At 35.3% G+C, this 122,954-nt stretch overlaps 2 long non-coding RNA genes across 2 annotated transcripts; one reads left to right on the top strand and one right to left on the bottom strand.

Moving 5' to 3' along the window:
• Positions 1-6,484: 6,484 nt before the first annotated feature.
• LOC145239985 (uncharacterized) lies at positions 6,485-29,144 on the bottom strand. Its single transcript, XR_013862455.1, has 3 exons — positions 28,510-29,144; positions 17,359-17,442; positions 6,485-10,310 (listed from the first exon to the last, which is right to left on the bottom strand). It is a non-coding gene; the product is annotated as an uncharacterized LOC145239985 (long non-coding RNA).
• Positions 29,145-46,509: 17,365 nt separating this feature from the next.
• Positions 46,510-64,900, top strand: LOC145239983 (uncharacterized). The gene is made up of 2 exons (XR_013862454.1): positions 46,510-46,743; positions 63,101-64,900. It is a non-coding gene; the product is annotated as an uncharacterized LOC145239983 (long non-coding RNA).
• The last annotated feature ends 58,054 nt before the right edge of the window (positions 64,901-122,954 follow it).

Here is a 122,954-nt window from a genome sequence, read left to right as displayed (position 1 = left end):
TTTTTATTTTTGGTATTCATAAACAAGATTTCCGTGACTCGTTGGCTCGGAACAAGCCGAAGAAGAGCGCTGATCGAATTTAAAACAATAGGAATGATAATTAAAAAAAAAAAAGTAAAATAAAATAAAATAAATAAATAAATAAAAAGTCGATTTTTGTTGTTGATGTTTTTTGCCCCCCCAAAATAAAATTTTAAAAAAAATGGTACTCATGCAGTGCACTTATTGATCCGTGCTGAAATATTAACGTTATTATTTAAAAAGACATTCTTAACATGGGAGGGGGAGGGTTGGTACCTATTCTGTACTTTAACCTTACAATTTAATAAAAAAAAATATGATAAAACTTTAATTAAACTTGGAAATACGATTTATTTAAGTATTTTGAGGGGTAACAACGGGCGACGATACTTTTACTTTTCATTTTAAAAATCATGCCTTTGTCTTGCAAAAGTCGGCATTCCTATAGAGTGATCCACGATCCAAACTTAACTCAGCAATCAGCATCGCCCGCCCGATTTGCCCGGAACATGACGTAAACAGCCGAAGTAAGCCGAGCATCGCCGAGGAAATTAAACCGAGCGTCGCATAACAAGAAAAGGAAAACTTACCTTAAATTTTAAGTTTTATTAACTGTAAAGAAAAATGTTTATAACAAAGAAATAGTATTTATTTCACTGACTTTTTTTTTTGTTATATATATATTTTTATTTAATAATGGGGTTTGTATTGTACACATAGATTCGAAAAAGTTGTCAAAAAAAAACAAAAAACAAATATATAACAAATAAATGTTATCAAAAGCAAGATAAGTTATTTTTCTACCTAACTGGATAATTTTTTAGTGTTTTTATTTACTGTAACACGTTTATTCAGCTCGAAAAACATACAATGTTTACCGATGTATTGGAAAATTCAAAATGGCGCCCGACCCTCTCTTTAACGCGGTAAGTTTGGGAAAAGGAGTTATAAATAAAAAACTAGACAAAATACTGTTAGAAACTCGCTCACTATATGTTACCATGACATAGGCTGACATATATTCGGAGGCTTTTTAACAGTATTTTGTATATTTTTTTTATTTTTAACTCCTTTCCCCAAACTTACTGAATACTTGGATGCGAGCTAAACAAAAACTTTGCCGTCAATACAGCACATCTAGGGCTCTCTCCATTTCATATTTATTTGAATTTATGTGACGTGAAAGAGTCGGCCCAAATAAATTTAACGAGATACTTTGTTGTATCGAAAAGAAAAACTGGGGTTTTTTTTTTTGTACATTTTTTGGTAGTACTGCAGTACCTTCAAAAAGTTTTTGTTCAGCTAAAAATAGCATCTTCTTCCGGCATTTATTGGCAATTCGTTGCTAACAAACAAACGAAAGCCTGGACCAGTATTGATAGTCCTTGAAAGAACTCGTTAGGGACTGTGATTTCCTGATCGTGATGAAGATAAAAGTAAGGGAGGAGTACACACGGGATGTATTTATAAACAGAATTTCATCTTCCCACATCAGACAACAAAAAATTTGACTTACATTTACAACCAAGCTCTCACGCTAGAGACCATGTGCTCAATCGGACTCCTTGTCTGCATCTATATTCAAGGCTAAACCCAAGATATTACCGGGCCAGGTCCTCTGCCAGAAATTTAGTATAGAAAAACTGTAAATAAAAGAGGCATTTTGCACGTGTCTGCAGATTCTGACAGTAGTTGCTAAAAACCATGATGCGTCTATTCTGGCTTCGTCAGTTCCTTTTTTATTAATTTCTCGGAGAGTTTATCTTCTCCCCTCTTATGGAGAAAAATCAAAGGTGAACGTATGAGTGATCTGTAAATTTCATAAACCCTGACAAAGGTAAAATACTCTAGTTAGCAGTCTGGCCAAGTTCTCAGAAAATTTTGAAAGCCAGCAGTTCCTATTTGTCCTCTACTCTTGGACATTATCTTGTATCTCTGAATCTGAATAACTGTAGCACAATAATATCAAGCTATCGATTATGGCCAACCAATGCAGTGATATTATTCTCTGGCATAAATTTCTAAACCAACTTCCTTCAGTAGAAATACCTCTCGGAGGACCTCTTCCTCCTCTCACTGTTTATGGAGTAAAATATCCATCACTCCTCAATCTTTACAAACCTAACATCAGTCACCCAATAGCAGTTAAATCAAGGAGGCATACAGTACCTGATGCCTAATTTATTAATCAGAAATAACCCGTATGCTAAAGGAAGGTATTATAGGGCCCGCTGAGTGTCTATAGCGAACCCAAGCACTTGTAATGTCTTCTGAAAATTACAAGAAACTTGTGGATTACTCTCAAACAGTAAACCGGTTCACTCTCCTAAATGCTTATCCTCTTCCTCGAATGGAGAACATATTAAATAAGATTGCCACTTACCAAGTGTTTAGCACTATTGATCTAACCAGCGCTTATCATCAAGTTGCCATTGAAGCGTAAGAACGAAAATAGACATCCTTCAAAGCTTCTGGATCCCTCTACCAGTTTTGTTGAATTCCATTTGGAGTAAATAATGGAGTAGCAAGCTTCCAATGAGTAATCAATGATGTACTCAACAAGAAGACCTCTGAGGAACCTTCACCTACATCGGCAATGTTACAGTTTGCAGAGAAAATCAGGCTAAGCATGATACTAATTTAAAAAGTTTTATGAAGGCTATGGCAAAGTATGGACTAGAACTGAATGAAAGCAAGTGTCACTACTCTCTTGCTTCTGCAGACTTGCTTGGGTATGCTATAAGCAAAGCTTCACTAAACCCAGGCTCTGATAGGTTAAAAAAATCTGATGGACTTACCTGTCTCTCAAGACCTTCCTTCTCTTCAACGAGCCTATGATAATGTTTTTGCATTCAACGAGCCTATGATAACGCTTTAGATGCAATATCTAAGTTATCTGAGAAATTGCATCCCCTAAACAAAATTACCAACTTTCCCTCACTAAGGAACAAACCGACGCCTTTAGAGGCCTGAAGAAAAGATATTGCTAAAGCGTCTCTAGTAGCCATAGACTCTACCCTTGAAGCTGAAACTGATGCTTCAGAGCACTCCATCCTTGCCTTTCTAGCCCCGAACTCTCAGCCAGTGGCGTCCCTTTCAAAAACCTCCACTGAGCAAAAGCACTGTGGTTGAAAAAGGAGTGTAAGTAATCATAGAGGTGATCCGAAAACAGCAGCATTTATTGTGCAGGAAGCATTATAAGTTGATCACTGACCTAACATCTGTCTTTTTTATGTTCGACCCCGAAAGGAATGAGCAAAATGAAAATGAGATTATAAGATGGAAGTTGGAACTTGCATGTTTTAGCTCTGATATTGCCATCGCTCAGGGAAACAAAATGTTGCTGCAGACGCCTTGTTTCGAATTTGTTCTTACACTCCTTACATAGACTTATGCCATCTTGGGGAACCAAATATCTGCCATACTCTGTGGAAGATATGAGAACAGTTACAAAGGCCTGTTGGGTCTGTTCTGAAGTAAAAGCGAGGTTCCTTAAGGTGGCACCTCAGATTCTTGTAAAAACAAGTTAGCCATCTAAAAGAATAAGTGTATGCTTCAAATAACCATTACCTTCAAATTCTTGCAACCGATACTTACTGACAGGTGTTGACAAATACTCTCACTTTGTTTTCACTTTTCTCTATACCAATGTTTAAACTGCAGCTGTCCAGAAACACCTAATTAGCTTATTCTCCATATTTTAAAATCCTTCTTTTGTACATTCTGATTGTGAAATTGTTTTCATGTCGGACGAACTAAAGAAATTCTTGCTTTCTTGAGTAATTGCTACTAGTTGAACGATTGCCTTCAATCTTCAAGGTAACGGACAAGTGGAAAGATATAATTGAATCATCTGGCAAATGACGGGCAAGTGGCTCTATGGGTGAGAAAGCTTCATATTACAAATTAAGTAAGAGTATCATTGCTTTCCACTTCCACTAATTTTACTCCCCATGAACATCTCTTCAATTTGCAAAGGAAATCTGCCACTGAAGATTCCATGTTGATGGGCTAACAAAAGCTTCTGTCTTTTTAAAGCGACCTCTACATGGAAACAAACATATGCACCTAGTCGAAACTGTAGACTTACTTGAAGTCAATCCGAACTTCTAATAATGGGTGAGAGACGACAGTATCTCTAAGCTACTTATCTACATTGGGTGAAAGGCGAGCAGTTTGAAGGCAGACTGGTCTTGTTTTGGAGAACTAACAACTACAGAATGCACGTTTGCAGTCCTACAAGATTCTCTGCCAAGCGTGCTAAAAAACTCCATCCTCAAGAATTCGACTTCTACTCCTTTCCACTCAGATAGTCAACAGATCATCAGAGGAGGATGGGGTGCTGAATCTTCGAAGCTCTCCTAGTTAGTCAAAGCCCTCCATATTTAGCTTAAAACTATCAGCTTTGAACTTTTGTTTCTTTTCTATTTTTTCCGCTCCTGAGATTCCATGTAGTCTTATGTCCCAAGACAGTCATACGCCCTCAAACTTCACTGAGTGCTGGAAAATCTGCTAATAAAAGAAATCTTTAACTTTCACTTATGCTCTCCTTGAGCTTTCTTTCTTTGTGTTTTGTTAAATCAACTTATATTGCAAATACAATTTTTATCATTACCTTGCGTCGTATTTATAAAACTAATAAATAATCATATTTTGTAAAAGAATTTGTGACCAGGCCCAGATATTGTATTTCAATTGTACTAGGAGAAACGGGCTTAATATAAATCAATCTTTTCAAATCAATTTCGTTTCAGAATAACAGCTTTCATCAATTCAAGATGATTAAACAAGTATTTATTCCTCATACCAATGAAATAATACCATAAAATTTCCACCCAATATCAATAATATACAACTTGGTTTACAACTAATAAATCACTTTTCAAAGTATAATGTACAAATGGTAATTATTACGATAAATATAGCGCTACATTTGATAACAGTAAAAATGTCTGAAATTTTGATAACATTAAAAGTCCCCCCTTGACAAACATTCACGAGAAACACTCGTTTGGCTGTAAACACTATCGATAATTTCCCCCCACTCTTTATATGTGCTTAAAACTAAATGCAGATTCCATGAACAAAGCTTCTTTCTTAGAACTGCACGTCTATGGAATTGTCTTCTGTTTTCCAGCTGACTACAATATGGCCGTCTTCAAGTCCAACGTAAACAAGTTAAGTAAGAGTATCATTGCTTTTAAGTAATCCAATTTACCAAATTTACACTTCTAACGATTACTACGATATTGTCCTTTTGACTGCTGTACATGCTTTAACCCATATCCTTGAGTGGCCTCTAGGCCTTGATAATGGTGATTCTTTTGTAAAAACAAGTGCATGAATTTAATAAATAGAACAGTGTATTTAGAAATATGCTAGAAAGGACTTATCCTGCCTTGATAGACTTTGTAGCCTCGTAGGGTATTCCTTTTCTCTTCCCTGCAACTTCTTTCTCACAGAAGAAATGTTACGAGTTTGTCTCTGCTTTATCGTTATTTTCATGACAAGTGCTCGGCTGAGCTTCAATCTATGGTCCCTCCCTCGCCAAACTTTCACAAAAAACACCCATGTAGGAGAAAACACCATCACTAATTTTCCCCCACTCTTTATATGTGCCTAAACCTAAATGTAGATTCCATGAGCAAAGCTTCTTTCTTAGAACTGCACGTCTATGGAATTGTCTTCTGTTTTCCTGCTTTCCAGCTGAATACAATATGGTTGTCTTCAAGTCTAACGTAAACAAGTTCTTGATGAGCTGTTCCATATAACTTAACAAATTTATCGAATTTCCATTACTAACGATTACTATATTGTCCAATTTCTACTGTACACTCTTTAACCCTTATCCTCGAGTGACCTCTTGGCCTTGATAAGTGGTGATTCCTATGTAAAAAAAATACACATTTTGGAAATTATTTCGTCAAAAAGTAAAAGTAAAAATGATTTTAGAAGTCATCTTTTCCTATCATTAATTTGTGGTGATATGTGGGAAAAGTTTAGTTATACCATTTACTTACTATAAAAGGAAAAGTTTTCTAAAATATGTCTCGAGATTTTTTTGTTTTTAAATTTAAAAATAGTTTTTTTTCAAGTTTGCATTTATTTAACATTGTCAAATCAACGATTGTGCTTTGTACGTTATATTATATGTTTTCATTATATATATGTACATATTTCTATGAATCATATTCAAATATTAAAACATGAAAGATCAATTTAGGATTCAAAACGTTCCTTTGAGTACAGTTTACACCTACTTTGAATTAATTCACTAGATATATTTATCATTTTTTTTATAGTTCTTTCTATTGGTCCAATTGGCACATATGGTTAGTGGAATTTGTCTCAAGCATGTGGCCCCCTATGTTGCGTTCAAGTTGTGTTTTATTTCTGTTAACATAATCCAAATATTTAACTTTTAAAATTCATTTTATGATTCAAAAGTTATTTAAGTGCAAATGGCATGCATGATTACTGAATTTTATCACGTCATTTTGTTGTAATGAATTAGCTATATACATGACATTATAGCGTTTGGCAAATCTCAGAATTTTTGTTGCAATAGAGAAACGTCAATCATTAGTCTTTTATCAAGCATGCTTTCGTATAATATTAAACGTCCATATAAATAATCATATAATTTAACAGAATCATTGTTATACAACATATTGAGCTGCTTTAAAAAAAACGTCCAATATTTTACAAGAACATAATTATAGTTTCAATTCAATACGTGTACACATGTGGCTCGTCTATCATGCATTTTTCGCCTGTGTTGAGCAGATGATATTACAGTGTAAATTATGCAAATACTTTCTAAGAATATTGGTTCTTTAAACATCAGCATATCAAATTTGTTTGGAGAGGAAGAGACACATAGTTTAAAGGAATCTAGTTTTTAGCCAGGCTATAGAGCTTTCTTTATCAATATAGTCCTGAGTGAATTCCTCCAGCAAATACTTGGCACGTTCTTGGTTGGCCCATTCCCCAATTTATTTCCAATGAAAATTCTTGGTGTATTTTTGGATAGACTTTTGGGCTATTCCTGTTTTTTGATTCTGACTTTGCAAGACCGTCCTGTCTCAATATGGCACTACCAATATCAGTGCCATGAGTTAACTGGTGAAATTAATCAGATTTTTAATTAATTATGCAAATTAACACATAAGTTAATTATGAAAACAATTAATTTTCAAATTACTGTATCAACTGAATTTGAGTAACAAATTTGTTAAAATCAGTAAAAAAATGAAAAAATGATAAAAGATATAAACTGCAGATACTTTGACCTGCCAATCTTTTGCCAAAACCAAAACAATTTTAAGTGTGCAGAGTTGGCAGAAAGAAAACAAAATGACTTTAGATTTTAATAAAATAATTAACGAGAAAGTGCATTTGCCAAAATACTGGGCCCATAAGACGCTAACGATATTCAACTTTATTTTAACCAAGTTCTTTTCACATACTATTCTAAGAAAAACGTGTTTTAATAAATCTTGATTTTTTTGGTGAGTGGATGTTTTTCAGGTTTGTAGCTACATCCATCTGGTAACCTTAACTACAGACTGTAAATACTCGTATGATCAAATCACCTCAGGCCTTTTTTGTGAGACTTTTCTGACACAACGTGGGGGGCAAAAGAAGGTTTAAATGGCTGGAACCCTATACAGGACTCACAAAATCCTGACCACTCCAGTATCATGGCTAAACTAGGGCCACACATGTTTGGCCAGTTTTATGGTGGAGCTTGTTTTGCTGATTCTTGTTTCATGATGCCTGTGCAGTATTTCGAGGTTTGGATTTTAGAGGTACATGAGATATTGTCTGGTGATGGTCGCAATGCTAATGATCAATCACCTAGGCAGATACAAACTAAGCAGACGTTGGTTTCTGTATGTTATTCTCTCCAGTGTCACCATTTCGGTGTTTTATTGTCCAGTCTGTTGATGTCCTTTTGTGGTCAGTCGACGATGCCAAAGTTGTATGCAATCATAGGCATGGTTAGGTGATAATGGTAGAGTCTTCTTTTTGTTTGTAAGTTCTATATTACAGATTTTCATTATACAGCATATATATTGCCTGTCAAATTTTTCTCTCATTTTGGCATGCTGGATTGAATCATTCTCTTCTTTGCCAATATTTATATTTTTCTGCTCTTTTATGCCCTTGATGTTAGTATCTTGATCAAGCTATTTTCCATGTTTTTGCATATGCTACACTATATCTTGTTTCTCTGTAAAAGAAGGGTTAGATTTGACAAGAATATGGTTTCACTCTTTGGTTCATTTTTTTTGTCGAAATTCTAAAAAAATCTAGTGGTCGTCTGCTTGGGTTAAACACTTGAACTTAGATATTTGAATGTTCCATATACATTCATTATCTCTCAAACACTGAATAAAGAAGTTCTTAACATTTATCTCTCTTAATTGACCATTTTTATATGTTTTAGTACATCTTTCGGTTTGATCCTTGGTTTTCCTGAATTCCCAGACAGAAATTAATCTAATCTAGTGAAGTTTCTACTTCACATAACATAACTTTAAGAAGACACACAATTCCTAGTGTGGGTTAGCCATACTAAGATCTTATTTTTTCTTCAAATACTATGTGATTTAAATATTTTGTTAGTGTTTACTTTTAGTAAAAATACTCTCATCCCATGTTGTACTGTACAGAGAGCTCTTAGACAGACGAGGATAGTGCCTAGTAGGTATTCACGTTCTCTCCAGAATGTTTGCCTATGGTTCAGCATAGCTTGTTTCATTGTAGAATAAGAACAACATATTTAACAATAAGATTTCTCTTCAGTATGCTTTTGCAGATGTAGGAACATACTATGTTTCGTTGTAAAAGAAGAATCACACACTTTACAAGAATATGCTTTCTCTCCAGTATGTGTTCGCATGTGTCTCAGCATCTGTTGTTTCTGTGTAAAAGATGAGCCACATACTTCACAAGAATATGGTTTCTCTCCAGTATGTGTTCGCATATGCAATACCCTACTTTGTTTTGTTGTAAAAGAAGAACCACATACTTCACAAGGATATGGTTTCTCTCCAGTGTGTGTTCGCATATGTTGCAACATATTTTGTTTCTGTGAAAAAGACGAACCACATACTTCGCAAGAATGTGGTTTCTCTCTTGTATGTTTTTTCATATGTCCCAACATACTTTGTTTTCGTGTAAAAGAAGAGCCACACATTTCACAAGAATATGGTTTCTCTCCAGTATGAGTTCGCATATGTAGCAACATGTTTTGTTTACGTGTAAAGGTAGAGCTACAAATTTCACAAGAATATGGTTTCTCTCCAGTATGTGTTCGCATATGTCCCAACATACTTTGTTTTGTTGTAAAAGAAGAACCACATACTTCACAAGGATATGGTTTCTCTCCAGTATGTGTTCGCATATGTTGCAACATATTTTGTTTCTGTGAAAATGAGGAGCCACATACTTCACAAGAATGTGGTTTCTCTCTTGTATGTTTTTGCATATGTTCCAACATACTTTGTTTCCGCGTAAATGCAGAGCCACAAATTTCACAAGAATATGGTTTCTCTCCAGTATGAGTTCGCATATGTAGCAACATGTTTTGTTTACGTGTAAAGGTAGAGCTACAAATTTCACAAGAATATGGTTTCTCTCCAGTATGCGTTCGCATATGTTCCAGCATACTTTGTTTTGTTGTAAAAGAAGAACCACATACTTCACAAGGATATGGTTTCTCTCCAGTATGTTTTCGGATATGTAGCAACATATTTTGTTTCTGTGTAAAAGAATAGCCACATAATTTACAAGAATATTGTTTCTCTCGGGTATGTTTTTTCATATGGATAGTCACATGGTGTTTTTGTCTAAAACTAGAACCACACACTTCACAAGAACAGGAGACATTTTTGGTATCAGATTTACAGTTCATTGTTGATATCGAAATATCTTAGATATTTTATTAAAATTAGATGTCTTTTATACTATAGTTTTATGCGAGAAACAAAATAGCTTATAAATAAATTACATGTTTTTATTTTTATGGATAAAAAATTTAGTGATTGGAATGAATTTCTGAATGAAAAAAGCATGTTTGCACATTTGAGAAGAAAATGTTTTGTCCAATATATTATAACATTTGATTTTACGAAAAAAAAATATATCCACTATGTCTCTTGTTTTCTTAAAACTAATCATTAAAAATTAAAAAAAAAAATTGTAAAATATTTCCATATTTCAAATCAGCAAAGGAGTGTATATCCAATTCCAATGATACTTGTTTTCTCATGAATAATATTCTGCAAAATCAAAAGAATTCAAAGATAATAAATTTGAAATATATTTTGCAATATAATAACAATTAAAATATATCCTAAATGCATATATGACAAATAAATGCATAGTGGTTTAAAAACATAACGTTGCAACATTCTACTTATAGACACTTGCAGTAGGAACTGATTAATTAAATTCAACCATGTTCTGCTTGCAGCAAATCAGAAACCAGAATTGCGCCATGAAAATATTGAATCTGTTAGCATTAAAGCACTTAATTTTTTCATGTCAACAGGTAAAGGATCTTTAGCTCTTTGCCTGCAAAATTATAAAATCTAGGATCTCTACAGAAGAGCTACCAACTGAAAATTCATCATCTCCAGGACTTGTTGACCCATTGGAAACTCTTGTGAAATTAAACATGGCTTTCAATTCAATGGGTTATAGGCCCGGCGGAGACTTTATTTTGATTGGTCAGAAACAAAATTAGAATGGTAGCATGTGAAAAGTTTAAGATAAACCCAAAAGTCATACATGGTAATTCAGGCTCAACCTAAAAATAAGAACGAGCCTAAATTTATTGAAAAAAAGTCAGCTATCTTTGTAGAATGAATACAGTGCTTAGATGACAGAAGTCTATCTCTGGAAATGTGGGAAGCCTTGGACAATGGCTGCAAAGCATTGAACATATTAAAAGAGCATTATTCATCGAAAGGAAAACCTAGAATTATTACTTTATATACTGAACTGAAATTTCTAAGATGTACAGAAGCCAAGACGATTACAGATTATAGAGGCCAAAGGAGAAAATTCATTAAGAATGTCTGTCAAAGTTATTAGTCACAGTCTTTAAATCTCCGTGGTACTAAAATGGTTGCCATTTGATTTTAAGCTGATAACTACCATAATAACTGAAAGGAAAATCCAGTCAATTCGAGGAAAGAAATAATGAGGAAACTAAGAAAATAAGAAAAAAAACGAATCTAGAATCATCATAAAATTTAAAAATGCCCATTTAAAAACACCAAAATTAAATTATACCTTTACTTCGAATAAAAATCACAACTTTTCAAAAAACAATTTTTCTCTAAAGAAAAGGATGAACATTATTTGCTGTCACTGTGGGTGACCTAATCACAAGAGTTTCCGATGTAGATAGAAAAATTTAAAAGGGGACCCCATTAAAAATGTGGAGAGCTCCAGTAGTGAACAGGCATTTTTATTTTCATGTATGGTTGACACTTAAACAAACAGTAACAACTTTCTTGTCGATTATGGTGCAACAGCACATGCATCTAAGCTTCAGCCTCTGTCCCATCAACAAAACGTTGCATCCCTCTGCTTGTTCTACAAGTATTTTAATGGTGAATGCTCTGACGAACTGCAGACACTCGTGCCCCCACGATGCAGACACCCTCGACAAACCCGACAGGCAGCTAAATCCCACCCCCACACTGTAGAGATCCCTAGATGTAAAAGATCTTTCTATCCAGTAGTTTCTTCCCCAGAACCGCTAGACTCTGGAATTCCATTCCAGGATCCTGCTTCCATAACTGTACTGACATGCAGAAGTTCAAGTGCAACGTGAACCAACATTTTGCTGCCCAAATCGATACATAGCACCCCAGTAGTTGCTGACCCTGATAGTAGCCCCCTACACCAAAGTGGCAATGTGCCTTGTTTGGTGTGAAAATGTAATAAAAAAAAAATTTTTTTTAAATTATGAAGGAATCGGATTTTATTTATTTTGATCCCAATTTTAACTCTCAGCAGTCACTTTGTAGAGCTAGCCGACAGCAGTCAATTAAATGATATTATTTTGAAGAGAGGCGATGCTAAAATCTCACTTAGGAACAGTAAAGGCAAGCTTTGTTTCTGTATTCTGGAAAACGTTCTTCTAATCCCGATATTTAAAAATATTTTTTCAGTACAAACCGCCTCTAAACAAGGTGCATCTATAAATTTTAGCACCAATAAATCAAAACTGGTGTACCGGAATTGAACTGTATTTGATATTAACAAAAACGGAAGACTATATTATTTAAACAGTGTAGTCCCATCAGAAACGGTATTCCATGATTTACAAACATGACAAAATTCTTGGGTACTGATATCAAAAAGCTGCTAAATGTGGTTGACGGAATGAAAATAAAAGCTTATAAAAACTTAACAAACTGCAACATTTGTACATAAAGTAAAATGGCAAAGTACCAAAACAAGGTATTAGATAAGAAGGCCACGAAAATCCTATCGCTGGTACATTGTGACTTGAACAATCCCATGGAACAGATGGGCAAAGAAAACTTTAGGTATGCATTAAATTTTGTAGAATATTATTCCGGTTTAATAATGGTTTATTTCTTAAAGAACAATTCTGATACTTTATTTGCAACGAAAAAATATTTAGTAGACATGGCCCCTTACAGTGCAGTAAAATTTATCTGCTCCCACAACGGTATAGAATTCACTAATAAAGACTGAACTTTTATTAATGATCGTATCAAACAAGAAAAATCTGCCCCTAATTCACCTCACCAAAACAAAACTGCTGAAAGATCATGTAGAACACTTTCTGAAATGGTGAAATGTCTACTCATTGAAGCAACCCCCCCCCAAAAAAAAAACTCTGGACGTATGCACTAATGATTGTTGCATAGATACACAACTGGTCCTTTAACAAAAGGCTATCCAGAACCCAATATGAAGCTTTCTGCTGTAGAAAGGCAAATTTAGTTTTAAATGCATGCATTCTGTTCAACTTCAAAAGCAAATTAAATACCAAAACTGGTCGAGGTTTATTTGTTGGTTAAGACAAAGATAGCCTAACTTACTTAATATTTTTTTCCAGAGAAAAATAAAATAAAAAGACTCCAGTGTGTTCAACTTTTTTTGCATTAATAGATATGAAAAGAAAATTAAATACCAAAAACGGTCTAGGTATAATCCATGGTTATGACAGACAGCCTGGCCTACTTCATATTTTTTTCTAGAGAAAAATAAAATAAAAAGAATCTGATGCGTAGAATTTACAGACATGTTTAATTTCAAAGACGAAAATCCATCGTATGAAGAGGATGAATAAATATCTCCCATCTTCATAAAACAAGTGACGACAATGAAATTGAAAACACAAGTGTATTTATAATGATGATGGTGATGATGCTGGTGTTAAAGTCGAATGTTACTCCAAAAGAAGTAGAAGGCGACCTGATATTTTATGGTCAACAATTTGAAAGATTATCAAATCGACTATTCCTATTCCATGGATAATATGCCAAAAAGCTTTAACGAAACAATTACTTCAGAACACTGTGATCAAGGGAAAATAGCAATGAAAAACGAAATAGATGCATCAACAGAAAATAATCTCTATTCGGTAGTACCTGTCCCAAAGGATAAAAATATCATTTCTACAAGATGAGTCTTTACAAAAAATTTAGCAGAACACTACCCAAACAAAAGTAGTAGACGGCCTGATTTTTTTGTGACTGACAATTTGGAAGCTTTAACAGAAAATAATACCTATTCGGCAGTGCCTCTCCCTTAGATAAACATGTCATTGCTTCTTGATGCATCTTAATAAAAAAGACTACAGCATCTGGCGTTGAACAGCACTAAGCAAGATTTGTTATTAAGTGATACTCTCAGATTTATGGCATAGAATATTTTTCTGTTTACCCCAACTACAAACCTAACAACAATCAGAATTTTATTGTAAATCGCATCGCAATATAAATTTAACATCCATCGAATGAACGTAAAAATACTTTTTTAAATGCCCCAATAGACTGAAATTTATATTACTCCTTCAGAGGGATACATAATGAAAAATAAAAACTGCATGTACAGGCTTAACAAATCCTTGTACGCTCTGCAACAAAACAGAATTTGTAAAACACTATTGCATGATTATATGATTAAACAATTAAAAATATGCTCAGTGAATCCCGGTTTGTATACCCAAAATGAACTCAGTAAATTACTGATTTTATGCGCTGATGACATTTTAATTGCATCAAATCTATATATATAAAAGGCAAAATGTGTGTGACCATTTCGTATATGTCTCGGAAAGGCTTCTTTTGCACACGCTCCCGGGGTCGTTACTATCGCTTAGAACTGCTTATATACCTCCTATATAATAATATCTAGGATTTGGCAATGCGTGTAGCATCTAGATTTATTTACAGCGACTTTTACAAAATTATTGCTATTTTAGCTTCTCACATGTTGTATAAAAAGCGAAACTAATTCAAAGCTGACACGGTGTTCTCGGCATCGTGCCGGGAACATCCACAAGCAATCAGCTTTGATCAATTTGGGGCTAAACTCCATATATCAAACAATTGCTAATCCCCTTTCATTTGGGGAGCCGGTTTGCCCCCACCATCATCTTGGGGAAGCGAAAACTCTCCCGCATTGAAACAAAGTAAACAAACCCCAAAAAGCTGTCCCGCATTAAATAAAATACTGCTACGTCATCTCATAACGCTCCCACGATGACTTCATTTAGCGGCTATTTGTCAATCAAACCTCTTTCACTCACTTTGTAAGCCTTATTTTGACACTCTAATAAATTCTTCTTACTCCTGGCCTAGACGGTTAAATGGTTGGCATTTGTTTCACCTTCGCGTCAAGGCTTCCGGGTTCAATCCCGCCTCCCGACCAAAACTATTTTTTTTTGTTCTTTACATCTTTAAACACTCGGACAACGTTTTTTTTTTTTTTTACTTCGCTTATTCTTTAGATTATCCCCCCCCCTCCTATACACACAGCGTTTTTTTTTTTTTGCTGTTTTTTTGTTTGGGTTTTGGTTTTTCCGATTTTTTTAACATCGTTTCAGGGTTATTATTTACCCCCCCCTACACATACCTACAAACACCCAGGCAACGCCGGGTACCCCCCGCTAGTAACATAAAGTAAACCGATTTTAAGAACAGATTAAATAAAAAACATTCAAAATGACCAATCTCGGCCACATATCATAGTTTCTGGGCAAACAATAAACATGAAAATGGAATTATTAAAATGAAATGAACAAGGTGCATTGATAACATTCTATTAAAATATGCAAGAAACGCATTACACCGATCAAGAATGCTATCAATAAAAATATAAACATAGAATCTGAAATAATTGATGATAAACAATATTGTGAGATAATAGAAAGCCTTATATACGCAAAGACTGCTACAAGACCCAGCATATATTACAACCGTAACAAAGCTATCAACTATTAGGATTTAAACAGAACTAAACAAGTCCTTCATTATTTCAAAGGAACTAAGGAACAGCATTTAGCATTCAGAACATCAACAAGTCCCCTAAAATTAGAAGGGTTTTCAGATTTAGATGTGGGAAATGATAAAGCACGAAAAAGTATAACTGGATATTGTCTTCAACTATGCAGAAATTGCCCTATTATTTCATGGAAATCTAAAAAGCAACAGATTATATGTCTTTATTTGTGAGGTAGAATATATAGTGCTTTCATATTCTGCACAGGGAGTGCTATACCTAAAAGCTATTCTTAAGACTGTTTTAAAACCAGAATTGATTGAACTTCCTGTAATAATTGTGATAATCAAGCCAAATAATCTTAGCATATAGCACAGTAATTCACCAAAGACCTAAGCATATAGATATTAAATACCACTTCATAAGAAATGAAGTCAAAAAAGGAATCCATTATTGTAAATTACATAGCATCAGAACAAAATATCGGCGATATATTTACAAAACTGGCGACAAAAATAAAACTGAAACGTTTTGCCTCTAAACTTGTCGAAATTTGACTTTAACTTTTCATAAGCCCAAATATATATTAAGAAAAAAATTTTAAAGAAAGAAAATTTGTATTGAGCAAAACGTGAAACTTCATCCACACATTTTAACATGTAACAAATGTTTAAACTTTTACTAAAATAAAAATAAAATAAATAAAAAATGAAAGTCACTTTTTACAAACATTTTCTTTGTTTCATTTTACATGCTTATTATAAGGTGTGCATAAATTCAAATTTTACTATAATTTGTGCAGGAAAATAAGACAAGTTTTTTCTATTCTATCCTTTTTGCTTTGTTTTAATTTTACTTAACAAAAAATAAATACTTTTGTACAGATACATATGGCATGTATATATATAATATATATATATATATATATACATTTTAGAACAAAATTGCATAATTAAAATTAAAAATGGTAAAAAAAAACTTCAATTTCTTTATATTTTATGCACATATTTTTCTTTGACATTTGGACAAATAAAAAATGGCTTTCTTTCTACATATTAAAATTTTAACTAAACTAATTTTCTATAAAATAAATACATATTATATATGCTTGAAGCAAAAACAACGCATTATTACAAAATAAACCGATATTTATTGTTTGAAATTTATATTGAAATATATATTATATATTAAATTTCAATATAAATTTCAAACAAAACAAATCTAATACATATTTATTTTATTCAAACTCAATAAGGAACACAAATTCTAATGTAAATAACTTTCTGTTTTTATTTAGTACTCTTGCATAATTTGACCCAAATTCTTGTGAATTCCCGTCAAGCATGGATCAGGTGAGACCAGCAAGCATCAGTTTCAGCCTAGCATTGTTCAAATGTTGAAACGCTAACTCGACTTTTTATTTTATTTATTTAATTTTTTTTTCTTTTATGTTTTTAGTAATTTTTAAGATAACATTAAGGGGGGACTTTTTATTTTCTGATTAGTTACTTATTATCTATTTATTCTTTTGTTTTTAATTGAATTTTTGGGAGTTTGATTAGCCAAAGAAAAAGCGCTATCTAAATGGAAGCAGATGGCATTCGAATTGGAAGAAATCGACAAAAAAAAAAAAAAAAAAAAAAACAAGAAAAAAAAAAGCTGACAAACAAATATATTTTCAAACTCGACAAACAGAAAAGTGACAGGCAAGAAAATAAATCTATATATGTTAGAAAAAGAAATGAAAACATCGATACAGACAATCTCATATTGTCAAGAGAAGAAATTGCTGTCCCCAAAAAATGAAGTGCAAAAACACAAATGTTTACTTACAAAAAGATCGAATGTAAAGGATGGTTTCTCCTGGAGATGTACAAGTGGACAGTGCCACCAAAAGAACTTGACTCAACAATAAGTCTTTAAAATAAAAAAGACAAGAAAAAAATACGGTTACAAAAAAGAAAACAAAACAAAGAAAAACTTGTACTTATACGGTTAAAAAATCTTTTCTTAGAGAAAAAAAACTTTCTGTTGATAAATATTTTGCAAAAAAAATAACAAAAAATTAAATACTAAAATGAAATAAACATATTTTATTTTTCAAGGTATGTTTTTTTTGTTATTTTTGCATTTGTATTTTTTCCGTTTTTTTTTTACATTAGTCTGCGTCTGTTACGACACTCGGCTGACACTGATAATTGCCAGCCTCGCCAGATCCAAGCTTGACGGGGGTTCACGAGAATTTGGGTCAAATTATGCAAGAGTGCCTTTTATTTTATATGCTGTAACTTATTTTATTTTACACATTTGAATATAATAAATTATTTGCTTTTGAACAGAATTACACATGAGCTAAAAGGACTTTACATTATATATTAAAATAGGAGGTGTTGCAGTATTTTGTAAAATAAATCCTTAAGCACAGTGGTTTAAACATATTTTATTTTCATTTTTTTCAACATTGTATCCATAGCAACTCAGTTCTTTTTTTATTTCTACAAGTATAAAATTGTTCACGGCTACCAAAAAAACAGTATATGTTATGTATGTATTTGTAAGGACCCAAATCTGTTGTAGGTGTGTGAGTAAATATTTCATGTTTTTCTACTGAATGCATATATTAAGTGTATATGAAGCCTAACTGAATGTCTGTTGGTTCTACACTATCTGAACCATGTGTTTTCTTATCTACATATATCCATAACAGTCTATTTCATGGCCCGATTAATCTTATCTAGGTGTTGATGCCTGCATGTGTGTCAGACATGTATTTCAACATACCTTTTAACTGCATTGTTGACTCTGTCATTTGGCTTTACCTGGGAATTTCATGCGTACTTGAAAGGAGCTGGAGTCAAAAACGTTTCAAACAATCCAAGATGATGATTGATTTTTTATAAAAAAATTTTTTCACCAGGATTTATTACGCAGTAGAATGTAAAGTGAATCACTGGCCTCTGGGTTTCTCCTAGTCTCCATTTTGAAACATGTCACCTCCCTCTCAGGGAAGGAAGACCCTTCTAATCCATCTGCTCTGTTTGATGTCTGAATTCAAACTCAACACTTTGCTCCAGCAAACCAGAACACGAGAGAGACGAAACGCCCTACCAGTCAGCTGTTCAGACCTTCAAATCTCTACTTACGTACTGAGCAGTGTTCAGGTGAATTCTTATATATATATATATATATATATATATATATATATATATATATATATATTACATTAATTACGGAGTGTTAGATTCTAATTGTGAGAGCTTTGTTTAAGACTGTACAATGACTTATTCAGTTTCCATACAATTCCATACATTTTTTTCATTTTAAATCCGTAGGGGGAAAGGGTACATATAAATCTCACAGTCAATCAAAGCATTTAAATAAGAATTATTCACATTCATTTGATGTATTTTGAAATTGTATTGTGTGAAAAGTTGCAATAAAAGTCTAATTGTCGTTAAATTTGTCGTTAGTGAGAATGTGGCAAAATAGTCGACCCCAGAAATTTGTGAAAAACCTTTGCTTTAAAACTTTCACTGGCCATGATTTTTTTTTTTTTTGCAAAAACCCAGCGAGAAGAAATTATATTCTTTACCATCTGGTTCGGTACCATTATATATGTATTATTTTAATATAAAGTTTCCAATTTGAATTGCATAACTTTTTTCCATTCTTGCTGATTGTCTGAATTAAGTGCCTCACTATTACTTTCTGTTGCACTTTTCAATGAGTAACAATAACCTATTGTGCAGGTTTGTAACTTTTCAAAGTTTTAGAAGTCTGACCTTTTTCAAGCACTTTTTGTCAGGATTAATATTTTCTTTGTGATCGACAAAAACTCTAGCTGATATTTCCTCATGTTTTTCATCCACTGGTTCGCCATTTTTTAAAATAAATGTGTCATTGAATTTTACACATCTAATTTATGGCATTTTGGTCTGGAAAACAGATTAAGTAAGCCAGGCTGCTTTTATTGTAACCCATGTACATAGCTTTTTCTCTTTTAATATTTAGTTTACGGGTATTTTCTATGAATGAAAATTCGACTGAGTTTGAGATGTTTTGATAAAGTTATTAAAAAATGGCTTAAACTCTCTTGTTTACTGCATCAGATAGATCGATCGATTGATAGATAGCTAGTTAATGAGACACTTAGATAGCTACACCGATAATTTTGTATACAAAATGGGAACTGAAGACGAGACTAGAAGGATGGCAACACACTGGACAACACAATAGAAGAATATGACAACCCTTCAACCCTAATCGCCCAAAAGAAGAGAAAGGAGTATACAAAAAGGGAACTGAAGACAAGACTAGAAGGATGGCCACAACATAAGAGAGTAGGCAGGTTCATTGAAGACCTGAACCAGAGCTACATTGACAAGGAGGCTTCACTGCAATGGCTTAAAAGTGACAAATCTCCATTTGATGAAAAACGATTAATTATAGCTGCACAAGACCAAGGCTTACTCACAAATGGATTTAAGAAAATGGCTGGTCTACAAAAAACCGACCAATCCAGATTCTGTCATTCAGCTGTTGAAAGCCCAAGCCACCTAATGACTGGATGCAAGATCCTTCTAGCCGATGGTCATTACACTGCTCGCCACAACAAAGTATGTAGATACTTACATTGGAAGATCTGTGGAGAGATACAACTAGATAGGTTGTCGAACATCTGGGAACATGATCCACCACCGATAACATCAAATGGAAAAGTGACAGTGTTCTACGACAAAGACATACAGACAGTCAGATACACAAAAGACAAGACCATCAAGCCAGATATAGTAATATGGAACAACCCCGAAAGGACTGCACTCATTATCGATGTCACAGTTCCAAACTATTTTGGTCTTAATAGAGCAGAACGGGAAAAGATAAAAAACGACATGGTCTCTGAAAGAAATAAACATTATACCAGTTGTGACAGGAGCAACTGGCCTAATAAAAAAGAACCTTCAAAAATACTTAGAAGCAATCCCTGGAAAAACAAGCTGTAAGGAAATGCAGATAGCAGCCATAAAGGGAACAGTGTCTATTCTTAAAAGAGCCCTCGGATATAAATTTAAACTATAATAGAATCAAGTGTTAGCTCCAGGAAGGAGCCCCTTGATCTCTTCTAACTAACAAAAGTAAAATAAAAAAAATAATTAGATAAACAAATAACTTACTGCCATATTTTTTATGTATGTTAGAATAATTTACATGCTCGTCTTTTCATATTTCATGCACATATTTTTCTTTGATATTTGGACATTGAACTACATGACTATCTGTTTTTATTTTACATGTTGTAACTAGTTTTATTTTATATTTATATTTTGAATTTATATAATTACTAGCGGGGAGTACCCAGCGTTGCCCGGGTGTTTAGAGGTGTTTGTGGTTTTGGGTAATTCAAAACACCCGGGTGTTTGTGTCGAGGGGGGGGGGGGGTAAAATTAAAAAAATTTGGTAGGTAAGTATGAAGGATTGAGTCGAAGTTGGAAATTAAAGTGTGAAAAAAATACATGCGCCGTTAACCACTGGGCCACCTCGAAATAGTAACGGAAACATGTTTGAATTTATTTAAGTATTAAGAATTGGCAAGTGGCCATACTTAATGACTAAATGAAGTCAAATTTGACTACGGGGCAGTATTTTATTTACTGTCGGGCAGCATTTTTTATTTATTTTGAGGTTTCCCCAAGATGTTGTGGGCGAAACCAGCTCCCCATAACAAGGGGATTGTCCAAATTGAATAGCAATTGTCTGATATAAGGAGAAACTCCACATTGATCAAAACTGATTGCTTTTGGATGTTTCTGACGATCGCGTACCACCAGAATTAGTTTCACTTTTATGATACGAAAAAGCCTAATCTGCATGCGACAATCAAAAAATGTTGAATATTTATCTTTTCAAAGTCGAGCAAATTAAATAGACAGGCGACCCCCATTGTTAACTAGTAGATATTATGATTTAGACGTGATATAAAAAGTTTTAAGAAGTTGTGAGCCGACCGATCACTTCTCGGAAAAAAGTACAGAAAAGCTACCCATCAGAAACTCAGTGCTAATGCACTTACTGATCCACGCTATTTTTTAAATCGTATTTCCAAGTTTAATTAAAGTTTTATGATATGTTTTTTTTTATTCAATTGTAAGGTTAAAGTACAGAATGGGTAAAAAAAAAACCCTCTCCTCATGTTAAGAATAGCTTTTTAAATAATAATGTTATTATTTCAGCATGGATCAATAAGTGCATGAGTACCATAAACTCTTCTGAAATTAAACATGGCTTTCAATTCAAGACAATATTTTTAATTTAATTCATTAATTTCTTTCTGGATATGAGTGTTCATATGCAAAATATGAAGTTACTTAATGAGGCTTTTTTCTTATTTACATTTATATTTATTATATTATATTTATATGGTTTAAGGAAGAATATAGTTGAAGAAAGATGCCAAGTAACGAAAGTCGAAAGAATTTTCCTTATGAATATTGCAATCTCAGTGGCATGGTGACAAATTTTACTTAAAACTAATACCAGATATAAATAGTGTAGCAGACCACAGTCAATCTAATATTGGATGAATTCAAAAAGTTCATTTCGTTATGTCACCAATGCATATAACAAGTTGTGTGTCTATGATCTGCCAGCAGTTAATAAAGGAAAAAAAGGTTATTTAGCCTGTATGAAAGAAGCTTCCTTCTAAACATATATGCACTATTTGCTGGAATGACAAAGATGTGTTTCTCTGGTTGGTAAATGTGTCGAGGGAGAGTAGAAACACATTGATTCATTCTGAGTGCTTTTGCACTAGACTGAGTAAGAACTTAGCAAAAGCAAGCCCTTTACATCATTACTCTGGTTAGTGAAATGCAGACCTGTTTAAGTGAAGAGTGAAAGGGTTGAGATCCCTATTTACAAAAGATGGAAGGAAAGATCCTGAGAGAATATTTAGTCATAAGGGTCCAATTACCTGATGAGCAAGTTTCTGTATGTGTGGCTGTATGGCCACTTGTTGTCCAATTGTCTGATGGTCATTCAAAATTAATCTAGCTACAAAATTATGGAAGTAACCAAAATTCAAAGCACCGAGCAAGTTGAAAAACTATGATAGTTAAACAAAGATTTATGACAAACGAAATAGCTAGTCTTCTGATAGCAGTCGTCAAGTAAAACAAATCAAATGTCTTGTGTACAACTGGAATATCGACATTCATGTTGATGCATATAACCAATAAATACAATCTTTGCACTTACAGACGTCTGTAATGTTGTTATTCTGTCTAATGGAGCCAAACATAAAAACAAGGGAAATGAAAACTTTCACATAACCTTTCCAGGCGAAAGAAAAAAATATTATTTTCTTTGTTTACTATGCTAAAATAAAAATTATTTAAATTATTTGTAATTCTAAATTATATATATAAAAAATTAAATAAAAATTGTTTAAATTATTTGTCATTCTAAATTATATATATATATATATATATATATATATATATATAAAAAATTAAATAAAAATTGTTTAAATTATTTGTCATACTAAATTAGGGAGAAACATAATATTGTAAAAATAAAATAAAAGTTGTTAAAATTATTTGTCATGATTTTTCTTGCACTTCGTTCCGTTACACTCGATCTTTGTTTTTGATCGCAAGGTCAAGGTTGTGTTATGCTTATGAAATGATAATTATCAGCCATGTTTTATGAAATAGTAACTGTCAGCCATGTTTTATGAAATGGTAATTGTCAGCCATGTTGTTTTATGAAATGGTAATTGTCAGCCATGTTGTTTTATGAAATGGTAATTGCCAGCCATGTTGTTTTATAAAATGGTAATTGTCAGCAATGTTTTATGAAATGGTAATTGTCAGCCATGTTGTTTTATGAAATGGTAATTGTCAGCCATGTTGTTTTATGAAATGGTAATTGTCAGCCATGTTGGTTTATGAAATGGTAATTGTCAGCCATGTTGGTTTATGAAATGGTAATTGTCAGCCATGTTGCTTTATCAAATGGTAATTGTCAGCCATGTTGCTTTATGAAATGGTAATTGTCAGCCATGTTGTTTTATGAAATGGTAATTGTCAGCCATGTTGCTTTATGAAATGGTAATTGTCAGCCATTTTGTTTTATGAAATGGTAATTGTCAGCCATGTTGGTTTATGAAATGGTAATTGTCAGCCATGTTGGTTTATGAAATGGTAATTGTCAGCAATGTCTTATGAAATGGTAATTGTCAGCCATGTTGCTTTATGAAATGGTAACTGTCAGTGATGTTTTATGAAATGGTAATTGTCAGCCATGTTGTTTTATGAAATGGTAATTGTCAGCCATGTTGCTTTATGTAATGCTAATTGTCAGCCATGTTGCTTTATGAAATGGTAATTGTCAGCCATGTTGCTTTATGAAATGCTAATTGTCAGCCATTTTGCTTTATGAAATGCTAATTGTCAGCCATGTTGTTTTATGAAATGGTAATTGTAAGCCATGTTGTTTTATGAAATGCTAATTGTCAGCCATGTTGCTTTATGAAATGGTAATTGTCAGTCATGTTGCTTTATCAAATGGTAATTGTCAGCCATGTTGTTTTATGAAATGGTAATTGTCAGCCATGTTGTTTTATCAAATGGTAATTGTCAGCCATGTTGTTTTATGAAATGGTAATTGTCAGCCATGTTGCTTTATCAAATGGTAATTGTCAGCCATGTTGCTTTATTAAATGGTAATTGTCAGCCATGTTGCTTTATTAAATGGTAATTGTCAGCCATGTTTTATGAAATGGTAATTGTCAGCCATGTTGTTTTATGAAATGGTAATTGTCAGCCATGTTTCATGAAATGGTAATTGTCAGCCATGTTGTTTTATGAAATGGTAATTGTTATCCATGTTGTTTTATGAAATGGTAATTGTCAGCCATGTTGTTTTATGAAATGGTAATTGTCAGCCATGTTGTTTTATGAAATGGTAATTGTCAGCCATGTTGCTTTATGAAATGGTAATTGTCAGCCATGTTTTATGAAATGGTAATTGTCAGCCATGTTTTATTAAATGGTAATTGTCAGCCATGTTGTTTTATGAACCCCCTACCTCAATTGTCAGCCATGTTGTTTTATGAACCCCCTACCTCAATTTCCTATGCAGACAGACGCCACGCTAGACGATCTAATAATCACCCCTGCTCAGGTGCATGCTATCATAAAAAACCTTGACTCATCAAAAGCATGTGGACCCGACCTCATCCCAGCTGTGCTATTAAAAAAGTGCTCAGCCGAAGTAGCTCCAGTTCTCTCCAAACTCTACAACAAATGCCTTAATGAATCTTGCTTTCCGGGCTGTTGGAAAACTGCTTCTGTGGTACCAGTATTCAAGAATTCTGGCGAAATAACTGACCCATTAAATTATCGCCCTATTAGCCTCCTCCCACTTTTTGCCAAAATATTTGAGACCTTAATTAATCATGCTCTAGTCTAGCACCTTACAGATGCTAAACTTCTGACCGACCAACAATATGGATTTAGACAAGCCCGTTCCACGGCAGACATCCTCACTGTAATCTCTGAACGCATATACCATTCACTGGACAAAGCGGGAGAGGGCAGAGCGGTAGCTCTAGATATATCTAAGGCTTTTGACAGGGTATGGCATGAGGGTCTCCTCAGGAAGATTAGATCATACGGTATCACTGGTAGAATACTTAACATAATTAAATCCTTCTTAGATAAAAGAAAAATCCAGGTTGTCCTCGACGGTCGTACATCTAAACAATATGATATAAATGCGGGAGTGCCCCAGGGATCTATCCTTGGACCTCTGCTGTTCCTGATATTCATAAATGACCTCCCCAACAAAATTGCCTCTGAGATGGGTATATATGATGATGACACCACACTCTATAGCAGGCACGACAGGAAAACAAATGAACATATATCTAAAGTAATGGCAGAAGCACTAGAGGATGACCTCCAATCAGTAGTGGAATGGGGACAAAAATGGATGGTCACGTTCAATGCCGCCAAGACAAAACTGGTTTCATTCAATAATTACAAGAAACCTTCTCTACCACCTATAGCAATGGCCAACGACTCTTTATCTGAGAGTACGTCTCTCAAGCTCCTTGGCCTAACGTTCACAGGAAACATGAGTTGGAACAATTACATCGAGAGCATTGCCAGGGCCGCTGTGAGGAAGGTGGGCTCTCTCTACCGTGCTAGAAAACTTCTAACACCCGAAAGTATCCTGTACCTCTATAAGGCCACTATTCGCCCATATATGGAGTATTGCTGTCATATTTGGGATGGTGCATCAGCTACTAGTCTCTTGCTCCTTGACAGGGTTCAAAAGAGAGTCGCAAATCTGATAGGCCCTAAACTGGCATCTAAGCTTCAGCCTCTGTCCTATCGTCGAGAGATTGCATCCCTCTGCCTGTTTTACAAGTATTATAATGGTGAATGCTCTGATGAACTGCAAGCACTTGTGCCCCCACGACGTGAAAACCCTCGACAGACCCGACAAGCTGCAAAATCCCACTCCACACTGTAGAGATCCCTAGATGTAAAAGATCTTTCTACTCCAGTAGTTTCTTCTCCAGAACTGCTAGACTTTGGAATTCCATTCCAGGTCACTGCTTCCCCAACTGTACTGACATGCATAAGTTAAAGTGCAACGTGAACCAACATCTCGCTGCCCTAATCCCTACATAGTACCCCAGTAGATGTTTCCCCTGATAGTAGCCCCCTACACCAAAGTGGCAATGTGCCTTGTTTGGGGTGAAAATGTAATTAAAAAAAAATTTAAAAAATAAAAAATGGTAATTGTCAGCCATGTTATTTTATGAAATGGTAATTGTCAGCCATGTTGTTTTATGAAATGGTAATTGTCAGCCATGTTGTTTTATGAAATGGTAATTGTCAGCCATGTTGTTTTATGAAATGGTAATTGTCAGCCATGTTGTTTTATAAAACGGTAATTGTCAGCCATGTTGTTTTATGAAACGGTTATTGTCAGCCATGTTGTTTTATGAAATGGTTATTGTCAGCCATGTTGTTTTATGAAATGGTTATTGTCAGCCATGTTTTATGATATAGTAATTGTCAGCCACGTTGGTTTATGAAATGGTAATTGTCAGCCATGTTTTATGAAATGGTAATTGTCAGCCATGTTGTTTTATGAAATGGTAATTGTCAGCCATGTTGTGTAATGAAATGCTAATTGTCAGCCATGTTTATTCTTACACGATTACATTGCAACACATCTTAATCATGCGTTTCTCTAGTTTATATACTTAAAATAAATTAACCTTTTACTCGAAATGAATCCTTATGTAATATTGTTTAAGATCAGATTTGAATGCCTTATTTTTCTCATATAACCTACTGACCATATTTAGCGACATTACCTATATTTCTAGATTATTTGGGTAAAATAAATTTTTCTCAAAATGATTCCTCATGTAATAATCGGTAAAAAATTTCCGACACCACAGTTGGAAGGTAGATCAGAGTTAGGTAAGGTGTAAAGCTTGCGAAATATTGCTAAGTCGTAGGTACAGGCAAAAATGGTCAGACAAAAAATAGGGGGACCTAGTTTTGATAGCCGATTAATCATAATTTTCTGTAGGTTTTCGACTACTTTTTTATTGTATTTGAAAAATTAAAGACTAAAGTTAATTTCCTAAAGGGAAAAAATATTTGTACACGTGAAAAAAAGTTATGAAAAATATTTTCACGGCAAGCTACCCAATTCAGCTAAATTTTTAAATTAAATAAATTCATTGTCAGAATCTTTTAAAAGATAAATATTAATTTTCTGGATCTATTTCAAAGATAATTAGTAAAGTAAAGTTCTTAGATATTGAATTAAATAAATAAAAAAAACACCTTGCTTGTGCAAAAAAGACTTAATTGGCCCTCAAAAAGCAAGTAATTTACCGTTTGCCAAAAACGCAACAAACTAAAAAAATGTAAACACGATTATAAGGAGACCCAAAATTTCAGCCAATTGAAATGCTGTTTCAAAATAAAGTCATGATGGTAGAAGGAGGTAGGAGTGTCAGATTTCTTTTTTTTTTTTTTTCACCAGACGTGCAGCCATACATTCCTATTCTGAACGTTTGTATCAATTTTTATCATTTTTTAATTGAATTATTTTGTATGTTCTTGTTTTTAAATTATTTTTTTTTAATTATTGTTGAGATTATATAAAAATTATGTTACGCCGAAAGTTTCACATTCTTGCAAGAAAGGAAATTATTAAAATCGTGCATATAAAAATTATGTGAAATCTGTAATTAAAAAAAAAAGTAGAAATATTTTTGCTATTATAATTTTTTGTGTGAAAATATTAAATAAACAATGCTTAATTCAATTGTAATATGGGTAGTTTGAGAAATTCATTTTTCTTCAAGTTATATCGAATTCATTAATACGGACTTTAGGGGCTTTTTCCGTAGTGTTCCTGTAAAAATTATAATTTTTTTATTGTTGCAAATTACGATGCTTTATTTATATAAAAAAATATCAAAAAATAAATTCTTGCATTTTTTATTTCCTACTGAAAAGGTATTTTTTGTTTAAACAAAATAATACATTTTCACTCAGATTTAAATAAAAAACAATTCAGGGGGAGGGGGGAGGGGAGAGAGGGACGATTGTATAAAATAAATTTTTCGTTCTTGGTTTATTGGCCTTCGGGACAAGATCAAAGTGTAGTATCTGTTCTTCATTGTGCTGCAGTGCACTTCCATTTCTTGTTCTCTTTCGGTGGAGGAGAAATCCTTCACGACTGAGACAATTTTTATTTTTGTACCTTTTCTCCACGTTAAAAAACGACCCTGGTGTCTAACTCTGTCCCGTAGGGAAGCATAGTAAATAGGTACATGTAAACGGGAGACGTTTACTATATAAACAAAAAGAATTCATAATTGTTTGGAGTTGTGCTTACATTAAAACAAAAATTAAAAAACAATTGAATTTTATTAATACTTACGTTTTCAACAAAGAAACGATTAAAAGATGTGTTTTTTGATGAGTGGAAATCTAAATTCAAGATTGCGACCGGAAAAGCAAGTTCGCAGAAAATTAAAGTACGTCTAATTTAAATGCACCATTGCGAAACTTTTCAGTTAATATTACGAAATAAATTATTTAATTTCTAGCAATATTTTTATAGTTTAGTGGGGACAAAACAAAACAACATAGTGGTAATAAAAGTTCATTTTGTCCAGTTGACTAAGACAACAAACCACTTTCTCGTAGGAGGGAGTCTCACTCTAGTTATTTATTTTTTTTAAATATGCGAAAATGTCAGTCAACGCATAAGAAAGTGACATTTTTTTTTTTTTTTAGAATTTATAGAAATAGATTAACAGAGAAAATTGTTTTATATAAAAATATAAAATAAATTCGTTCTTATTTAGCATTCAACCTCAGATACATACAGAAAAAATATAGAAAAATATGACACATCCGTCATGGAACGAAGATTTCATATTCCAAAAATCAAGTCAATTGATCAAGTGATTTTATTTTAAAGTAAATAAATTTCGTGTCGCTAACACACACACACACACACACACACACACACATAAAACAACAACATTTTTTTTTATTGTTTTGAATTACGGGTGGACAGAAGGCAGTAAAAACCACACGTTCGCGTTAGCCGTCTTTGCGCGTAAAGAAATTTGTGCCTGCATACCTGAAAACTAGTCACATTTTATTTATAAATTTTTGTCTTTAAAAAAAAAAAAAACATTCAAGAATGTTTTTTTTCTTTTCTCAAAAAATACACGAGGTTTTGATTTAATATATTTAATTCCACTTTATGGAGTGAATTTTTTTTTTAATATCTAAAAAAATAAAAAATAAAAAAAGGACTTGAATGAAATAGAAATAATTTTCGTAAAAAAACGAAACTTTCTCTACAATATAAGAAGATCATAAGGTTTCATTTAAAAAACAAAAACAAAAAAAAACAACGTGGATTTAAAAAAGGTTTTAAACTTCGGACTTTATAGGTAAATTTCTAAAAAAAACACCTTTTTTTGTTTTAAATTTGAATGTATTTATTGATTTTTATCTTCAATTGGTAATCTCCAAAAATACCGTTAGGGCTTACAACATGGCCGCCAGAAGAGTCAACAAAAAACTGCGAATAAAATATATAAAACTCGTAATTTCTGTTTTTAAAGTGGGTTGTCAATTTTCTTTATGAAATATACTTCCAAAATAAATTATTACAGTCGTTTAAAACATAATAGAAGTATTATTTTTTATTTTTTAAAAACAATGTTTACAAAATGTCTACGCACGTTCGTTTGTTTAAGTATATTTCATAAAGAAAATTGACAACCCACTTTAAAAACAGAAATTACGAGTTTTATATATTTTATTCGCAGTTTTTTGTTGACTCTTCTGGCGGCCATGTTGTAAGCCCTAATTGTATTTTTGGAGATTACCCTTCAATTGTGATATATAAAAACTTTGGTACATAAATTAATTATTAAAATTTTAATAGACATTTCCAAATGGGGGGGGGGCTGAATTAAAAAAAAAAAACGTTTGTCTAAAATAGTATATTCGGTTTATTGGAAAGAGTATAAAATTTCACATTGACCCTGAAAATATCGTAAAAATTTAACCAATCGAAAAATTTTGGTAGATTTTTTAAGTTCAAAAATTGAAAAAAATTCACTCGTAAAATTCAATTGATTTCATTACGTAAAAAAAAATGGCTGCATGAAAGCGCGCGGGCACTTTGTAAACACTGTTTTTTTTTAATAAAAAATAATATTTCTATTATTTTTTAAACGACTTTAATAGTTTATTTTGGAAGTATATTCCATAAAGAAAATAAGCAACCCACTTTTAAAAGAGAAATTACAAGTTTTATATATTTTATTCGCAGTTTCGTGTTAGGGGTGTCAAAAATTTCCCCCAAATTCTGATAAACCTAGTGGACCTAATCTAAAAAAATACCGAAAATTATAACCTTTATAATAAATATTTAAATAATATGTTAATGAGTTTGTTTGTTTTTTTTTTATTCTTTTTTTTTCAATTCATGTACTGTTTGTTTGTTTGTTTTTTTTTGTGTGTTTTTTTTTTTTTTTTTTGTTACTTTTATAATAAAATATATTATGGACTGTTTTTTTTTAATGAACTGTTTTTCCCCCAATATCATGTTTATTTTTTTTTTTTTTCAATTCATGTACTGTTTTGTTTTTAACTTTTATAATAAAAATATATTATTGACTGTTTTTTTTTTTTGGTTGTTGTTTTTTTTTTTTTTCCCCCAATACTACGTTTATGAACTGTTGTTTTTTTGTTTTTTTTTATCAAACAAAAATAGAATTTTTATAATGAAATATATATTATGAACTGTTTTCCAAACATCAGATGCCGGTAATTTTTATAAATAATAAAGTATAAAAATACAACTTTTATAATAAAAGTTAGGTAACCGTCGATATTGAAATACCCTGGCCAAAAATCACAGCTAAAGAAATCGTCCGCGTCCATCAAAATTAAAAATCGAATTGAAAGTCGAAAACAAAACGAACCAAACTTTATTTTTATTATTACTAGAAAAGATGCCTTTAGTAAGAACGAATTACTATTTTATCTTTTTTACTAAAATATTTTGTTATTTTTCTTACGGCAATAAAATTGTTAATTCTTCTATTTGAATAAAATTCCCTAAAATGAAATAAATAACGTCGGTACGGGCAAAATGAACGCCGATGGATGCTCAAAATTAATAAACGTTTTGGTCTCTCCCTTTACTTAAAAAAATCACCAAAAATCAGGAAATTAACCAATTTTAATGGAATTTTCAGTATTTATCAAATAATGATCACGGAATATATTGAACTAATTATTTTTTTTTTTTATCTCAGGGGAAATGTATTTTTTGTTGAAACAAAAAATACATTTACTAAATTTATAGTTTTCAGTAGTAAAAAAAAAAATGAATGAATTTATTTTTGCTTTTTTTTTTGAAAATAAAACATCGTAAATTATAACAATTAAAAAAAAAAAATTTACAGGAACATTACGAAAAAAGCCCCTTTGAATGAGCATCCACTACTATCACAAACATGTGCCCCAAAAATGGACCCGCATAATCTAAGGGGCCTCTCTCTCCCATGGTGAACTTGGATATTCCCAGCAATGAATGGGAGCCTTACCGGGGTTGCTTTGATTAAGCATGCAGGTTCCACAAGCTTTACTGGCTCTCTCAATATCTGCATCCAGATTTGGCCAACACACATAGCTGCGAGCAAGGGTCTTCATCCGCACGATCCCTATGTGTGTCTGATGAAATTGCTGTAATAATTTCGTTCTAAGTCTAGCTCGAATTACAACTCTATTTCCCCATAATACTGCACCATCTTTACATATCAACTCTGTCTGCTTGTTGAAATAGGGCTTCATTGCTATGTTTGGAATACACCTGCTCTAGCCACTCAGGATGTATTCGTACACCCGACTTACAGTAGGGTCTCTTCTTGTCTCCATTCTCATTACCACCACAGTCACTGGAGCATCAATAAAGTTCATCATGTGTATCCTGTTAGTATTTGGTGTGGTATCTTGTTCCTGCAAACTGATTGGAAGATGACTCAGGCAATCTGCATTTCCATTAAGGGACCCGGCACGATACTCCAACCTATTATTGTAGGCAGCCAGAAATATGGCCTAGTGTTGAACTCTGTCAGCAGCAAGAGAAGGGATCGGCTTGTGTTCGGCAAATAACTCCAATAACAGTTTCTGGTCGGTGGACAACATAAAATTATTCCCATACAGATATTGGTGTAACTTTTTCACTGCAAAGACTAGGGCCAGCCCCTCCTTCTCAATGTGCGCATAATTCCGTTCTGCCTCAGATAGCATTCGCGATATGTAGCATACTGGTTTCTCCCTTCAATCTTCCATTTTGTGAGCCATTACATCTCCCAGTCCATAGGAAGAAGCATCTACTTGCACTAGAATAGGTCTAGATGGGTCAAAATGAGTTAAAAGAGGTGCAAGATAGCATCTTCATTGTTTCTTCAAAAGCCCTTGTTTGTCCAGCACCCCATACTCAGAGATCAGAGAGTACCCTTCCTCATTAAGCTATTAAGCGGTTCCAGTATTGTTGATAAATTCGGCAAATGACTATGATAATAGTTAAGTACCCTGAGGTAGGCTCTTAATTCCGTGATGTTTTGTGGCAGAGGTGCCTCTGTCATGGCGGCTACTTTGTCGGGAAGAGGCACTGTGCCTTCCTTATTAATTCTGAAACCCAAATATGTTACTTCAGGAAGGAGAAACTTGCACTTACTTTTCTTTAATTTTAATCCGGCCTTATCTAGGGCAGCAAATACACTCTGTGATTACTGCCATCACTACCTGAAACCAAGATGTCATCCACATGCACCTTGCAAAAGGGATGTTCTTCAACCTTTTGTCCATCTCCCTTTGAAAAATCCCTGTAGCACTGTGTACCCCAAATTGTAGTCTGGTGGGCTGGTATAATCCTTGGTGGGTGTTTACTGTTAGCAGTTCCTGGGTTTCTTCATCCAATTCCAGTTGCTGATAGGCATGGCTCAAGTCGAGCTTGGTAAATTTCTGACCCGCTTTCAAAGTAGCAAATATATCTTCTGTCTGAGGAATGGGGTAGTTGTCACATGGTGATGCCCGGTTTACTGTCTGCTTGTAATCTCCGTAGATCCGGATGCCCCCATTATCATTTTTGGCAATTGGTACAATGGGAGCAGCCCACCTAGAGAACTCCACTCTTTTGTAAATTCCCTGGGTTTCCAGGCAATCTAGCTCTTTCTCCACATCCGCTTTTATGGCATAAGGCACTGGTCTTGCCAGACAAAATTTGGGACGCACCATCTTATCAATGGGTATTTTCACCTTCAAATCTTTTAAACACCCAATTTCTTCACTGAACAGCGACTCAAATTTTTTAAGAAGCTTTTCCGACCTCGAAGGGGAATCTTCCTGGTATAAAGGAAACATGCCCTCCAATCTAGCTTTACGTTATTTAACAAGTTGCGGCCAAGAAGTGTCGGTACATTTTCTTTCACCACCAGCAAAGGTAGTCGATGCTTTAACCCTTCCTGGATTACTTCCACATCTGTGGTCCCATGTGGTTTAACTAACTCGCCAGTGTATGTTCTTAACTTGACATGACTCGCTTTTAGATCATGAATTTGGCCAATTTTCTTGAACTTTTCTAGGCTCATTATTGTGCATGAAGCTCCTGTGTCTATTTCCATGGCCACTTTCTCTTGATTAATTAGTAGTTCCACTAATACTGATGGTGTCCAAATATTTCATTTACAAAATATATGTGGAATATATATTTAACATTATCAAATAGTGATAAAATATTTCATTTACAAAATGTATGTTGAATATATATTAAACACTATCAAATAGTGATACAATATTTCATTTACAAAATATATGTGGAATATATATTTAACACCATCAAATAGTGATAAAATATTTCATTTACAAAATATATGCGGAATATATATTTAACACTATCAAATAGTGATTAAATATTTCATGCATGTTGAATATATATTTAAAACTATCAAATGGTGATAAAATATTTCATTTACAAAATATATGTGAAATATATATTTAACACCATCAAATAGTGATAAAATATTTCATTTACAAAATATATGTGGAATATATATTTGACACCATCAAATAGTGATAAAATATTTCATTTACAAAATATATGCGGAATATCTGTTTATGCTTTAATTACATCATCAACGTTCTGATCCCCATCTGGCATCAGCTGAATGGTTCTCATCTGTAGGAGGCCTCATGTTTTGACAAGCTTCTGGGCTTGACCATTACTCCTGATCTTAATTGGAACAGATACATCAAATCTGTTGCCAAGGCCGTTGGAAAAATGGTGGGATCCTTCTGTCGATCCAGTAGATATCTCACTGCTGATGCAATTCTCTATCTATATTAGAGCCAGGTACGTCGAAAGATGGAATACACATCTGGCAGGAGCTGCTAGAAATGACTTGGCCTGCCTTGATAGAGTTCAAAATAGTCTTTGTAGCCTTGTAGGAGATGTCCTTTTCTCTTCCCTGCAACCTCTATTTCACAGAAGGTATTGCGAGTTTGTATCTGCTTTATCGTTATTTTCATGGAAAGTGTTCAACTGAGCTTCAGTCTATTGGCCCCCTCGCCAAACTTTCACAAGAAACACTCGTCTAGCTGAAAACACTATCAATAATTCTTCCCACTCGTTATCTGTGCCTCAACCTAAACGTAGAATCCATGAACAAAGCTTCTTTCTTAGAACTCCGCGCCTGTGGAATTGTCTTCCATTTTCTTGCTTTCCAGCTGACTACAATATGGTTGTCTTCAAGTCTAATGTAAACAAGTTCCTGATGAGCCGTTCCACTTGTTAACAAATTTATCGAATTTCCATTTACCGGATCTCACTCTGCTGCCAACCCAAACGTGCGCATAGTGGGTTGGCAGCGGCCCCCTTCACTAGATCCCTGTGGAGTTCGCTACGGGTAGCAGTTACAAGGTCGCTGGACCTTGGTAGTCGTTTTAGCGCGGCTCGGCACTCTTTCATGTAGGCAGATTTTCCCGGTGGCCTGCGATGGCTCTCGATAGAAGGGTCGAGAACAACATCGCGGAAGGTGGCAGTAACCACGGGGTGCCACAGTTGGTCGTCTTACATATAGTGGCTCATGAAGGCCAGCCTCTCAGCGTCTCGATGACACTTCAAGTCCGACATTCCCAAGCCTCCCTCACACGGACGTTGAATACAGACCTGTCTGCTCACCCAGTGTCTTCCTCTGTCTCAAAGAAGCGAGGACAAGAGTTTGACAAGAGCTGTTAGGTGTTGTGCAGGCAGGGGAAGTACGGCCAGTCAGTAAAGGATGAGAGGAAAGACGTAAGTGGTGCACACCTCAGCTCTACCCTTTAAGGAAAGTTTCCTAGGAAGCCACGAATTGACTGCAGCCTCCACCTTTGACCGTACCTCCAACCAATTTTTGTCAAGCTGAAAACCTGGTCCGAACCACATGCCATGTCGACGATCTGAACCGGGCCATCCGTCCTGCTGAAGGGTGCCGGGAAGTTTGCGTTGCCACTCCAGGCGCCCAACCGCAGTTCTACCGACTTGCTGCGGTTTATCTTGGTCCCTGTATTTCTTTCGTACTGAGTGAGCGCCTCCAACACGATTTCGATGTCTCTGAAGCTCGACACAAAGACTGTGACATCATCGGCGAATGCAGATACCTTGGCGGCTGAGCCACCGGGTATTGTAATTCCGTGCAGGGCCAAATTTGCCTCCTCACATCTCAGCTTGTGGAGCAGGGGCTCCAAAGCCAGGACATAAAGAAGAGGTGACAGGGACAACCCTGACAAACCGACTGAGAGATAACAAAGGGTTCCGAGCGCTTTCCGTTGACTTGCACAACGGCTGTGGGCTGTCAATACATCATGGAAATCCACTTGCAGAAGATCGGTTTAAAACCGGCGGCCTCTAAGACAGATGCCAAGAAACGATGGTCGACCCTATCGAAAGCTTTGGACTGATCTAATTTGATCCGCACGGCTTCCTTGTCATCATCTATTCCTCCCTCTGGGATCGTGCGGATCAGGTGCAAGTTGTTCTGAATCGATCTCCCCTTTACAGCATAGTTCTGTTTCGGTTCAACCAACTAGCCAATAACAACCTGCAGCTGATTCGACAGGACCTTGGCCAAAATCTTCAACTCTGTGTTTAGCAGAGTTATGGGCCTGTAATCGTCTAACTCTTCCCCCCATGCCTGTCACCTTTCCTCAGCAATGTGATCACTCCCTCGGTAACTTGCCCCGGGATGGATCCCAGAGCAAACCAATGGTTGAACACATCCGTCAGAAGAGGCAGAAACATGGTCGACAGCCTCAAATAGAGTTCGTATGACAGATCATCGAGCCCTGGCAATCTGTCACAGCTGACCTGCTTCAGCGCAGTAAAACCTCCCAATTTTTAAAACATTTTTTATTGACGTTGTGGGGGTCGCCTGGCCTTTTTTTGGGAACTGACTTCCTCCACAAATAATAAAAATAAAAATAAGAAATCTTATATGCAACACAAATGGAGGTTTATTTCTGGAATAGAAATAACAAACAATAACAAGTTAAAACATAGTTCTCAATATTTCAGAGTTCCTTTTTTTGAGTTCATATGAAAGATGGAGAGTCTCTTTTTTGTGTTCTTTGAATGTTCAAATTTGTAACATTGACAATATTAATGTTCGTCTGTTAAAAGAGAGTATTAATGCGCGGAGCAGTGGAAATGAAATAATTGATGTTTGCACGCGTGGTAAGTCCATATGAGAAAGTGTTGAATGAGTCGGAAGAGTTTAAAGAGACGAAAGAATGCTCGAAAGGCTAAGAGACTAAAGAGATAGATTTTGTGTTTGTGCATGTTTATATTCGATTTGATCGGCTCCAAACGAGCTCTAGAAAATTAGTTTTAAAATGTGTCCTAGGAGGAATTCCATTGGATGGAAGACATCACATGGGGTGCTTTCAACTACGTACACACCTTTGGTATATAAAGGTCACGCCGGAATTTGCGTGGGTGTCATTTTTCATTTTTTTAACGCGCCGAAACAATCAATTGCACTGCGCGCCTAAATTGTATTTAACGATTTTAAATTTGAATATTAAACTGTGCCAACTGGCACAAATACTCCCCCCCCAGATTGGAAAAAAAAAATTTTTTTTAAATATGTAATGTATTCCTTGAAATGTTTCGGCCAGTGGACTTTCCTACCCGTTTTTGTCGTGGGTTTGGTGTCCTCGTCATTTTCTGCTGGTCTCCCATGTTCTAAGGGAATTTGTTCTGGTGGGGAAATTGTCTGAGAGTATTCCTCAATGTATGCTGGTTTAATTCGGTCGATCGCGATGTTGTCTTTCCTGTCTTTCCGTTGGACAGTAAAATATTTTTCACTTCTGTCCAAAACTTGGTATGGTCCAGTGTAATTTGGACAAAATGGCTTTTTGACCGTATCATTCCTGATAAACACAAATTTGCATGTGTGAAGGTCGTTCGGTATATAGGTTTGTTTGTCAGCCCTCCTGGTGGGGGTAAATTTGAGAGAAGACATTTTGTTCTTTAATTCCGTCACAAATGTAGCCGTGGGTGAAATATCTGTGTATGCATTAAAATACTGTCCAGGTAGTGTGACTACGGATCCAAAAACTAGCTCTGCTGGTGTGCTTTGTAAGTCTTCTTTTATTGTGTTTCGGATCATTAATAGGATTAATGGTAAATTATCTGACCAGTCCGCGTTGTTAAGACTCGTGGCCAAAGAAGTTTTTAGCTATCTGTGAAAGCGTTCGACGAGGCCGTTTGAGCAAGGGTGATAAGCAGTAGTCTTTATGTGGGTTGTTCCCAACAATTGGTTGAACTCTGCGAAAAGTTTCGATTGAAATTGCGAACCTCTGTCCGTTGTGAGTATTGACGGTACTCCAAAAATTGCTATCCAGTCTTTTAGTATTGTTCCAGCTACTGTCGCTGCCGATGTGTCTTTCACGGGTATGGCTGTTGGCCATCTGCTGAACCTGTCGACTATGGTGAGAATGTGGGTGTGTCCTTTTGAGGGCGGTAATGGCCCCACCAAGTCAACATGGATATTGGTGAACCTGGCATCAGGCGCACTGAAAGTGCCCAGCGGTGACTTCGTGTGCCTGTGTATTTTATTTTTCTGACAGGATACACACGTCTTGGTCCAATTTCGAATATCTGCATTCATATTCGGCCAAACAAAGCGGTCTGTTATTATTTTTACGGTGGCTCGTTTGCCTGGATGCGACATATTGTGAAAATGTAGAAAAACATGTCGTCTGATGCTTGGCGGTATGTATGGACGCGGTTGTTCTTTTGCTGTATCACAATAAAGTGTTGTTACACTAAAAGGTACGGGCATTTCCTTCAGTTGCAAAGACGTTTTCTGTTGTACGTCAGTGAGTGTCTTGTCCGTCTTCTGTTCTTGTGCAATTAATTCTATAGTTAACGAACTGGAATTTAGTGAAGTTATTGCAGCTCGTGATAATGCGTCCGCCACGATGTTTTCTTGCCCCTTGATGTATCTGATGTCTGTGGAATATTGGGCAATATAATCAAGGTGTCTGATTTCTCTTGGACCATATTTATCTACATGCGTATGCAGTGCATATGTTAACGGTTTATGGTCAGTGTAAATACAGAAGTTTCTTCCTTCTAACAGATGTCTAAAATGTTTAATTGACAAATAAATTGCTAATAGTTCCCTTGAAAAGGTACTGTACTTTGTCTGTGTCTTGCTCAGTTTGGCTGAGAAAAACGATATAGGGGTCATTGTATCCCCTGTCAGTTGATGTATAACTGCTCCTACAGCTATGTCTGACGCGTCTGTTGTAAGTGTAAGCTTCGATTCTTCGCTGTCCATAATATAATTCAATTTTGTGAAATTGACTAAGGCAGTTTTAGCTTGATGGAAAGCTTTTAAAGCTGATCCGTCCAGTTTTAATTGTTGGTTTTTCGTTTTGTTCTTCAATAATGACGTTAACGGTGCAAGGATTGTGGAACAGTTGGGTAAAAATCGTCTGTAGTAATTAATTATACCTATGAAGCGATGAACTTGTCTAACAGACGTAGGTTGTGGAAAATCCGTAATGGCACTTACTTTTTCGGGTAATGGTGATATACCATCCTTATCAATTGAATGTCCAAGGAAGTTTACTTCTTGCTGACTGAAAATACATTTGTCCAAATTTATTTTTAAACCGTAATGGGACAGTTTTTGAAAAACTTGTTCCAAGTGTTGTTTATGTTCGTCGAGGTTTCTACTAGCAATTAGGACATCGTCCACGTAAGCGAATACGAATGGAAGGTCCCTAAAAACCTCGTCTATTAACCTTTGAAAGGTTTGACAGGCGTTCCTAAGTCCGAATGGCATTCTGACGAATTCGTAAAGTCCAAATGGTGTGGTCAGTGCTGTTTTGTGGATATCTTAATCCGCCACCGGTATTTGGTAATACGCTTTTACTAAATCCAGTTTGGAAAATACCGTGGCATTTTGCAGTCTGATTGCAAAATCGTGAATGTGTGGGATAGGGTATCTATCCAGTACAGTTTGTGCATTTAATCTCCTGAAATCGCCGCATGGACGCCATGTTGTCGCGTCTGCTTTCTGTACCATGTGTAGAGGAGATGACCACGCACGTTTGGAAGGTCGGATAATTCCTTGTTGCAACATGCGTTGAAATTCGTCTTTTGCGATCTTGTACTTATCCGGCTTCAGACGTCTGGGGGTGGCGTAGACTGGTTGTCTATTCGTTTTAATATAATGCTTTGCATTATGTTTAATATTATCCGTGACTTTGAAAGGCTGAGTAAGTTGTGGGTATTTTTGAAACAGCCGACGAATGTACGTCTCTTCAGGTAAGGCAGAACTAATCCCAGTAGACTGGTATCTTGTGGTGATACCTTTAATTACGATTTTTGTTTGGTTATCAGTCAGTGTGCGACTAGTCATGTCTACTGATAGATTAAACTGTGCTAGGAAATCTGCTCCTAATATTGGTGTCATCACGTTGGCTATGGTAAAAATCCACGGAAATGTGCGGCGCAGGCCGAGATTGACGTCTAAATATTTTTCACCGTATGTCGGTATTTGTGTGCCATTAGCTGCTTGGAGGTGGTAAGGCTGTGGAATAGCTTTTTGTTTACGTAGAGGTGGTATCACGCTGATTTCAGCTCCAGTGTCTATTAAGAAATTATATCCATGATTATTATCACGAATAAAAAATAAACGACCTTTAGTGGAAAATCCAGCGACAGTCGTCGTCTCTACTGGCCGAAATATTCGTTTCCCTGATTCTTGTTTTTAAAAGAACAAGGATAAGTGCAACGCCGAGCTTGTGTGCCGAATTTTTTGTGGTAAAAACAGATTTCGTTTGCTCGTTCCCGTGTGTTGCTTCGACCTCTACTAAGACTTCGTTTTCGATAGTCCGATCGTTTATTAAATGAGTAACGATGGTTTATTTGTATTAATTCCTGCACTTGTCGAGTGAGATTTTCGACCGTCATTTTTAGTCTCGATATATCGTCATTGCACGTCTGTTTCTGCTGTGCTTGTGCTGAGTTTACTTTGCGGTGCCTCAAATTTTCATGGATTCGATCTACCATATCGGCGAGTTTTTCAATATTTGTCTCTTCCGTTGTGGGTGCTAGGATTTGTACTGTTGTGTCTGGAAGTTTATCCAGCCACAGACTTCTCATTATATTTTCGGACATTTTGTTGTCCCCTAGCAATGTACGGATGTATCGCAAAAGTTGTGACGGGGTGCGATCTCCCAATTCTACTTGGGTGAAAAGATTGCGTAACCTTGTTTCATTTGAAAAGCCTGTCCGTCGTAAGATGGCCTTCTTAAGTTCGTCATATGGGTTGTCTTCAGGCACATTCTCCAATAAATCCGCCACCTCTTCAACGACGTCTGCCGGGAGTTTTTCCACCAAGTAACAGTATTTGGTTCGTTGAGACGTTATCCGCTTTGCGTCGAAAAGGGCCTGGATTTGGATAAACCAGGTCTTTATGTTGGTAGGATTAAATGCTGGTATATTTACCGTTAACGTTGCCAGAGGTTTTTCAACACAGGAAGGTTCCATGTTTGTTTTCTTCGCTCGAAAGTGATTTCAAAGCCTTTAAACTGTCAACTGACTTTTTCCGATGACGCAGAGCTTGAAATTGTGGTCGAAAAAAAATTGTTGCTTTTTCCGCTGAGTCATGGTTGTTTAATAGTTTATAAGATTCCATTGTGCATATGATTTCTGCGTCGGGTCACCAACTTGTGGGGGTCGCCTGGCCTTTTTTTGGGAACTGACTTCCTCCACAAATAATAAAAATAAAAATAAGAAATCTTATATGCAACACAAACGGAGGTTTATTTCTGGAATAGAAATAACAAACAATAACAAGTTAAAACATAGTTCTCAATATTTCAGAGTTCCTTTTTTTGAGTTCATATGAAAGATGGAGAGTCTCTTTTTTGTGTTCTTTGAATGTTCAAATTTGTAACATTGACAATATTAATGTTCGTCTGTTAAAAGAGAGTATTAATGCGCGGAGCAGTGGAAATGAAATAATTGATGTTTGCACGCGTGGTAAGTCCATATGAGAAAGTGTTGAATGAGTCGGAAGAGTTTAAAGAGACGAAAGAATGCTCGAAAGGCTAAGAGACTAAAGAGATAGATTTTGTGTTTGTGCATGTTTATATTCGATTTGATCGGCTCCAAACGAGCTCTAGAAAATTAGTTTTAAAATGTGTCCTAGGAGGAATTCCATTGGATGGAAGACATCACATGGGGTGCTTTCAACTACGTACGCACCTTTGGTATATAAAGGTCACGCCGGAATTTGCGTGGGTGTCATTTTTCATTTTTTTAACGCGCTGAAACAATCAATTGCACTGCGCGCCTAAATTGTATTTAACGATTTTAAATTTGAATATTAAACTGTGCCAACTGGCACAACGTGTAAAAACAAAAAAAGATAACAATAAAAATGGTACTTTGATCTTGGCGAAAACGCCAAGAAAACCTTCTTTGATCCCAGCCCGAAGGCCAAGAACAACAGAAAAAAGGCAAGCCTCTTTGTTTATATCCATCTTCACCCAAAAGGGTTATTTTTCTGTAGCTTCACCGGTTGTTAACCTAAATTTTCCGAATCTCAGCTCGTCTGCAGGACCTACTTATACTTATCACAGCTTCACCAATTTCTGTTACAATAATTATTTTTATTTTTATTATTTTTCTACAATAATATTTTAATCATTAAATAATTAGTAATTAATTTATGTTACAATAATTATTTTTATTTTTATTATTTTTCCACAATAATATTTTAATCATTAAATAATTAGTAATTAATTTCTTTTACAATAATTATTTTTATTTTTATTATTTTTCTACAATGATATTTTAATCATTAAATAATTAGTAATTAATTTCTGTTACAATAATTATTTTTATTTTTATTATTTTTCTACAATAATATTTTAATCATCAAATAATTAGTAATTAAATTCTTTTACAATAATTATTTTTATTTTTATTATTTTTTTACAATAATAATTTAATCATTAAATAATTAGTAATTAAATTCTTTTACAATAATTTCAATTTTTAAATTCCGTCATTATTTTATCGTAATAACTGACGATCTAATTAAAATTTTTTAAATATAAAGTAAAATAGTTCACTATAAATAGGCAATCGAATTGTGTTACTTCAGGTACATCCACGGCGTTGTGTAAAACGTCAATAGTACACATTTTAATAGTGACGTCATCATTTCGTGTGTTTGTGTTCATTTCTATGGATAAGCGTTCGCGTTATAGTTATTAATGGAGTTACGTTTTTTTTTTTTGTTTTTTTTTTTGCTATGGATAAAAAATAATATAAAACTTACCTTTTGTAAAACAAATACATTTTTATTAACGAACGACACAGACTAGAGTTAATAAAATAAAATAAATTTTAACGTCTTCTGTTGACACATGTATTTAAAAATAATGTTCTTTACAAGCAAGCCTCCGTACATTTTTGAAAAAAAACGCGCCAAACATAAAAACCATCCTCTATCAATATAAATAATAAAATCAAAACGAATTTTTTTAAGGTTGATTTTGTATTTACAATTTTTATTATCTCAGTAGCCTTATATTCTTTTATGTGAATATTTTTTTTATTATTGGAAACCTGTTATTAAAAAATCCATTTAAACTTCATATCGCATAATATTTGAATTTAATATCATTTAAAACTTTTTAAATATAATTATTTTTTAGAATTGTTTTTTTTTTTGTGTGTCTTGTAATTCGAATCGAATAATTATATTACCGAAAAAAATTATTCAGAAAATGTTTTTTTAACATAATATTGAATTTATGTCCAATTTTATTTACAACTTTGAGGTAAATGAAATAAATAACAGGTTTATATATATATTTTAATTATTTGATCTTTTCAGCTTTAAAACATGTTGAAACTTTTATTAATCCACATTTATTTTGCTTAGTTTTCGGACCATAAAATATGGGGGGGGGGGGTAGAATACCTAAAAAATATATTTCCGCTAATATATTTAACGAAACCTACTTTTAATATGTAAGTTTATTTAATAATGATTGAATATCGAAAATTTCAGGAAAATATTATTATTTGATTTTTACCAGATTTTTTAAACATGGGTGTGTAACGACTTAAAGAACGTCACTACATAGGAACATTGTTTTAAAGCGTCGATAATGTACACACGATTTTTGTCTCGCATTTTCATTATGTTTGTATGCTGTAAAAATTAACAAAAAAAATATTAGCAGTTTATTTGAAGCTTTTTTTTATTAAATGGTAAAAAAAGTTAGGATGATAATATGAAATTAAATTACAATTACATTGTGTTACATATAGGGGTGGGTAAAACTGTGGCGCGCATTGGAGGTGTAGAGGACTAGGATATATAAATCCTAATCCCGTTACAAAAGAAAAATAATGAAACGAATGGAATGAAGGAAACAAAGACTCACTTGCTGGAATAGATAAACTTGTTGTTTATTTACTGTTGAAAGAATAAATGTTTTAGATATAACATGTGTTCATGTCCGCGCGGGTGTAACCATCGTTTGTTGCGGGATTGGTATTATAGAAGGAAAAAGAAAATGTGTTTTCATCTCACGTTCGGGTCACTATCGTTTGTTCGCGTGTGGGAAAAGAAGTGAATAATGTAATGGAACGAGAAATGGCAGTCCATCGTGTAGACAAAGAAAAGGATGGAGGGTTGAAATCAGTTACCTGTGCACCATGTTAGCCGTCAGCTACGCGGTGGTGTTCTCTGGCACAAGTAGTAGATAGAGAGAGAAAGAGTAAGAATGAGAAAAAGTCAATCCAGGCCATGGAGAGAGAAAGCGTATAAAGTGTACGTACGGTCTGATAGCTTTTTGTCCCACATAGTAGCAAGTGGTGTGAGGTATGCACGTGTGTGCGCATGCCGAAAAGGCATGCTGTCGGTCTGTAGACCGCCCAGCTAGGAAGCTGGTCTGAAAAGAAAAGGGTTGGAAACAGCTTGTCTCTTCCTTTTATAGGTGTTTCCGGTGTGTCTTTTGCACATGTGTGGATGTCCTTTGAAAGGGGAAGTGACGTTGTCCATGCGTGCTTACGAGAGTACATGTGTGTACGTTAGCGTTTGTGTATATGTGAGTGTATGTACGCGAACGTGAATATATGTACATATGTGGACGTGGGCGCGTATGTTTGTGTGCGTGTATGTATATGACAAGTAATATAGCTTGAAATGTGAACGTGTGTTTTTGTGTAAGACTAGAAAAGGCTCGCACAGAGGTACCTATGTTACTTAAATATGATTTTAACTTTTTAAAAATTCTTTTACAATAATTATTTTTATACTATTATTAAGTACTTACTAATTCTTTTGCAATAATTGCAATTTTTACGTCAATTTCTCTATCGAATCAAATATCATTCTTACTACAGGTGTAACACGACTTATGCCCATTTTCTTCCTCATATTTCTGTTTCCGTAAACTGCAAGAGGGCCATGAATTGTATGTACTGTCGGAATTTCATCTTGCTTCCAGATAAATCTGACGCTAAAGTAACTAACCTGAAAAAAAAATGACAGCATGAAACAAAAGAAGGGGGGGTAAAGAATAAAATATAAAGGTCTTGCTTTGAAACGGAGAAGAGACTTTATTCGCAATAAAATTAGTTGCAAATTTTTCCATTTGCGGGCATTAAATTTAAAAAACGCCAAGGTAACATATAATGAAAAAAATAACATTGGTTCTCATAATGAAGATGTTGTATCCAAGAACGAATACAATAATAAGATTCAAAATAGTAGTGTCTAATCACACTCTCTTATGTAGTAAATTTTAGGAGCATACTCACAAATTGAAAGCCAGTCAGGCACATGCGTTTTTCTTTTTCTTTTTTTTTTCTCGTTTAAAGTCCTTTTAGAATCTTCTCTCCTTCATTTGTGTGCAAACTGTAGACACACAGATGGATTTCAAAAGTATGGCCGCGTTGCATATCCGGGTATTCTTGCCGGGTTTGCTTCTTTGTAGGAGGTTCCAAAATTCCTTGTCATGTAAAATAAGGTATTTTCTTTTTAAATAATTACACTCCTTCAAAAATATGTGCAAAACCGTAGTCACGTAGATAGTTTCCAGAAGTATGCCTCGTCGCATACCCGGATTTTCTTCTTTGAAGGAGGCTCATCAAAATTCCATTTTCAGCGCCGGGCAATGAAACGAATGTCCAATCTCCACGTCGGCGGAATTTCAAAAGAGGGCGAATCTCGCGCTGGGCTCGTGACGTCATTACGGAGTTAGCATTTTCCTTTTCTCAATATTAAAGGGAGTTTCGTACAAACCCAAAATGTACGAAACTAAGAATCAAAAAAGATACGAAATACAAAAAAATCGAATACAAGAACCAGATAAAAAATAATAAATGTAAACGGGGGGGGGCACCATTATTGGTACAAAAAAAATCCCAACAATACAAAATTGAGGCGCTAATGCAGAGAGTGATCCCGCTATTTTTTAAATCGTATTTCCACGTTTAATTAAAGTTTTATGATATGTTTTTTTTTATTCAATTGTAAGGTTGAAGTACAGAATAGGTACAAACTACAAAACACCCTCCCCTCCCCGTGTTAAGAATGGCTTTTTAAATAATAACGTTATTATTGCAGCACGGATCACTCTCTACATAAGAATCAAAATTGAATTTTACAAAATAAATCCCAATAAACTTTAAACATTGGCAAATATAATCCAAACTTGATAGGAAAACAATTCGGCACATTTAACTAGTAAGCGGACATTTTTACACGAGGAATGAAATAATTATTACACCGTTTTACGATGACCTAAATCCATTGTTCTTTAGCAGTTAATTTTCTCATTAAATAATTTTACGTTTGATTCGCGTTTTTAATCTTTTAATTTTGATTCTTTTATATTTTTATATATTTTATTTCTTAATGAATTGAACACACAAAACAAAAGTTGTATCAATTTACTAAAGAAATCCTAACAAACAAAACAAATTTGCTGTTTTGAACACAAAAGAAACAACGAATTCATCCCGATTTTTTTCGTCCTGAAATGAAAGGTAAGTTTTTTCTTTTCTTTTTTTTTTAATTTAAAAAAAAAGACAAAACAAAAAAAACCCTATACAATAACTTCAATAAATTTGATGAAGAATCTTTCCACCCTTGAAAAATCCTTTAAAATTACCACTTTTATTGGTTTTCAGAAGCGCTGACATAGGTGTGTATCAGATTTTTTGATACCCCTAACACGAAACTGCGAATAAAATATAAAAAAAAACTCGTAATTTCTCTTTTAAACGTGGGCTATTTATTTTCTTTATGGATTATACTTCCGAAATAAACTATTAAAGTTGTATAAAAAGTAATAGAATTTTTTTTTTTAAACAGTAATGAAATTAATTGAATGTTACGAGTTCAGTATTTTTCAATTTTTGAACTTTAAAAATCTATCAAAATTATTCTATTGATTCTATTTTTAGGATACTTTCAGGGTCAATGTTAAATTTTATGCTCTTTCCAATAAACCGAATATAATATTTTAGACAAACGTTTTTTTTTAATTCACCCCCCACCATTTTGAAATGTCTATTAAAAAGTAAATAATTAATTTACTTATCAAAGTTTTATATATCACAAATTGGAGATAAAAGATTAATAAATAATATATTCAAATTTAAAACAAAAAAAGTAGTGTTTTTTAGAAATTTACCTGTAAAGTCCGAAGTTTAAAACTTTTTTTTTTTTAATCACGTTGTTTTTTTTTTTGTTTTTTTTTGTCTTTTTTTGTTTAATGAAACCTTGGTCCTTGCTCCTTTAATTGAAAAAAAGTCAGGGTTTGAATTACATTTTTCGAGTAGTTATAAGCTTGGAAAGACAGGGGGTGGAATTATTCAATATTTTTCACAAAGTTTCTGACACACCTTGTGTGGTAATTATTACTGACCGGAACTCGATGTGGAGGGGGGAGGCAGTGGAATTCTGGGAGGCAGTCGTTCAAGCAAAAGGTATAAAAAGGTGCTTGGTCGACTGATTATATAGTAGTAGTAGTTTGTTGTCCACCACGTGCGTCGGACTGAACTTTGCATAGCATCAACTTGTGGGTTATAAAAACACCCCTATCGTTGATGTGTTAGTTGGACTTTTTTGTTTAGTCAAGTTACACGTTTCACAGTTACTATTACAAAGACAATTTGTCGTTGTAAGCAACGAGGCAATACGTTGCAACTCCAGTTAGCCGAGAAAAGCCGAGAAGGATTCTCCACACAAGTTAAGAGTTTCATTGTTTTTTCCTTCTACGTCGAGTTCAGGTATAGCCGTTGAGTTGCAGAAACGCCTCCCCCCCCTTCAGTCGGTTAAAATCTGACACTAGCGCTGACATAGCACACATGAACAGAATTTGGGGGGATTTTTTTGACACCCTTAACACAAAACTGCAAATAAAATATACAAAACTCGTAATTTCTCTTTTCAAAGTGGTTTGTTTACTTTCATTGTGGAATATACTTCCAAAATCAACTATTAAAGTTTTTGGAAACATAATAGAAATATTATTTTTTATTTAAAAAAAAAAGTGTATACAAAGTCCCTGTGCGTGCTCATGCAGCCATTATCACTTTGATTTTTGAATTATATTTATTAGATATATATTTGTAACGTTCTCATATTTATTTTTGAATTATTTTTATTTGGCATATTTTTTAAAATTATCAATTTTTCTTTGGATTTTTCATTGTGTATATTTGGGTTTGTATTACTGTACACATAGATTCGAAAAGTTGTCAAAAAAACAAATATATAACAAATAGATGTTATCAAAGGCAAGATAAGTTACTTTTCTACCAAACTGGATATAGTTTTGTGTTTTTATTCAATGTAACATGTTTATTCAGCTCGAAAAAACATACAGTGTTTACCGATGTATTGGAAAATTCAAAATGGTGCCCGACTCTCTCTTTAACACGGGAAGTTTGGGAAAATGTATTATACATAATAAACTAGACAAAATACTATTAAAACCTCACCGAATATATGTCAACCTATGTCATGGTAACATATATTGAGCGAGTTTCTAACAGTATTTTGTCTAGTTTTTTATTTATAACACCTTTTCCCAAACTTTCCATATTAAAGAAAGAGTTAGGCGCCATCTTGAATTTTCCAATACATCGGTAAACACTATGAATTTTTGATTGGTATATTTCATAGCATTATTTCTTTAATTCTTGAATTATGTTTATTTGGTATTTATGAGGTTATCTATTTTTATTTTATAATATTTTGATGATGTTGTGTAGCAAAATGTAGTAGGCAAAAACCAGGAACAAGGATAGGAAATAGTCAGTTTCGCCCTGCACCGCCCACCTCTAGAAGAGAGGGATTTTTTGGCTGTTATGACCATAGAGAAAGAAGAAGGAGACAGAAAAGAAAAAAGGAAAAAAAGCAAAGAAATCTTGCTTCTCACAGATTTGTGGTTCATCACAAAGAACAATCTAACCGCCAGAACCACCTATGCAAAACACTCACTGACTGCTTCCCAGCGTTCTGCTTTTATAGCGGCCGGGAATTATATATTTGCATAATTGCGCGAGCGCACACTCGATTCTGCAAGAATTGCATGGGGTCCACGCCAATAAAAACCCATGGACGCTATCTTGGAACTCTCTTCCGCTCGGCTGGTAACACAACTGACATATCCAAGGTAAGCTCTTTATTTTCCCCCATTTCGGTTATTGCCAATTCTGCTTTAATCCTCCCTGATCTCATGATCACAAACAGGGAAGGGGAAGGCAGTCATCTTTGTCGGGTACTTCTTCGAAGAATCGAGGCAGCACTTCCTCATTGCTATTTTCTCATTACCACGGTTAATTCCACCAGTCTGTTCCATTATCCACTCTCGTGGTTCCATAGGCAGTATTTCACAATCAGGGCTGGTGGGCAGTATCCGTCTTTGTCGGGTACTCCTTTGTAAAGGTAAGAGGGGTGGTCCTTCTTCCGCTTGTTCAGTATGTGCATTATATGGCTCAAAATCCTCTCCATTGTCCTGCATCATACTCCCGGTCCTTTCAGAAGACATCGTACTGTCTGAGTCTTCCTCTTCCTCCGATGTAACATAATGGCAAGGGTGTAAATCCTTCACGTGGCGAGGCACACTGTTCACCAAAATCAATTGAGGGCTGATTACCTTGGTCACCACACCCTTGCCAAACCTTGTGGTACATCGATTTTGCGGTCTTTTGACCCACACGCAATCTCCAACCTGGTAAGATCTGTTCTTGGGACCTGGCGATGCAGTTGCAAGATTGGTCTCCTTTACTTGAACTTTGTATCGATAAATTCTGTTGGCAGGCACAGTAAAGGGAGATATGCTGTCTCTGGGTGTGATGTTATACTAGTAGACAGCCTCCTGTATGGGACACTGCATTCTAGCCGCTATTCATTTCAGTGTATGGTGACATTGCTCCGCTATGCCATTCCCGACTGGAGTATATGCACAACAGAATCGCAAGTGAATTCCCCATGTATGTGCAAATGCTTGAAACATGTTGGTGCAGAAAGCCATGTCATTGTCTAAAAGGATTTAATGTGGCGAGCCACATTCGAGGAACACTGTCTCCAACTGATGAGTCACGCTTGCTGAGTTCTGCTTCGTCAATTTCCTCCAAACGGAGAAATGCGATGGACCACACTCTGTTAAAGTTAAAAAATGGAAGGTGTCATAATGCGTGATATCCATTCCAATTTTCTGCCAATTCTCGTTCAATTCCAGCTTTGTCTTTTCCCACTTGACCGGCGCTGGATCAATGGACTGACATACCTCACATTTCTGTATGACCGTTTTAATGGTTGCTTTTCTCATGGTTAGGCAACTTTCACTGACAAAGTAGGAAGTGCGTCGCACCTCCCAGATGTCTACTACCTTTGTGAAAAGCCATGATTTTACTTTCATCCAGCTCGTCTGTGTGAACTGTGCCAATCACCGGGTGAAGCCCATTTTTCTTTTTTATCGCCTCAGACCACCGCTGTGGTACTCATGTCGATCGGTCTGTGATGTTTTGTGCTGATGGAACCAGCGTCACGTCCACTGTCAGCCCGTACTTTTTCCCGAGCTCCTTGAGAGTGCTTAGTCACCTCTTAGTAAGTATTTTGCTTGCTGCTTTTGTGCGTACTTCCACCTTTCCAGTTAGCATATCAGAGACCCAATGGTATAAGCATACAGAATCTGTCTTTATGTGTAGTATCCTGCCCAGCCGTTGAAGAGCTAAATTGATGCCTTTCAATATGGCGTCCAGTTCAGCTAAGTTCATGTGTTCAGTCATCTTCAGGTCACAGCCAACATGCGTCTTCCAACACAGTTTCACGCGTCTCCAAAGCTACACCAATTGCTAGGGAGCTAGCATCGACCCATACATTCAGCTCTTTGCTGTCCACACACCAATTTCACTGGGACAGATCGTCCTGCTGCACAGATTCTAAGATCTCAAACATCATACAATGCAGTACGGCATCCCTCGCTTCATCATCCCAGCCCTTTGTTACCGAACTTACTCTCCTTCTGAGTATTCCACAAGCCACACAAAACCAACCGCACACCAGAAAGTGCCCGACAAGTCGGCCACACAGGGAGAACATTGTTTATCGCGTAACAATACTGGGAGCCTGTGGAATTGCATTTTCTCATTTCCACCACAGTTCACTGCATTCGATCCTGACTGCCAATCCCAGCAACCGTGCACAGTCTTTCAACCTCTTCGGGTTCTTGCACTCCAACCCAAACTGCGTTAAGCGTTCTCTTACAGCGTCGCAGGCACCACGTCTTCATTGATAAAAATATCAATATAAGCAGATGCTGTGCGGCCTACAACTTCTTCCTGGCATAATATTTCGCTGACAATTGCTCTCATTATCAGGGGAGTCACATTCAAGCCGAATCTCAAACGGGTCAGACAGTATTTTTTCCTGTCGATTTCCACAGTCCGGTATGGCCACAGTGTCTCATGGACCTGTACTTGTAGGTATGCTCTCCTGAGGTCCAGTAGAGACATGTTACGTAGGTATGCTCTCCTGAGGTCCAGTAGAGACATGTTAGCACCTTTTTGTCTCCATTCGCACAGCTTAGCTGCACAAGTGTCTGCGTTGGCCATAAACACGTCTACGTAATGGTTTAGCTCCCGGTTGTCCATCACCGGGCGCACTTTAGCTTTGTTCTGCTGTATCACAGCCATCAGGGGAATTAAGCCTTTAAGGAGTCCCAATTTATTCTCTGGGTACGGCATGATCCCACCATTATCTATCCAGGTGCGGAGCTCCTGCATGTATTCTTCACGGATTTCTGACACTCGATCATGTAGTCTTTCAGGGGGGTGGTCCTCAGACAACTTCTACGATGCGGTCCACGTTTGGCTTTGATGGTCAAAGTTGGTGGTGAAATCCGGTTCATTAATACAAATGGTTGCGCATTTAATATTTTTCCATCCGCACTGGTCCTGTAGGTTCGACAATGACACCTCCCAGAGTTTTTATGGCATCGATCCCTAGAAGTAAGTCAAACCCCAGCAGTTTGCTACGCACCACCAACACATTGATCCTAGCAAACACACCTTCATCAGTGGATACAGAGAACGCTCCAACATCACAGCACGCATGGGATATTCCACCAATTCTTTCAACATTCACGTTTGTTTTTCTCCAAGACTGGCACTGGTCGGCATGTAAAATCGCCCTAGAGCATCCTGTATCAATAAGTGCCAAACATCGCGTCCTGTCAGCATGAGCGTCGTGTTCGCAATTTAGTGGAGAAGGAGACTGGCGCTTATGTGTCCTCTTGCTCATTTCCCAAGCAGTTCTGAGCCCAGTGTCCACTCTCACCGTACTGGTAAGACTGTGTTCTGCGTTTTCGACAGTCCTTCGCAAGGTGGCCTTTAACATAGCATTTAAAACAGGTCACATTAATAGGAATATTCTTGGCCCTGTTGTTCTTGGGTGAGCGTGTGGCCACAAACACATCCTGAATTTGTTCTCCAGTCGTCATCAAAATTCCCGCTCTCGACATTAAGCTCCTGCGTGGTCAGGGCTTCGATGTTCGGCGCCTGTTGAAGAGCAATTGAGATGACGTCAGGAAACTCAGTTACAAAAGTCAATTTCGTGAGTCTCTCTAGGCCATTTCCTGTGAACCCAGTCAATCCAACCAACTGCCTTATTTTGTTGACGTAAACATCCACACGTTCGCCAACCCATCTGACCATAGTTTTTTTTTCTGTATCCTGCAAACGCGTCATCGGTAAATGCCTCTTTTAATTGGGCCTCAATCTGGTCTATCTTCTTTTGATTGTCCTCCTTCATTTCCATGTAGAGGGCCAGTGCATCACCTATCAGATATTAAGGTATGAGACTTGCTATATCATACCTGCTGAAGGTGTACGAAAAGTCTCACTTTTTTCAGCCACGCTACAACATCTTGCCAGAGCATGGCTTGATGATATCACTGCTTATCCGCACCTTTGCCATAGTCGAGCCGAAATAGCTTGTAGCAAAATGTAGTCGGTAAAAATTAGGAACAAAGATAGGAATTAGTCAGTTTTGCCCTGCACCGCCCACCTCTAAAAGAGAGGAATTTCTTGGCTGTAATGACCGTCGTAAAAGAAGAAGACAGGAAAGAAAAAAAAGAAAGAGGCAGAAGAAAACTCGCTTCTCGCAGATTCATGGTTCGTCACAAAGGACAATCCAACCGCCAGAATCACCTACGCACAATCTGCAAAACACTCCTTGACTGCTTCCCAGCGTCCTGTCTTTATAGCGACCGGGAATTATATATTTGCATAATCGTGTGAGAGCGCACATGATTCTGCAAGAATTGCATGGGTTCAACGCCAATAAGAAACCATGGACGTCATCTTGGAACTCTCTTCCGATCGGCCCGCAACACAATAACAGATGTATCCAAGGTAAGCTCTTTATTTCCCCTCATTTTGGTTATTGCCAATTCTGCTACACGTGTCAATTTTATTTTCATTTGAAATATTTTATAGCATTATCAAATTTTATTTAGTATATTTTTATTACATTATAAATTTTTATTTGGTATACTTTATCACGTTATCAATCTTACTTTGGAACAATTTTTATCGAGTGTATCTTTAAAAGGTTATAAATTTTTTAATATTTTAATTTGGTACAATTTTTTAACGTTATCAATTTGATATTTTATTTGGTACATTTTTATTAGGATATCAATTTTTATTTGAAGTATTTTTCTAATCTTAGCCATTTTATTTGGCATATTTTTATTTGATATATATTTAAAATGTATTCAATCTTTCTTTTAAATGGTGTACCGACTACATTTTTATTCAATTAGCTAATATCTAAAAGTCTAAATATATGTATAAACTTCTTGTCAATATATATATAATTAGTTTTGTGTTACATACTGCAGACTATATATATGTATATATACATATATGTGTGTGAGTGTGTGTGTCTATATATATATATATGTGTGTGTCTATATATATATGTGTGTGTGTCTATATATATATATATGTGTGTGTCTATATATATATATGTGTGTGTCTATATATATATATGTGTGTGTGTCTATATATATATATATATATATATATATGTGTGTGTCTATATATATATATATATGTGTGTGTGTGTCTATATATATATGTGTGTGTGTCTATATATAGATATGTGTGTGTGTGTCTATATATATATATGTGTGTGTGTGTCTATATATATGTGTGTGTGTGTCTATATATATATATATGTGTGTGTGTGTGTGTGCCTATATATATATATATATGTGTAATCATCCACATACAGTACTTTTTCATTGTATCACAACTCATCTGCGGCTAGCCTAGCACTTTTCCCTAGCCAAGATTGAACTTACAACCATTGCGTTGATAGTCAGCAGTTCTATCCATCAGCCCATGGAAGTACCACTTGCAGGTTACCTCAACAAATGCCTATTTTGAATAAACATTTACTCATCGCTTTTATAGTGCTTGAGCTGTTTATTTTATTTCGAAACAAACAGCAAGCCTTGCTTCATAGCCATTTAAGTAGTGGGTGAGATACATTTACGACAGTGCTCTACCCAAAGAGGGATGGCTTAAATATATAATTTTGTTTTGTTGTATCACAACTTATCAGTGTAGCAAGACTAGCACCTTTTCTTAGCCGAGGATTGATTGCATTGATAGTCAGCTGTTCTACTCATTTGCCCATGGAATCTGCACGTGCAAATGATCTCAACAAATGTCCATTATAAATAAACATTCGCCCATTGCTTTTATAGTGCTCGAGCTGCATGTTCATTTACAAACCAACAGGGAGCATCACTTTGTGTGTGTGTGTGTAAATGCATCTGTCTCTAAATGTGTGTTTAATCTGTACATTACAATACATATTATCTGGGATTTCTTTTTTAAATTCTAAACTACTTAAAGAACAGCATGCGTTTTGGTAAATTACATCACAACCAAAAATTTCAACTTCTGGCTAAGAATGTGTTCAGTAGTTGAAAGTAAATTGCGAAAATAAGTTCTCTGTGTATTTAACACATACCAAAGTCTAGTTCAACACATTTTTTGTAGAATTGCACTACATTTTCATTACAAATACATTTAATGTAATTGTAACATTTTTTTTCCAAATCCTCAAAGAAATTCTTTTAACAAAGCCTCCACCCTATTCTACATATTTATAATGATTTACAAAATAATAACATTAATCTTTAGAAATCTATTTTATTTATGAGAAAGGACTTTTTAACTAATTTTTAATTTCACTGAACAATTTAATAAACCACAGAATTTTTTGTCCCGAAATAAGAATACTGAACACAACATATGACTTGAACGTAATATAATAGCCACACAGTGGGCCCAGAGGTGGAAATAGGCCAAAAAAATATTCTCTCATTTTTGTTCACAATTAGCATATTCCAAATCTGCATTAAATTTCATAAAAAACAAAAAAAAAATTAAGTCCAGAGCTCAACTAGAAGTTGTTTTATGATATTTTGAAGTTGCCCAGATCGCGAAAACTTTCACGCGCGCACTGTAACCAAGAGATTGCTGCTCTAAATCCAAGCGTTTGCAAAAAAATACCCTAAAATGGCCAAAAATTGCTATAAAAGACAGTTTATTCTTTTCTATGGGTTTGTGGTTGTGAAGGGATCATACCAGAAGAATAATTGCTTTCAAAAGATTAGAGTATATGAAAAATTCAGCATTTCATGGAGAAATTTGAGAAAAATTCGCATATAAATTGCTGTTTTTCGGGGGGTGAAATTGACTAAACTGGGACCTTCAATCCAAAATAAATCAAAAACGGCTATTCCTCACATATCAAAGTATAGTATTTTCTGAAAGTACAATCTTTACACTTTCAGAATCTGGCAGTTTTATGATGTGACTCTTAGCCGTTTTTTAGTTTATTGCTGATCAATTTCAGAGCCAATGTGACAGGTTTCGGATGTGACAGGTTTCGGATGAAAAAATCAGAGCTCCAATAACTCAATGCAGCAAAAATCCCCAAAAATTAAACTAAGGGACAGAAAAAAGATTTAACATGTTCCTGATTGTTTTAGGAGAGTGGAAGGAGCATATAAAGAGGATAATTGGTTTTAAGGCAATGTAAAAAAGGAGAAATTGGGGAATTTTTCTCTAAAATCTGACAAAAATAGCATTATTTCCTCCCTATTGTCCCCTAAAAGACAAACATTTTCCACACAAAAAAAGGAAAACTCAAAGAATAATCAATATAACCTCTAAACAATATTGTTAGTTACATCCTAGCCAATTTCTACCATTAAAACATGCTTTTAAGTTGATTTATTTCCATTTGTAGCCATTTTCAGGAAATCATATTTGAAAATTCGAAGGTGTAGAATAAAGGGCATTATTGCAAACTTTTAATTCACATATTTCGACATCCGTACAATCTTTTTCAATTCTGTAAAAAGCAGTATATTTGTGGATTGAAACTCTTAATGCAATGAATAATTGAGCCAAGACCCTCCAGCTCTTGACTTGAAATTGATGGATCAACCATACACCAAATTCATGCCGCACACTTTGACCATTGTTTCTAATCAGGGAGTCTGAAACTGATGAGGATCTCCTGAATCTCGTAATACCCACAACAGACAAGGCACGCTCTGAGCTGAAAGAAGAAGGTGTGTGTGTGAAATATCAGGAGGACAATGCTGTTAATGTGAAGGTAACCATTCATGACTCAATGAAAGATCTCAAATTCAAGAGACATATATCTGGTTTAGGTGGAGCTGATTGCATCCTTTGTATCAGTCAAACGAAAGATTGGACAGATCACGAAAAAGTTTCTGCAAGATTTCCAATTGAAAGGTCTGAAGAGGAAACGTTGAAGCTTTATGAACAGTTGGTTAATGAAGAGGGTGATGTGCCTACTGAAGCAGGAGACTTTGAAGTTCGTCAAGGGCTTACTAAAAAACCACTTACCACATCGGACCAAACAAACATCTGCGTCACCCATTCATACATTAATGTCACCACATGGTTTTTGAAAGTTCTGTATCGATGTCATATAGATTACAAGAATTGGGTCCAGAAATCTGGACAACTTGGTGAACCAATTCGGCAATCCAGAGAAAGAGTACTTGATGTGATTCTTCATGCCACAGGACTTTACCTCAATCGATGCAACAAAGCAAATGGAAAAGGTGGGACATCAACAGATGGTAACCAGGGGAGACGATTTTTCTCTGAGGAGGTACTCTGTGCCATCACAGAGTTGCTCTCAGGTCGTTCCTCCATTAAACATCAAGAAAACATTCTCCTTCTGCATCGCCAACTTTCCACCATTCTGTCCGTTGTGTCGTCTACACAGAAAGTTGACTTGACCAAGCTCAAGGACTTATGTGACACAGCTACATACAACATAATCGACAATTTTCCTTGGATCAGGATCAACCAAACTTTGCATGGAACACTTCATCACTCAGTCGAGTTGATTGGTTTGAATGATGGTCACGGTCTTGGAGGTATGTCTGAGGAATGCTTAGAAGCCAACAACAAAGATATTCGGAACTATCTCCAGTTTTTGTCTCGGAAAATCTCACCTATTGCACAGCTGACAGATGTGATGAGCAGGTTATTAGAACGATCTGATCCTGTCATATGTCAGTTGAGTGCACGGATCCAGCATCCGAAATATTGCACAGAATGTGGTGCCACTGATCACACTATTCGTTCACATGCTAGACTGTTTAACCTCCCAAAAAGATGGTATTATTCTCTTGTAGAGAATATTCTTTTGAATTAATGCAATGCTATTGTCTACCATGAAATGGGTATTGTTCTGCATAGATTTCACTGACCCATGTATTGGTAAGAGTCGTTTTATTCATTGTTTCCCTAGTATATTGTAAATCATATTTGCAATGCCTTGTTCAGCTTGTTGAAATGCTTTGTCTCTTTTCTTGATCTTTTTTCTCTTTGATCTTAGCCATTAGTTTCAGAAAAATAAAATGAATGGATCGAAAGTTACAGGCCCAAATGTGTCATGTTCAACCAATTTAGGGCATTTTGACCTATTGTGGCCCTCTCAAGGACCCCGGAACTTACTGAAAATGGGCAAACAGTGCAGTTTCGGGTGTAAAACATCCATTTTTGAGTTCAGCACCATGGAAAACTACTAAATAGACATACATATCAATAATTTTCAAAAATCTGAGAATGTTACATTTCCCCTTATAAAAGTGTACCTCCATGCAAAATTTCAGAAAAATACAATGGATAGTCATTGAGAATTTTGGAATGCACGCACGAGGGTGAATTATAAGGTCCAAATCCGACTAAAGTCAGGGATATTCTTGGACCCCAAAATGGGAAAAATAGCCTGGAAACCATTTTATTTATGCTCCGATAGTACTCACAGTGTTGTAAATGATTATTCTGACGTAATAAGCTTTTTTTTAGGTCGCATAAGTCAGTAAAATCTGTGTCACAATCCTATTTCCAAAGTTTCGCGATCTGGGTGCACTGTGAGCCACTGAGTTTCAATATTCATTATTAATATTGAACACATTCGTTATACAATTTTAGCTTAGTTTTAATCATAGCCAGATAATTTATGCAGTGAATTTACTACGAAATATATATGCACTGCATGTGTTATATTTCTGTTAGGAAACACCTCTCCTCTAAATTACTGCTCTCTAATTAAATGTTTGACTTGCCCGAGATTTGAGTACTGCCAGGAATGATGACTTAATGATCCCTTTACCAGCTTGTATACTTTTGCGACAAAAACGAATGTCACTTGTTAATCCCCTTGTATACCATTTATGAGCAATGCCTAAACATATGGACCATGGCTGATGCACATTAGTCAACGTCATAAAAGACAAACAATGACAGAAAGAGCATCCATTACTATCATGATATGTATTTTACTTGTTTGATTTATTCCCGTTTTTAGTATTTAAGTACAAACCTAAACACATAAAGAAATAAAAGAATTAATGCAAATTTTTACAGCTTTATTACTTTATATGCTTTTCTTACATGTGAATAATTTTAAAATCATATAAAATTATATGAATGTGTTAATCCTATCCTTATAAAATGCTTGGTTACATTTTTGCACAAAGTTTAGGGAGGTAAGGTCAAGTAAGATATTGATGACAGGTTTATAGTAATAAAAAATTGCCTTACTAATATTTAAAGATCAAACATTAAACATCCTGTGGTTACAAATAATTTTACGTTCAGATGAATTAAAGGTGAACTGGTATTTATAGATAAAACATTCAAGATGTTTCTTATATTGTTTTTCATCTAAAACAAGGCGCATTACCACATGGACCTAATAGACTGCTATAGAAAACTACTAACAGTGGATTGTAGGTAGTTGAGTAGGGAGATGTTTGCTCAAATGTATTTAAACTTCTGCATTTCATTACAGTCATGAAAACAGGACACTGGAGAAATTCCAAAGGAGTGGTCCATATGAGGTAGCTATTTGTGTTGAAGGCTTTTTGGCATCTAGATACACAACAGTAAAAGGGTAGGAATTTGCTGCGTATTGGATTGATCAAAGTATATACGTCAAGGGGGTATAATTGCTATAAATTAATCAGAGCGCTTGTAAAACTGTCATAGATATACAATATTTCTCTGGTGGAAAAGATGATGAAGCTTGGGCATAGGTGCAGGACTTATTAGGTTTGAGATTCTTTTTGAACCCCCTCTAAGATGAAGATGCACCAAATTCAGAGCCCAGATGTGGCAACAATGCTCCATGCATGTGCGAATGTTGGCATTGTAGATGCATAGGATTTTTAACAGGGTTGAGAAAACTCTCCTTTGAAGCAGCCTTGGCTGTATCCTCAAAGTATTTGTTGATGTATATGATAATTATTAATTTAAAAATTTGCTTGTGCTAATTTTTGATATAAAAACATAGGACACATCGAGAAGTTAAACGCATGTAGTTACAAATAATAGTAATATTCAGATAAATTAGAAATGAATGGATAGTTCTCGTCAAGTTTAGATTGGCATTATAGGATTAACACACTGAGAAATATATAAGATAGAAACAAAAACTAAAAACCATAGATTAAAAAAATATGTCGAGAACATTACTGTAGCTTTTCCAACCAAATTAGTAATTTTTGGGCACGAAAAAGCTTGCAAGAAAATGTAAACATTTTTATGAAAAATCATAAAAATGTTTACATTTTCTTGAAAAATCATAAAAATGTTTACATTTTCTTGCAAGCTTTTTCGTGCCCAAAAATTACTAATTTGGTTGGAAAAGCTACAGTAATGTTCTCGACATATCAAATATATGCATGTGATTTAGGAAGGCAGAAACAAAGGTAATAAGAACCTTTTCTTTGAACCTATAGAAATTTATGTATGGCACAAGCACGTTGACACACCGGTTCTTGCCAGATCACTGAAGTTAAGCAACGTTGAGCCTGGCCAGTACCAGATGGGTGACCATTTGGGAATGCTAGGCGCTGTATGTACTTTCTGGGAAGCGTGAGGCCAGCACCTTCACTCTGTAAAAATTGTATAAAAGAGTACCAAGACTGAAAATAGTCCATTCTATATATATAGAATCAGTGATTTTGGACAATATATATATAAGATAGAAACAAAAACTAAACACCATAAATTCAAAAAATATATCGAGAACATTACTGTAGCTCTTCCAACCAAATTAGTAACTTTTGGGCATGAAAAAAAGCTTCTTGCAAGAAAATGTAAACATTTTTATGATTTTGCAATAAGAACCTTTTCTTTAAACCTATAGAAATTTGTGTACGGCACAATCACATTGACACATTGGTTCTCGCTAGTTAAGCAATGTTGAGCGTGGCAAGTACCAGATGAGTGACCAGATGGGTGCTGTATGTACCTTCTGGGAAGGTTGGGCGTGAGGCCAGCGCCCTCACCCTGTAAAAAGAACTCCTCGCTATAAAAGCATCTACAAAGTTGTAGATTGCTTATGCCCTTCAGGGGCTCAAGGCTATGGGATGAATAGAAATTTATGACAATAGTTAAGATGAAGATTTATGTATGTATATAGGTTAATTTATTATATATATAATTAACTAAATATATATATTCTCTTTAAAATACAAATCTATTAAGATAATAAAAGCTCTACCCGATTAAAAGGAGCAATTTATAAATTGAATTAAAAAGATGAAAAACAAAAGTTACATAAAACTTTAGCAAAGCATCAGATCAATAAGGACAACAACGGAAAAGAACCACTTTTGGTCATGCTATTTCGAAGCTAAATGCTTCCCATCATAAGAGGAAAAAGATTGGCATAATACTTGTATAAGTGTATGCAAAAAACAACTTTAAAACATTTAGATTAGAGATGAACAAAAAGAAAAGGATGAATAATAATGGTGATGAAAAAGAACTGTAGAGGTAGGGAAGTAGTAGAAAGAGAAGAACAGGAATTATAATAAACAATAGATGCAATGTGGAAAGAATCTAAAAGCCAAAGATGAATTATAATTTAATTTTCCCTGGGAGAAAGACCCCCCAAAAAAGTTCATATGAAAGTAAATGATTTGAAAGTACTCATCAAAATATTTCTCTACCTATACTTCATATACTTGCAGTTGTTTTGCTTTACAATGTAAATCACTGGTGAAGTTGAAATGTAACCAACAATATTAATTACACTAAAAGTTGGAAAATTTTATTGTCAGAGCGGATTACAACAAACAGGACGGGAGTCTCAATATATATATATATATATATATATATATATATATATATATATATATAATGATGGGACGATTCCAATATTTTTCCTGATTCTTATGCGATTACCGATTCCAATTCTTTATAAATCCCTACATATTTAATTATAAAATCGTTATTTTGTATCTTTTACTGTAAAAATATGTCTTGCCTATATATTCTCAAATATAAGAACACACTTGTGAAGAGGTGAAATGTAAAAACAAACTTGTGATGGGGTGAAATGTAAGAACACTTGTGATGGGGTGAAATGTAAGAACACTTGTGATGGGGTGAAATGTAAGAACACTTGTGATGGGGTGAAATGTAAGAACACTTGTGATGGGGTGAAATGTAAGAACACTTGTGATGGGGTGAAATGTAAGAACACTTGTGAAGGGGTGAAATGTAAAAACACACTTGTGATGGGGTGAAATGTAAGAACACTTGTGATGGGGTGAAATGTAAGAACACTTGTGATGGGGTGAAATGTAAGAACACTTGTGAAGGGGTGAAATGTAAAAACACACTTGTGATGGGGTGAAATGTAAGAACACTTGTGATGGGGTGAAATGTAAGAACACTTGTGATGGGATGAAATGTAAGAACACTTGTGAAGGGGTGAAATGTAAAAACACACTTGTGAAGCGGTGAAATGTAAGAACACACTTGTGAGGGGGTGACCTTGAGATTTGTCTTTCTGCAAATTTAAATCAATAAATATTTATTATTTTATTATATCTACCAGCAGTGGAAGATGTCTCTTAAACCAAAATTAAATAAAAAAGATAATTTAAGGAATCAGTTTTGGCATTAGAAAATAGGCTCAAATTTTTCCAATTCTCATACTCCAAAAAGATACGATATCTCCGATTCCAATATATATATTTCTTCTTTTCTCACCACAATGATAATCATAAAACAACTCACTGTGTAAGTGTTTAAAGAATATATATCGCAAGCAACAATTGTATTGAGTAATTCTTTGTCAAGTTAGAAAACATCTAGTTATTTTTCACTATAATATTTAAGATGAAAGTAATTGATGTGTTATGCGTTCAATCCAATAATATTAACAACAGTAAACAATTCTAGTGTTTGAACAACATTGTTGCAAATATTGACATTCATTTCTTTTTATTTGCAGATGTTCCTGTTTTAACAACTTTATTGAATTTTAATCGATCGTCACTTTCTTTCAAATTATTCCATAGACATTTATTGCTTCACGTGAAAGATTTTTCAGAACATCGAATTGTCTTCAACAATGGAAAAATAACTCATATCAAAGATATTTGTTTGTGAAGCGTATTTTATGTTAAAATAAATTAACAGTTATGAAGGGATAGAATCTAAAACAAATATACTCTTCCGAAAAAAATATTCAGTATAAAAATCACAGGACAAAACATTTTTTACATGAAGTAAAAGCTATATTTTTGAGAAGTATGTGCTCTTTCTTTAATTAGCTTAAACATCAATGAACTTAAACTAGAATACGAAAATAAAATGCCAAGTTATTTTTACTGCATTGATAATTTTGTTCCAACATTAATTTTATCAAACATGCAAGTAAACACCGTGGAAAAGCCACATTCTTGTCAAGTATGTGGATATTCTTGTTCTCAAAAAGCACAATTGGCAACACATGTAAGAACTCACACTGGGGAAAAGCCATATTCCTGTGATTTGTGTGGATATTCTTCTTCTAAAAAATCAAATTTAGTGACACATACAAGAACGCACACTGGGGAAAAACCATATTCCTGCAAAGTGTGTGGATGGTCTTGTTCTGTAAAATCAAGTTTAGTGAGACATATGGGATCTCACACTGATGAAAAGCCACATTCTTGTGAGGTATGTGGCTATTCTTGTTCAGTTAAAGCACGTTTAGAGAAACATATAAGAACTCACACTGGGGAAAAGCCTTATTCTTGTCAAGTGTGTGGATATTCTTGTTCCGACAAATCTAATTTAGTGAGGCATATGAAAACTCACACTGGACATTTTTAAAATAGGGGTAAATGTCAGACATCTGGTGGGATGTCCCACCCCTAGAAGAAAAAGATGAAGAAAAATGAAAAAAGAGAGAGAAAAGCCACATTCTTGTTAAGTGTGCGGATATTCTTGTTCTGAAAAATAAAGTGTAGTGAAAATGAAGAATACATACTGGAGAAAAGCATCATTGAGTTGTCGTGATAGTCGTGTTCAGTTAAGTCACATTTAGTTACATAGAGAAGAAAAAAGTCACACTTATGTGAATTGTGTGGATATGCTTGTTCTAAACAATCAAATTAATGTAACATATGAGCTCACACTGGATAAAACCACATTTTTGTGAATTATGTGGATATTCGTTTCCTCAAAATCATATTTACTAAGACATATGAGAACGCACACCTGCTGTGTAACCTGACATAGTTACATGGAATAAGTTAGAGAGTTGCAATCTTGATTGAAGTGAGTGTTCCTAATGATGGAGGGCTGAACAGAGCTGAAAGGGAGAAACAGACCAAATATCAAGGTCTCATGTATGATATGAAAAGAAACTGGAATTTTAGAGAGATATCAATCATACCAATCATTATAGGTGCAACAGGGCTTATGAAGAAGAACCTGAAGTTCTATCTAACTAATATTCCTGGTGAACCAAGTACAAAAGAGATCCAGACAATTGCACTTAAGGGAACAATGAGGATACTAAAAAGAGCTCTCGGTTGGGTTCAATAAAAAGCAGGGCAATGTTGGCAGCTGGTCTGGCTGTCCCATACCCAGCGTTACAATCTTCAAAGGAAGAAAATTAAAAGAAAATGTTAGAAAGACATGAGAACACACACTTTGTTAAAGAATACAAAGTATGACTTAAAAAGGTACGCAACAAGAATACATAGTACACCTTAAAAACTGTCAACAAAAATATATTGTATGCCATAAAAACACAATAAAAGAGAATATGTAGTGTGCATTAAAAAGATGCTCAAATCTTAATTAAACCCCAAAAATAAAATTTATGCAATAAACCAGCTAGCAATCCCTCTTTAATGGTTTCACTATTATTGACTGGCTTTAATATAATATCAATAGCCTAGATACAAAGATAAGGAAATTGCTATCGTTACATAAAATAATATACTGAACGTAATGCATGAAGAGGATATACCTACAACGAAAAGAAAGCCTTACAAAAATAAACCATACATAATGAGACTCAATAGTAAGCATGGGGTAGTACATTCAAACTCAACAGGTGGAGATACTAGAGGATACAGTCGAGGTATATGATGAACCAGCAACACAGATGGTAATAAAGAAAAGAAGGAAATACACAGACATCGAGTTAGAAACCAAAAACACAAGGATGGAAAATCACAAGAGCTGGAAAGTTCCTGGAAGAAACTTAAGCAGAAATATATAGACATTGATGCTTAACACCAATGGTTCAATTTTTCTCTGATGAGGAAAGGCTCATTGTAGTTTGACAAGATCACATATTATTCACAAATTGCTTCAAATCATTGGCCTTAGAGCAATTGGCCAGTGCAGGTTTTGCCACTCAGAAATTAAGAGCTCAATCAGCTAATGCATGGATGCCTAATCCTCTTGGCAGATTGTCTTTATACTGCCCGTCACAATAAAGTATGTAAATTCTTACATTGGAAAATCTGTGGAGCAATGCGGCTTATAATAAAGTCAGACCTAGAAGCTTGTAAATGCATGGAGCCTCCCCAAGATGAGTGCTATTCATTTCAATTGATGCCAGACTGGGATCAGAACATTGATGATGTAAAAATAGAAGTTTGGTTTTAGATGGATTAAAATAAACTAGCCACCTCTTTCCCCATTGCACCACGTGTTCAAGGTCAGAAAAAAAGTGTTGAAACATAAACCATCATTGATAACATCAAAAAGAAACGTGACAGTGTTCTCTGGCAAAGAATACAGGCGTGCAGATACATAAATTCAAAGCCTCCAAGCCAGACATTGTAATAAGAACAAGCATGAGAGAACAATGCTCATTGTCCATGTCACAGTCCCAACTGACGGGGAAAAGATAACAGAATATCAGGACCTAAAGAATGATCTACAAACGTCATTGTCTATGAAAGAAATAGTATTATACTGGTTGTGATAATAGTAATTGGCCTTATAAAAGAAAATCTGCAGAAATACTTAGAAGCAATCCTTCGTAGACCGAGCTGTTATGTTATAGCAGCTATAAAGGAAACAACATCTATTCTTAAAAGACCCTCAGATATAAATCCAAATCATAATGTAAGCAGATACAGGAAGTAGTCCCTTAGTCTCTTAAAACTAACTGCAGTAAAATAAAAAAGGAATGCTGCTGGCAAACCTTATAGACATTCACATCATTGATTAACAAAAGCACAGAAGGATGCACACCATTCACCTGTTGATATAGCAGGACCGTTTCCATGGCATTTCAACATGGATCTAATTTAACACCATGATTTACTGATTAATTACTTACCTACTTATCTATCACAAAAAGCAGGTAACAAAAGAAAAAGCCATAACAATTCTTCTTTTGACCTTGGTTCTTCCTCATCATTATATACTCCCATATACACGCCACTATATTAGGAATTGCTGGAACAAAATGACGATCGAATAGCATTTGAAGAAGAGTTAATGAAGGACTATTGAGAAGGTCCACAGTGGGCGGATGTAAGAAATAACCAAAGCCGCCAACAGTACAATCTATGAAAGCTACCACGGCAGCAATACAAAGGGTAAACGTTGCTCTTCAGATAATTGCACCATACTTACATCCATCACAGAGATAAACCGGATATCACTACATTGTTAAAAACGGTTTCTACTTTCTAACAGTAAAAGCAACAGATGTCCTAGACAAAATACCAAACACTATGCTGGAAATAGAAGCACCAAAATCAGCCGAACCTATGCAGAAAGGAATTGTTGCTAATAAAAAAATTTCCTTATCGCTCTCTAATGCAGGAACGGATGAAAAACACTATCTGTAGGCTTAGTAAAAAATGTAACAAATAGCGAGCAGAAGAACGTCGCCAGGGATATCTAGGGCAAGAGTCCAGCATTTGCAAAAATAAAAAAGAAAGCAAGAATAAGGCAAATACCGAAAATAAAACATTTAAGCAAAATGCTCGACTATTCTCTTGTAGATTAATAAGGGACGCAATAAGAATAGATAAGGCGACCAAATTAAGGCCACCATCCGCCCATGTATGGAGTATTGTTGTCACATTTGGGCTGGTGCATCTGCTACTCGTCTCTCGCTCCTGGACAAGGTTAAAAAAAGAGTCGCCAATCTGACAGGCCCTGAACTGGCATCTATGCTTCAGCCTCTGTCCCATCGACGAAACGTTGCATCCCTCTGCCTGTTCTACAAGTATTTTAATCGTGAATGCTCTGACGAACTGCAGACACTTGTGCCCCCCACGATGTAGACACCTTCGACAAACCCGACAGGCAGCTAAATCCCACCCCCACACAGTAGAGATCCCTAGATGTAAAAGATCTTTCTACTCCAGTAGTTTCTTCCCCAGAACCGCTAGACTCTGGAATTCCATTCCCAGTTCCTGCTTCCCTAACTGTACTGACATGCAGAAGTTCAAATGCAACATGAACTGACATCTTGCTGCCCAAATCCCAACATAGTGCCCCAGTAGTTGCTGCTCCTGATAATACCTATTTACTATGCCTCCCCACGGGGCAGAGTTAGACACCAGGGTCGTTTTTTAACGTGGAGAAAAGGTACAAAAATAAAAATTGTCTCAGTCGTGAAGGATTTCTCCTCCACCGAAAGAGAACAAGAAATAGAAGTGCAGCATCTGAAGAACAGATACTACACTTTGATCTTGTCCCGACAGTAGCCCCCTACACCAAAGTGGCAATGCGCCTTGTTTGGGGTGAAAATGTAATAAAAAAATTTAAAAAAATTTTAATTCAAGAACTGGAGTATTATTGGAGGTGTGGAAATCTATTGAACACAAGGAGAGAAAGGAAGTATCAAGGGTTGCAGAAGAGAATCATTAAAAAATGCTTCAGAAGAAAAAAACTAAAAAAAAACGAATTTTGGACTAATCTAATATCATATATATTCTTATGAAAACTTGTGTAATAAATTGACTTGACTACAAGAATAAACATATCAAATTTCTAACCTATTCGATACTGATTCAGGACTAAAATACATCAATGACCATTCAACTTTTCGACTCTGATTTTGTCTTGCCTTGATTTTTTTTTTTTTAAACAGTTAAAACTTTAATCCTGGTCAACAAAGCTGAAAGATTTTAGCACTGATTCAGGGAAATGAATGAAAATCAAAGAAAAAAAAACTTGCTGTTTAAACAGTTTACTGAGTTTTCTCCTTTCAAAGTATTAAAATGTTGCTTTTAAATATTTAGAAAAATATGCTGGAATTTCTATTTTTACATATGGAAAAGATAATATTAGGATATAATTTCTGTTGGAAAAATGAAAACAGGTAAAATAAAAAGGTCGAACAAGACATTTTATTTGGATTTATCCATTCACGTTTTTTTTTTTGTGTAAATTTTTGAGTTTTCTATTTTTGTTTCTATTTATTACCTCAGCACAAGTTTTACTATATTTTTGCAAAGATTTTTTCATGTGAATGTATGTAATCGATCTGCTAGCTCTTGTAGCAGCAGCCGCATGACACATGCAAATGACCAAGCCAATGTGCAAAATGTCGTCACACCGAAGGAAGAAAAGGAAAAGAAAGAAAAATAGATACATGTGGGTTATTCTTGAATTGTGTATTCATGATATTTGGTTATAATCGTCTATAGAAATTGAAACGAACTTCTAGAAGTGTGCTTTCACGATATTCAGTAATAATCGACTATAGAAAAAACCGCTTCTCCTTGAAGGATGTGTTCATGATATTCAGTTATAATCGACTATAGAAAATAAAAACGCTTTTTGAAGTGTTCATGATTCTCAGATATAATTGCTTATAGAAATTAAAAAGCTTTTTTGAAGTGTTCATGATAATCAGTTATAATTGTTATACAAATCAAAATGCACTTCTTTTTTAAGTGTTTATGCATATTCAGTTATAATCGCCTATAGAAATAAAAACGTGCTTCTTTTTTAAGTGTTCATGATATTTAGTTATAATGGCTTATAGAAATTAACAAATAGTTTCTTTTTAAAAAGGTGTTCATGATACTCAGTTATAATCGATAGAAATTAAAAAGAGCTTCTTTTTACAAAAAATTCGACACTTATCAAGGCCCAGTAGCTAGTCGAGGATAAAAGTTAATGTGTGTAAAAATAGTCAATAGGACAATAACTTAGTAATCGTTAGTGGAAATTTGGTAAATTGGATTACTTAAGAGGAGAGCACATCAAGAACTTGTTCACATTCGACTTAAAGACAACCATTTTTTTGTCAGCTGGAAAGCAGGCAAACAGAACAGAGTTCCACAGGTGTGCGGTTCTAAGAAAGAAACTTTTTTCATGCAACCTACGTTTAGGTTTAGGCACAGATAAAGAGTGGGTGAAATTATTGATAGTGGGTTCAGTGAGACGAGTATTTTTTTTTAAAGTAAGGCAAGGGGGATCATAGATTTAAGCTCAGATGAGCACTTGCCATGAAAATAACTATAAAGCAGAGACAGGCTCGCAACATCTCTTCTGTGGGAAAGAGGTTGTAGGGGAGAGAACAGAGCATCCTTTACTAGGCTATGAAATTTATTTGGAATCGTCAAGAAAGGATAAGGCGCCTCGAAGAGTGCCTGCCCAGATGTGGCAACAGTACTCTATACTTGGGAATACTTGGCTTCTATACAGGTAGAGAATTTCATCAGCAGGGAAATATCTACTGGAATGGTAGAATGATCCAACCATATTTCCAGCAGCCTTGGCAATGGATTTGATGTACATATTCTATTTCAGATCAGGAGTAAAGATCAGACCTAGAAGCTTGTTAATGCATTGAGTCCCCCCAAGATGAGAGCTATTAATTTCAATTGATGCCAGACTGGGATCAGAACATTGATGATGTAAAGATAGAAGTTTGGTTTTAGATGGATTAAAATAAAATAGCCACCTCTTTCCCCATTGCACCATGTGTTCAAGGTCAGAGGAGAGAGAACCAGAAATAACTTTGTGATTTACAGCCTTTAAAGTGCTGAAATAGATGGTAGTGTCGTCAGCATAAATGTCTCTGAATGATCTTTGGATGTGATTTGAGAGATCATTAGTGTAGATCAATAAGTGAGTTGGGCCCAGGATGGATATCTGAGGAACTCCAGCATTAATACTGTGAGCTTTTGATTTTTGTACATAAGTTCATGATATTCATTTTTAATCGCTTATCTATTATATATATATATTTTTTTTTACATAGGCGTCACCACTTATCAAGACCAAGAGGCCACTCGAGGATAAGGGTTAAAGAGTGTACAGTAGAAATTGGACAATATAGTAATCGTTAGTAATGGAAGTTCGGTAAATTTGTTAACTTATATGGAATGGCTCATCAAAAACTTGTTTACGTTAGACTTGAAGGCAACCACATTGTATATATTTTATATTGTATATATGTTTTTTTCAGTTAAGGGGGGGCTCAGAGGGTTACTATTTCTTAGAATTTTTTATATACTCCCTAGATTATAACATCTACGATTTACAAAAGGAGGTCCTCTTCATCTTTTAGTTGAGCAACTTTTATTTTATAAAATTCATGCTATCCTGTGGTCCCAACTGTTTGTTCATGTTTTTCATATAAAAAAGCAAAACGAAGTAATTATCATTGCGTGGAAAATCATATCAGACAATTGCTTTTCATTTGGACACTTAACAACCTCGTGGTAAAGAAAATAAATAGCACAAGAGATTTCATTTCTACGCCAACTCCTGACTTAATTATTTGTGAGTCAACAGCATTTGATTGATGTTGCTAAATTTAAACACTTTTCACTTCCTTTGTCGTTGTAGCGCAACAGTAAGATCTCAGGTGTTCCATCTTTGCGTCACGGGTTCGAACCTGCATGCTGACAAACACTTTGTTTTTCATTCTTTTACACCTCCAAACACCCCGAGCAATGCCGGGCATCACTGCTAGTGAAGGTTAAAAATGTTTCTTGAAGGATGTGTTCATGATATTCAGTTGTAATCGCTTATAGAAATTTTTTAAAAAAACTTTTATTGAAGGATTATTTTCATTATATTTAGTTATAATCAATTATGGACATTAAATACACTCTATTCTTAAATGGTGTATTCAAAATATTTAGTTATAATCGCTTACAAAAATGAAAAAGCTTCTACTTGAAAGATATGCTAACAATATTCAGTTAATCGACTATAAAAAAATTTAAAAGCGTTTCTTGAAAAATGTGTATGGCATTCAGTTATAATTATTTATAGAAATTAAAATGGTCTTAAAGGATGTGTTCACTTAATTTAGTTATAATCACTTATGGAAATTAAAAATACCTTTTTGAAAGATGTGTTCATGATATCCAGTTATAATCGCTCTTAGAAATTAAAATGGTCTTCTTAAAGGATGTGTTCATTTAATTCCGTTGTAATCACTTATGGAAATTAAAAATTACTTTTTGAAGGATATGTTCATGATATCCAGTTATAATCGCTTTTAGAAATTAAAATGGTCTTTGTGAGGTTACGATCAGGATTCAGTTGTGGGGATCAGGAAGGAGTGAGTCACTCGCTCGAGAACAACACGTTTCTGCCCTCTTCTTTTCCAATCGACCACACCTGGCCTCTCACCACCAATGTCACACCGCACAATCTGAACGTCAGCAACATGAAATACTTTTCAAGAGAAGAGGTTCATGACTCTTTTCTTTCTGTCTGCCTTGCAGGGAATTTTTCCAGGCTTTTTTATCCTCCTATCAGAAAAAAAAGGAAAAGACAAGAAAAAAAATAGCTTCTCCCATCATGCCCTGCCTTCCCAAGATGCCCTTCGGGTATATAAATGAGCTAGTCATCCTTTCCTTCTTTCCCAAAGAGTGATGCAGATATGCCCAGTACATCGTAGATTACTTACTTTTTTTTTGTTTTTGTTTCTAACCATAACCTAGCCTTAAACGATACCATTTTTCCCCCTTTTGCATATACCCAACATGCCCCCTGATCCTTGAGATCAATAAGACACTTCATAATCCTTCATCCAAGCAGGCCTCCTCCTCTCACGTTGAGACCTCTGGGGGATAGCTTCTTGGGGGTTGACGTTTTTAGGTTCACTAAAGACATTCTCGTCCAGTTGTAACAAACCGCAATGTGAGGCTAAGTCAAATTGGGGTGCATCGTTAGCTGGTGGATCTTGACTTCCTCCTCTTCACTGCTATCACTGCACACTGGCAGGGTCACACGACACAGGTCTAGGATATGCCGGGGAACGCCATTCACCATCACGTTCTTCGACTACCTTTCGGTTACGACTGCCCTCCCCCAGCAAGCTTCACCCACACCTCCTCACCTACTTTAATGGCAGCTTCTTCACCCTCAATTCCTACCGTTTTGTTGCACGGATGGCGCCACTTATATGCGAAGATGGCTCTATGAGCCACAGTTGTCTCATCTTGTCTGGTTTTTGATGAGATGTTGTACCAAAACACCGCCTCCATGGGTGAAATGTTGCTTTTTTCCGCAGCAGCCTTGATGGTAGATTCCTCTCCACTATCCCATTGCCACTCAGCCGATATGCTGCCCTAAAATATTGCCTTACTCTCCACTTATCACACACCTCTTTAAAGGGTTCTGATGGGAAAGCAGGGTCATTGTCCATTAACAGTTTCTCAACCGGCCCTCTCTCCAAAAGCATTTCATTGATGACCCCGCTGATCGCCCATGCAGCTTCTGCCCTGATCTCTCTCCAGATGGCAAACTTCCCCGGTCCACAGTCGACATCAACTGATACAGCTTATGGCAATAATGAGTCACATCAATGGCCAATCGCTTCCAGTTCTCCGCAATGTGTAACTCTCCTGCTTCGTGTCTCAACGGTCCGAGGTCTATCGATTGGCACTCATGATAGTGCTCCACTACCTCCCTGACCGCCTCCTCGGTGGTTTCTGGGTAAACCTCTCTTGCCAGGAATAACGTCCGTTCTTGACCAAAGTGGTGCATTTTATGTAACTTTTTAACTTCCTCGCCTGCACAGCATACTGAGGAAACCTTCTTTCCTTCTTGCAGCCAGGCCTTCTTTACTCGTGTCATCGAATCCGCCTAGTTCTTTTCTGATGGGACCAGCACTACAGATACCTTCAACTGGAATTTTGCTATCAAATCTGCGAGTGCTCCGAGCCTACACGATCAGCATTTCTGTAGCACCTCTGGTCCTAACTCTCTTATCACCAGTCACTGCCGACCTGATCCATGAAACTACCATTGCCGAATCAGATTTGATTTCAATTATTTTTAATCCCCACTTCAGGGCCAGATTGATTCCTTTCATAGCGGCCTCCAGTTTGGCTACGTTGATATGAGAATAGTCGTTTTTCTTTCTTAGCCATGCCACATCTTCCACAGTTACACCTCCCACCTCTAATACGACGCCCAATGCCAGACTGCTGGCATTGCACCAAATCAATCCCGCGTCTCCACCGCTGACGTACCATTCCTCCTTCACTAGGTCTTCTTTCATCACTCTCGCGATGATTTCTTGTAGCATGTTCGTAACCTCCTTTGTCACACGGCCCTCCCAGGCATCAGTGCCCGTTTGTTGTTTAATAAAGCTGCACGCTATCCTGAGCCAGCTGGCGATTGGATAGTGTCCCACCAGTCTCCCGCAGACCGAGAAGAGTTCTCATTTTATCAGGTCAGTTCTGACTTCGGGTATCGCATTCCCTCGTCTAAAGACAAGGCTTCCTTTTCCATCTCGGCATAGTTTCAACCCCAACACCGCTCCTCCATCCAGGGACTCTGCCGGTTTTGCAGTCAACCCATAGCTCTCAACTGGCACCACTGCTACGAACTAGTGGCCTTGTCCACTGTACAGTCTTTACTCAACACCGTCTTCAGCACAGCAGTCATAATTTGGGGGGCTGAGCTCAGCCCAACGTCTAACCTCATCAGGCAATACATTTTCCCCTTGTACCGGACAAATGGATGTTGCCAGAGTTTTTCATCTATATGGATCTGGAGATAAGCCGACTTCAGGTCGACAATCTTAGTGGCCTGCTCCATCCTCCTCCATTTCCTCATAACCTCTTCGCATACGTCAATCCCCTTTCCAGTGTGGCAGGCTACGTATCTGTTTAATTCTTTGAAATCCAGTACCGGTCTAACTTTGTTCTTTGTGGGTTGAACAACCGCCAGTAATGGTAGAACTCCTTTTTCTTCCTCTGTCCACAGTTTCAGAATTCCCTCCTCTATCCACCTCTCCACTTCTTCCTTGAATCCTTTTCTTATTTTTCCTTGCAGTGTTTTCTCGTAGCAGCTTACTTTGTTTCATAGTTCCACAGGCCTGGAGATTCATTTCCATTCCACCGTTCACCTCTTGCCATCAAACCTCACCAGGAAATCCTCGTCCTCGATGCAGCAAGCCTCCGGTTTTTGCATTCTGATGTTTCTATCACCTTCCACTCCTGCTATCCCTACTGGACCGAGGCGTCCGAAAGTTACTTGGCCCCCTCTCAACATAGCGCCCCCCCCCGTTGGTTGATCGCACTTACACCTAAAACTACATCAACATCACCAACCAGACGATCCAACACCAGGGCTCGCAGTCCAATGGAAACACCCTGCACCAGTACTTCTGCTGTCGTCTCTCCTAGGCATTTCACCTCCCTGCCATCCATGGTCTTAATACTCCCGGCTCCGCTCCATGACCTAGCGAAATTCTTCGCTACCAATGTCATGGTGCAGCCTGTGTCAACAAGGGCCATGGCTCTTTTCCCATTGACTACTACCGGTAACTGAGGCAACGTTTTGTGTTGCGCCATTTCCACATAGAAGGGGGAACCACTGGTGCAATGGCTCCCCTTCAGTCGTTTCCCTGGTCCCGTGAAGCGATGAAATAGCGGCTAATTTGCCCCACTCGTCCACATCGGTAGCAGGTGACCCCCCGGTCTCGGCTCTTTGCAGTCCTTGAGCAGGTGAGGACCCTGGCACCGGAAGCACTTGATGGCAGGTTTCCCCTCCTGTTGCCTCGCCTCCTCTCTCATCATTCAAGTGGGGCCTTGAGCACGTATTTTCACTCACAGCTGCAGCCACGATTGGGCCCTTGACATTCTTGACTAGGACTCGTGTGTGGACCAAGAAATCATCCACTTCCATCATATTGATCTCAGTGATTCTCTGCATGTTCGCATAGATTTCTTTTGGGAAGCTGTGCACTAGGTATAGCTTTACCATCATCTCCAGGCTCCTCCTCACATAACCAGCCAATCCTGCCAGTCTCCTGATCTCAGCAGAAAAGACGTCAACAGACTCGTTAGTCCACCAGTGGCAGCAGGGTGACCACATATTCGATTTTTTGCAACCTTCATACCATCTTTAATTTTTCCAGCCATTTAATTAGGTCACCCTCCCCAGTGAAGGGTCTCAACATCTAAGTGTTCAGTCTCCAGTCAGCCATGTTAATCTGCTTGACATGCCGAAGTAGCTTGTGAGGTTACAATCATGATTCAGTTCTGGACTTCAGGAAGGAGTGAGTCACTCACTCGACAACAGCACGTTTCTGCCCTCTTCTTTTCCAATCGACCACACCTGGCCTCTCACCACCAATGTCACACCGCACAATCTGAACGTCAGCAACACAAAATACTTTTCAAGAGAAGATCACGACTCTTTTCTTTATGTCTGCCTTTTGCAGGGAATTTTTCTTGGCTTTTAAATCTTCCTATCAAAAAAAAAAAAAAAAAAAGAGACAAGAAAAAAAAATAGCTTCTCCCATCATGACCTGCCTTCCCAAGATCGGGTATATAAATGAGCTAGCCATCCTTTCCTTCTTCTTTCCCAAAGAGCGATGCAGATACGCCCAGTACATCATATATTACTTATTTTTTTTGTTTTTCTTTCTAACGATAACCTAGCCTTAAATGGTGCGTGTTTCCCCGTTCCACAGATACCCCAAAGTCTTCTTTAAAGATGTGTTCATTTAATTCAGTTATAATCACTTATTGAAATTAAAAATAACTTTTTGAAGGATATTTTCATGATATTCAGTTATAATCGCTTTTAGAAATTAAACTGGCTTCTCAAAGCAGGTGTTCATTTTATTCAATTATAATCACTTATAGAAATTAAAAATACCTATTTGAAGGATGTGTTCATGATATCCAGTTATAAACGCTTTTAGAAATTAAACTGGTCTTAAAGGGTATATTCATTTAATTCAGTTATAATCACTTATGGAAATTAAAAATAACTTCTTGAAGGATGTGTTCATGATAATCGCTTATAGAAATTTAAATGGGCTTCTTAAAGGATGTGTTCATTTAATTCAGTTATAATGACTTATGGAAATTAAAAATAACTTTTTGAAGGTATGTTCATGATATTCAGTTATAATCGACTATAGGCATTAAAGTCAGATTTTGCTTGGTGTGTTCATGATGTTCGCTTATAATTAGATAAGGTTGTACTCTATTTGTTCAGCAGTTATTCATTTTCTACTGACAATGTACAAGACCTGAAAGAGATAAAGGGAAAACAGAATTACACTATAATAATCGTCTGTCTCCCACCAAGTCTTTGTATATATGCCAATGCTAATGTTAAGCTGGATAGGCCCAAAGACGACAGCAATAGGTGAGGGGGATAGGAAACTTTGAGTTCAGGGAAAACATTATCTTGAGTGGACATGGTCAGGAAGTGACTTAGGATTACTTTTGGTCTTTAACTGTTGGGACATAGTCCTTGAACCATTTTGGTGTAGTTTTAACGCGATCTGATCTCCTCAGCATGCATACACCAGGTGGGGAGGGCCAGGTTGTATGCTGACTAGAAGGCTCTATATTATGAGGTTGGCTTTGCAATATGGGGGTATCCGGAATTACATGGGTATCAACAGGTGGTTAACTGATGTCCAGTATTGCTGGCTCACTATGTGGGACTCGGGGTGGTATGTCCAGTGAGCGCATCAGTTGAGTAGGGATATATGGAAATAATAGGGGCCTTCTGCTCCATAGCTTCATATGATGTTGTGGTATCGTCATGTACAATGGTTGGTGGTATCCTGGTGTGGGTAACATAACATAATCTAAGGTTGTCTCTGATTGTCAGCCCTGGGGAAGGGAGTTGCACCAGAATGTACTTTTGCAGGAATTTTCTGTTCCAAAGTATCACTCACTTGGATCCATCAATGCTTATTACATATTGATCGAATTGACGGACTTCAATTACTACTCCAGTTTTATCCCATTTGTACAGATAAGGACAAACCTGGTTTTGAATGCACACATGATCACCAATGATCAGTGGTGGAAGTCTTTGCATATATTCCAATAGGCTCTCAGCACTGTGCATGTACCGGTTTCATAGAGCTTCTTTATGTGCTTGCCAAATGCTGTACCACGTGTTATGTGGTTGATAATTTCCAGGTATAATGGGTATAAAGTCACGAATGGGATGACCGGAGATACACATGACTGATCACAGCTTGATATCACGATCTGGCGTATTTCTTTACTGCAATATAGCACGTTGGAATAAATCTGCATTGATTTTTCTCTCTGGCCCTGTGTTGTCCATGAGGAGGTGTTTTGCAGTCTTGATGCTAATCTGTGCTCTGCACTTGCTGTGAGGGAATACTACTGAGAATAACCTGTTGTGAACACCCCAATCAGTGAGAAATGTCCTAGTACTGTTAGCGGTAAACTCTGATTCACTATCGGAAGCTAACTTCACAGGTATGCCATAGGTTACGAAGATCTGTCTTAGGCAGGAGATGAGTCCTTGTGCACTATCTGAGAATCTTTCAACTATGGGCCATTTTGAATAGCGGTTCACCACAACTAGGTAGTAGTATCCTTGATAGGTGAATAAATCTGTCCAGATGCACTGACAGGGATATTGGTGGAGCGCTCTGGTTTGATGTGCATTCTGGTTACATTGCAAGCAATTTGTCTGTTGTGCTGGGATGGCTAATATAATCCCTGGTGAAAATACAGACGCTTTGGCCCTTTCAATCATAGATGAGCCGAATGTTGAGTAGCGAGTATCTTTTCTTTTAATGATGGTGATAACGATGCAGTTCTCATAGACTATAACACCATCTGTAGTATAGAGATCGGGAAATACTCGTGAATGTAGTGTGGCATTTCGTGGCGAAATTCAGATATGCCAGATTCTATAAGGTTGGCTAGTTGCAGGAATATGTTCATCACTAGCGGTGGCTATGCGCACTGTCCCATGTGATGGCTTTGAGTTTTAGTGCATCCAATTATGTGGCTGCCGTTTCAATGAGACTTTCTTTGGTATCAGATTCGATGATGTTGTAGGTTCTGAGGTCAGATAGTACTTGGATTGAGTGTTCAAGAAATTTATGGTCTGAGGATAGAGACGCCAGGTGCTCAGATAGTATGAACTTTATAGGTTCACCCGGCAGATGGCATAACAGGCAGTCAGTGGCACGATACTTTATTCCGGAATAAAGTATTGCACCACTGACTGCCTGTCATGCCATATGGTAAATCTGTATCCTAGTGTTTTTTCTTTGAGGTTCTGAAAATATCTTCAAGTGATCTATCATGGAATATTTTCAGCAGCAGTTTGTGCTTCACCGTAATGATCAGTTTTTAACATCCAAGAACAAAGTATCTAGTTTTTTCTTAAATGTTTGTAATTGCGAGCACCTCATCTCGGTGCATAGCATGATTCTGCTGTATGTGTAAACTGGCTGCTAACTCGGGTCATCTAGCCAGAGCGACAGAAAAACGGTTTATTTTGGGGGCAGTGACTTTCTCGGATCCAAAATCCGAATCCAGACTTTGACAAATCGTTTACTAAGCATGTTGGTTTAATCAGATCAAATATGATCGATAACATGATCGATTTCAAATTATTGAAAATAACATGATCGATTTCAAATTATTGAAAATAAGATGGTCGATTTCAAATTATTGAAAATAACATGATCGATTTCAACAACGATCGGTGCCTTGGATTCCTGAAAGAGGGTTTCTGAGTTTTCATTCCACTTGAATTGGGTGGTAGTTTACGAAGCTCTCCTGCAATCTGTTATGCTGAAGGCATAAAACACTTCATTATTGAAACTGAACAGTGATGTTTTTCGGTGTTGAAAAATTCAAAATTGCTTATAGATAATTCCTAGATGGGCGAACATCGTTACTGGTGATCTCGAACCCAACAAATTCAACGACTCTGCTCCAGGAATAAATTCATCCAGGTTATACGTGGTGCCATGTCTTCCACAGATTTCAAGACAGTTCATGGTCTTAACAAAGTTTTCTGCCAAGTTGTTAGCCAACAAAGCATCATCATCACACTTTGCCTTGTTTGGTATATTCACGACATTCTCGTCATAGCGTCGTGTGTATCCATCGCCGGAAGCAATGTAGCCCTGTGGTTCCATCCTGAAGCAATATAAACTCCACGCGGTGATAAATGTAGTAAGATGGTGATCTTCCTCACAGAGGAGTACACTGTGGTAACCTTCCCATGCATCGAGAACAGTTTTCTTTTTACCAGATGGTACTGATCGCACTTGGAGAAATGGCGATTGTAAGTGATTCGTTTTACGAGTTGCATAGGCATTTAAGTCTTGAAGATCAACTGTGTATTTTGGTTAGCTGGGTTTTTTTTTACAGATCATCATTCTTTGACACCAGGTGACAGGTTCGCCAATTAGTACTGGAGGATGGTACTTTGGACATCCACAAGTTGCTGAGTTGCTCTGTCTCTCACCTATGCTGGCAGCATCTTAACTGTGCATGTCATGTGTACTGGGGAAATCAGGAGTAATAAAGTCAGGATTCATGCAGGTTTCTCTGCTTAAGAATAGTTTATCTGATATACATCATTTGTCTCATTTCAACCAGTTGTCCATGTCGATTTCTGATATTATATATATCTTATAATCGACTATAGAAATTAAAATAGTATATTTTGGAAGTGTTCATAATATTCAGTTATAATCCCCTATAGAAATAAAAAAGAGAATCGTCTTGAATGATGTGTTCATGATATTCAGTTACAATTGACTATAGAAACTTCTGTTGCTTGATTACTCTATTCCCACTTCAGCGATAAACTCACGAATGATTATTTTTATATGCGCATGCAAATATTGCAAAAAAAAAACAAAAAAAAATTTACAGACGTTCAAATAAATCAAAATATTTTAACAGAAAATACCAACAACTGGAGAAAATCTATGTTTGTTTGAAGCATGTTTGTTTGAAAAATAAAATATTATATACTTTATGGAAATATTTAGAAGAAATATTTCTTACATCAGGTAAATATTCATGCAGAGGTATTTTCAATAAAATACCCACTCTTTTGAAAATTTTAGCGATAACCTAATTTAAGAAGACTCAAGTTTATATCAACGTGCATTACATGGTACAGAAAATCAGCTTCTCAAATATGAAAATCATGAACCTGCACTGATAACACCAAAGAGAAAGTTTCAAAACCATAGAAACAGCAGATACATAAAAGTGAAGTGCACCTAAAATTAGTGCATTTATTATTGATGTCAGCGTTTCAGATGTGTATGGTTCTGGTATTATTTATTGGCATATGGGAATTGGTAAGAGTAGGCTGCAAACCGGAGGTGGAGAAATAGATGATCGGAGACGAGGGAAGGAGGTCTCATGCGCACCGGAAGAAAGCCGCAGGGCTTCCGGTTGAAAAATAAAGATTCCAGAAGAGAATTTGCCCCACTACGTCAGTGAACATACGGACGGATTCTGTCACACAACCTAAAGAGATGAAGAGAAAAGAATTCGTCCACTATGTCAGTGAATGTACGGACAGATTCTGTCATCAAACCTCAAGAAAAGGACGAAATAAGGCACTAGTGGACTGGAGCCAACGACGCTTTCACGTTATGGGCCGAGTGCCTTCAATTACTAAAAGCTGCCTAAACCAGAAGAAAGACAGTGAAGTGAACTGAAGCCAACTCTGCTCCCAAGTTATGGGTCGAGCACCTTCCTTTATTACCATTGTCTGATTCACGTCTACCTAATGAACATTCTCTTTTTGTTAACTTCTCTCCACACTGACTGTTCTCTCACACAATCATTAACATTCTCTTCTTCCACTAAAATGAACACTTTCTACATACCTCCCACTAATAAAGAAAGCTTCTTTTCTTACCTTTAAAATATAATGTCTGTCTTATTTATTTCTATAGAGTCAGATTGTTACACATTAAAACCTCTAACCTGATAAACCAACCTGCATTCTCCATAGTCTCAATGTATTATCAATAAGCTAGAAACAAAAACTAGGAACTAAATAAGTCATAAAATAATTGTACTAAAAGATATAATCTAATAATTGTACTATAAATCATAATCTAATAATTGTACTATAAATCATAATCTAATAATTGTACTATAAATCATAATCTAATAATTGTACTATAAATCATAATCTAATAATTTTACTATAAATCATAATCTAATAATTTTACTATAAATCATAATCTAATAATTGTACTATGAGTTATAATCTAATAATTGTACTATAAATCATAATCTAATAATTGTACTATGAGTTATAATCTAATAATTATACTATAAGTAGTAATCTAATAAGTGTACTATAAATCATGAAAATAATTGTACTATAAGTCATAATCGAATAATTCTACTATAAATCATAAAAATAATTGTACTAAAAGTCGTAAGATAATTCTACTATAAATAAAAATATGATTGTACTATAAGTAATAAAAATAATTATCTTATAAGTCATAAAATAATTGTACTAAAAGTCATAAGATTATTGTACCATACATAATAAAAATAAGTGTACTATAAATCAACATAATTGGTGTATAAATCATAAAAATAAGTGTATTACAATTATCAAATAATTGTATTACAAGCCATAAAAATAATTGTACTATAAGTCATAAAAATAATTGTACAATAAATGACAAAAATAATTGTATTATAAATTATAAAAATAATTATACTATAAGTCATAAAAATAATTATACAATAAATGGTAAAAATAATTGTACTATAAATCATAAAAATAATTGTACCATAACTGATAAAAACCAATTATACTATAAATCATAAAATAATTGTACTATAAATTATTAAAATAATTGTTCTATAAATCATGAAAATAATTGCACTATTAATCATAAAAATAATTGTACCATGAATCATAAAAATATCTGTACTATAAATCATAAAAATAATTGTACTATATATCATGAAAATAATTTTACTATGAGTCATAAAAATAATCGTAGCATAAATCATAAAAATGATTTTACTATAATCATAAAAATACTTGTATTATAAATCATGAAAATAATTGTATTATAAATCATAAAATAATTGTACAATAAATAATAAAAATTACTACTATAAATCATAAAAATAATTTCACTGTGTTTCATAAAAATAAGTGTACTATAAATCATTAAAATAATTGTATTATAAATCATTAAAATAATGGTATGTTTAATCATAAAAATAATTGTGCCATAAATAACAAAAATAATTGTATTATAAATCATAAAAATAATTTTACTATGAGTCATAAAAATAATTATACCATAAATGATAAAAATAATTGTACTGTAAATCATAAAAATAATTGTACCATAACTGATACAAACAATTATACTATAAATCATAAAATAATTGTACTATAAATCATAACAATAATTGTACTATAAATCATAACAATAATTGTACTATAAATCATAAAAATAATTATACCAGAAATCATAAAAATAATTGTACTATAAATCATAAAAATAATTGTACAATAAATCATAAAAAAATTGTACAATATATCATAAAAATAATTTTACTATGAGTCATAACAATAGTCGTAGTATAAATGTTAAAAATAATTGTACTATAATCATAAAAAGTAATTATACTATGAATCATAAAAATACTTGTATTATAAATCATAAAAATAATTGTATTATAAATCATAAAATAATTGTACTATAAATAATAAAAATAACTACTATAAATCATAAAAATAATTTCAATGTGTTTCATAAAAATAATTTTACCATGTATCATAAAAATAAGTGTACTATAAATCATTAAAATAATTGTACCATAAATCATTAAAATTATGGTACGTTAAATCATAATATAATTGTACCAATAATAACAAAAATAATTGTATTATAAATCATAAAAATAATTTTACTATCAGTCATAAAAATGATTATACCATAAATGATAAAAATACTTGTACTAAAAATCATAAAAATAATTGTATCATAAATGATAAAAACAAGTATACTATAAATCATAAAATAATGGTACTATAAATCATAACAATAATTGTACTATAAACCATATAAATAATTGTACTATAAATCATAAAAATACTTGCACTATAAATCATAAAAATAATTGCACTATATATCATGAAATTGTATTATAAATCAAAAAAATATTTATACTATGAATCATAAAAATACTTGTATTATAAATCATAACAATAATTGTAACATAAATGAGAAAAGAATTGTACTATATATCGTTAAAATAATTTTACAATGAGTCATAAAAATAATCGTACCATACATGATAAAAAATAATTGTATTATAAATCATCAAAAATAATTATACTATTAATCATAAAAATACATGTACTATAAATCATAAAAATATTGTATTATAAATCATAAAATAATTGTACCATAAATCATAAAATAATTGTACCATAAATCATAAAAATAAATGTACTATAAATCATAAAAAAATTGTACCATAAATCATAAAAATCAGTGTACCACAAATCATAAAATAATAGTGCTGTAAATCATATAAATAATTATATTAAAATCATAAAATAATTGTACTATAAATATTAAAAAAATAACTGTACTCTAAATCATAAAAATAATTTTACTGTGTGTCATAAAAATAATTGTATTATAAATAATAAAAATGATTTTACCATAAATCATATAATAATTGTACGTTAAATCATAAAAATAGTTGTACTATAAATCATAAAAATTACTGAACGACAAATCACAAAATAATTGAACTATAAATCATAAAAATAATTGTACTATTAATCATAAAATATTTGTACATGAAACGATAAAATAATTGTATCATAAATGATAAAAATAATTGTTCTATAAATAATAAAATAATGGTACTATGAATCATAAAAATAATTGTACTATAAATCATAAAGATTATTGTTCTATAAATCATAAAAATCATTGTACTATAAATCATGAAAATCATTGGACTATAAATCATAAAAATAATTGTACTATAAATAAAAAAAATAATTGTACTATTAATCATAAAAATAATTTTACCATAAATCATAAAAATAATTGTACCATAAATCATAAAAATAATTTTAGTATGTGTCATAAAAATAATCGTACCATAACTGATAAAAATAATTGTACTTTAAATAATAAAAATAACTATACTACGAATCATAAAAATACTTGAATTATAAATCATAAAAGTAACTGTATTATAAATCGTAAAAATAATTGTACCATAAATCATAAAATAATTGTACTATAAATAATAAAAATAATCTTTTTAAATCATTTAAATTATTTTACTGTGTGTCATAAAAATAATTGTTCTAGAAATCAAAAAATAATTGTATTATAAATCATAAAAATAATTGTACCACAAATGACAAAAATAATTGTATTATGAATCATAAAAATAATTTTACTATGAGTCATAAAAATAATTATACGATAAATGATAAAAATAATTATACTATAAATCATAAAAGTAATTGTACTAGAAATTATAAAAATATTTATACTATGAATCATAAAAATATTTATAAATCATAAAAATAATGGTATTATAAATCATAAAAATAATTGTACCATAAATGATACAATTAATTGTACTATAAATCATAAAATTATGGTACTATAAATCAGAAAATAATTGTACTATAAATCATAAAAATAATTGTACTCATAATCATAAAAAATATTGTACAAAAAAATCATAAAAATAATTTTATCATAAATGATAAAATAATTGTACTATAAATGTAAAAATAATTGTACTATAAATCATAAAAATAATTGTTCTATACATAATAAACATAATCGCAGTATAAATCATAAAAATAATTGTACTATAAATCAAAAAAATAATTGTACTAATAATCATAAAAATAATTGTACCATAAATTATAAAAATAATTGTACCATAAACCATAAAAATAATTGTACTATATATCATAAAAATATTTTTTCTATAAATCATAAAAATCATTGTACAATAAATGATAAACGTAATTGTTCTATAAATCATAAAATAATTATATTAATAATAAAATATTTATAAAATAAATCATAAAAATAACTGTATTATAAATCATAAAAATAATAGTACCATTAATCATAAAATAATTGTACTATAAATCATAAGAAATTGTACGATAAATCATAAAAATATGTGCACCACAAATCATAAAAATAATCGTGCTATTAATCATTTAAATAATTGTACTAAAAATTATAAAATAATTGTACTATAAATAATAAAAAGTAACTGTACTATTAATCATAAAATAATTTTACTGTCTGTCATAAAAATAATTGTACCATGCATTATAAAAATAAATGTACCATAAATGAAAAAAAATTGTACCATAAATCATAAAAATAAGTGTGCTATAAATAATAAAAATAATTGTACTATAAATCATAAAAAATAATTGTATAATAATTAATTGAAATAAATGTATTATGAATCATTAAAATAATTGTCTTATAAGCATAAAAAGAATTGTACCATATATCATAAAGTAGTTGTATTATAAATCATAAAAATAATTGTACCGTAAATGATACAAATAATTGTACCATAAATAATGAAATAATAGTACTGTAAATCATAAAAATAATTTTACTATAAATCATAAAAATAATTTTACTATAAATCATAAAATAATTTTACTATATATCATAAAAATAATTGTATTATAATCATAAAAATAAATGTACTATAAATCAAAATATATAATTTTACTATAAATCATAAAAATAATTTGACTATATATCATAAAAATAATTTGACTATAAATCATAAAAATAATTTGACTATATATCATAAAAATAATTGTATTATAATCATAAAAATAAATGTACTATAAATCAAAATATATAATTTTACTTTAAATCATAAAAATAATTGTATTATAATCATAAAAATAAATGTACTATAAATCAAAATATATAATTTTACTATAAATCATAAAAATAATTGTACCATAAATGATAAAATAATTGTACTATTAATCATAAAAATTATTGGACCATGAATCATAAAAATAATTTTACTATAAATCATAAAAATAAATGTTCCATAAATGATAAAAATACTCTTACCATAAATGATAAAAATAATTGTACTATAAGTCATTAAAATTTTTTACTGTAAGTCATAAAAATAATAGTACTACAAGTCGTAACATAATTGTACTTTTAGTGATAAAATAATTTTACTATAGTCATAAAACTATTTTACTATAAGTCATAAAATAATTGTACTGTTAGTGATAAAAATAATTGTACTATAAATGATAAAAATAATTGTACTATAAATCATAAAAATAATTGTACTATAAGTCATAAAGATAATCATACTATAAGTCATACAGATAATCGTACTATAAATCATAAAAATAATTGTACTATAAGTCATAAAGATAATCATACTATAAGTAAAAAGAAAATTGTACTATAAATCATAAAAATAATTGTACTATAAATCATAAAAATAATTGTACTATAAGCCATAAAGATAATCGTACTATAAGTCATAAAGATAATCATACTATAAGTCATAAAGATAATCATACTATAAGTCATAAAGATAATCATACTATAAGTCATAAAGATAATCGTACTATAAGTAATAAAGATAATCATACTATAAGTCATAAAGATAATCATACTATAAGTCATAAAGATAATCGTACTATAAGTCATAAAGATAATCGTACTATAAGTCATAAAGATAATCATACTATAAGTCATAAAATAATTGTACTATAAATCATAGAAATAATTGTACTATAAATCATAAAAATAATTGTACTATAAGCCATAAAGATAATCGTACTATAAGTCATAAAGATAATCATACTATAAGTCATAAAGATAATCATACTATAAGTCATAAAGATAATCGTACTATAAGTCATAAAGATAATCATACTATAAGTCAGAAAGATATTCATACTATAAGTCATAAAGATAATCATACTATAAGTCATAAAGATAATCATACTATAAGTCATAAAGATAATCGTACTATAAGTCATAAAGATAATCATACTATAAGTCATAAAGATAATCATACTATAAGTCATAAAGATAATCGTACTATAAGTCATAAAGATAATCATACTATAAGTCATAAAGATAATCATACTATAAGTCATAAAGATAATCATACTATAAATCATAAAGATAATCATACTATAAGTCATAAAGATAATCATACTATAAGTCATAAAGATAATCGTACTATAAGTCATAAAGATAATCGTACTATAAGTCATAAAGATAATCGTACTATAACTCATAAAATAATTGTACTATAAGTCCTAAAACTAATTCTACAATAGGTCATGAATTAATTGTACTATAAATCATAAAACTAATTGTAATATAAGTCATAAAACAAATTTTACTATAAATCATAAAAATAATTGTATCATACATCAGTTGATCATTGTCACCAGTGATTAAATAGCCTTGATTTTAATACTCGCTGAATATCTGAAGCAATTAGATTCAGATCAGTGGCGTAACAAGGGGGTGTCAACATATGGAATATTTTTCCTCGTTGGTTGTAATTTTGCTGTATGAGATACGTCACTTATGAAAATAAAGATGTCTTCCTTGAGCATACCCGTCTTGTTTCGTCTCCTTAATATAATACATTTGTATGAATAATAATATTACAAAAAGGTACAACATGGTATCAGCGGAAAAATTCGATTATGGCATATTACTGTGAAATAAAAGAGGAGAATCTTTACAGAATCCAACAATAGCTCTATCGTCTAACCCCCCTCCCCAAAGAAAGGACGTAGACACATCTGTCCAAAAAGACACAATATTGGATTTTAACCCGTGAGTTGCCTAATTTTTTTTTCTTTCACCCCTATATTGTTTTGTCGATGCCAAGAATAATTAATCGAATCATACGAGTGATGAATCGCATATGTGCTGGGAAACGACTAATTTTGGTGAAATCCTTCAAATTTTTCAAGTCACAGTGTAAGTTTTCCGTAAAAAAGGCATTATAGATCATATTCTCTTGCTGTCAGGGAAAGAAGGTCTTGGGCGCATAATTCTTAGTCATTCGACAACGAGGCCGGTTGCTATAATTTGGAATAAATTCCTAGAGCAGTTAGAACCTCCAGTTAATTTTTGGATTGCACGTTTTTTTTTTTTTTTGTTTTTTTTTTAAACAATTCCTCACAAAACGAAACAAAAACATTGATCATTTTCTTGTGAGGTGCAAGCTGCAAGCACACGAGTGTAAATTTAGAGACGATCGCAAGTTGGAAGAACAAGTGATTGAACATATAATCGTCAGAACGAAACATCCGGAGTTGCAAAAGCAACTACTGAGCAAAAACGAGGCCATGCCTTTGTCGCGGCTTGGCCGCTAACAACAACAACAACAGCACAACAGACGACCAGCCACTGACAGCCTCCGCCGAAATCAGCAGTAGCAAGTAATATCAGCAGCCGTCACGTGATTCCAGAGCCCCGTTTTAGAAAAGAAATTTAAAAAAGACATCTTTTCTACAACAAAAACAAAACAACAAACTTTAATTTCCTGGAAAAACTTCGTGAAATACAAACAACGAACTCCTTCAGCATCGACTGTTTGTAAAGAACACATCCGAGAATTAATATTAACTGTTGTTTAGAAATAGAAACAACTTCCGGCCCGCTCCCGGTGACTTCCCTCCTCGGGAGCTGGATCCCCTCCCCCTTCCCCTATCTCCACATTAAAAACCGGCCTCCTGCCTAATTTGCTCAGTGGGGAAGCAAATAAATAAACAGCTTGCCCTCGGCACTCCCTCGGGGGTCTGGGCTTATGACTAGCAAAGACCATATGTGGGGGTAACCCCACATATCTGACCTTGGTCACTGAAGGGGCAACCCTTCATACCAACAGTTTCTAATCCAGCTCCCACTTCCCTCCTCTCGGGAGCTGGATCCCCTCTTTCCCTCCCCCTTCCCCCTATCTCCACATTAAAAAACGGCCTCCTGCCTAATTTGCTCAGTGGGGAAGCAAATAAATAAAAGCTTGGTCCCGGCACCCCCTCGGGGGTCTGGGCGTATGACTAGCAAAGACCATATGTCGGGGTAACCCCACATATCTGACCTTGGTCACTGAAGGGGCAACCCTTCATACCAACAGTTTCTAATCCAGCTCCCACTTCCCTCCTCTCGGGAGCTGGATCCCCTCTTTCCCTCCCCCTTCCCCCTTTCTCCACATTAAAAAACGGCCTCCTGCCTAATTTGCTCAGTGGGGAAGCAAATAAATACCAGCTTGGTCTCGGCAAAGCTCTGCACTTGCTCACGGTTCCCTAACCGTTCGACGCTCGCGCAATTACTGTGACTCCAGTCTCTTCACTGTAGCAGTCCAGTCCACCACCACTACTGTGGCTCCAGTCTCCACGCCGTAGAAGTCCACCACCACTACTGTGGCTCCGGTCTCCATGCCGTAGAAGTCCACCACCACTACTGTGGCTCCGGTCTCCACGCCGTAGAAGTCCACCACCACTACCGTGGCTCCGGTCTCCACGCCGTAAAAGTCCACCACCACTACCGTGGCTCCGGTCTCCACGCCGTAGAAGTCCACCTCATCACCACGACTCCGTCCTCCATGTCGTCCGTACCTCTCATACACTGACACCTTTCTCAGTGTCTGTCCGATCCGAGCGCCCATCCGTACCTGATGAACACTGAACCCTCAGTGTTGCCAATTCGTTCGTCCGTACCTCTCATACACTGACACCTTTCTCAATGACTGTCCGATCCGAGCGCCCGTCCGTACCTGATGAATACTGAACCCTCAGTGTTGCCAATTGTCCGTCCATACCTCTCATACACTGACACCTTTCTCAGTGACTGTCCGATCCGAGCACCCGCCCGTACCTGATGAACGATGAACCCTCAGTGTTGCCAATTCGTCCGTCCATTCCTCTCATAACCTGAGGCTAACACATCAGTACTGTCCCAGTCGGACCCAAGTCGACCAATCACCCGCACCAGTTACCACGCCGACTTCTCCGACGTCATCCCAGCATTCCAGCTTACGGCGAACCGACAAGCATCCTCCTGACAGAATACACCGGCGACGGACCCCGGACCAACGTCGCCCAGTGAGAAAATTCGCATTTGCCACCCTTTCGTTTGCTTAAATAAAAGGCGAGACTTCGTCTTTAAACTACCCGAGTTTGTCATTCTTCTTTATTCTGTTGTTTTCTTCCTTGTCCTTGTGTCTGGTGTTTCAGGCTTGGAAAAACAGTGAGGCAGAGAAGATGGCAGAAAGCACAGAGCCGGAGATTAACCTTTCTGCCCCGCTGGTCCAGTTACCACCTTACAACCCAGTGAACCCCAGGAGTTGGTTCATCCAGCTCGAGGCGATTTTTGCAGCCCGGAGGGTCGTTCGCCAGGACTCGAAATACGCCTCAGTGGTGCAGGCACTACCTCCATCTATGGTAGAAGAAGTAGAGGACATCCTCCTCAACACACCAGAGCAACTCCCATATACCTGCCTAAAGGAAGCAATCCTCAAGCGAACCGGCCGTTCAGACGAGGATCTCATCAGAGACCTGTTTTCAAATGTGACTCTCAGGGATAGAACCCCATCACAGCTCCTGCGACTGATGAAGAGCCGACTCGGTAACAACAGCATCGCAGAGCCCATTCTCCGCGGTCTCTGGATGGATCGGCTTCCGTAAAACATTACCCAGGTCCTGGCCCTGGTACCCGTAGAGACGCCCCTGGAAATAGTGGCAGACTCGGCCGACAAAGTATACTCACAGGCCCACCAACGGATACATCATGCCGAGAGTGACCCCAGACACCGCTCACGACGATTGAAAGACGAACTGACTCAACTGCGAGCAGAGCTGAGAGAGCTCAAACTCTCCCTACGCCAGAGACAACGTAGCCCAACACCCCACACCCGGAACCGAAGCCGTACCCGCACCCCAAGCCGAGGACGAAGGAACCTCCCAGGCACATGTTGGTACCACCAATCCTTCGGCGACCGGGCCCGAAAATGCCAACCTCCCTGCAATAACAATAAGGCCCAGGGAAACGAATAAACCGACAGACAGCGACGACTACTCCTGTCGGGGCACATCCACACAGTCGTCTTTTCTATGTGTGGGACCGTAATAATGGTCTCAAATTCTTAGTGGACACCGGCGCCGCTATCAGTGTTATACCACCCACCAACAGACCCACCCTGAAACCTACCTCCTTTCAACTTCGAGCAGCAAATGGATCAACCATACAAACCTTCGGCAACAAGGAATGTACCCTCAACCTTAACCTCAGGCGGGACTTCAAATGGTCATTTACATTAGCCGATGTGAAAACACCATTACTTGGTGCCGATTTCTTGGCCCACTACAACCTGTCCGTCCACATGAGGACAAGGATCCTGTCCGACGGCGTGACCTCGATAAAAATCATAGGAACCCCTTCAAGCCTCAACACGACGGGAATCAGCGTGGCAACACAACACGATCCACGGTACGCAGCCATCCTGCACCGGTACAAGGACCTAACTCAGCCCATTAAATCTACCGATGCAGGGGAACACCAGACGCATCACCACATTAAGACGACCGGACAACCAGCATTTTCCCGACCCAGAAGACTACCTCCACACAAACTAGCTTACGCCAAGAAAGCATTTGAAGAGATGTTGGCGGACAACACCATCCGCCCATCGGACAGCCCATATGCTTCACCACTGCACCTGGTACCCAAACCGAACGGCGAGTTCCGTATATGCGTGGACTATCGGAAACTAAATTCATCCACGGTCCCCGACCGGTACCCCGTTCCTCACATCCATGACTTCGCCGCTGGCCTACAGGGAGCTAGAATTTTTTCGAAAATAGACCTGACTAAGGCCTACTATCAGGTCCCAGTGGCCCCGGAGGACATCCCAAAGACAGCAGTGACAACTCCCTTTGGACTTTTTGAGTTTACCAAAATGCCCTTCGGATTACGCAACGCAGCCCAAACATTTCAGAGACTCATAGACGAAGTCTTGCGTGGACTACCTTACGTCTATGCTTACATTGACGACATCCTGGTGGCAAGCAGAGATGCTGACCTACACGAGAAACATCTGGATGAAGTGTTCCGCCGCCTAGCACATTACGGCCTCCGGATCAACCCAGACAAATGTGAATTCGGAGCACACCACATTGACTTTTTAGGCCATCACACCGACGCTCGTGGAATCACCCCTCTGCCAGAGAAAGTGGAAGCTATCCAGAATTTTCCGGTACCCACATCAATCAAGCAGCTGCGACGTTTCCTGGGGATGATAAATTTTTACCGGAGATTCATCCCAGGATGCTCAAGTCTCCTCACCCCTCTGACGAATATCATACAGAGGAAAAACAAACCCATCTCTCTGGAAGGCGACCAGCTGAAGTCCTTCCACACAGCAAAAGCATCACTGGCTAACTTCACGAAATTAGCACACCTTGACCAGGACGTCCAAACGCGGATATTCCTCACGACAGACGCTTCAGACACTGGAGTCGGGGCCGTGGTAGAACAAGAGATCGATAATCAGCAAAGACCAATCGCATTCTTCTCAGCTAAATTATCGTCGGCCCAGTCAAGGTACAGCACCTTCTCAAAAGAACTCCTGGCAATATACCTTGCCATCAAACACTTCCGGCACCTATTAGAAGGAAGACATTTCACGGTTCTTACAGATCACAAACCGTTAACAACCTCCTTGTCAAACAACTCTGACAAGTATTCGACACGCGAAATCAGGCATTTGGACTACATTTCGCAGTTCACGTCCGATATCCAATATGTGAAAGGAAGAGACAATGCTGTTGCCGACGCCCTGTCCCGCTCTGACGTCAACTCTATAGAAGACGGCCCACTCAGCCAAGAGATGATAGCGACAGCTCAGGGATCCGACACAACCCTCCCTGAGGCCTTAGAAAACACATCTCTGCGACTAAAGGAATTTCCGTTCAGCAGTAAGACCTTGTACTGCGACACAAAGTTGAGCAATCCCAGGCCCTACGTACCACCGGCACTGAGGAAACAAATCTTCGACCACTTTTATGGATTATCACACCCCAGCAAACGGGCAACCGTTAAACTTATCGCTGACCGTTTCGTCTGGCCTAACATGAACTTCGATGTCCGGAACTGGGTAGCGACTTGCTTTGAGTGTCAGAAATGCAAGGTCCAACGACACACGAAATCTCCACCAGGCACATTCAACAACCCTGACGCACGGTTTAGCCATATTCATGTCGACATCGTCGGACCTCTCCCGATGTGCCAGGATTTTCAATACCTCCTCACCATAGTCGACCGATTCTCCAGATGGCCAGTAGCAGTACCCATCAGTGACACCTCTGCTAACACCGTAGCAAAGACAGTACTGCAAGAATGGATAGCAATCTTCGGCGTACCCGGCATCATTACCACAGACCGAGGTGCGCAGTTCCAATCCTCACTTTTCCAGGGATTTACGCAGATGCTTGGCGTTAAACATATAAAAACCACCGCCTATCATCCATGCGCCAACGGTCTCGTCGAAAGATTTCATCAAACACTCAAAGTTTCTCTATCTACGAAACACCCCACCAACAACTGGGTAGATGAACTCCCCCTAATACTCCTATCTATCCGGAACTCCCTCAAAGAGGATTTGGAATGTTCACCAGCGGAAATAGTATTTGGCACACCACTCTCCTTGCCCGGTCAATTTTTCGATGATACGAAGCTTGACCTCACTGCTACAAACTCCTTCACCCAAGAACTCCGCCATAAAATGGCCCAGTTAAAATACTCACCGCCAAGGCAACCCACACCAAACACCCACGTTCCACAACAGCTCCGGGATTGCGAGTTTATCTTCATCCGCAATGACGCGGTCAAGAAGCCCCTGACACCGACATACCAGGGTCCCTTTAGAGTCCAGAAACGCTCGGACAAGCACCTCACCATCGAGCGAGGAAATCGAACAGACACCGTCTCGATCGATAGAGTGAAACCTGCTCGACTAGAGAAGTCAATACACGAGCCGGAACGCAGCTCAATCCATAGAGATCCCCCACCTGCACCAGAAAGCATCCGGATACAACCCACTCCACCAGAGCCAGCAGCGGATCGTGAAGCACACACCATTCCACCAAGAAAAACCCGTGTAGGAAGGAAGGTCACCTTCCCAGAAAAATACAAATCCTACATTTACTTTTAATTGATAACGATCAATTATCCAGGGAGGGGGCCTTGTCGCGGCTTGGCCGCTAACAACAACAACAACAGCACAACAGACGACCAGCCACTGACAGCCTCCGCCGAAATCAGCAGTAGCAAGTAATATCAGCAGCCGTCACGTGATTCCAGAGCCCCGTTTTAGAAAAGAAATTTAAAAAAGACATCTTTTCTACAACAAAAACAAAACAACAAACTTTAATTTCCTGGAAAAACTTCGTGAAATACAAACAACGAACTCCTTCAGCATCGACTGTTTGTAAAGAACACATCCGAGAATTAATATTAACTGTTGTTTAGAAATAGAAACAACTTCCGGCCCGCTCCCGGTGACTAGCAATCCCCTGAATATTACGGCGATATTTTTCACCTTCGGCAGCTTGGTCTCGGCAAAGCTCTGCACTTGCTCACGGTTCTCTAACCGTTCGACGCTCGCACAATTACTGTGACTCCAGTCTCTTCACTGTAGCAGTCCAGTCCACCACCACTACTGTGGCTCCGGTCTCCATGCCGTAGAAGTCCACCACCACTACTGTGGCTCCGGTCTCCACGCCGTAGAAGTCCACCACCACTACCATGGCTCCGGTCTCCACGCCGTAGAAGTCCACCACCACTACCGTGGCTCCGGTCTCCATGCCGTAGAAGTCCACCTCATCACCACGACTCCATCCTCCATGTCGTCCGTACCTCTCATACACTGACACCTTCCTCAGTGTCTGTCCGATCCGAGCGCCCGTCCGTACCTGATGAACACTGAACCCTCAGTGTTGCCAATTCGTTCGTCCGTACCTCTAATACACTGACACCTTTCTCAGTGTCTGTCCGATCCGAGCGCCCGTCCGTACCTGATGAACACTGAACCCTCAGTGTTGCCAATTCGTTCGTCCGTACCTCTCATACACTGACACCTTTCTCAGTGACTGTCCGATCCGAGCGCCCGTCCGTACCTGATGAATACTGAACCCTCAGTGTTGCCAATTGTCCGTCCGTACCTCTCATACACTGACACCTTTCTCAGTGACTGTCCGATCCGAGCGCCCGCCCGTACCTGATGAACGATGAACCCTCAGTGTTGCCAATTCGTCCGTCCATTCCTCTCATAACCTGAGGCTAACACATCAGTACTGTCCCAGTCGGACCCAAGTCGACCAATCACCCACACCAGTTACCACGCCGACTTCTCCGATGTCATCCCAGCATTCCAGCTTACGGCGAACCGACAAGCATCCCCCTGACAGAATACACCGGGGACGGACCCCGGACCAACGTCGCCCAGTGAGAAAATTCGCATTTGCCACCCTTTCGTTTGCCTAAATAAAAGGCGAGACTTCGTCTTTAAACTAAACTACCCGAGTTTGTCATTCTTCTTTATTCTGCTGTTTTCTTCCTTGTCCTTGTGTCTGATGTTTATTTAGTTGCACGGTCAGTTGGCTAACCACCTTCAGGCCTCACTGCAACACCTTTACAGGAAGTACTTTACATGTGTAGAAGTTATGAGGCTTCGATTAACTGCAGGAAAACAATGGGCGAGCTGCAAGGAAAAACTGACAAGAAGATAAACGCAATAAAAGAAATATGTAGCAAATGTGGACTTCTCCATCACCATGGAAATTGTCCTGCTCGAGGCAGCAATAGTTTCGTATGCAAACGCAGTTGGGCTAGATGTGCCAGACCAAAAGAGTCAAGAAAAAAATGGACAGACAGCCACAAACAAATCGACATACCAAACACAAGAAATTTGTACCAGCACAACCTATGTCTAAAAACCATCAGAGCTGTATTAATGTTCAGAACCAAGTGGTTGATGAATTTGAGAATATGTCATTTTATTCAGTGCTGGCTGGACCACAAGAAAAGGAGCTCTCGGTTAGAAGCATTTGCCACCTTAAACGTTATACTACCAAACAAGAAAGGTGTTCACGAACTGAAGATTAAGGTGGACACAGGTGTGGAGGGAAATACACCCCCATTGCGTACATTCCAGCAAATGTTTCCGGAAGATGTGGACCAGAATAGACATCCAAGCCCAGGCTCAACACAGAAGGAAACAGTGATCCTTACTGCACTGTGTACAATCAACTCCTTACAGCAAGAATTACAACAGATCCGTCAGAGTTCACTGGAATGGGCTTCAGGTATGAACCTTACCTATAGGTCGTACTTTTGGGGATGTTTTCCGGCACAACCTAATCTGGTGACTGTACCATCTAGTTTGCTGTTGCTGAACTACAATGGTTCTAGCATTTTGCAGCATGGATCTGTAGAAATCCAATATGCCTACAAAGGTGCACGAGATATAAAAAGTTGTATTATGCATTGTATTCTTTGGCAGCTATCTTTTTTACGCGCGGTGCGCGCACCATAAACAAATCTACTCATCTATGACGTAAAAAAATGGCCGCCAAAGAATACAATGCATAATACAACTTTTTATATCTCGATAACTAATTATTTTTGCAAACTTTCAATACGATTTTCGCATTCAGCATAGCCAAAAACCATTAAAAGGTGTAATTTAAAAGAAAATTGGGGTTTGTATTACTGTACACATAGATTCGAGAAAATTGTCAAAAAACAAATATATAACAAATAAATGTTATCAAAGGCAAGATAAGTTACGTTTCTACCAAACTGGATACATTTTTTGTTTTTATTCAATGTAACATGATTATTCAGCTCGAAAAACATGCAGTGTTTACCGATGTATTGGAAAATTCAAAATGGCGCCGAACACTCTCTTTAACATGGTAAGTTTGGGAAAAGGTGTTATAAATAATAAACTAGATAAAATACTATTTAAAAAAACACCGAATATATGTCAGGTTATGTCACGGTAACATATAATGAGCGAATTTCTAACAGTATTTTGTCTAGTTTATTATTTATAACATCTTTTCTTGAACTTACCGTGTTAAAGAGAGTGTCGGGCGCCATTTTGAATTTTCCAATACATCGGTAAACACTGTATGCTTTTAGAGCTGAATAAACATGTTACATTGAATAAAAACACGAAAAATATGTCTAGTTAGGTAGAAAAGTAACTTATCTTGCCTTTGATAACATTTATTTATTATATATTTGTTGTTTTTATTTTTGACAAATTTTTCGAATCTATGTGTACAGTAATACAAACCCGAAAATTGTGGAGGTGGACCTAATCTAAAAAATACCATGTAGGTAATTGGATATGTTTTTTTATGATGTTTGATTAAATACATGAGAAATGTCAAAAAAACAAAACAAACTTTTCGTTAAATATATTTTTTTTAATTATTATAAATTATCTATAAAGTCTATTTTTTATGTATAAAAGTTTGTTGAAAAGTTTAAATAAAGTTTATAATGTAATTGAAAAAAAAAAACTCGTTTTTTTTTGTTTTTTTTTTTAATAAAACTAACTTTAATTTCAAAATTTCAATATCGACGTTTACCTTACTTTTATTATAAAAGTTATGTAAACGTTCATAAACATATTAATGGGGAAAAACAGTTCATAAATCTACAAAAAAAAAAAAAGAAAAAAAAAGTCCATCAAGTTCAAATAAAAACTGTTTAAATAAAAGTTCTAAAAAAAAAAAGGTTCATTTTATACGGTTTTAGTCATCCGTAGATAAAAATATGTCGGACGTCACTTCCGCCAAATGGCTTTGTAAACAAAGGAAGGCGAATCTTCAACATTACCGAATTATTTATTTTCTTAGGTTGTGCCCTCAGAAAAGCATCAAAACTCCTAAACTATCCTTGATAAAGACATGTTATTGGCGAAAATTCGGACTTGCACAAGAACAATAACAAAAAGTAAATAAAAAAGATGTTTCATTTCATAAGATTTTCAGCTTTTTAAGTGTTTTCATTTAAATTCATTATTATATTTGTTTGTGTAGCCAATTAATTAAAGAATATCTTTATAATTATTTGGTTTTCTTTTCTTTGTTTGCGTATCCAGTCTTTATTTACTTGTTTACGTAGCCTGTTAATTTAATTTAACTTTTTTTTTTTCAATAATTTGAATAATACGTTTTTGTTTTAAAATATCTTCGGTTTTCAATGACGACGTCTGTATATGTGTATAGGAGAACTGTAAAAAGATGAAAGTCTATTACTAATAGCAGAAGCAATCTAAGATTAGACCTTTGATTGTAGTTCCATGAAAATAAATATTTAGAGTTTTTTTTTTGTTTTTTGTTTTTTTTAATTTTGTAAAGTTAACAGGTTATCTAATGTGTTCTTACCCAGCATGAATAAAACACACGAAACTGAATTCTCCTCACTACAAACAAAGAGTGTGAAGGTCGCCTCCAAAATGGTCGCTCCCCCGTCCCCCGCTTCATTTAAAACACCGGAAATAAAAAAAATAAAAAACCGGCTACGCCCTCTGGTTGGAAACGGTTATAATTAGTTCCGTTAGAATTAGCGATGTAAGGGAAATAACTGTCTAAATCAAATGCTAGCGGGGGTGGGGTGCAAATCTTACGACCGCCCCGGGCGGTAAAAAAAAAAAAACAGTTGCTCCGATATTGGCACAAGGTCATTTGGGTTTGTATTACTGTACACATAGATTTGAAAAAGTTGTCAAAAAACAAATATATAACAAATAAATGTTATCAAAGGCAAGATAAGTTATTTTTCTATCTCACTGGATATGTTTTAGTGTTTTTTATTCAATGTAACATGTTTATTCAGCTCGAAAAACATACAGCGTTTACCGATGTATTGGAAAATTTAAAATGGCGCCCGAATCTTTCTTTGACACGGTAAGTTTGGGAAAAGGAGTTAAAAGTATGCAAAATACTGTTAAACACCCACCAAATATATGTTAGCCTATGTCACGGTAACATATATTGAGCGAGTTTTTAACCATATTTTTTCTAGTTTTTTATTTATAACTCCTTTTCCCAAACTTAGCGTATCAAAGAGATTCAGGCGCCATTTTAAATTTTCCAATACATCGGTAAACATTGTATTTTTTTCGAGCTGAATAAACATGTTAAATTGAATAAAAACACTAAAACATATCCAATTAGGTAGAAAAGTAACTTATATTGCTTTTGATAACATTTATTTGTTATATATTTGTTTTTTGACAACTTTTTCGAATCTATGTGTACAGTAATACAAACCCGGTCATTTTATATGGAAATTAAGCAGAATTAAAAAAAAAGGAAAGACCCCTTGAAATTACGAGTAGTTGCATGGCAGCTATCTTTCTCTTGCTGGAGAAGTTAATGCCTGGGATAGTGCAGACTGCAGCTCATGAGATTGGACCTGACTATACCTCATTCAAACAACCAAAGCTTTACGCAAGCCTTTTCTAGTCTCACACAAAAACACGCGTTCACATTTCAAGCCATATTACTTGTCATATACATATGCACACACAAACATACGCACACACGTCCACACACGTATATATATTCATGTTTGTGTACATACACTCACATTCACGTGTATACACACACGCTAACGTACACACATGTACTCACATATGCAAACATTGACAACGTCACTTCCCCTTTCAAAGGAAATCCACACATGCGTAAAAGACCACCGAAAACAATCATAAAAGCAAGAGACAAGCTGTTTCCAGCCCTTTTCGCACCAGCTCTCAAGCTGAGAGGTTCGACGAACCAGCCGTCTCCCTTTCAGGAGGCGCACGCCTGTGCTTCACGCCACTCGCTACCATGTGGGGCAAAAAGCTAACAAACAGTACGTACACTTTATACACTTTCTCTCTCCATGAACTGGATTGACATTCTCACTCTTTCTCTCTTTATATATACAACTTGCCCCTGAGAATACCTTCGCGTAGCTGACTGCTAACATGGTGCGCAGTTTTAACTGATATCAACCCTCTATCCTTTTCTTTCTCTACACGCTGGACTATTTCTCATTCCACTACATTACTCACTTCTCTTTCCACGCGCGAACAAACGATAGTGACCCGAACATGAGATGAACTCACATTTCCTTTTTCTTTCTACACCACCAGTCCTGCAACAAACGATGGTTACACCCACGTGGACATGAACATGTGTTATACCTAAAACATTCATTCTTTCAACAGTAAATAAATGACACGTTTATCTTATCCAGCAATTGAGTCTTTGTTCCTTTCATTCCATTCGTTTCATTTTTTTTCTTTTGTAATGGGATTAGAATTTTTTTTTTTTTTTACATGGTGTTCACCACTTATCAAGGCCCGGAAGCCACTCAGGGATACGGGTTATTGCAAGTACAGTACGTTAGTGTGGAGATTTGATTAAGTGTTTACTTAAGGGGGCGGTTCATTAGGAATTTGTTAATGTTGGACTTGAAGACATCCAAGTTGTAGTCAGGAGGGAAGCAGGCAGATGGAACAGAGTTCCACAGGCATGCAGTTCTAAGAAAGAAGCCTTGTTCATGGAATCCATGTTTTGATTTAGGCACAGATAAAGAGTGGGGGAAATTTTTCACAGTGGATTCAGCTAGACGGGTGTTTTTCGTGAAATATTGGCGAGGGGGGCACCAGAGATTGGAGTTCAGACGAGCACCTGCCATGGAAATAACGATAAAACAAGGATAGGCTCGCAACGTCTCTTCTGTGGGAGAGAGGTTGCAGGGTAGAGAAAAGGGCATCCCCCACTAAACCACAAAGTCTATTTTGTACTCTGTCAAGGCAGGATAGGTTGTTTTTAACAGCTCCTGCCTAGATATGGCAGCAGTATTCCATCCTTGGACGTACTTGGCTTTCATATAGATATAGAATTGCATCAGTAGTGAGATATCTTCTGGAGCGGTAGAAAGATCCCACCATCTTTCCAGCGACCTTGGCAACAGACTTGATGTACGTGTTCCATTTAAGATCAGGAGTAAAGGTCAAACCCAGAAGCTTGTCAAAACACGGGGCCTCACCCAGACGAGAGCCATCCATCACAATTGATGCCAGATGGGGATCAGAGCGTTGATGATGTAAGGATAGGAGTTTGGTTTTAGATGCATTAAAGGTAACCAGCCACGTCTTCCCCCACTGAACCACGCACTTGAGATCAGAGGAGAGAGAATCAGAGAGAACGTTGTCATTTACAGCCTTTGATGTGTTGCCCTAGATGGTCGTGTCATCAGCATAGATGTCAACAAATGATTTAAGTATGTGTTTAGGGAGGTCATTGATGTAGATCAGGGAGAGAGTTGGGCCCAGGATTGACCCTTGAGGGACTCCAGCATTAATATTGCAGGCCTCTGATTTTTGTCCATCAACCACTACTCTTATGAGCCTATCGGAGAGAAATGATTTAATGATTGAGAAATCATTTCCAGTTATACCGTAGCTGGAAATCTTGTGAAGTAGACCCTTATGCCATAAATTGTCGAAGACCTTTGATATGTCAAGAGCAATTGCCCTAGAAAGGAAGCCTTTGTCAAGAGATTCACTAATCCTGTGAGATATAACCGTTAGCAGATCTGCTGTAGATCTTGCAGAACGGAAACCATATTGTGTGTCACTAAGAAGGTTATTCCTGCTGAGGTGGTTGACTATTTCTCTATTTAATATGGATTCCAGCAACTTACTCATAACACACAGGAGATTTATTGGTCTGTACTGAGAGGGAGATGACATCACCTGAATTCTTAAATACAAGGCAAACCGATGAGGTTTTCCAGGGAGTCGGAAAGCACTTCTCCTTAAGGCAGCGCTTAAACAGTTTCGTAAGTATGGGAGCAAGTTCTGGTTAAAGCTTTTTTAACACTATAATTGGGATGCCGTCAGGGCCAGTTGCTTTACTGGAATCAAGGTTCTTGATTAGCTTGGCGACCTCATGCACAGGTATTTGTATGTTACCTAGCATGTTCTGTATTATAGGAGGAAATATGGGGAGTTGATGGCCTTCGTCGCATAGGGTAGAATTAGCTGCAAAGTTCTTTGTAAATAGTTTGCCCTTGTCTGATGCTGATGAGATGACCTCTGGTCCATTGATAATGGTTGGGATAGAACGCACACTTCTGTTCAGGATCCTATTTGTGATTTGCCAAAACTGGTGGGAACCAAGCTGCTGATCAGCTACCTTGGATTTAACAGACTGGGCATATTGCTCTCTTGCATTTTTTTATTACTCTTTTATAGTGGTTGCTGGCAGTCCTGAAAGCAGCTTTAGTCTCAGTGCATCTATTATGTTGGTAATTATGGAAAAAGTGATTTCTGTGCGCGATAGAAGCAGCACATTCTGGGGAGAACCATGGCTGTTAGGTTTTTGTTGGAATTTTTTAGATGGTATGAATTGTTCTATACCTACAATTAACCATTCGGTCAGATCTGATACTAAAGAGGACACTTCCTTTTTAAACATGGAGTGCAGAGGTAAATCAGATATGAATGTACGGAAGCTATCCCAGTCAGCCATAGAGTATTTAATTCGCCAGAATAATAATAAGGCAAAACATGGCTAATATGAGCACACAAACTAAGAACAGATACTACACTTTCATTTCACTGTATTTTCTCCAAATACGTATGCTTAAAAACGTGTGCGAACCATGCCAGTCAGATTAACTAATTTCCAAATAAATAATAAAATATAATTTGGTAGAAACAAGTTTATTGAATGTAAAAAACAAAGATGAAAAAAAAAACCAAAACAAAACATAATTAGTCCTCGCGTGAAAGCGCAAGACACAAAATGTTTTAAATAATGATAATAATAGAATAACATAAAGTCTTTCGCTAGCGAGGAATACTATTGAGTGTAACCAGTTATACAGTCCTTTTGAAATTTTCATCTCTATTTTTCTCGTTATCTACTGAGTATTTTTAATGAAACCTATATGAAATATGTTCCTTATTAAATTGTAAAGATTTTCTATTCTGAAAGAAGTTTAAAAAATTTAATCCAAAAAAGTTATTTAAAAGTTTTTGTTAAAAAAATTCAGATTTTTTCATTATTCAGACATGTATGACAAAGAGAAAGTTGCAAAAAAGAGTTGTGGTGTGAGGAGAATTACAAACTGAAACAGAGAATATTCAGACCTGTAATAATACAAAGAGGGGGTTGCAAAAATTAGTTGTGGTGTGAGGAGAAATACAATCTGAAATAGAGAGTAGGAGAGTTTTTATAAATACATACAAAACCACATCCATCTTTTTTAAAATCCAAATTAATAAATTAAATAAAATATAATCTTAAAAAGACACGATACAAGTTAGAAAAGCATTTCACCCAAGGCATGAAAATTGTTAAACAAAATGTTTTTAATAGTAAAAAAAAATAAAGGTACAAGATGCAATTTGAAATTTATTTATCTTCAAAGTGTATTTTTATAAATTTTACAAAGTAAAGTATTAAATTTTCATACCTTACTTTGTAAAATTTATAAAAGTACACTTTGAAGATAAATAAATTTCAAATTGAATCTTGTACCTTTGTTTTTAAAGCCTATAGTAAAAACATTTTGTTTAACAATTTTCATGCCTTGGATGAAATGCTTTTCTAACTTGTTTATATTTTTTCTAAGTTTACGATTCTATAAATATATAGCAGTGTAGCCACAAAGCTAACTGTCCAGAAGAGTCGTTTTGACCTGAGGAAAAAAGCATTTTACGCTGGAATTACCGAGCTATTGACAATTACCTGCTCAAATTACGTAACAGCGTAAAATTATTTAAGAAAAAAAAAAAAAAAGAAAAAAAATGGTACTTAGTTTAATCAAGACATTAAAAATGAAAATATTGAAAAAATTTTAATTGCACGTATCCGTTATGAAACGAAGTTCTCCGAAAAAAAAAAAAATTCCTTAATTTCATCAAGTAGTTTTTTTTTTTTTTTTTTTTTTTTTTTTTTTTTAGCGAAAAAACAATTTGTTATGATACCGAGCAAAAGGTTCGATTCTCAGGAAGAAAAGCTTAAATTAAAGATGGGGATGGAGTGTCGCTGTTTTAAACTGAGTTATCTCCCTGTGGCGTTTCTAAAATCCAAACAATTTTTTTTTTAATCCAAGATGACTTCCTTCAACGTGCTGTCATAAAAATGTGTTTTTCCGCTGAAAAAAACAAAAAAACAAAAACAAAACAAAAAAACTACGCGATCAAATTAAGTGAAATTTTTTTATTCAGAGATATTCAGTTCAAAACGGATGCATATAATATAACCTTTTTTTCTCGATATTTTCAATATTTAATGTATTGATTAAACTGTACAAGTCCCGAAAATATTACTTTTTTTTCTGGCTTTACGATTCTGCAAATATGTAGCCAAAACGAATGTACCAAAAGGATCAATCTGAGCTGAGAGAAACAAAAAAAAAAAAAAAAAAAAAAAAATGTACGAGATTGACAATTAGCCACTTCCCTTTCACAAGAGGAGTTAATGACTTGGACAATGCATGCAACTCATGATCAAACCAAAAACCGAACTCGACATGAAAGGGAAATAATGAAATCGCTACCTTGTGCACTGCAATACTGCATGTGTGCGATGACTCATTCGCGCCTCTTGGGTAAAATCTGAGAGCTGCAACGAATTGCCTCGTTGGTTATAAAGTGTTCCTAATTTAGGACAACAAATTTTATAAAAAAAAAAAAAAAAAAAAAAAAAAGAATTCGTCTTTGCAAGTCAACAATTGCCGGGTGACACCAATCTTCGTCTGTCTGTCTCTCACCGACCTAACCTGTCAACTCGTTTTATACATGTCACCCACGTGATTTCATGTGATTGGGAGTGACTTTCACCAGAGAACAACTTTTAAAACTATGGGCGCCATCTTGATTTCTCCCTCTCTTTCGGTCAACCTCGCCCGACACACACGCGGTAAGACCTGTTCGTTTGATCTGTTTTTCTCTTTCTTTTTCTCCTTTCCTTCTGCTAACTTTAAACAACATGCCTCCCTGATCTCTGGATCACATTTCATAATCCCTCATCCACTGTGGCGGTCTTCTTTCCCTACTTGGTCTCTGAAGGGTCTCACAATCCTCCCACTGCACATCGCTTTCCACCGTTTCATTTTCCACTGGTCTGATATCAAGAATATGTCTCGGTACTCCATCTACCGCAATGTTGTTGCTAGTATTATTCCCAGTTATGCGTCCTCTGCTCCACTGTGTGGTACATCGCCACCCCCTTGGGGGCTTCACCGATACTTCGTCACCGAGTTTGATGGTCCCTGTTGTCTCCGTCTTCCTGCTTGCTGGCTCAACCCTAAGATGCCTCCAGGAGTATTTGAATATTGACTGGTGTGGAACTGTCCCTTGCTGTTGCCCCTATCTGGGTGACATGTTGTACCAATATACTGCTTGCTTACACAAGGTTTTCCCTCTCTCTGCCATGGTGGTTTCTTTCTACAATCCTGTTGCCACTGGGTCTATAGGCAGCTCTAACGAATTGATGGACATTCAATTTCTTTAGCACATCTGTAACTGCTGCCAATCTAAAAGCAGTACCATTGTCGGTTAGAAGCTCTTCTACTGGACTGCACTCTAGAAACACCACTGCCCATTTCACCTCGCAGCCTTTTCCATAGGGCAAAGCACCCGGGGCCACAGTCGACCATTGTCATGTAAACTCCACCCCTGTAATGGGTGACATCAACTGTGAGTCTTTCCCAGGTCCCAGTCACACCCATTTCTCCAGCTTCATGTGCCATTGGAGCAGGGTCAGTTGACTGACACTTGTCACAAGTCCTGACCACTTGCTTCACTTGTTTCTGTGGGACACTCGTATCAACTTTTCTCACCAGGTACAATGTCCTCTCTTCCCCCATATGGTGCAGATTGTGCAACTCTCACTCCCCCCCCCCGAGTTATCCAGATGAGTCACTGCAACAATATGGTCTTTTTCTCACTCTTGTAAAAGCATCCGCTTTGTTCTTCTCAGAGGCAACCATGATTACGCGTAGCTTCAAAGAAAACTCCTGCATCAGCTCAGCCAGCACCCGAGCTTGTGCTTCACTAGCATCTCTGCTGCCCCTTTCATTCTTATCCTTTTGTCATGTGAAATCATTCATTTCACCCAAGCAAACGCAGTGGCAGAGACTGTTTTCACACTGATGATGTGTAGTCGCCATTTTAAGGCCAGATTAACTATTTTGGTAACTGCATCCAATTCTGCTACATAAATGTGGTTAGCATCATCCTTCTTCCGTAGCCAGACCGCATCCTCTGCAACCACTCACCCACTTCCAAAAAAACCTCTGTTGCAATACTGCTTGCATCACACCACATGACTCACTCCAGTGTTCGCGGCATGTTCCATATTCCCCGAACTGGGTCTTGCTTTTCCACTTCTTTCAGAACCTCTTCAATCAAGGCGGTCATTCTTCCTCTCACTCTATCATCCCATCCTCTACCTTCGGCATGCCTCTTAATGGCGCTGCATGCTGGTCTAAGCCAGCCGGCAATGGGGTAATGCCCAATCAGCCTGCCGCATATCGAAAAAAGCTCCCACTTTTTGGGCTCTTCTTTCATTTGTGGGATCTCGTTTCTCCTTCGAAATTCCAGGCCACCTGATGCATTTTGTTTCAGCTTTAGTCCTGAAGCCGCTCCCCCATCCAATTCTTACGGTGCCTTGGCGACCAACCCAAACTTCTTTAAGTGAACCATGATCTTCCCTATGGTCACAAGAGTTTTATTCACGAGGATATCATCAATATATGAGCTCACAGCGCCATCTCTCTTCCCCTATTTTTTCTAGAATCTTCTTTAGAATGGTTGACATGATCTTGAGTGCGAAGTTCAGCCCGAAGCCCACCCTCATAAGGCAGTAGGTTCTGCTTTTATATCTGATTAACTGGTACTTCCAGAGTTTCTTAGCAATGCAGAGTTGCAAATAGGCAGATTTTAGATCGACCAACTTAGAGGCACCATTCATTTGCCTCCATTCTCTGATGGTCTCACTGCATATATCTATGGCATCACCCCTTTTTGTTTTATTTTGCTTCAGTCGAAGTTCTCAGAAATCAAGGGGCCCACAACCAGGGGCTAACACTTGAACTCTATATGAGATACATAGATATTCGATTGTTCCATTTAAGTTCTCTATCCCTCAGAAACTGAGTTAGTAAAGAAGTTGAGAACATAATTTTCCTCTCCCCAATTAACCATTTTCATACGTTGTATTATATCTTTCATTTTGGTCTCTTGGTCTTACTGGATTCCAGGACAAGAATTTATCTAGTCTGGTGGAGTATCCAGCTTCGTACTATTACTTGAGGTGACATCACTTGGAGAAGGTGCACCATTCATTGTAAAAGTTTATGTAAGTTAGCTACTGTGAGGAGATCTTATGTGGGTAGCGAATACTATGAGATTTTGAATATTTGGTCAGGGTTTACTTCTATGGAAAAAAGTATCCTTATGCCAGGTTGTTCTGACAAACTCCTGTACAGAGAGACCTTAGACACTCGAGGACAGTGTCTAGTAGGCATTGGCATTCGACATGTCGGTTCAATTCTCGGAAATCTAGTATTCGTCTGACCTTTCCTTTTGTTGGTTGCAGAACGGCCATTAATGGCAAGATGCCCAATTTGACATCATTTGTCCATGGCAACAGTATTCCCTCCTCAATCCATCTGTCCAATTCTCATTCAAAATTCTTTCTTGCTCCTCCTTTGAGCAAGTTATCATAACCTGCCACCCTGTTTGTTAACATAGGTGGTTCATCCTTCCATGGCCACTCCACTGTCCACTGATTCCCATTGAATTCCGCTCTAAAATCCGGATCACTGATTGATATCCCTTCCTTTTCTACAACCTGTTTGATTCCTTTGTTGACCTGCTCTGTTACTGTGCATCCAGCTGGTCTGAACCTCACACCATTGCTGCTGATTGTGACACCTCAAAGTCGGCATATTACATCCATTTCGACAACCACATGGACTCTCATCCGGTGATCCTCGATTTCAATTGTGACAGTCCTCCCCACTCGACATTTCATTCGTGACTCATCGAATGCCACTACTTCGCCCGTCCCTTTCCATCCTCTGACAAGGCTAGTATGCACTATGATAGTGGTACAGCCAGTATCGATCAGGACCACAGCTTCTTGTCCTTCCATCACAATTTCACGCTTGGGCATCTTCTGCGAGCGCGCCATTATTCTCAAGTCGGGGCAGCCGCTGGCACTTCGGCTCCCCCTTGACACTTTCCAAGACTCTTGCAGTTAACTGCCATGTGACCACTCTGATTACAACTGTAGCACACAGTCCTTTCCAAGAACTTCCTGCAGTATCTCCGCAGGTGCGGGCCCCCACATTCAAAACATGCGCCTTACAGTCTCGGGTGGCTTTTGCTCTCATCCTTCCATGCTGTTGCCACCGTTTCTACGGCCCCAGAGGGTTGGGTGATTACTAATATTCTTGCAGTTTGAAGCAGATCACTCACCTCCAAAGTCTCGATACCTGGGACCTGCTGCAGCCTCTTGGAAATCTCCTCCCAGAACTTGCTAATGAATACCATCTTTGCTACGGGATTCATGACCTGTCTCCGAATTCCTGCCAGTTCCACCAATCTTTAGACTTCATTTGCGTACACATCGACGGATTCTCCCGTCCACCTCTTTTCTTTTAATTTGTTGTACACCTCAAATGCCCTTCCACAAAGGCCTGGATCAATCTGGCTATGATCGTCTCAGCGATTGCATATTCATGGGAGCTCAGCTCCAAATATAGGGCCAGCGTGTCACCCTCCAGGAACAACGGTATCACTGTGGCAATGTCGCCTATCTTTTGGAGCTTTGCCACTTTCTTTAACCAAGCCACCACATTGCTTTCGCCACTGAACGGCTTTGTCATGTTCTTCAGGCCAGTAGCTATAGCTGAAATAGCTTGAAGTATTCCTAGTTTAGGACAACAAATTTTAAAGAAATAAAAAAAAAGAATTCGTCTTTGCAAGCCAACAAACACCGGGTTTGAGATCACCACTGACACCAACCTTCGTCTGTCTGCCTGCCTTTCACCGACCTTACCTGTCAACTCCTTTTATACATGTCTCCCGCGTGATTTCACGTGATTTTGGGTGACTTCCACCAGAGCACACCTTTTAAAACTTTGGGCGCCATCTTGATTTCTCTCTCTCTTTCGGCCAACCTTGCCTGATACACACATGGTAAGACCTGTTCGTTTGATCTGTTTTTCCCTTTCTTTTTCTCCTTTCCGTCTGCTAACTTTAAACAACATGTTACAACAATAATTCGTCATTGTAATTGTAACAAAACGGTAGAACCGTCAGTGAACGAACTAAAAACTGACTAACAATTAGTGGTGGGACGATTAATCGGAATCGGAATCGTTAATCGTAAGAATCGTGCATTTTGGGAGGTATCGGAATCGGAATCGCATCGTTAAAAAATACCTTAATTTTCCGATTCCTTCATTACGATTCTTTTAGTCTGATGTTGAAAAAAAGAAAAGAAATTCCTGATATTTCTAACCGCAAGAGAGAAATGTAGCATGTTATAAAAAGAAACCAATAGATCCACTATGTTGATGTTTTTTATAATCTCCTAGTCGATCTTATGCAAATGTTGTTTCATCCAATTCACATGAGCGGACAATAAACCGGCATTATAAAGTCAGTCGATGGAGCAGTTACCGATTTCTTGCTTGAATGACGCCCACACTAAATTTTGTCGCTTAACCCCCCCCCCCCCCTCTACATAGAGTTCTGCCGGCCAAGTAAAAATTTACTCTACCCAGGATTATTAGTCTGGGATCATGAGGGAAGATCATCATAAATTTAATCAAATCTGATGACGACATTAAATTGAAATTTTCATTATGTAATCATGTGGTTATAGTGTAATTTATTGGTGTAAATATATTGTTGCAATTACACTATTATTTCATTGAAAGTTTCATAATGTAATATTGTACCTATTTACTATGCCTCCCCACGGGACAGAGTTAGACACCAGGGTCGTTTTTTAACGTGGAGAAAAGGTACAAAAATAAAAATTGTCTCAGTCGTGAAGGATTTCTCTTCCACCGAAAGAGAACAAGAAATGGAAGTGCAGCATCTGAAGAACAGATACTACACTTTGATCTTGACCAAAAGGCCAATATTGTAGTTATTAGGTCCAAATATGTTCTTGCCATTTAGTTGTTTTTATCATTTCGGGTGTGCTGAAAGCGAATATCGCATTTTTATTTTCCGCAAAGTCGTAGTTTTCTGGGTATTAAGCAATGTAATTCTTCATATAAGTGGTGGCCATTGTTGTACGCGCAAACGCACAAATTTTTGCTCATTGTACGTTAAATTGTGTTCATTGTACACTGACTCCTACGTGTATCAGAAAGTGCCATTAAAAATGATGATCAGAACTTTAATAATTCAACTTACTATTTTTCGAAGCTTATAACTACTTGAAAAATGTAATTCAAATCCTAATTTTTTTTCAATTAAAGGAGCAAAGACCAAATTAAAATAAAAATAACGGGTTTAATAGCAAATTATACAATATTTGATTTTTTTTAAAGCAGTTTTCTTTAAAAAATATACAAAGAAAATCAACATATTTTGACTTGGTTATAAATTAATGTATATATATAAATGCCAAAAAATCACTTACTTAAAAAATATATACTATTAAATGGGTAGTTCCATTCTTCATTGTTAATGATTTATCCATATTTATATTTTAAATTCCATGTATTTTTTAAATAAAAGGATTTTTTAAAGCAAGGGTCGTAGAAAATCGCATTTTCGCAACGTGTTTTGCACAAAGCTGTAAAGAGCTGCTGCTAAAATGAAATTTATGAAATACGGATTCGTCCAAGGGACATAAATAATGTCTCTTTTTTATTGCGTGTGTTAACCAAAATTAGTATTTTTCATCCTCCGTAGTTAAAAAGGAAACGCACATACACTTATAAGATTTCCCCTAGAACAAAAAATTTGCTTCATCGTTTTTTATTAAAATTCTTTTAATGAAATACACAAGTTTTTGATTGATATATTTTAATAGTTCTTTATAGACTAGTTTTTTTTTAATATCTAAAAAAAAGAAAACATTCAATGAAATAGAAAAATTTGGCATCAGCGTTTGGTATTTACTTGACGATATAAGCATAACATGAGCTTTCATAAAAAAAAAAATCAATGTGTTTTTTTTAAAGAAAAGGTTTTACATTTTAAACTTTACAGGTAAATTAAAAAAAAAACTATTCTTTTTTGTTGTAAATTAGAATATTTTCTTTATTGGTCTTTTATCTTCAATTTGTGATATATAAAACTTTGGCATATAAATTAATTATTAAAATTTTAATAGACATTTCAAAATGGAGGGGGTGAATTTGAAAAAAACGATTCTCTTAAATATTATATTTGGTTTATTGGAAAGAGCATAAAATTTCACATTGACCCTGAAAAAATCGTAAAAATTGAACCCATAGAAAAATTTTGATAAATTTTTAAATTTAAAAATTGAAAAATATTTAACTCGTAAAATTCTATTGATTTTATTACGCAAAAAATAGCTGCATGAAGGCAACCGGCATTTTTGTAAACACTGTTTTTTAAAAAATAAAGAATAATATTTCTATTATTTTTTAAACAAATTTAATAGTTTATTTTGGAAGTATATTCCATACAGAAAATAAACAGCCCACTTTAAAAAGAGAAATTACGAGGTTTTTTTTAAATATTTTATTCGCAGTTTTCTGTTAGGGGTATCCAAAATTCCTCCAAATTTCTGATACACCTAGTTGACTCCCCCTACTAAAACAGATGGTCATATAGTGGGTGCTCATTTTACGTTAAATTATTGTAGAAAAGTTATACCCAACATTTTGAAGCTATAATTTCTTCATAACTTGGAAACTTCTCGTTCGCCGGAATTTTAAACGTTATTTTCGTTTTCAAAGCCCATAAATATAGTTAGAAATGATAATTTTTAAAGGATTTTTCGATGGTGGAAAGAGCTGCTATTGAAAATATAATCTAAACTTGAAAGGAAAACAATTCGCACACGGATATTTTTACACGAGGGCCAAAAAAAAGATTACACCGTGTTACGGTGACCCAAATTCATTCTTCTTTAGTAGTTGATTTCCTTTCAAGTTTTACGTATCTTCCATTTTTCAATTTGGATTCCTTTTATATATTTATATATTTTATTTCTTAATGAATTGGACACACAAAACAAAATTTGTATTAATTTACTAAAGAAATAATAACAAATAAAACACATTTTCTGTTTTGGACACAATCGAAAAAACGAATTTATCTCGATTTTTTGTATTGAATTCCTGTAATGAAGGTAAGTTCTTTCTGCTTTTTCTTTTCCGGATCCTTTTTTTTTCTTTTCGTTTTGCTGTTTTTTTTCTCTTCGTTTTGTTTTATTTTTCCTTTTTCTTTTTTCCTTTTCTTGTCTTCCTTTGTTTGTTTTCCTTCTTTCTCTTTTCCTGTCCCCCCCCCTTTTCTTTATTTGTTTTTAATTCCTGGAATAAAAGTTAAGTTTGTTACTCGCTTTATTTTTTTTAGATTAAAAAAAAATCTATTCAACAACTTTTAAAATAATCTTAAATACCAAAATAAGTATCGATACAGCCTTGAATAAAAAGTATGAATCTCCGATTAAAATATCTTGTAAAAATATATTTTTCAATCTTATATTTACGTTTTTGTCAAAAATGTGTTTATTTTAGTAAAACTTATATGATTTTTACGAAAATTATAATATTTACCATAAAAAAAAATCATTCGAAGTTGACCGAATTGTTAGACCACTGAGGACAAAAACTGTTTTTCAATATTAAATTGTTTTGACATTTTTAAAAAAAACTTTTTTTCTGTCTACACTTACCTATTATTTACCTAAAGAATTCCGTTTGTTTTTATTTATGTTCTACCCAATATTTTAGATTTTATAATAGGGATCACTTTCTTATATAAATTTTACATATAATGAGCACCCATTTATTGGCCATCACTAATTAGCAGAACCTTAATGTATAAAAAAATATTGGTAAATCTTTACTAGCTAACAAAGCGTAGTTTAATAATAAAAAAAATAGGTACTTGTACAGTTTAGTGAGGATATTCAAAAATGAAAATATTGAAAAAAGGTTTTATTGTATGCATCCGTTTTGGATTGAAGATCTCCGGAAAAAAATTTAATTTGATTTGATCGAGTAGTTTCTTTTTTTTTACAGCGGAAAAACACGTTCTGTGAGAAAAAAAAAAAAGAAGATTGCTTACGTGGTGGCGCCGGCGAGGGCGGAATTCTAATCTGAGTGGTTGAGAGGACGAGTCTCTCATAGACTTGGAGGAGTAGGGGGAGGCACAATTCTTCTGTTATAAAAGAATTGTGTCTCTGACTAGTACCAGTAGTGTTAATGACTTACTGGTCAACGGTTGGCACAACTTAGTTACTCGCTGCTCACCGTACTACAATACTTGTTACTCGACCCAGTAGGGGGGGGGGTCGCATAGGGCATCCTTTGCAACCCCTCGGAGCTTACGCTATCACTGGGTAATCTACTTTACTAGGCACCGCCAAAAATGGCCGCAAAATCAAGTTGTTGTTTTTTAAAACTAAATTACATTTATTAAAATCCATTATTTCTGAGTAACTTTTTTTTTCCAGAAAGATAAAACCCTGAATTTTATCATATAGAAAACAGAATAATGTAAAACTTTTTCTATTTTTAATTAAATTTTAAATGTTAAATTTTCCCCAAAAGTTAACAATTGACATTTTTTGTCTTGCACAGAAAACGTACTTAAATATTAAAAAAAAAAGGTTTTTGAAATAATTCATTTATTTATTTATTGTCTAACTAAGATTTAGGATGATTTTCTAAGAGAATATGCAAAAATATTATAATATAAGTACCTGAATTTTAAATAATTCCACTTATTCATATAGGTAACCAGATATTTCGCTTCGATGCAGAGTCGAGATCGACTCTGTTTACGTTTGCTTTTTATAAGAAGAAAACTATGGAAGACCAAACAGGCCAAAAAAACTTATTTTTCAGTGACGAAAATTTCAATGTATTATTAAGCTGTGGCTAGCCAGTACCAGATGGGTGACCATTTGTATGAGTTTGGTTTTTAATGTGTATGTGTGTGCGGGCCAGGCTCCCCAAAATGGGGGGGGGGGCAATTTAAAGCAGAATAAAAAAAAATTATTTCAGCGCGTTTGGTCTACCGTAGTCGAAAGGCGGCAAACGTTTTCAAACGGGATCGAAAAAAATGATGCTATTTTTAACACAAAGGGCACAACATTTATCGAATTTTTTTTTTTGTATCGATTATTCAAAGCATGCCCTGTTTAATAATGGTCATGCATTATTCGGCTCGCTAAAAAAAAATTGTTAATTTATTTATCAAAAATTTTTAAATGGCTTTTTTCGTATAAATATTAAAAAAAATTTTTTTTTGTTTTGCTTAACTTAAATTAATTATTTTACTCAACATATTCACAGAATTTCACACTTCAAAACTCAAAAGCGGGATAATTAAACACAATCGAAGTTCTGATATTCAGACGTCAAAATAAGGTATGCAAACAATTTTTTTTTTTTTTTTTTAATCTATAATTCTGTCCCTTACAACAACACAATATGTTTTGTTCAGCTTCAGATGATTATTTTAAGCATATTTGTTCCCACTTCAAAACAAGGGGGGGGTTGTAAGCAAAAAAAAAATATATATATAAATATCGTTTATGAAAAATAAGTACACTGTTATAAAGTTCATTCTTCTCCTAATAATCGCTGAAAATTTCGTATTAATCGGATAATTACCTGATTTTTGGTAGATTTTTAAAAAGACGGTCCGTCAAAAAGTACTGACCTGCCCCCCCCCCAGTTTTGGCGGTGCCTATACTTTACCCTCTAAATAGTTTTTTTTTCCCACAGTTCTTATGAGAGCACATTGAAGTCAGCCATTTTGAAATTTGCTGAACACGCCATGGGGAGATGACTCCAGTTAAAGCGCCGATACTCCCTCCCCATCTTTAATTTAAGCTTTTCTTCCTAAAAATCGAACCTTTTGCTCGGTATCATAACAAATTGTTTTTTCGCTGTAAAAAAAAAAAAAAAAAAAAAAAACAACAAAAAAAACTACTTGATGAAATTAAGTTAATTTTTTTTTTTTTTCGGAGAACTTTGTTCCATAACAGATACAAACAATTTAAACTTTTTTCGATATTTTCATTTTTTAATGTCTTGACTAAACTGTACAAGTATGAAAAAATAAAATTTACATTATTTTTTTTATCTTTTTTTCGCCATTACATTTCAACAGACTTAAAAAAAAAAAATCTGCAAAAAAAGGAATCGTAAAATGAATGAATATTTAAGATATCTTTCTTATATAAATTTACCATAAAATAAGCACCTATTTAATGCCCACTAATGTAATCGTTCTCAGTTTCTAATTTTTGTGACAGTGGGGAAGACAGAGGGCTCATATCAGTTCCTATTTACTTTGCCTTCCCACAACGGCAGAGTTAGACACCGGGGTCGGTAGTTTTTGCTTTCTAACGTTTAAGGGGAGATTAAAGCCCATGTGCTGTTAACTATTCTTACTTTCAACTAACAATTTAATAAACTAAAGATGGTTAGGTATACAAAAACTTTGCAAAAAGTGCCACCTTAGCATTTATTGCATAGGTTTTTACCAGTATTTTTTTAAAAATTTCAAGATTTGAGTGATTATCGGGACTCCTTTATTGGCCACCTTATTTCAACTATTTTCCTTGTTCTAACTTTTTAAAAAGTAATGAAACGCTTAAAAATAAGTTAAAGCAGACAAAAATACTCATCCATAAAGGTAGCAGTTACTTATCTTGCCTTTGTTACAATTATTTGTTATATATGTGTTTGTAATGGTTAGGGTGTGTGTATAAGCGTCGCTAGTGGCCAATCGTCATTGATGCCAGCGTTGGTACTTGTGCATAATTTGAACCAGATCTAACTCGGTGTCCAATCAGCTTTTCTCAGAACATGACATCATGCGCTCGGGTTTGATTGTAATGTGATGTAAGACATCGATTAGCCAATCAATGCACTGCAAAGTAGCGGAAAAACTTTTCAAAACAAAAATTAGAAGGAAATAAAAATCACTAAATGCATTAAGCAGTACACATCTGTAATAGCCCTTTTCTGAAAACTGTGAAAAAAAAATTAATATCTCCAAAAATGTTTGTAAATAATTCAGGTATGTGTTGTGTAATTTACATCAGTTAAAAAGAACTGTTTGTCTACAACTGTTTCGATATGTGCATGCCAATCGTTTCCTGTTAGAACTGTTGCATAAATGTTAACATATACACACTAGACGATCAACTAAATGATACAACGTACATACAGACACATATTTACGTGTACATGAATATACAGATAAAAGATAAACCCAACTATTCAACATGTACATCGTTATGGAATGTATTCATATGCACAACGTAACATTTGATGACATCGGAATAAGTGGTCTCATATTGTCAAGATAAAAAAAATTAATTGCTGTAAAATAAAAACTAAAAGAACAAGTAAAATGCGTTTTCATCGCCAAAAGAAGAACTGGGAAGAGTGGATGTGGGTGGAGATACATGCGCATGCAATGCACTCACAACCTCCCCATGTTAAGAACGGCTTTTGGAATAAACACCTCACAACCTCTCCATCTTAAGAATGTATTCTGAAAGCAATTCTTTACATGGGGAGGTTGTGAGGTGTTTATTTTGAAGACTGCCCCATTTTCAGAATAAACACCTCACAACCTCTCAATGTTAAGAATGGCTTTCGGAATAAACACCCTCCCCATGTTATAAGAACAACTTTCTGAATAGATACACCATTACCCCCCCCCCAAAAAAAAAACAATGTATTAATCTTTTTCTTGAAGAAAAAAAAAAGTTTCTTTAATTGTTACACAAAAACTTAAAAACAAAATTTTGCTTTTCTGTTTTGTTTTCAACATTTTTGTTGAACAAAAAGAAAAAACAAATTACAGTAAAAAAAATAACTTATTATATTACAAAAAAATAAAACAAAAACTTGTTACGATAGGCCGTCATTTCTTTTTTATTTTTGGTTAAAATTATGTTTGCATGTCTCCTTTTTTTATTTTTTTGAACAGTGTTTGTTACGCTTTCATAATCGGCAAAGCTTGGTGGTTAACGTAGTGTTCCGAGCAACGCCGATCGGACGCTGAGTTACGTCTGGTTCAAATTATGCACAAGTACCCCAGCGTCATATCCGCGATGTGAAAACGTATAAAAATCACTCGCACCTCAACATAAACAAAATAAAAGTATCAGAATCAGCATAATAGTGAATCGAACTTTAATGGTTGTAATAAAGTTTTATTTAACAATAAAGATAAATCATTTTTTTGTTGTATTTTATATGCGTGTGCTGTGTCGACACGCAAGAGAAAATAAGTCATTAAATGATTTACAAGATGGCCATAGTTCTTTGAAATAAGTGTTAGATTTTTAGAATCATGCATAGTCATGAGGACTTTATATATATTTCTTAAATAGTCAGATAGAACTTGAGTAAAAACTTTACCAAAAGCACACAAAATTGCAACTTCTGGTTAGGATTGTGTTCAACAGTCAATGGGGAATTGTGAAAATTTAGTTCCTTGTGTTTTTAACACAAGGAAGTCTACGTCAGCAATTTTTTTTTGTTGAATGATTTCTGTTTTTGATGCATAGGGAATTCTAGGTCAGCACATTTTTGTTGTTGAATGTGATTTCTTTTTTAACACAGGAAATTCTAGGTCAGCGCCTTTTTTTTTGTTGAATGTGATTTTTGTTATTGAAAATCTTTAATGTATTTACCATAATCGGAGAGTTGAACAAAAAAAAAACGTCAGTGAAAGAATAAAATAAGGGGTGTTTTTTAATCTCGTAGTCAATTCTATGCATCCAGTTCACATGGGTGGACAACAGACTGACACTAGAAAGTCAGTCAATGAAACAGTTTCCAATCTCTTGCTTGATCTACTGCCACACTGAATACTATTGTTTCATTCTTAACTGTCGGAAAAAAATGGGCTAAAAGGCAACACTCCAAGGCGAGCAAGAAAACGTCAGGGTTGCAAAAAAGAAATACTCTTTTAGCGACCCCCCCCCATCGGGTCTTGTAACAACAGTATGAAAAATATTTTATGGAGCAAGTCAAATGTCTGCTCTAGTCATCATAACTAAAATTCGACTCGCCAGAAAAAGGAAAAAAAAGAACATGTTTTTAGGTTTTAATTACCTCCTACCATCCTCCTATCCTTTTGATGCAAATAACATTGCCATGCTTTGCTCATGTTGGTTCCTTTATCCCCCGACAGATGGACTCACCCAACGAAAGCATCACCCCCCTCTTATTTATTTATTTTTTTTTTTTACACAACATCTTTTCACTCCTCCACAACATTTCACAAAATGACTGGAGGTAAATGATTCCTTAAATCACTCGTTTGCTTTTAGATTTTTTCAATACAAATATATTTACTATAAATTAAATTTTTCTTTTTTTGAAAAAGAGAATACAGACAATGGCATTCCACAACATGTTATTCTTTAGAAATCAATTACTTAGAAAAATGAGGATTTGACGTTAAGTTTATTGCCCTGCATGTTTGTTTTTCTGTTCTGTTAGGCATATGCCTACCCATAACACATTCATGTATCACCAGAAATTATGCCCTAATAATCTCTACTTGTTGGCGTTTTCAATAGAAACTGACAAGTAAGCGTTGCTTGTTTGTTTCTTTGTTATATATAGCCTCTACAAGCAATGCCTAAAATAATTTAAAATACAAAAAATTTAAAAACAAAACAAATAAATACAAGTAATTCCAAAAATACGTAAGAACAACAAAATAAGTTTCGCAATTCTCTCAAGAAATATTGATGATCTGGAAGCGTTGATCATTTTATAATAAATTTTTTAAAAGAAATTAACATCCACTATGAAATCTAAAATATTGGCATAAATGCAAAACAAATTTTTTCTAACAACATACACATTATGTGTTACACAGAAAAAAAAATGGTTACACAGATGATCATAAAATAATTTTACATGAAAGTTTTAGAAGAACGTTAAAATTGGCTAAAAATTCTACATGAAATTTTAGAAAGAACATTACCCACAACATTTTCGTTTTTTTATTTCTGATTAAAAAGTTAATTAAATCAATGCAATTCTATGGCAACATGATCGGAAATTGTAAAAAAAAAGAGTAAAAATGATTGTAAAAAATAATACAAAAAAAAAAAGAATTTTTTTAACTCTTACAGTTAAAAAAGAAAACCTTGTTCTTCACCTTTAACAATGCCCCCCGTCTTTATTCTTTCATGCTTCTGTAAAAAAAAAAAAAACAGTAAGGTGAACGCGTTTTAAACACGTAGTCAGCCTACTAATGGCCAATTGTCTATGCACTAGATGTGTCAGAAATTTCGTGAAAAATATTGAATAATTCCACCCCTGTCTTTCCAAATTTATAACTCCTCGAAAAATGTAATTCAAGCCCTATTTTTTTTTTTTTCAATCAAAGGAGCAAGGACCAAGGTTTCATTAAAAAAAAAACAAAGAACGTGTTTTTTTTTAAAAAAAAGAAGGTTTTACACTTCGGACTTTACAGGTAAATTTCTAAAAACACTACTTTTTTCGTTTTAAATTTGAATATATTATTTATTGACCTTTTATCTTCAATTTGTGATATATAAAACTTTGGTGAGTAAATTAATTATTTACTTATTAATAGATATTTAAAAATGGGGAGGGCGTGAATTAAAAAAAAACGTTTGTCTAAAATATTATATTCGCTTTATTGGAAAGAGCAGAAAATTTCACATTGACCCTAAAAATATCGTAAAAATAGAATCAATAGAAAAGTTTAGATAGATTTTTAAAGTTTAAAAATTGAAAAATACTGAACTCATAAAATCAATTAATTCCATTACTGTTTTTTTTTAAAATAAAAAAATAATATTTCTATTACTTTTTATACAACTTTAATAGTTTATTTTGGAAGTATAATCCATAAAGAAAATAACCCACTTTTAAAAGAGAAATTACGAGTTGTATATTATTCGCAGTTTTGTGTTAGGGGTGTGAAAAATTCCTACTAAAATTCTGATACACCTATCTATGCACGGGTTCTAAAAATCGAAGCTTTGAAAATTCGAAGCCATTTGTTTTTATTTTTCATATATTTCTTTTTTTAGTTTATTTTGTTCTAATAATTATGTGTTTGTTATCGCTTGCAAGTAGCTACGAAGAAGAACAGAACAATGGGGACAGTTTAAACATGTATTACATGAAAAAGGAAAGGTTACAAAGGAAAGGTTAGAAACAAACAGTGTAGGTAATTAACCGAGAATGCGAGAGTTGCTTTGGAATTAGATCCCCCTGGGACCGTCATGTGTAAAGTTTATATGGACGATGTATTAGTCTATTTGGGGGGGGGGGGGTTCACCACAACAGTGTTTAAAATTAATTTATGTGTATTTGTATTTTATAGGTACAGTCAAAAATGTGCAGGCAAAAATGGGGATCCTAGTTTTGAAAGCCGATTCATCATAATTTTTTTGTAGGTCTCTAACGACTTTTTGATTGCATTTGAAAGATTAGAGACTAAAGTTAATTTCCTAAATGAAAAAAATATTTGTACATGTGAAAAAAAGTTATGAAAAATGTTTTCACGGCGAACTAACCAATTCAACTAAATTTTGAAGTTAAATAAATTATTGTAAAAATCCTTTAAAAGATAAATATTAGTTTTCTGGGTCTATTTCAAAGATAATTAGTAAAGTAAAGTCCTAAGATATTGAATTAAATAAAAAAATACCTTGTTTATACAAAATACAGCTTACTTAGCCCTCAAAAAGCAAGTAATTATACTGTTCGGCAAAACACAACCGATAAAAGTTTGTAAACATGAATATACGGAAGCCTCATTGTATAACATATGCAGAAATATTAATGTGATATGAATAAACATATTGCTGTACAACTCATTTAGGATGTTCTGTTCAAATAGTCCACTAGTATATATTACCCGCTTACATCTCAGTGTGGCTTGTTTGGGGGAATTTTAATAAAATGATCGGTAAAAATCTCTTTAAAAGATTAAATGAGAATCATTTTCTTGAATAGGAATAAAAGTGTTTGCAAGTTATAAAAAAGTTTTAAATTTAATATAATTTTTAGTTCATAGTTGTAGGAGCAACGGTTAAGTGAGGTATAGAAAGTTAATAAAATGAAAAGGCCAACAGATATGCATGCATATATAAAAGAAAATAATTTGGGTCAAATATTGATATGTGCATTAGAAAATATAATTTTCAGCCCCTACAAAAATATATCAATATAAATTTTAACTTGCAGAAATATTTTAATTTTTCAGTAAAAACATCCTAAAAATTAATGTCATTATTTGAACTCAAACATATCTAGCAGATAAAATTCAAAGTAGTGGCATCACCTCAATTAAATGGCCATTAAATAGTAAAAATGATGATTGATAATAAGACATGTAAAGTTTGGGTAAAAAAATAGTAAAAACTAACTTCCTAAGAACACAAGTATGTTTGGGGTTAAAATAATTAAATTAAAAATTCCTAATCATACGAGTAAACTTTATATTAAAATTTTAAAAATTATAATTCATCGAATAAAAAAAACGATTATTCATAATAATATGAGTTCAGTTTTATGTTGAAATAGTAAAAAATGAGAATTAATAATAATACGATTAAAGTTTGGGGTTAAAATAGTAAAAATGATAATTCAGAATAATACAAGTGAAGTTTGGTTTTTAATAGTAAAAATTGTTATTCATAATAATGCGAGTAAAGTTTGGTGTTATTATAGTTAAAATTATTATTCAGAATAATACAAGAAGGTTTGGTGTTAAAATAGTAAAAATTCTTATTCATAACATTACAAGTAAAGTTTGGTGTTAAAATAGGTAACAATGATTATTCATAATAACACGATTAAAGTTTAGTGTTAAAATAGTAAAAATGATTATTCATAATAATACAAGAAAGTTTGGTGTTAAAATAGTAGAAATTATTATTCATAATATTACAAGTAAAGTTTGGTGTTAAAATAGGTAACAATTATTATTCATAATAACACGATTAAACTTTGGTGTTAAAATAGTAAAAATGATAAGTCATAATAATACAAAGTTTCGTTTTAATATAGTTAAATGATAATTCATAATAATACGAGTAAAGTTTGGTGTTAAAATAGTAAAAATCATAATTCATAATAATACGAGAAAAGATTGGGGTTAAAATAGCAAAAATTATAATTCATTATAATACGAGAAAAGATTGGGGTTAAAATAGCAAAAATTATAATTCATTATAATACGAGTAAAGTTTGG

The sequence above is a fragment of the Euprymna scolopes genome, chromosome 19 (genome assembly GCF_053919585.1).
Source record: "Euprymna scolopes isolate OS-2025 chromosome 19, ASM5391958v1, whole genome shotgun sequence".
Classification (NCBI taxonomy): Eukaryota; Metazoa; Mollusca; class Cephalopoda; order Sepiida; family Sepiolidae; genus Euprymna; species Euprymna scolopes.
This window is presented reverse-complemented; position numbering and strand designations above follow the sequence as displayed.